The 142,242-nt window shown below is 41.5% G+C and overlaps 7 protein-coding genes and 1 pseudogene across 11 annotated transcripts; 4 read left to right on the top strand and 4 right to left on the bottom strand.

Moving 5' to 3' along the window:
* The first annotated feature begins 23,811 nt into the window (after window positions 1-23,811).
* LOC146619378 (rhomboid-related protein 4-like) lies at window positions 23,812-31,246 on the top strand (annotated as a pseudogene). The gene is made up of 7 exons (XR_014906775.1): window positions 23,812-23,961; window positions 25,486-25,798; window positions 27,977-28,109; window positions 28,253-28,341; window positions 28,564-28,620; window positions 30,861-31,004; window positions 31,133-31,246. The product of XR_014906775.1 is annotated as a rhomboid-related protein 4-like (transcript).
* A 1,781-nt stretch (window positions 31,247-33,027) lies between these two features.
* LOC146619377 (queuine/queuosine transporter SLC35F2-like) lies at window positions 33,028-40,487 on the bottom strand. Its single transcript, XM_085371037.1, has 8 exons — window positions 40,390-40,487; window positions 38,649-38,824; window positions 38,033-38,160; window positions 37,343-37,502; window positions 36,173-36,329; window positions 36,037-36,089; window positions 35,083-35,237; window positions 33,028-33,276 (listed from the first exon to the last, which is right to left on the bottom strand). Exons 1-8 carry the CDS (start codon window positions 40,452-40,454, stop codon window positions 33,028-33,030), a joined length of 1,143 nt encoding a protein of 380 aa, XP_085227163.1. The 5' UTR covers window positions 40,455-40,487.
* A 1,604-nt stretch (window positions 40,488-42,091) lies between these two features.
* Window positions 42,092-66,734, top strand: LOC146619376 (cullin-5-like). The gene is made up of 19 exons (XM_085371210.1): window positions 42,092-42,139; window positions 44,937-45,046; window positions 48,525-48,624; window positions 49,235-49,411; window positions 49,949-50,090; window positions 50,402-50,547; window positions 50,730-50,810; window positions 52,378-52,471; window positions 52,882-53,012; window positions 53,429-53,536; window positions 54,185-54,249; window positions 54,356-54,488; window positions 54,581-54,712; window positions 55,536-55,659; window positions 55,869-56,044; window positions 56,901-57,062; window positions 57,973-58,091; window positions 58,272-58,395; window positions 59,363-66,734. Exons 1-19 carry the CDS (start codon window positions 42,116-42,118, stop codon window positions 59,555-59,557), a joined length of 2,343 nt encoding a protein of 780 aa, XP_085227336.1. The 5' UTR covers window positions 42,092-42,115; the 3' UTR covers window positions 59,558-66,734.
* A 1,686-nt stretch (window positions 66,735-68,420) lies between these two features.
* dcun1d5 (DCN1, defective in cullin neddylation 1, domain containing 5 (S. cerevisiae)) lies at window positions 68,421-75,230 on the top strand. Of its 4 annotated transcripts, XM_085370583.1 has the most exons (10): window positions 68,444-68,452; window positions 71,148-71,197; window positions 71,367-71,409; window positions 72,001-72,097; window positions 72,863-73,028; window positions 73,259-73,350; window positions 73,428-73,536; window positions 74,088-74,192; window positions 74,309-74,411; window positions 74,988-75,230. In XM_085370583.1, the coding sequence occupies exons 4-10, from the start codon at window positions 72,033-72,035 to the stop codon at window positions 75,041-75,043; spliced, it is 696 nt and encodes a 231-aa protein (XP_085226709.1). In that variant the 5' UTR covers window positions 68,444-68,452; window positions 71,148-71,197; window positions 71,367-71,409; window positions 72,001-72,032; the 3' UTR covers window positions 75,044-75,230. The 4 variants fall into 4 exon arrangements, with proteins under 4 accessions (XP_085226708.1, XP_085226709.1, XP_085226707.1 ...); XM_085370582.1 differs by lacking the exon at window positions 71,148-71,197 and having other exon boundaries at window positions 68,421-68,452; XM_085370581.1 differs by lacking the exons at window positions 68,444-68,452; window positions 71,148-71,197; window positions 71,367-71,409 and having other exon boundaries at window positions 71,877-72,097; window positions 72,923-73,028.
* Window positions 75,231-77,808: 2,578 nt separating this feature from the next.
* Window positions 77,809-80,431, bottom strand: LOC146619374 (uncharacterized). The gene is made up of 3 exons (XM_085371722.1): window positions 80,269-80,431; window positions 78,843-79,248; window positions 77,809-78,643 (listed from the first exon to the last, which is right to left on the bottom strand). The coding sequence occupies exons 1-3, from the start codon at window positions 80,429-80,431 to the stop codon at window positions 77,809-77,811; spliced, it is 1,404 nt and encodes a 467-aa protein (XP_085227848.1).
* Window positions 80,432-83,676: 3,245 nt separating this feature from the next.
* On the top strand, window positions 83,677-115,623 carry LOC146619372 (calpain-5-like). Its single transcript, XM_085371208.1, has 13 exons — window positions 83,677-83,836; window positions 90,793-90,952; window positions 101,005-101,136; window positions 109,796-110,004; window positions 111,015-111,207; window positions 111,279-111,472; window positions 111,567-111,644; window positions 111,737-111,932; window positions 112,016-112,138; window positions 112,260-112,456; window positions 112,767-112,888; window positions 113,248-113,384; window positions 113,475-115,623. The coding sequence occupies exons 2-13, from the start codon at window positions 90,797-90,799 to the stop codon at window positions 113,649-113,651; spliced, it is 1,914 nt and encodes a 637-aa protein (XP_085227334.1). The 5' UTR covers window positions 83,677-83,836; window positions 90,793-90,796; the 3' UTR covers window positions 113,652-115,623.
* ompa (olfactory marker protein a) lies at window positions 106,925-108,369 on the bottom strand. The gene is made up of 2 exons (XM_085371209.1): window positions 108,215-108,369; window positions 106,925-107,356 (listed from the first exon to the last, which is right to left on the bottom strand). Exons 1-2 carry the CDS (start codon window positions 108,287-108,289, stop codon window positions 106,925-106,927), a joined length of 507 nt encoding a protein of 168 aa, XP_085227335.1. The 5' UTR covers window positions 108,290-108,369.
* Window positions 115,624-116,466: 843 nt separating the features above from the next.
* On the bottom strand, window positions 116,467-134,575 carry rsf1a (remodeling and spacing factor 1a). Its single transcript, XM_085371206.1, has 18 exons — window positions 134,391-134,575; window positions 130,486-130,577; window positions 130,276-130,368; window positions 129,985-130,190; window positions 129,773-129,897; window positions 128,898-129,005; window positions 127,249-128,569; window positions 126,914-127,115; window positions 126,608-126,820; window positions 125,765-125,869; window positions 124,677-124,756; window positions 124,478-124,526; window positions 124,008-124,126; window positions 123,535-123,599; window positions 122,972-123,146; window positions 122,662-122,894; window positions 121,799-121,996; window positions 116,467-121,550 (listed from the first exon to the last, which is right to left on the bottom strand). The coding sequence occupies exons 1-18, from the start codon at window positions 134,542-134,544 to the stop codon at window positions 120,799-120,801; spliced, it is 4,290 nt and encodes a 1,429-aa protein (XP_085227332.1). The 5' UTR covers window positions 134,545-134,575; the 3' UTR covers window positions 116,467-120,798.
* Window positions 134,576-142,242: the final 7,667 nt, after the last annotated feature.

Genomic DNA, 142,242 nt, shown 5'->3' with positions numbered 1-142,242 from the left:
TATTTGCACATTTTTTACTGTAAAAGTTAATCTGTAAATTTTTGTAGAAAACTGTAAATTGTAAATACTGTAAAACCACTGTCATTTAATGGTCGGGCATTGCACAGCTACAAGCATTTCACCTCATGTCATACTGTGTATGGTCGTGTGTGTGACAAATAAAATTTGAATTTGAATTTGAATTTGAGTACCAATGCTGGTTTCTGTTACTGTACGTCACAGACATGAACCTGGTGCGGCTGTGCTAAATATGAAAAATAATGCAAATTCAAAATTTGAAAAATTTAAACCAATATTCTTAATTAGGGATGGGTACCGTAACCAGACCGAAAAGCAGCGCACATTTCGGTGCTTTATTTCGGTGCTTTTTTTTCCTGAGCTGTGATACACTTCTAGCCAATCATTTTACGTTTCCGAGGATAGTAGGCGGGCCCAGGTACGTTCGTTGAGCAGAGCTACAGATTAAAAATGCCCAAGGCGAAGCGGTCAAAGTCTGGCTGTACTTCACAGCAAAATATGCAAACTCAGCAGTCTGCAACAAGTGCTTTAAGCTGATATTGTGATACTGTCAAAGGAGGTAACACCAAGAATCCGATGAAACAGCTGGCGACGCATAGCGTTTTTTTTAAAAGCCCAGAAATGCGCCGTATTTGATAGCTTGCTGTGAGACCTCATACCGAGCTCATCTACTGCGGGTGGGTTGCCTGTTATGCAACATCCCCCAAAAACACAAAGAGGAGAGTCCTGGCCCCTAGCCCTGCCAGTGTAGCAGAAATAATGACGGATGATGATGGCAGCAGCAGCCGTTCTTCTCTGCGTGAGTAGCTTAATGTTGTTCGTGTGTAATTTACGTTGAGTAGGCTAAACACGTTATTACATTAATGCATGTAAGGTGAACTAGCAAACATCATCATAGTTACATGCGGCTGTCTTCTTGTTTGATGGCAGATACTCCCTTCACCCTGGCCAAAAAGGCTAAAATGACCAAAGAAAAAGTGGAAAACAGTTAAACATGAGAGGTTTAGGACAAAGTTTGTGTTTTTTCCATTGTTTAAGCACTGCTTCCAGCCAAGAGTGATACCATATATGCCCCATAGCTGCAGAAAAGGCTAACATTGTTATCTTTTTACAAAAAACAGCTGAACATGAGAGGTTTTTGGACCAATTTTGTGTTCTCCAATCTTTAAGCACCGGTTTGAGCACCGTTTGAGCACCGGCACCGTTTCAAAAGTACCGATTTGGCACCGGTATCAGATAAAACCTAAACGATACCCATCCCTATTCTTAATATTAAGATTTTATGGCTTTTAAAAAAATATACTACAGTTATTGCACACAAAGAAATCAGCTGATTCTTGCTGGTTTGGGGTCCAAGGCAGTTCAGCTCTAGGATCAGTGTCTCTGAGATTTACAAACTTCTAATAATTTTTTTCTTATTTGAGCTGCAAAAGGTTTTGTAACATTAAGCAGACAGAGCACTTGATACTGAGCCAAATGCTTCAGTGTTCCTTGATGATGTGATAAAGAAGTGACGTTCCTCCTCCAACCACAAACAGGAAGCTCATGAAGCGAGCAGTGTCAGTGCTTGTACGACACTCACCAGGAGACCTCTGAGCAGGATGGCTGCAGTCGCACAGCTCTGCTTCTCCCTGCTGTTCACTGTCATCAGCAACATTCATGCAGAAGAATTTATCGCCATAAGAAAAGAAGGAGGCTCTTTACAGTTCAAGCTCCCAGATCACAACAGCTTCTGCATCACCTCCAGACGTGTTGGTGAAGATACTCTGGTCCTGTGGAACATCTCTGACCCCTGGAACAGAAACTTCACAGTACATGAAGACCTGACAGGACGACTCTCATTTCCTGAGACATTTCATGGTTCTCCTTCATTTACTCTCAACAACCTGACCCACTCAGACTCTGGACTGTACCGAGATGTGTGCTGGACTCAGGGCAGCGTGACATATGAGAGAAACATCAGCCTGACTGTGTGCAAGACAGTAAGGCAGGAAGAATCTATCATAGCTTCTGATTCTACTGTAGACGTACAATGTAAAGGAGCAGGTGAGAATCTGACGGTGCGTTGGATCAGACATTACGGGGAGTGGCAACAAGCCGGGCTGAGTAGTTTTGAAGTACTACTACAACTACTCAGGACGAGTTTCAAAGACAGAATTTTGAAGGTGAATAAAGTCCAAGAAAGTTTCCTGCAGGTGACAAACGCATCACTTCTTCATGTCAACACACAACCAACGTCTTACATCTGCCTGTTGATGAACCAACAGCAGTGTGTGAGCACTTACTCTGTAAGTTTGACCAAACAAACAAAGCTACGTTATGCTTCAGAGGGAGACACAGCTGTGCTGGAGTGTCCCTTCATGGACCCCATTCATGACCAGCCCCCAGTTTGGTGGAGGGAGGCAGTTGCCTACAATATTGATCAAGAAGTTGGTCAAAACTTCTCGCTGGTACTTCCATCACTAATGTTAAATGATTCAGGTATCTACAGCTGTTCAGGTGAAAAAGTAATGCACGCGTACTGGCTTTTGGTGTGCCCTAAATTTGGTCCACCTGCAGTAAAGGTTTTCTCAGAGGGAGATGAAGTCACTATGAGATGCTCTGATGATTGGGAAAATAGTACTTCGGACTTTATGTTCATGAAGTCGATCCAAACAGAAGGCAAAATTGTGTACGATATTGAGTTCTGCAGTGACAATAGAATCACTTGTTCCCGTGACAGCCTGATAATCTCTAATGTCTCACTGGAAGATGCAGGAGAGTATGTGTGTGCAGGTTCTGAGTCACAGAATGAGTGTGTGTCAGCAGAAGCATTTGTTCTGATCCACAGAGAGCCCTTTGGGGTTTACTCGACCTTCTACAGAGTCAGGTGGATACTGCTCAGCGGTCTGCAGGTGATGCTTTGTGTTGTTGTGGTCTGTGTGATACAGAAAACCAGGAGAGGAGAGCAGCTTTCAGCTCAGACACACACTTAATATGCTTATCAGCATTTATAATGATAATAATACCATCATTATTATTATTATACATACAACAAGATGAAAACAAAACAAACAAAAATATTATTGTAGATGTGAATCTGTACTCTGACCTGATTGGACGGCTCGGGCTCTATCTGATTATGATTTTATCTTGTCACTTATATGTATATTATCTTTGCTGATATTGTATTTCAACTATAATGATTTTGTGATTTTGTGTGTTTTATGTGATTTAATTTTATCCATATCTCATTCATGTATCTCTCAGAGTATCATTTTGAATATTCTTCTGTTTCTATCAGTGATCAGTTCGATCTATAAGAAATGTTAGAAACCAGTTGTAAATGTATTCGTTCTTCACTCTGATGTGAATCATTATGATCTCTCTTGGAAAATGTATTTTGTTATTGTGTTTAAGAGCAGATTCATTACAGCACCATGTTTATCTGCACTATATTGTTTTCATTGTTGTGAATCATTTATATTTGCATTTCAATTGTTGTGATGCAGCAGACAGGAAACATGATTGTCTGATACAGCAAACACTTCATAATATGGACTTGACTGCTTTGATTGTGTTTTTATATTCTCCATTTTTGTTAGGAATCATTTCTGAAATAAAAATATCTAAACAACAGGCTGAATGTTGTGAATTGAGGTTGTGCTGCATCATGTTACAGAGAGCCAGGAGAGCCATGTTTGACTTCATGGTCAGCCAACATCAGGGAACTGAAGTGCACACGGGTGCGTTTCAACAGTTTATTTTTCATAGTCACGTTCCTAACTGAGAGACGTGACTCGGAGAAATAGCTACCTGGCGGCCATAAACAGAGCCGTTTAATTCTCTGAATACTGAGGAAAGGAGCTTCAGTGCTTCCTTTGTTGCCTCCTTTAGGAAACACTGGAGCATCCTTTATGAAAGGAGACGAGAAAATGCTGTTCCATAATTCACTGCAGCGGACCTCCATTCATAAAAACGATCAATACAATAAATAAAGTGACACAGATCATGGAAATGTTCATTCTAACTGTATTTTCCTATTCATGCCAAAACCTGCTGTCATATTTGGAGTTTTAACAGTTTCTAAGCTCACTGTTGAACTCTGAACATCACACTGCTGGAATAAAAACTGCTTCTTGTTGAGTTGTTGCTTTACATGAAGAACACAGATCTATATAAAGTCAGGTGTGTTTAAGGCTCGATATAATCAGTTTGCATTAATAATGCCCTTTTCTGAGTTCCAACCTTTAGGATTCATTTTTACTTCAGTACAGTTCAGCAGCTGGATTTAAGGAATTTTACTGCAGTCACATAACCCATAAGAAGGGAGGAGGAAAGGAGTCTCACTGAATCACAGCAGGTAAATATAAGGAAATAAGATGTATTTAATGTTATATGATGTGTGAAAGACTTATTAAGGGTGACCTAACGATCTTTTGTTACAGCCAGTTGCAGCCAGTTCACTTCAGCACAAATGAGAAACTCCAAAATCCCGAGGATGGAGCGTGAGGGAAAGCCTAACAGACCAAACCAAAATAATCTGAAAACAGTAAATGAAACTCAGAAAAATGAGGAGGCTGAAGAAAAATCAACATGCTGTTCATATCACAAATAACTCTTTGGGTAGAATTTGCTGAGCACTGTGCAAAGGGTCTGAGGATTAGGACTCAGGTGCCGATTCATCAAGAGGAGCGTGGCGTTACTACAAACTGTTCCACCCTATAAACACTAAATGCATTTGAACAGCTGACCTGAACAATGAGCTGAAGAACACAAAACGTTATTTACCTTCAGATCACGAGCCGTCCCAGTCGAAATGTGCATAAAGGACATTTTTTTAAAAGCATATTGCAATACTCAGTTCATTTCATTTCTGCTCTGAGGAGCAACAAGTGGGACTGTAAACGGTCAGTGTGAGGGCTGAGTGAAAAGTTTTAGGACCAAGTTTTGACTCTGTACTCTGTGGGAATTAGATCATTTTATAAGGATATAAATTTCTAGGTTAGAGTTAAGACATAATTTGCTCGTAACTGCACTTTGTGGCTGCATAAGCAACAGTTTTTGCAGAATGTGCTCCTGATGTTCCAGAGATAAGCGAGAAGAAGATCAACAAGAAGCACCTGGCGTGGAGACGGTGAAAATGTCTCTTTGAGTGTGTTAAAGGTCGTCAACAAAAGAACTGTGGTGACTGTTATTTATGGTGCTTTTTAGCAGAGATTTATCCTGAGGATTGTGATGGTGTATTTCTTTCCACACTTGTGTTTAATAAAATCATTGTTTTGACGCCAGTGGTCGTTTGTCTCACATCTCAATCACGAATCGGGACAGTTTTTTGGTGCCGTTGACCCAGATTGAGGAAGGAGGTTGTTTGGTGGATCGGACGAAGGAGGCCGAGGTCCAGTGGTCATCAAATGGATGGACAAGAGCCAGCAGGTCGACTGAGTGGCGGGCCCTTAATAGAAAGGTAAGGCACCACCTATTGATTAAAGTAAATATCTAAAAGGTGCTGAATTAGAAATCAAGCTAAATTAAATGCCCACTCAGTGGATTTTCTGGTGAAATGCCCGTGGTGATTTTGGGTCATTGGTGATAAAAGCAAAAGTTTGGGGAATATTTGATTGACAAAATTTATTGTGATTAATGCTGGGGTGAATTTCAAAAGTTGATGTGACGTGTGTTTGAAGTTGGTGTGTTATGTGTGTCGAGTGTGACGTCAGTCAAGAAAAGAGATTATATTAGGGCATTTGGTTAAGGGATTTCATTCCCAAATTGATTAGCAGGGTTAGACTTGGGCACCAGATAATTAAACTGGCAGTTAGAGTCCATAGTGGTGCTTTTAAATGTATTTAAATTATCTAGGACAGGAGTTGGACTCCGAGGAGCGCGATTGCTCAGCGGCCTGGCGACGTCCAGTTAGCCCGGGCAGTTCCCTCCCGCGGGATTTCGGGCACCCGAACCACTGGTTCACCACTGGTGAACAACAGGCTGTATGGTCAGTTTCTTACAAACACATACTTCCTACAGTTTGTTTCACCACTGATTTGTGCCATGAAATTACATCTTCATTTTCTTTCAGCTGCAGAAATTGAAACCACACTGGTGCAGTTGGAGCATCCACAGCCTCTGTGGATGCTCAGCAACATCATGACATGAAGAACACTGGACACTTAACCACACTTAAACTTTTACTTTTTATCTCCAATAGACATGTGGGGTGGGGCTTCTGCCGGGTACCGGCTGGTTCTTGGGCACCCGGAGCACTGGGACTCTGATCTCAGGTGGGAACAATACAAAGAAAACACAGCCTATGTTTTACCTGATGGGGTACAATGTTGCTGTTGAGGGGTTGCTGCTGCTCCTGCTGCCGATAGTGCTGGAGGGCAGGGCTGTGTTGATCTGAGACTGCAGACATTAAAAAGTCCATAAGTCTGATTAAAGTCTGACTAAACAAGTGGTATGAGATAACAATAAAATGCAAAGAAATACAATGGTAGGCTAAGAATGTAACACAAAAATACACACACGCACATAAAGTGAGATACTTTCTCCAGAACACTGCAAATACAATGGCCACAAGTTTGGTTCATGGTGCTGATCCAGAATCCTTCCCTTACTATTTATTTCTAGTGCTATAATAATAAAGTAATAAGAATAAAAAAATAAAGTGATAAATATTTTTTTAAAAGTATTTATGATGATTTAAGTTGTTTGACTAATCACTCTGTGCAAAGAAAGATTATTAAATGTTTAAACTGTAGAGATATAATAATTTTGCTGCTTTAAAATCGCCACTTTGTTATATTTGAAATGTTGAATTTGAAATCTAATATAATCTGTTTCTTAATGCATTTTCTTTAAAACACAGTGAATGTTTTTAATATAATAATTCTAATAATCTACATTGAATGTGAATATGCATACAGTAGAGTTTTTAACTGTTTCTGGGGGGTTTTTTTCTTTTTGTGTGATTTTAGATATTGTGTTGATGGTATTTTACCCTGCTGTCGTCTGTAGGGTTTCCTGGGAGCAGCTGGTGTGTTCACTGGGTGTAGTCGGGTTTTTGGTGGTACCTGGTGAGATTTTTGGCATATGATGGAGTTAGTGAGCTCCAATGCTCCAGACTGTGCTGCAACCTCTGTCTGTCCCATTGTCCACCTGAATTTTGGTTGGACCAACGTTTGTTTTGTTTCTTTTTTGCTTGTTACGGTGCTTGAACAGGAGATTTCTGACTGCAGTGTTGTCTTCATTTTAAAAGAGTGGTCACGGGTTTGCAGGGACACTTAAATATGCTTTAACCTGTTTGTTGTGTCCCAGCTCACTACTGATTTATTTTCATATGAAATCAACATGAAACAAAGATAACCGTGAGGTAGGGAGGGGGGTGAAGCCCACTTTAAGGTCTGATGTGTTGCGTATTTCCTGTCAGCTCAAAGCAGTCTGACGATTCTGCTCTGACATCGACATTTTCACCCAAATAAGTAACACTGACTGGATGTTTTCTCTTTTACAGGTCATTGAAACAAACATTCCAGATGTTTTACCAGCTGAAATAAGGGAAAAGGCCTCACCTGGACATGAAACTGATGCTCAGTCAGGTGATACTCACCCACGAGCCTCAACTCTTGTGGCCTGGTACCAAACGACTCACGGACTAGTACCGGTCCGTGGCCCGGGACCGCTGTCCTAGAGTACATTCACTAATCTTCCATCTAGTTTGTGACATGAGAAACAGGACCAGAAACTACTTGGACTGGTTTCATGTGCCTAATCTTTTACCCACAAAGAAAGCATTAGTACACTATTAGTACATCTCAGAGACAACTTCTTTCTCTGGAAGTCACATGACGAGTAATAGATTACATCGCTCACAGTATCTGACCAACAAGCTGCTGTGGAAAGTGAATGGGTTAAATGCAGAGAGGAATTTCCCCACGGGGATCAATAAAGTATACGTTATTACATTATTATTATTAATACCAAGAATTTAGAAGGAAATGTTTTAATCTGATTAAAACTGTCACACTAATCTTTGTATTTTTTAAATTTGGTCTCACTTTAGCAAACACATCAGATATTCTCTTAAAAATGCAGATTTGTTTATTCCTTTTTTTTTTTTAAATGTGTATGTTTGTCTGTAAAAACAGGCACAGAGATGATGTTACAAATCCTTTTTGGGACATTTTCTTAGAATAATGAAATATGAGTAATTTGAAAATAATTGAGAAAGAATCTCAGTTTGATGAGCCTCGGTTTAAAATGTAACTTAAAAGGAGACCTTTCATATGCTATGACTTGTTTGGAGCAGCCATCTATCGCACATCGTCATATGACCCTTAAAAGTTTACTGAAAATACACTTTTTGACGTTTTTTTTCCAGTGAATTATCTTTTGGTGTCCCTGGAACTTGAACCTAGCTTTTTCTGTTTTTTTATGATTTCATGGTCTGTTTGGGTTTTCAGAAAGGATTTATGTTTTGCTCTTTAGTTTTCTAATTAATCAGTTGTTCCTTTTTGGTTTTCAGTTTTGTCTTTTCATGGCTTAAGCCCTTGCCTAGCTCTTGTTTGTAGTTTTGTTAGTCGCTGTGGCATAGGAATAACAGACCCGACCACATACTTTTCTCCCAGTGAAAATGTTTCTTCCTGAATTTAAGGGGCCCGGGTGGAAGTACAAAGAGTCAGCATTGCAGGTAAAGGCGACATGGGAGGAGGGAGTCCAAGGGGTCCGGGTGAGAAGTGATCCAGAGACTCCAGAATGTGCGTGGTCCAACAGCTCTGGCAGGGAGGCAGGCAAGTGAAGTGCCACGATACGTAACCTGACAGCAGAAAACTTGCATCCAGACAGAGGTGAGTATTGTTCCGTCTGTGAAGCATGATGACCAGGCAGGTAAACGAGTTAGCTGAAGATCTGGCGGAGGTCTGTTGTGAGTGCTGGTGTTAAATGCTGGAGACTGCTTGATTGCTGTCAGGTGTGAAGGCTGATTGAACTCATCACAGTGTACTGTTATTTCTCAACAAATCAGCTGATCCTGAGGTTTCAGATGTCATGAGTTTATATGGAACGACCCTCCCTGGTTTATTGCCTGTTTGGGGTCCAAAGGAGTTCAGCTTTAGGTTCAGTGTCTCTGAGATTTAGAAGCTTTTAATAAAATGTCAGCTTTTCTTGTTTGAGCTGTAAAAGGTTTTGTAACATCCACACATTAAGCAGACAGAGCGCTTGATACTGAGCCCAATGCTTCAGTGTTCCTTGAGGATGTGATAAAGAAGTGGCGTTCCTCCTCCAACCACAAACAGGAAGCTCATGAAGCGAGCAGTGTCAGTGTTTGTCCGACACTCACCAGGAGACCTCTGAGCAGGATGGCTGCAGTCGCACAGCTCTGCTTCTCCCTGCTGTTCACTCTCATCAGCAACATTCATGCAGAAGAAATTATCGCCATAATCAAGGAAGGAAGCTTTTTTCAATTCAAGCTCCCAGATCACAACAGCTCCTGCAAAACCTCCAAACATGTTGGTGAAGATACTCTGGTCCTGTGGAACATTTCTCACTTTGGGAAGAGAGTCCCCACATTACATGAAGACGTGACAGGACGAGTCTTATATTCAGCATTAAATGGTTCTTCTTCATTTACTCTCCATCAGCTGACCCACTCGGATTCTGGACTGTACCAAGATGTGTGCTGGACTCAGGGCAACGTGACATATGAGAGAAACATCAACCTGACTGTGTGCAGCACATTAAGTAAAAAAACAAGTGATATTACAAGTCTTGAAGCAATACTGAATGAACAATGTAAGGGAGCAGGCAACAAACTAACGGCCCAGTGGATCAATTATGAATTGACAAATTTGGATGACATATATACAGGAACTTCCAGGATCAGTTTGACTTTGGGGAAGAATGCTGCAAGGCTACGTTTCCAGGAGCTGACCAACATGTCAACTCTTCATGTGTCTAACTTCATAGTCCACACATTTTACATCTGCCTGGTTATGAAGCAACAGCAGTGTGTGAGCGGTAACTCTGTACGAGTGATCACACAAACAAACACAATCTATCACTCGATGGGAGAGACAGTGGTGCTGCAGTGTCCCTTCATTGATGATCAGCCCCCGATTTGGCGGAAGTTTGACGCTCACACCAAAACTTACAGAGAAATCAGTCGAAACTACTCGTTGGTGTTTCCATCACTGATGTTAAAGAATTCAGGTTGGTACACCTGTCAAAGTCAAACCTTAAAAAAGCAGTACCAGCTTATAGTGTGCCCCAAATTTGGTCCACCTGCGGTAGGGGTCTTCTCAGAGGGAGATAATGTCACCGTCAGATGTTCAGCGAAGAGTGGACAGTTTACGAATCTTTTGTGGTTTATGAAGTCGATCCAAACAGAAGGCAAAATTGTTCAAATTCCACAAAACAGAATGAAACTGTCAGATAAAGGCTTGATAATCTCTAATGTCTCACTGGAAGATGCAGGAGAGTATTGGTGTGCAGTTTTAGAGTCATATGGTCCGTGTGTGTCAGCAGAAAAAACAGTTCTGATCCACAGAGAGCCCTTTGGGGTTTACTCGACCTTCTACAGAGTCAGGTGGATACTGCTCAGCGGTCTGCAGGTGATGCTTTGTGTTGTTGTGGTCTGTGTGATACAGAAAACCAGGAGAGGAGAGCAGCTTTCAGCTCAGACACACACTTAATGTGGTGGTGGTGGTGGTTGTTGTTGTTGTTGTTGTTGTTGTTGTTGTTGTTGTTGTATGTTATGTCTCTCACATGATTATATTTTTTAAACATTTTGCCTTTTTTTAATCCTTTGACTTATATCTAAGATAAATATTTTATTTGTGCTCATATTTCATTTAAAAGGTAATTCTAAAGTGGGTTTTTTTTTGTTTGTTTTATATGATTTTAATTTATAATCTTATCCATTCTATCAGTCAGTGATCAGGTAGATCTAGGATAAATTTATTAGTTCTTCACTCTGATGTGAATCATTATCATATCTCCTGGAAAATGTATTTTGTTATTGTTTTGGTGCACGCGCAATCATCCAGTAAAGTACATCCCAAGTTGATTCTGCTTATCTGGACGCAGCATGTTCAGTGGGAGAAACGTTTCGTCACTCATCCAAGTGACTTCTTCAGTCTCAGCTAACTGCAGGTTTCCCCAACCTTATAAACAGTACAATTGCACATGACTGAAACTAGCACCACTGAATGAACAATGGGCTATGAGGTCAGTTCCTTGATCATTAATATGCAAATTGTCATGATTATTGATCAACAACCACTAATTTGATCAATGGCCATGAGTACCCTTCACAGAGAGTTGGGAAATTGCTGCAATTGTTGTGGATTTTATTATGATATATATACCTGTATACACTGGACATATAATCATAAATACTCACATATATACTTTGCATATAATATCTATATATACTCTGTAATATATCTATATTATTGCTAATATATATTTTGTAATATATCTATATTATGGCTAAAGCACTTCTGGATGGATGCAAGCGCATTTCGTTACCTTGTACTTGTGACATGTGCAATGACAATAAAGTTGAATTCTATTCTATTCTATTGTAATCATATATACTCATATACACTACATATACCTACATCGTTTTATAAGTGTTTTAACCTACATGTTTAAATCACAAGATGCATATATTTAGGTCCTATATTATCTACAATTATATTAATAAAGTCTGTGTCTTTTGTTGCATGAGCACCTGTTGATCCATAGTGTTTGAAATGTAATAATTAGGATCAATGAGTAACCTTTGGTCATGTTATTGCCAACAGTGATCAGTCCAAACACAGGGTTAAATAAACTTCGTCCTGCTAAAGATGAAACTGGGACTCTCTCATGTGTTGGTTTTGACATCATCCTCTTGTAAAAAAGTTGCACATTTTCCAGCAAGTTTTTCTTCTTTTTTTCATCATCTTTGTGCCTGTTTTTACTGACTAAATATAAAAAAATTAAAGGTTTAAAAAGAAAGCAGCAAGTCTTCATGTTTAAGAGAATATCTGATCTGTTTGTTTGAGAGTGTCCAAAAAACAGAAATATAAAGATTAGTGTGACAGTTTTAATCAGATTCTCAGATGAAAACATTTCCTTCTAAATTCTCAGTTTTCACTTATCAGCATTCAGTCAAACATCTTTCATCTCTGTGTCTAAAAAAGACTTTCCACAGCAGCTGGTTGGTCAGATACTGTGAGAGATGTAATCTATTACTCTTCCTGTGACTTCCTGAGAAAGAAATTGTCTCTGAGATGTACTAATAATGTACTGATGCTTTCTTTATGGGTAAAAGGTGAGGCGCATGAAACCAGTCCAAGTAGTTTCTGGTCCTGTTTCTCTTTTCACGTCACAAACTGGATGGAAGATTAGTGAATGTACTCTAGGACAGTTTGGTTCATGTGTTCAGTGTCAGACAGGTGATGTCAGCTTCATGTGGTTCTTTTGCTTCTTGCAGTTTAGTATCTACAGCAACAACAGAAAACACTAATCACACAAACAGACTCACACAGACACACAAGGACCGAGTCAGTCCAGTCATAGTGTCTTCAGATCGCTTCAGCCTTCATCTCCCTGATGTTCGCTGACCATGAACCCAAGCACGGCTCCCCTGCTGTGTAGCTCCTCCTGTCACGGTCCTGGATCTGTCACCCATCATTTTGTTTTTGAATTATTAATAATCTTTGATTTCATTGTTATTTAGTTTCCAGTCTCTTGATTTCTGTGTCTGTGCTTCCCCTACGTTCCTTACGTCACATTTAGTAAAGTTATGTTTTCGTGTCTGTACTTCTCATTGTTTCAGTGTCAGGTTTGTGCCATGTTTCCTGTTTTACTTTGACAATCTCGTGTGCTATGTTTGTGTTTTCAGTTTTGCTTCCCCTGATTTTGTGTGATTTCTCCCAGCCCTCCTCCTGTGTCTCATTCCCTCGTTACCCCTGTGTGTTTTAAGCCCTTTATCTGTGTGGAGCATCTGTGTATCACCTGCTGCATTTCTCCGTGTTCCAGGTTTCATGGTTTGTGTTTCATGTCTCTGACTGTCAGGTTTTTAGTTCCTTTGTATTGCTTCTGTAGTTGCTCCTAGTTTAGGTTTAGTTTAGTTCTTAGTCACTGTCTGCTTGCATTCTGTTCCTGCCACCATCAGAGATACACTTAGTGTCCATTCATCAGTGTCTGCAGTTGGGTCCATACTCTCTCTCGGCACTAAAAACAACGACGGGTATCTGCTGGACTGAATGAAGATTTGAGCTTAAAGTGTTTCCTTTGAACAAGTTTCTATAAAATATAAAAGTATGTTTTTAATTAAATCACACTGCTCTGTTTTAATATTTGCATCATTGTTACACTTAGGGCTGTGCGATATGACCAAAATCCCATAAGACATCTATCGCCCGATAACAATATAAATCACAAAAACTTTACATTTTCTGTAAATTCTGTGAATCTCAGGCAGCTCGACTTGCGTGAAGTGTTTCCAGCTGGGCGTCGTGCACCTGGAGTCGAGTGTTTTAACCGATGCATGAAACTATACATTTTTAGACATAAGTTGTAATGGCCGCTGTTTTCTTTGTGAGTGTTTATTACACGGTGTGCTGCGGGGAAAAGCCTGTTCTAACGTTTGAGACTAAGGTTTATTTTTTAGCAGTGTGGTTATATTAAATATAACAGAAAGAGAGAACTTTAACAAATTAATATAGCCACTACAGTGACCATCAAAACGGTGAAAAAATATTGCCGTAAACAGTTTATTTTGCGACACCACGAAACAAACGATAGCGTAAAATGAAACATAGACGTTTTTATATCGTCATCCGATATATATCGTTATATCGAACAACCCTAGTTACTCTATTGAGAAAACTGACCAGGAAGTGAATTCCCATTTGCTCCTTTTAAATCCACTCATCTGCCAAATTGCTCTACATGAATGATATGACCTGATGTGATGAAGTCCACAAGGCTTGGCATGTTTGTTGGTATGGCCAAATTGATGAAATTGAGACTTGTCATCTATTTCCCCGAGTCATGCCTGTGCCACATCGAGTCTGCAGCTCAGAGAGTAAAACGGCCTCTGTTTCTACTCTGGTCGAAAGAATCCACGCTTCGTACTGATGTCCACAATTCTTTTATTCCTCTCACAATCATGGAGCACCGTGAAAACTAGAAACAAGTAAAATAATATCAATAGCACATATGATATTCATCTCAGCCACTTATTTCCTTTCACAAAGTGCACAAGTGTTAAACAAATAACAGCATAATGATTTTTACCGTGTACGTCTTGTAAAACCAGCAGTAGAAAAGTTGTACATTGCGAAAAGTCCGCCGTGTTACCTTCTGTCTTGTCTCTCCCGCGCACAACTTCCGGTTCCCGCAACTCACAGGAAGTGACTACTTCACAATAATATTTTAACAGAAACATTTCTTATAAGAAGGATATATCACTGGATTCATAGATTATCTTTTCCTACTGCAAATTAGGGCTGCCACGATTAGTCGACTAGTCACGATTATGTCGACTATTAAAATCGTCGACGACTAATTTAATAGTCGACGCATCATTTGAAGCTTTGTAAGATCACAAAGGACGCAGGAATGAGTAGTAGGATTTAAGAGTGTAATAACGGACTGAAACAGAAGATGGCAGCACTGCATGTACAAGGATGCCAGCTGCCGTTAAACCCCGAAGAAGAAGAAGCTGTGTCCCAGAATTCATAGCGCAGCCCAGCATAGTTGTCAACAATGGCGGCAGCTAGTTAGTTTTAACTTTACTCTTATTATTCTTTCTGGGTCACAAAATAAACGTTTAACATATTTTCAGGCGAGAATGTAGCTGTGTAAACCTCAAATATCTGCTCAGTTTATCAAGACACCACGTATTTTCAAAAGCGCTCCGACGTTTTCGGAGACGTCTGTTACCCACTAGCTCGTTAGCTAGGCGGGGGCAAGGCTAACTAGAGCCGTGAGAACACCGGACTCCTGGCAAATCGTTTTCAAACCCACCGCCGTCTTTCGCTAGTCAGGTTAAACATGATATATAAGTCACTTAGATAACTTAAAAATGTTATTGTTTGGCTTTCTTTAGTATTTTATTTGTTCCTGAGTAAATCGGTTTGGCTGAGATTAAAGTTATAGTTTTTGCACAGCTAAAACTGTCAAGCAGACAGCTGATTATCAGAAGTGTGAGACGCTGGAGAATATACTCCGGTGTCCTGTTATATTTTAGAAAGCAAGGAGTTTATTAAACTTCACCGAAACAATCTGCAAATTGTCATGATATGAGTGAACAGTTGTTGTTTAAGGTGCAGTTCATGTGGAAGCCACCGGAGGGTGGTGTGGAGATAATAAAAAAGTGATGGCTAAAACCTAAGACGGTGTCATGTCTGCTCCCTGAAGTAATATCGTAACATGGTATCAGAAGTGAACTGATAAGGCTATAGAAGAGTGTCGCACACATGGAAGGGCTTAAGCCGCCAGCTGGACTTGATTTGCTGCAAGGGAACCTCTCGGAAAATTGGAGACGGTTTCGGCAACGGTTCGAGCTGTATCTCGCGGCTACAGGAGGTGCTAGCAAGCCACCCAAGGTACAGTCTTCACTATTTCTTCACGTTGCTGGAGAGGAAGCGGTTGAAGTGTATAATACCTTCACGTTTGCGGAAAATGGTGATGAGCATAAGCTGACGAAAATAATGGAGAAATTTGAGGAATACTGTAGCCCAAAGAAGAACATAACCTATGAAAGGTACAAGTTTTTCACGTGTGTGCAAGGGGATATGCCAATTAGCCAGTACATCACGGAGCTAAAGCTAAGGGCCAAGTCATGTGAATTTGGACAACTGCAAGAATCCCTCATCAGAGATCGGGTAGTGTGTGGAATTACATCGGATGCAATGAGAGAAAGGCTGTTAAGAGAAGATGATATTACTCTCGAAAAAGTAGTTCAGCTTTGCATTGCAGCTGAGACCACAAAAGCTCAAATCAAGCAAATGCATGAGGAGGATCAAAATGCTCAAGTCTCTGCACATGAAAGTAAAGACGTAGATGCAGTGAGACATAAGCAGACATGCAAAAAAGACAGACAAAGTAAGATGAAACTGAACGACAAAGACCAAGCAAGCACGTTTAATTGCAAACGATGTGGAACTAAGCATGCATTACGCCAATGCCCTGCTTATGGCAAACAGTGCAAGAACTGCGGGAAAATGAATCACTTTGCCAGAATGTGTAGATCGAGAAAAGTGCACACTGTCGCCGATGAAGCTACGGATCAGCAGGCAAGTCTGTTCATTGGAGCTGTAAATGCAAAAACACAGACACGAACAGATGAATGGACTGTAGAAATAAAAGTTGGCCACAAACCTGTGAAATTCAAACTTGATACTGGTGCACAAGCCAATGTGGTTCCCTACAGTCTACTACGAAGAATAGGAAATAAGCAAATGCTTAGACCCACAAATGTCAGGTTGTCAACATACACCGGAGACAAAATAGCAGTTAAAGGAAAGTGCACTTGGGCAGTGAAATACAAAAAGAAAAGTTTTGCTTTGGAGTTCATTGTCGTAAAATCAGAAACCAAGCCAATTCTGGGAATTCAAACATGTGAAGAAATGGGACTCATCAAGAGAGTGATGGCACTGAATAAAAGTGATGAAATGGACATCTTCAAAGAATTTGCTGATGTGTTTGAGGGGATAGGTTGCCTTGAGGGAGAACACACCATTCAAATTAATGATAGTGTGGCACCAAAAGTTCATCCACCGAGAAAAATCCCCGTCACTTTGAGAGAAAAACTCAAAGTAGAACTGGACAGAATGGAAAAAATGGAGGTGATTACAAAAATTGAAGAGCCTACCCAGTGGGTAAATCCAATCGTCGTTGTGGAAAAGGCTACTGGACGACTGAGAGTCTGCCTAGATCCACGTGATCTCAATACAGCAGTCATGAGAGAGCACTACCAGTTGCCAACAGTTGAAGAGATAACGAGCCGACTGGCAAAGGCCAAATACTTCACTGTGCTGGACGCAAGCTCAGGATTTTGGCAACTTAAATTGGATGAAGCCAGCTCTCGTCTCTGTACATTCAACACACCTTTTGGTCGTTACAGATTCCTTCGCCTGCCTTTTGGAATTAATTCAGCTCCAGAAGTATTCCACAGGACGGTGAGGCAGCTGTTTGAGGGGATTGATGGCATCGAGACATACATAGACGACCTTTTGATCTGGGGAGAGACTAAAGTACAGCATGACGACAGACTGAGGCAAGTGCTGGAGAGAGCAAGAGCAAAAAATTTTAAGCTGAACAAAGACAAATGCAAGGTAGGCCTGGAGGAAATTAAATACCTTGGCCACATCTTCTCGGCAGATGGTTTGAAACCAGATCAGAGCAAGATAGAGGCAGTAAAGAAAATGCCTACACCAGAGTGCAAAAAAGATGTGGAGCGATTTCTGGGTATGGTGACATACCTAGCAAAGTTCATTCCAAACATGTCACAACACACAGCGCCATTACGCGGCCTTACCAGAGATGATGCTGCATGGCAGTGGGAAGGTGAGCATCAGCACGCATTCAACAAATTGAAAACAATTCTTACTGAAGCTCCTGTGCTCAGATACTATGATGTACAGCTTCCAGTAACACTATCTGTCGATGCTTCTAAAAGTGGACTCGGTGCTGTCTTACTACAAGATGGCAAGCCAGTTGCTTATGCATCACGCTCATTAACAGAGACTGAACAGCGTTATGCACAAATAGAAAAGGAGATGTTGGCAATTGTGTTTGGTGCAGAGCGTTTCCATCAGTATGTGTATGGCAGAGAAGTGAACGTGGAGTCAGATCACAAACCACTAGAAGTGATAATGAAAAAGCCGTTGAGCAGTGCTCCAGCAAGAATACAGAGACTCCTAATGAGACTGCAAAAATATCAGGTACAAGTACAGTACAAGCCAGGAAGTGAAATGTACATCGCAGACACATTATCCAGAGCATATTTGCCAGTGACCAGCTCATCTGATAATGAGATAGAAGACCAGGTGCACATGGTAATTTCCAACTTACCTGTGACAAGTGCAAAACTAAAGGAATTCAGAAAGGAAACAAGGAATGATATGACACTGACTAAACTTACAGAGACAGTTCTGGATGGATGGCCAGAAACAAGAAACCAAGCTGCAACAGAAATCCAAGCGTATTGGAATTACAGGGAACAAATTTCAGTAGTGGATGGAGTTCTGTTCAAAGGAGAGCAGCTTATTGTTCCTGCAGCACTGAGAGCAGAAATGCTAAAGCGCATTCATGAGGGTCACTTGGGTATTGAAAGCTGCCGACGCAGAGCGAGAGAAGTACTCTTTTGGCCTGGAATGTCACAGAGTATCACAGAGATGGTGAACTGCTGTGATGTGTGCAGTACTCACCAGAAACGACAGAACAAAGAACCACTACATCCACATAGTGTTCCTGAAAGACCTTGGCAGAAGATAGGTGTGGACCTATTTACTTTTGACCAGCAGGAATATCTCCTCTTAGTGGATTACTATTCCAAGTTCATTGAGGTTGAGTGGCTGAAGTCAGACACAAGAAGTGCAACAGTTATCACTCATCTTAAGTCACAATTTGCCAGACACGGGATTCCTGAAACGGTGATTTCAGACAACGGACCACAGTTCAGCTCCCGTGAATTCCAAGACTTTGCAAAAGAGTGGGAGTTTTGTCACAACACTACGAGCCCCCACCATGCACAGTCAAACGGAATGGCAGAGAGAGGAGTACAAACAGTGAAACTCTTGTTAAAAAAGGCAAAAGCCGAGGGGAATGACCCGTATCTATCATTAATGAATCTGAGGAGTACACCGTTGGAGGACATTGGAGCGTCACCAGCCCAGCTGCTAATGGGTCGACGCATAAGAACAAGACTTCCAACAACATCGCAAAGATTGAAACCCCACATGGTCACTAAGACAGTGCAGCAGTTGTTAGAAACAAGACAACAGAAACAGAGAGAATACTTTAACCAAGGAACCAAAGCACTTAAACAACTGCAGGTTGGTGACACTGTCAGAATGTGGCAACAGGGTGTATGGAATCCAGCTCAGGTGACAGGTTTATCTGAACATCCAAGATCTTATGTTGTTCAGATGCCTGATGGACAGACATATAGAAGGAACAGAAAGTTTCTAAGGCAGTCAAGGGACAACCAAAACGTAACACAGCAAAATGAGTGTGATGAAACACAGGGACAAAGTGAGATGGACATGCAAAGTACAAATGTCACTCCCACAGAGTTTCCAAGTTCCCCACCCAAAACTGCGAGTGGACGTATTGTTTCCAAGCCCAGAAGGCTTATTGAGGAATAAAATGAACATTATGTTTTGAGCACATGCTGTGATTAAAAATAAAAAAAAATAAAAAAAAGTGTTCACTAGAGAGAAATGTGAGTATGCCAAGAGGCATTTTTTTTTCTCCCTTTCTTTTTTCCCTCTGGTCATGGGCCTTGAGTGGTGTTGTGAGTTACTTTGTTGTTTGCCCCTGTTGTTGAAAAAAAAAAAAAAGGGGGATGTCATGATATGAGTGAACAGTTGTTGTTTAAGGTGCAGTTCATGTGGAAGCCACCGGAGGGTGGTGTGGAGATAATAAAAAAGTGATGGCTAAAACCTAAGACGGTGTCATGTCTGCTCCCTGAAGTAATATCGTAACACAAATTTCATTAAAAATTAATAAACTACCATCTTGTCTTTATTTTTAGTTAGCACAAACACTTCAAGCTGTAAGCTAATGATAGTTATATAAGACCCGATGCTGGTGGTGCAATAAGCTGTACACTGTACGTCCAATGGATGATGATCTGATTAGTCGACTAATCGCAAAAATAATCGGTGACTAGTCGACTATCAAAATAATCGTTTGTGGCAGCCCTACTGCAAATGTACACAAGCATGAGAAGCAAATAAAGAAAACAAATAGAAAACAATAACGATCTCAGATTCACTTTGGTGTTGTCATGGCAACCCACACAAACATTTCAGCTACAGCCTCCATTTAAAATGAATCCAGTTTCAAATTCAAATTCAAATTTTATTTGTCACGTACACAGTCATACACAGTACGATATGCAGTGAAATGCTTGGACAACTGCTCGTGACCTAAAAAAAAAAGGAAAAGGCTATGAATAAGATAGGAAATAAATATGAAAAATTAAAAAGGGTAAATTTAACTAGGAAGGAATAGAATATAAATTAAGGTTAAAAATGAAATAACTGCACAACACAAATTAGAATGAAGGGTAAATTTAACTGGGAAAGAATAAGATAAAATATATAAATTAAAGTTGAAAATAAAATAACTGTACAACAAAATACACAATACACAGTATAGAACTATATAAGAATGTATGAAGAAATATAAATAAATAAATAAATATATACACAATAACAGCAGCTGTACAAGTATTAACTGGAAATGAAGAATATAGTGACCAGTGTTGTGCAATCCACATTATGTCTTGTGCAGTGCAAATATGCTTAAAGTGATTTAAGTGATGAAGTGAAAACAATGTCCAGAATGTCCAGTGTGTGTGTAAGAACTGTATGTGTGGGTCAGTACTGTGTGGTGGTGTGATTGAGAGACCGTATCGCCTGCGGGAAGAAGGTCCTCCTCAGTCTCTCTGTGTTGGTCTTCAGGGAGCGGAATCGCTTTCCTGACCTCAGCAGAGAGAACAGTCCACTCTCTCCACTGGGCACTCGTTGATGACGGGGGTCTGGTAGTTCCTCTCCTGCTTGGTGCTGAAGTCCACTATCAGCTCCTTTGTCTCCTTTGTCTTACTGACGTTTAGAAGGAGGTTGTTCTCTGGCACCAGTTCTCCAGATTCCTAATCTCCTTCAGGTAGGCCGTCTCGTTGTTATCAGAGATCAGGCCCACCACAACGGTGTCGTCAGCAAACTTGACGATGGTGGTGGAGCTGGTAGGGGCCACACAGTCATATGTGTACAAAGAGTACAGCAGGGGGCTCAGAACACACCCCTGGGGGGCTCCAGTGCTGAGAGTGGTGGAAGCTGAGACATGTCCGCCCATCCTTACTGCCTGTGGTCTGCCAGTTAGGAAGTTGGAGATCCACTGACACATAGATGAGCTGAGTCCCAGATGCTCCAGCTTGGTGGTGAGTGTGGAGGGAATTATGGTGTTAAATGCAGAGCTGTAGTCTATGAAGAGCATTTTAACATAATTCCCCCTTCTAGTGTCCAAGTGAGTGAGTGATGTGTGGAGGAGATGAGAGATGGCATCGTCTGTGGAACGATTTGGACGGTAAGCGAACTGTAGTGGGTCCAGTGTGTCTGGTAGTGAAGAAATGATGAAGTCTCTGACCAGGCGTTCAAAGCACTTCATCACTACTGAGGTGAGGGCTACAGGGCGATAGTCATTGAGAGAAGCAGGGTGGGGTTTCTTCGGGACAGGAACAATGATGGACTCTTTGAAGCATGTGGGGATCACCGAGTGAGATAAAGAGATGTTGAATATCTCAGTGAACACAGGAGCTAGCTGGTATGCGCAGTCTCTGAGGATACGACCTGGGATGCCGTCTGGTCCTGCTGCTTTCCTGGTGTTCACTCTCTTGAAGGCTCTCCTTACTTCATGCTCGGAGATGACGAGCACGTTTCCGGTGCTGGCAGTATCTTCCTATCTGCAGCCGTTAGCGCCGCTAGCACTAGCATTGTTGTAGTAGCATTTAAACTATGTAGCATAGTTTAAAGCTTCCGAGCTGCCGTCACCTTAGAAATAAACAGCAGGGTGAAGTAAAGTGAAACGCCCACTTTTAGATTGATGATGTGCCACAGTGCCACCCGTGAACGCGCAGGAGAAACCTGGGTTAACTTAGCAAGTTAACAACCAGCCTAGTGTGGTCGGTTATCCTGATCAGCGGTGTTAGGGTAAGTGAATCCACATCACAGAAACGTAACCCGGGTATGATTAACACACTTCGCCCTGGGCTCAGAGCGGTTAGTTATCACATGCTGCAGAGCTTTGTGTTTGTTAGCTGTTCTTTATAAACTCGTATATTTTAATAGAATTTCAATTATGGAAGGATGGAATAGGATATAAGCATCCACGGCGCAGGATTTACACGGATGCGTTTCAGATCGTCTCTAAAGCCCAGCTCCGTCCTCAGCCAATGAAATCTCGCTGTGCAAACATACCGAGGGTGACGTGTTGCCCGCTGATGGATTTATTGCCCACCGGCAATCAAACTGTTTGTGCTGCTATTTGTTTATTAATTTATTGCGCGGGGTCGTTCTCCTCTGAGGTATCACTTTCGATTTTCGTCCCCCGGCGGGAGCGCGCAGACAGACCCACAGAAGAAGTGTGCGCCCGACCCAAAGCATGCATAAACAAACACATCGCCAGACGGCACTGAGTTGACCTGTAAGTTTGTTCAGATCCTGCTGATTCTTATTAAAAGAGAAATAATGAGGACGAGGAGCAGACACTGCTGAGTCTAAAGACTGCAGATTCATGTTTACATTATGTGAAAAAGTGAAGGTTTGGCTGTAACTGTGTGGGCACCGCTAATCTCGTGATGCACAGGTCTATACAAGCCTAGATGCTAAACATTTTTCTGTTTGTTTGTTGGTTTGTTTGTTTTTTAGATATTATTAGATAGACCCCGTCTTTGTCATTTAGTTCATGAAATAATGAAATAAAGTGACTCATCTGTGAAAAAGAAACATTAACATTTCAACATTTAGGGAGCTAAAGGAGTGCAGATAAATGCTCAAGAGAATGTGTATTTGAGCGTCTTTCAGCACACAGTTATTATAATGTTATATCTGATTATCAAACTCTAAACATGTCCATTTGCTCACTTAGGTTTGACAGTCTCACTCTGTTTGTTCTTGCACATCCACCTAAGGGTGCAGGGAGATCTTTGAGGCTGTGCGGCGCATGACCAGTGGAGAGCTCTGCCTGCAGCACTGAGCTCTTTTAGAAGTTAGCTAAAGACTTAAATACTAATGTTATGGCGTGTATCATCCCCCAACTGAACCAACCCCACTCTGCACGTGCGTGGGCGCGTGCTTTTCCCCCAAATCATGACTATGCTCACTCATTGTTTAATGTTTAATTGCAATTAATTTTGTCAAACGCCAAAAGATGTTACTAGCATGTTTTTAATTTTTTTAAAAATTGTCGATCTAAAAATGTCTCAGTGACAATAACAGCAAAAGAGTGGACATCTGTTAGGAGCATCTGTAATGGGATAAATTGTGTTTTTTCATCATTCAGACTGTGATGTGATTACATGAAATGGTCCCTTCAGTATTGCTGCTGTGAGAAAGAAGTTTTGACACATACTAGTTTTTAATAAAAGGTTTGAAACAAAAACTGTAATAGTCTCTTTTGGCTGGATGGTTTTTGTTTGTTTGTGTTTATAAGTGTGAATTATATAGTCGGTGGTAATACAATCAATTTTACTTTTCATTGTCCATGTTTGTTTGATAGTCACATCTTCCGACAGAGTAGCGCTGTCGACAAAGTAAAACAATCCCGTGAAACTTTATTTTTCTGCTGTATAGTTTTGTTACTAACCACGCAGTGGTTAGTGCCACACAGTAAGGTTGAATCCACCGGCCTGCCGGTGCTGTCTGTGTAATCTCTGGCCTGTGTGGGTTCTCTCTGGGTACTCGGGCTTCCTCCCACAGTCCAAAGACATGCATGCATAGGTCTGGTTAATTGGTGAGTCTAAATTGGCCTGAACTGTGAATTGTTGTCTGTCTTTATCTGTCATGTCAACAGTTCCTTTAAACCTCAGCTTTCAGCATGCAGAGGGGTTTCCAGGCAGGCCTCCTGCTCCTGCTTGTCCAGCTGTTCCAGGAGGGTCCGGGAAACATCCCAGCCATCACCCTGGCTGTCCTGGGATTCAATGTGTACCTGTACGTGTTTCCTCCTGCTCCACCACTGAAGGTAACTCCCCACTGTAACATTATTTTATATTATATAGATTTATGTCTATTTATGTCTGTCTCCACGTTGGGTGAGTGCTGAGTATTTGCATATGTGTGCATTGGAGGGGTGGGGGGGTCGTATCTGTGTGTGCCTGATTGTTTGTGTCTATATGTCAGGTCAGGTATCAGACGCCACCTCTCTAGGGACATCTCAGGCCCTCCAATGTATGGAGGGCTACACCCCCCCCCCCCCCCCCCCCGCACCACCACCATCACTTCCCCTGCCAGTGGGTGGCAGACGCCCTCAGACATCATCGAATGGCCGTAGCAATGGGCCAGACACCCCATACTCCCGTATCACCTCCCACAGGACACCCTGAGGGACACGGTTGAATGCCTTCTCCAAGTCCACAAAACACATGTAGACTGGTTGGGCAAACTCCCATGCACCCTCAAGTATCCTTGAGAGCATAAAGAGCTGGTCCAGTGTTCCACGACCAGGACGAAAACCGCATTGTTCCTCCTGTATCTGAGGTTTGACTGGCGGACAAACTCTCCTTTCCAGCACCCTGGCATAGACTTACTGAGAATTTGAGGTGTTTATTTACACACATCTCTCTAAAGGTCTCAGCCACAGCCTTTTATTTAGGATGAGGTCTAGACTTTGACTGGTTTATTGCAGCACCTTGATTCTTTTCTTTTGTTGCTTTGTTGTGTTGGGATCATTGTCCCGTTGCATGACCCAAAGCTTTAGACGTCTGACAGATGGTCTCACATATGACCCTAGAATACTTTAGTGTAGAGAAAAGTTCATGGTCTCTAGTCAATGACTGTAAGGTGCCTGGGTCCTGTGGCTAAAACACAAGTCCAACTCTCACTTGCTGATGATCAGTTAACCAATGACATTTGATAGCAGCACCTCTCTGCTACTTAAAGTGTACCTGTTGGGACAGAAATTAACCTGTCGTTTTATAATTAGTTCATGAACAAAACGTTGAGTGCAGCGATTGCATCTTAGACTGACTTTCTTCAGAATCAGAAGTTGTTTTTATTAGTAATAAGCAGGAGAACCAGAAAATGGCAGGCATTCGGATGACAGGCAAAAATATATAATTAAGTCATAAAAATTGAAGATTATCTTCCCGGTTGAAGAGAATCATGTCTTTAATGATGAAACAACGAGTCTGAACAAAAAATGGAAAAACCCTGAGGTGAACCTTTAAACAGAGAGACAGGCGAGAATTTTGTTGAATAATTTAGCAACAGAAAGAGGAAACTGGATTTAAAAAAAACAAACAGCCCACATGGCGGTGCTTCTGTGACAGCCAACACCTGCATGGCTGCAAACAGAACTGACAAACTGGTTTTTGTTCATGGTTTTTCTGCTGACGAATATAATAAAAGGTGTGCAGGAGCATTCTTCATACTGAACCATCAGCTGAAGCATCCTGCCTTCAAAGTCGCCTGTCAATGATTTTGGATTCACATTATTGATGTATTAAAAAGAATCAAAAGCATACGACTGTTTTTACTTTGTGTCCAGGCTTGCATGAGCCTTGATCAGGTGTACCGAAATAAAGAGTGGCGACGCCTCTTCCTGTCCCCCCTGCATCACATCGATGATTGGCACCTTTACTTCAACATGGCGTCCTTCCTGTGGAAAGGCATCAGGCTGGAGCGACGTCTGGGTGGACCTTGGTTCCTGTACCTGCTGTCAGTCTTCTTTCTGCTCACTGGATTGGTGTACCTGCTGCTGCAGGCGCTGATGATTAAGCTCATGGAGGGCACGGATTCTTCTGATCCATTATTGGAATATGTGCAGGCTTTCAGCAGAGAGTGTGCTGTCGGCTTCTCAGGTACAAACTCCCAGCAGTAGTAGTGATTCAAAGGAAGAAAATCTAGATGTATGTATAACAAGATAAGATAAAAAAGTACTTTAAGTAACTGTTAAATAAAAAAGCGAAGGAGTGATCCATCAGCACCAAAATTATCAGCATAAATTTTTTTAGACGTGATTAAATATTAACTTTTGAAGTATAATGTAAAATTTTGGTAGTTGAATGTGTTGATCTGTGGAACCAGCATCCCAATACAGGAAGTCTGGATTGGCTCTCTGTTCAAATAGACCAGTCACTGATCCTATGGGTTGTACCCGGTAGGCAGTGCAGAGCTTGGATGCAGATGGGTGAGGGCACTAAATTCTGACTGCCCCTGTCCTCCAGATGTCCACCCTGCCCTGCAGACCCGGGTAACCTTGCAGGCCCACTTTCAGGCCACCAACCACACCTGTTGGGGCAGCTCCCCTCTAGATCAGTGCTCTTGGAATATGACTGGGTTTAGTTTAGTGACCTTGTCCACAATAACATTTAAGTGGATACTGGTGAAACGTGAATAAACTCAAACACTAACAGAAACCAACTAAGACCAAGGATCCTAATGACCTCATACAAGTTAAAAATACAAAAACACAGATGAATAAAAGACAGCTAAAATACTTAAGAACAAAATGAATCAACTAGAAAAAAAACTAGAAACAAAAACAAAACGTAAATCTAAAAACAATAAAATATACAAAGGAGAAAAAAGGCCAAAGCCAAAAGAAATTTTTTTTTTTTTTAAAAACTATAAGAAACTCATAGTACAGAAATAATAATATACTACAATCCACTCAATAAGAATTCTAAACCGTGTCGGGAGTATCGGAGCAGTTGAGACACATTTTTTCTAAACACCGGGTGTCTCTAGCTTTTAAACCCCAAAACATGCGCCAAAACTGGTCCACCCCAAGGATCGGCTCCCCCGACACGAACAGAGTAACACAGTGTACGCTGTTAAGTGCCAGGAGGATTGCCAGGATTTATACATCAGGGAAACCAAACAACCTCTGGCAAAGCGGATGGCACAACACAGAAGAGCTACCTCGTCAGGACTCTGCAGTATATTCACACCTACAGGCCAGTGGACACTCTTTCAATGATGAGGATGTACACATCCTGGACAGGGAGGAACGCTGGTTTGAGCGAGGAGTCAAGGAGGCCATTTACGTGAAAAGGGAAAGACCATCTCTGAATCGAGGAGGGGGCCTAAGGGTTCATCTGTCACCATCTTACAATGCTGTGATTGCAGCCATTCCCCAACTCTCTGTGAATGGTACTCATGGCCATTGATCAGTGGTTGTTGATCAATGACCATGAGAATTTGCATAATTAAGATTAAGGAACTGACCTCCCAGCCCATTGTTCCTTCAGTGGGCTGGTTTCAGTCATTATGCAAATGTGCTGTTTATAAGATTGAAACCTGCAGTCAGCTGAGTCTGAAGACGTCACCTGGATGAGTGACGAAACGTTTCTCCCACAAAACGCTACGTCCAGATGAACACAATCAACTTTTGGAGATTTTCTTTCCTGGATGATTGAGAATGCATCAAGACGTAAAGAACCAGAACTAAACATGTCTGTGAAGGTTCTCAGTCATCCAGGTCATTGTAGTCTGTTAGACCTCTGCCTTACTACAACATACTTCAAATACAACGAAGGCTTCTACAGACAAAAACATGGCTGTGCCATGGGCTCCCCCGTTGTAGCCAACCTTTACATGGAGGAAGTGGAAAGGAAGGCTCTTGGCTCTTTCAAAGGAAGAGTACCCAGCCACTGGTACAGATATGTAGACGACACCTTAATTAATTACTTAATTAACACCATTAATATTTTGTAGTTGAATGTTTAAAATCCTGCAGCCACAATAAATCCAAGTTATAAAATCAAACAAATATATAAAATAAGTAAGTAAAAAATAGTCTATATTAAGCTAAATACACTAATTTAAACATAATAACTATAATACGTTGCCAGAAGGTGAAACTTTCATCTTTTAAAATGAGAAGATTTGCTGTTTTTCTTCCTCTCAGAGAAACTGAATTATTTTCATTCTTGGACTAAATATATATATTTTCACCTAAATGATTAATCAACTAATCATAACGAGATATTTATAACATTTTCCTTCCTTAATTTTACAACCACATCTGTTTGCAGGGGTCTTGTTTGCTCTGAAGATCGTCAATAACCACTTCAACCCCGGTGGTGTGACGTACGTTATGAATATTCGGGTGTCCAATCAGTTTGCTAGCTGGGTGGAGCTGGTGCTCATCTATCTAATCGCTCCTGGGTGAGAGACTGCTCCAGTCCAAGATGATCACTGAGAAAACAAAATCGATTTTGAAGCGTAGATTTGAAGGCAGCATCTTTTTTTATCTAAAACTGAGCAGATATTTTATCATCATGGTCTTTTTCCCTGCTGCTCTCTTTCAGGACCTCTCTGGTTGGCCACCTGGCAGGTGTCCTGGTGGGTCAGCTCTACACTGTGGGTCCACTGAAGACCATCATGGAGGCATGTGCAGGTCTGAATGCTGCTTTTTCAGTTTGTGTAGCGAATGAATTCTTCATTCTGCAAACAAATAAAACAAAATGATAAAATTGTGTTTTTTACACAGTCATGATCAGCAAACATCACATTAGCAGTTACAGCATGTTGTATTTGTTAACTGTGTGAGCCTGTGTGAAAGAAATCTTTAATACTTATATATGAACCTGAAAATGCTCTTTTCTCTCTCTCCAATCAGATATGATATCTTCAGATGGAGTTACTTCACGCCAGCGTTCATACTACAGCTTTTCAGGTACAACAGCAATGTTATAGAAAACATAAAGGATCCACTGTTTTATAGAATATGAAATAATCCAGTGAGAAAGACTGTTTGTTCAGTTTTCTGGTACAGCTTTTAAAACCTGGGTGCCCACTTTCTGAAAGACGAACCACTTTAGGATCCATGATGAGGTTGCCTCAATTTATCTTCAACACTTTATTATTGGAGATAAATTGTCTGAATTTCAGGAGTGGGACCATGCCTCCAAACACACCCCTTCCAGGTCTTAAATATATATGACAAGCTGTTCGCTCTTGTTTTCGTACCCAACCTCCCCCTTTTTCAGTTCTTTCACTTCTTCACTTCTCATTAGTACACAAGGATCTGCCGGGCCCTGGAGCCACCGCATGTGCCCATGAAGGCCTTCCACAAACCGCAGCTCAATTCTTGATCAAGCCATTCACCTTTATCTACCTAAAAACGCTGCCAAACCTAAGATTAGTGAATGTGCACCTTGCAGTCTTGGACCCTTTTTGCCTTCACAGCAGTCTGAAGAATTAAGGTCACATATTTATTGACTTATTTATTGATTGATTTCTCCTGTTTTGGCTTCCCTTCATTGGCTTCCTGTTAAATCCAGAATTGAATTCAAAATCCTGCTCCTCACATACAAGGTCTTAAATAATCAGGCCCCATCTTATCTTAATGACCTTGTAGTACCATATCACCCTATTAGAGCACTTCGCTCTCGCTCTGCAGTCCTACTTGTTGTTCCTAGAGTATTTAAAAGTAGAATGGGAGGCAGAGCCTTCAGTTTTCAGGCCCCTCTTCTGTGGAACCAGCTTCCAGTTTGGATTCAGGAGACAGACACTATCTCTACTTTCAAGATTAGGCTTAAAACTTTCCTTTTTGCTAAAGCATATAAGATAAGATAAGATAAGATAAGCTAGAACTTTATTAATCCCTCGGGTGGGTTCCTCTGGGAAATTCGATTTCCAAAAAAGCACAGCACCGACAGAAGTTACAGAGTTACAGAATATTATATATATATATACACACACACACACACACACACACACACACATATATATAAATACAGAGACAATATAAATAAAATATACAAAGGGGATAAATAGAATAAATAGGAATAAAAAATAAAAATACAAGTGAATTGCACATTTCAAGTATTGAGTCTATTGCACTGTTGACTATTTACAAAAGTATTGCACAAAAGGTATTGCACAGTGAGGTGAAGAGGCACTACAGCTTAGTTGTTCCCCCCTCCTTTGTCCTCCTATTTCCCCTCCCTCTCCCCTCCAGAGAGGAGTTAAACAGTTTGATGGCGTGTGGGACAAAGGAGTTTTTAAGTCTGTTAGTTCTTGTCTTTGGGAGAAGCAACCTGTCACTGAACAGACTCTTCTGATTGTTTATGGCCGTGTGCAGAGGATGCCCAGCATTGTTCATAATGTCCATCAGTTTCTTTAATGTCCTTTTCTCTGCCACTGTCACCAGAGTGTCCAGCTTCATGCCGACCACAGAGCTAGCCTTCCTGATCAGTTTCTCCAGCCTGGAGAAATATAGTTATATGGATATAGTTAGGGCTGGACCAGGTGACCCTGGATCCTCCCTTAGTTATGCTGCAATAGACGTAGGCTGCCGGGGGATTCCCATGATGCATTGAGTTTTTCCTTTCCAGTCACCTTTCTCACCCACTATGTATTAACAGACCTCTCTGCATTGAATCATATCTGTTATTAACCTCTGTCTCTCTTCCACAGCATGTCTTTTATCCTGTCTTCCTTCTCTCACCCCAACCGGTCGCAGCAGATGGCCGCCCCTCCCTGAGCCTGGTTCTGCCGGAGGTTTCTTCCTGTTAAAAGGGAGTTTTTCCTTCCCACTGTTGCCAAAGTGCTGCTCATAGGGGGTCATATGATTGTTGGGTTTTTCTCTGTATCTATGAAGCGCCTTGAGGCGACTTATGTTGTGATTTGGCGCTATATAAATAAAATTGAATTTAATTGAATAAACATCAGTGATGTGACTCTCATGTTGTAGATCTGGTGACTGTGGAGGCCATTCGAGTAAAACTCGCAGTTATGTTCAGGAGACCAGTTTGAGATGATTTGAGTGGATAGAGTTTATAGACACTCAGTACTTTTATTTTTATTAATTTTCTGTGTTGTAACCTTTTCATTTTTACCCAACGTTGCAAGATTTAAAAATTAAACTCAAGTTAGAAACTTTAATATTTTAGTGCACATGTGTGCCCGCAGGCTACAGCGGGACCAGACGAGAATACTTTGAAGAGCCTCGACCTGCGGAGGATCACACGTCTGATTATTCTGAGAGCTACATCTCAGGACTGACGGAGGAGGAGCAGATAGAGCTGGCCATCAGAAACAGTCTGAAACATCGAGGCAAGAGGCAGAAGTGACAGTCTTCTTTCACTGCTAAAATTAATACTTAATTTTATAAAATAAATTAGATACATTTGAGCCAAATTATATTTAAAAATTAAACATTTAGCTACAACTTAATTTTTCAGGACAAACCAGGCGAAGAGAAACCGAACATCACCCAGGAGACTCTTGAGGATCTCAGGAGGAGGCGGCTGAGGAGGTTTGAGCAGGAAGTTACCAACCAGAGAAGAAGATTGTAATGACGGATTTTTATTTTCCATTTTTGTTTTTTTTCTCATTTTCACTGGTTTAACTGGGAAGATGCCTCCCATCACTCTCCCTTGTTGCTGCGGGTCACATAAGAGGATTGAATCCAGTCTGATGTCTCATGAAGGTGCGGCCTGCAGCGGTCTTCGAACAAAGACTCCCTCCTAGTTTGGACTTCTTGTATTACTTGGTGACTTTGTTTTCTATTGCATGTCACCTTTGCTTTTACTTCCTGTCTTTATTTTCCTGCTGTCTGGTTTTCTGCCAGCATATCGGTTTTATCTGTGGTTAATTGTTTCCACTTGTGTCTCGTTATTCAGTCTCTTCTGTGTATATTTAGTGTTTTTGCTCCTTGTGTGCCACTGGCTTTTCCCTTTTTGAATTTCACTGTGGGTTTTGCCATTGGTGGATTTTCATTACTCTGCCAGCTGCTGCAGCTTAGACCTGGATCCTCTCCACCATGTTTAGGCTACTCAGCGTCATTCATGTAGACCTGCACATCTGAACCCAGTGAGCACAGACCTGGTTCACCATCACTTTAATATGTGCCTCAAATTCTGTGTATGTGGAACGCTCCTTTGTTGCCTTCGGTAAGCCATTCCAACATTTAGCTCCTGTATTGACTAAATGTTGTGCACCTACAGACTGCCCCACACTCCCCTCTAGCGGTGGCCCTTGTGCAACTTCACAATCTGACTTTTGATTAATAAATTCCTTTAAAGGATGTGGAGCAAGTCTATGTAGATCCTTATAAATAAAACAGGCATACTTATTTTTTTTTAAATTATGAAAACTCAGAAACATGTTTTTCCAGAATTTTTCAGGGATAAAATAGCAATGAGTTTTTATCAAAAAGTTTAAGTTTTTTTTGTAATTTCAACTATTTATAACCACATAGTGAAACAATACTCAATATATGATAAAAGTCTTGAACTGTAGACACATCCTCTCTGCATTGATGGTCTGGAACAGTCTGATTTGCTTGAAACTCTGAAGGTTAAATTTTACAAGCCGGATAACTTTTTAGAATCATGTTTAGATGTTAAAGTCGGGTCCAAAGTGAGCACAGCATATTTATACTAATTTACAGCATCAAGCTCCTCCCCTTGAATCCTTGACTCCTCTCCTTGCCTCCTCTGATTTTGTATTAGTCCCTCCCACCAGAGATGAGGAGGAGAGGGGAAACATCCATCCAAAGGTGTCCTTTCTTAAACCGATCTCAGTAAAATTTGACATTTGATACACTTCATCATAGTTTTGTTAACGGGTTTACGATCTCAGGTGTGACACTGCAATGTGTCATATTTAGGAACCCTTTTAATTTAAGGATATCACACATTTTCTTGAATTACACACACAGAAATTGTGGAGGGTAGAAAATGTAATAATCTTAACTGAAACATCATCATAACAGATAAAAAGCACTCCCTGTGTGCAGGGCCTCTTTTATAAAAAAAAAAGAAGAAGACATTATCAGGAAAGACTCACCTGTGCACCTCTGATTATCACTCCTCCTGCAGCTTCACGATACATGTTAGGATTTGAGACAGCCTTCAGTATGGCTCAGTGAAACACAATGTGTTTAAAGAGGTAAATGCTGAAATTTAAATCACTCTTTTCTTTTGCATTTGCACTTTTATTTATCTTTTTTTTACATGAACTTCTGTATTGTGTGTTTTTACATGTACCATATGTGTTATATAAGAAGCAAAACTCAATAAATAACTGGTTAAAAATACATATACGACATGTTTGGAGACTGTAAACCAGCTGATCACATTCTAGTGCCGAGCTCTGTACTGCCGTAGCTCTGCTCTGGCCCTGAAGTGCTCCTCTTCCTCCTGTCTTCAGTCGGCTGCAGCTCTTGAGCATCCACAGGGTTTTCAGAGCAGCCTTCCTCGCAGGTAGCAGCAGGTGAAGACGAGGGGCTGGAGTCTGTGGCAGCGGTGGGAGTCGGAACAGCGTTGAAGGCGACAAAGCCAATGAGGATGACCACCAGCGAAACAATGTAGAGGCCGGAGAACTGAGCAGGAGCAGAAAGTGAATGTTCAAATTGCATTAAAAAAAGGAGTGCAGAAGGAAAACCAGTTCATTGGGTTCAAGTTATGAATGACATTTTACCTGAGCTGGGGTTTGGCCCAACTGCACACAGTATTCTTTTCCAATGACCAGCAGGGGGCGAGTCTGGATCCGAAACAACTTTTTATTTGACTTGGATTTCTGATCCTGAATGTGCAATATGATGTCCGTGTAAAGTCTGACACTGGACATCTGTGTTCACATTTATGAGTTTCTCTGTTTAACGTTTAATTGCAGGATTTAACTTCATGGTAAATAATAAGAACAGGTCTTTTTGGTAAATGAGACTTTAAGTCTCACCTGTATAAATAAAGGTTAAATTAAAGAAAAAACAATATGGGAGTTTAGATGTTGACACAAAGAATGTAATTATGCTTATTAATGAGAAAATGTGAGTGTTTTATTAGGAGAATACAGTGCCACCTCTCATCTGGAACTGACTCATTTAAATTCACTGGCAGGTCAAAAGAGACATTCATATTCAACACATGCACAAACTGCATACATGCATGGAGCTCTGCATGAGAACACACAGCACAGAGTTACATTTTAACTTTTATCATTATTATTCATTAACACTTCTGAGCGTGCATAACACTCAGCAGGTCATTATGACCCAAAGACGGGGTGGGAAGAGATAATCAGTGTTTATATGTGTGTGTGCTGGAAATAAGTCCTGTCATTAACTGACATTAAAGATTCTCATCTGACCCTGACTAGAAAACACATTAAAGTTCTGTTGAAAGGCAAATAAATCATTTTTGTATCTATTCAAAGTTTCACACTCTAAAGATTAAAAATCTAATGTGTGTTCAGTATTCCTGTTGTCTCTGTGTTATTAGCAATTTTGAGGACGTGCACATCCCCAGGTGTGTAACTTCACACCACTGTCAATGCAGCCTGCACAGGTATGAATGCTGGAAATGGCACTGACCACTTGCGTGTACAGTGCTCTAGACTCTTAATTGGATTCACTGCAGAAGCACAATTCAAGCATCATCTCAAAAGAGAACGTGGCAAACTAGCAACAAAGTAACAACTTGATGTTTCAGTGAGCCTTAATTGGCTGTGAGAGGAACTACAGTCGTTTCACTTTGTTTTGGCTTTATTTTTTTAGCCCCTGTTGGTTGCGTACCATTTCAGTGAAACATGTTGTTCAATCCAGAAACTACAGAAAATCTTGTGTTTTCTCATTTGAATGTTCTAAGCCTCTGTTCATACACCTACATACCTTACCCAGAGTTGACTGATTGCCGTTCATTGTGTTTTCTCAGTGTCTGTGCTGCTGACAAAGAAAGTATCCACGTCATGTGCAGTTAAGTCTTGTCAGAGCCTGTCTTCCATGGTAGGAAAAATGCATAACTTAGGGTAAAGGTAAAGATCATAATCAGTCCTCCTGTTGCATGATGCTGGTGCTGGATGTTCAGAGGGAAGACTTGAAGACTGATTAAACTGATAAAACTTCAGCTCCTGCTGATGGTGGGCTTTTTCCAATAACATAAATTGTGAAATTGTTCCCTCTAATGAGAAGGAATCACATACTGGAATACACTGGATAGATCCTGTAGTCATGACCTTGTAGGATCAACACATTGACAGACGATGTGATGCTTTTTACTAAGATTAAAATTGTTTTTTACAGTCCAACAGTGGGGAGGGTGTTAAAGTGCAGGTCAAGTTTCCTCTTGAGGCGGTTTGAAGGAAAGGACTGTCAGATATATAAAGTAAGAATAACTGAGTGTGCACTCACGTTGTAGTGGAAGAGGAAGATCCCACAGAAGAGGCCGAAGAGGTCAGCGGTGAGCAGGGAGAGGTTGACGGAGGTGGCGCTGCTTAGCTTTATCACTATAGGCATGAAGCTGTACAGAGCATACATACACAGTGCATAGGCAGCGAACAGCAGTCCTGAGAAGAGACATGACCACTGTTAGTTAATTTAAGTATTAAAGAAAACTCAAACATGAAAGAAAAAATCTCTTTATTTCTCAGGTCGACTTCTCCAACATGGTGATCAAAAGTGTCTAATAAAACCTCTAAATTAGTCATCTTTATACACTCAAAGATAAGTTACTGAAATAATGAATATGAGGGGTGATGCTGTGGCTTTGTGATTTTTAGAAAATGTTTTTTCAAACTTTCACTGAGAAAATGTGACAAACGAGACAAGAACTGTGTTTCTGTGAATGTGGGTTAGATTATTTCTGCCCCTTTGTCATGGTCCCTGCTGTGAACATCAGATTTTAGTTGCCTGTAATTTCATTTTCTTCTCATTTCTTTTCTTTTTTTGTTACTTTTTGCCCTCCTTGAAGAATTATTGACCTTGTGTCTCCTTTCTTGTGCTTTTATGTTTTGAATTATTTTTTTAAGTTAGTTTTGTCGCATTAGTTGGTTGTGACACATTGGTTTTCCTACCAGCTTTGTTCTTTTCTTCTGGCTTTTATTAATAAAGTTTGTTATTTTTTTCACTGTGAAAATCTCAGTGTGCATAACCTTATGTTCTCATAGTTTAAAGCATTAGTTATTCTGACACATATTGTGTTTATTCAGGTCCCAAAGAGTATACACTTAGGAGTATTTGTGTTGACTGTACCATAGCTCCTTTAAATATTTATAGTTTCATAATGTGTTAACATGCGTAACCATCTGGAGGCTTCGGCAGTCCTGTTTTGTCTTCAAAATGTTCCTGATTCAGATCAGTACTCACCGACTTCCCAGCTCCACTGGATGGCAGGAATTTCATTATGCTCCAGGATCACCCTGAGTAAAAATAAAAACAGAAACATCAGATAAACCACAAAGTCCACTGAGTCCTAAAACTGATGCCAGTCACACACACTTACATCTGTATGGTGCTGATGATTGTGCCAAAAAGGCCGACCATGCCCAGGAACTCCACCCTGCTCAGGTTCTTCACGGTGTACTCCTGACACACGTTAGACACCGCATACAGCGAAGCACTGAGGAGCACCAGACCATCACCCAACAAGATGTTTGAGGCTGAGGAGAGAACAACAAGATCATCGCTAAGGTTCAACATCATCAGACGAACGCTAATGTTGCCTCAGTGTTGGTTTCCCTGCATGTCATGCACAGGCTGGAAAACGCTTTTATCCCAGATTAGAGACCAAAAAGTCAGCAAAAGGTTGGAAAAGTGGTAGCAATGGGATGTATTGTTGGTTTTATAACCATAGAGAAAGTTTTTTTTATTTCTTATATGTTTTGCATTGATTTTTTCCATCGCTAAGTGTAAAACATGTATTTGGTTTATACTTTTTTGTCTATTACCTGGTTAGGTTTAGGCACTTACACTACTTGGTTTGTGTTACATGTTGGAAAACACTGTGGTTTGGATGAAAAACACACCTTCACGACCGTATCTAAACTTTTTTCTGTAATAGAAGGTCTCAGGAGTTGAAAATATAAAACTGACACAGGTCTTTATATCTAAAAATTACCTGATATGTGAAGGATTTTTTCTTTAGTCGTTCACTTAAATCCAAAACATCACATGTGTCATAATTTAGGATTCATATAAAGGTTAAGGTCACTTCCTGTTTTATTTTGCACTTCCTGGCCTCTTTACCATGTTTTCAGTTTTACTTCTTTTGTAATTATCACCTGTTTCCAATTAGCCACCTATGACCTGTGTAGCTCTTTCTATTTTCCAGATTGTCTTTGAACTCATCATAGTCAGTTTTCCAGCTTTCCAAGTGTTCCTTGTATTTTTCCATAAACAGAATAAAAGCTTATGATGAAGTCTCGAGTGTTTTCAGTGTAACCATCTTGGTGTTGTTCTGTGTCTTGTAGAGGTGGGTGGATTGATCCAAATAGTGATAGATACCAACACTGATAGTGATATCAGATCAATACTCACGTGTTAGGATTCGTCTCTGTTCTCTAAGTTAAGTTTTTTTTTCACTGGTGTCCTGCATGGACTTGATTTATTAAACAATTTATAGTCTTCCATCAGGGATTTGATTAGTGAGTAAACTCTTTGGAGAATTCCTTACTGGAGCCCTGGTCTCGTCCAGCCAGCAGGTCGGCTCCCACCATGGCCCCCACTCCGAGCAGACAGATGCAGACGGCGACAGAGTGGATCAGCCTGTAGCGAGCCTTCAGAATCCACCAGCTCAGACCCATCAGGACCGGGATCACGAAGCAGTCCAGCAGCTGGAGGCAGAAATGATAGCTGTGCAATAACGTGTGCGATGGATCAATTAATTTGTTTTGAACTAATTTTAATGACCACTAATTCACTCTGATTTTTTCTTTTACATAATAATTAGTTAAAATGACAAAACACCTTTCAGTTTCAACCTCAAGACAACTCATTAATTTAACACAGTTTAGTGGGCTACATACTGAAGTGAACTGAACACCAATGCCAGCTGGTATTGATACGATCGATTCTTTGGATCAAACCCCACACTTCTAGTTTTTGTGGTGCCTTTTGGAGCAAATTGATGGAATTATTTGATTTGTATTATTTACCGTGTGGAACATCCAAAACGCTTCTGATCCAGCTGTGACTTTTGAGTTACAATTTACTGACATGTGTTTCCATTTTAGGAAAGATTGATAGTGATCGATTGATACGATTGAGCATATTATGTTACATTATGTACTGAAGGAGTGGTTGCACCCTTAGTAATCTTGGCACTTTCATAACACACTGAAATAAATTTTGAAAGTCTACTCACCTGTATGCTGGTGATGGTGGTGTATTGGTACGCTTTAACCACAGTGTAGTTTGCTTCCACGTCCACCAGCCCGAGCAGCAAGTACTTCCACCATCGTCTCTTCAAAATCTGTAAAAAATTGCCATCCCCTGCATTTTAAAGGGGAGCACCCCTGAACTTCAGTACTGATGTGTTTGTTTCTGCAACAAGCCTGAGGACACTCTGCCTCACTGCAAAGCAAAATATATTTGCATATTTACAAAAAAAATCCAAGACAAAATCTCACAAATTTCTGAAAAGGACAGTCCTAAACTTAGAAGAACAAATCAACAAATTTACAAAGAAAATTTTAGATTTTTAGTCAGAGAACCACCTCGCTTTACTTTTCTAGTCCGTTTGCAAAGGGCAACACAAAACAATATTTCTATCATCACAATTACTTTACACATTCTGTTACTCACAATACAACACCCAGTTTGGAAAAACCTGCCTCTGAATATCCCAGTAAAGACTGATCAAGTGTTCTGTGTATTTATGTGTAATATGGCATATAAAGATTTAATTTTACTGCCATGAAGTGTTGCTATGCATGTCATAAATTTCAGCATTAATCTCAGGTGTTCAGCACGGGTGTCACCTGTTCTGCAGAGCAGCATGGTGGTGTAGGTGACAGTCAGCAGGAGGTAGTTCAGGAAACTCTGCAGCATGGGCGTGTTCACGTGAAAGTTTGAGGCCAGGAACTGGGAGGTGATAGCTGTGCCACAGATGAGGCCCACCAGCCCCTGACCCATAGCCAACGTCTTGGCCAGCTGCCTGAGAGAGAGATGAGCAGCGGATCTTTAACAACAGGCACAACAGGCAGCTTTGCTTTTTGAAGTCACTGTAAGCAGATTTAAGAGAAACCTCCTCCCTGCCTGGCAGATGATGCTGTTCAACATGTATATACAAAGTGTTTTTCACTTTTCTAAAGAGTTTGTGAGCAAAGCTTGCTTTACACAAGGTGTTTGGTTGATGAGGTTTCTACATGGACTTTTCCCAGTATAACTAACACAACTCACTTTATGTTCCACATAAGAGTTTGGTATCAATCATATCTCCTGTTGTAAACTGCCACATTATTCCTTTAAAGGCAAGTTTTTTTATGTTTTATAATTTGATGTTAAAAATGTATTTGACAAAAAAATGTAAGTACAAAAGAAAATTAGTTGTAGTCAACAATTTAACCTATGACTCTTTAAAATAAAATAGTAGAAATGTAAAGATGTGTGCTGAAACACTGGAAATAAAGTTTAAAATAGATGATATTTAAATATTCATAAATGCTGCGAATAACATTTTTAGAAAAGTCTTCATTATCCAGCCTGCAGCCCACTGCAACCGTGGTGTCACAGGTCCACAAATATGGAGGCAAATGAAACACAACTTTAGCAAAAACACAAATTAAAATCAATAAATAAATTGAAAATGGCTGCTCTCTTAAGTTTTCCTACTGCAGACCATCCATGCCACATTAGGGTTTGGGTTAACTCTGACATGGCACATACACGCACAGTAAAAGACTAAATAAGTTTAGAAATGTTATTTAAAAAATAATCTGCTGTACTGAATGCTGCAGGATCTTAAAATATTTGTTTGTTTTTAAAATGTTGAGTTAAGACTTGTCATTTAGGTTTAGCATTTAGGTTTATGCCCCTCTGCAGAGGGGTACCGGCTTACAACAGTGACCTGGCTGTACACAGCAGTGGCCCAACCACAGACAATGGTTTGAAAACTGCTTGTGCATAACTAATGAAGTCGAGCTAAAGAATAACTTCTTTTTATCTTTCAGCCTCAATCTGTCATTTGCATTTAGTTTGAAAAAAATGTTGGACTTTGGTTTATTTTGCCCTTTTGAAAATTGTTCAAGCATTGGCCCTTTGGTGAGGCTGTTGTTCACAGCTAATATTTACAGATGTCTCCTACATGAAGGCAAATCATAAAGTTGTCTGTTCAAAGCTTGACTGCAGCGATATCTGTGAAAACATTCACCTGATTTGGAATGTTTTAATTAATTTCATGTGAAATTTATATGTGAGACGCTGTAAATAAAATATCAGAATCTGTGAGATCTGCATATGTTTAGGGACTACAAGCATCCATCAGTCTATGTAAACCGAGCTGCACACCTGAAGGACTTAGTTTCTAGATAATATGATCTTAAATGGCCCCTCAAAAAACTGCTATAAAAATGTTTACTCGGCCTCCGTGCCATTCAGCAGCTTTTTCATTTAAAAAAACCCAACTTTTGATTCACTTGAAAGTCTAAATAAAACACAAGTAACTGAACCACTTTGAATCAGACTGCTGGTCTCCCCCTCTCGCCTCCTCTGTTCACTCACCAGGTGAAAACCTGTTTGGGGTTGAATTCTCGGATCCACAGCAGGATTCTGCTCCTTTCGTTCATTTCGCTGGCGTTTCTGGACGAATCCTCGGACCGTTTAGCAACCGTGTCGTCTCACCAGTGATGGAGGAGTGAGTCCTCTCTTTAAGCTTTTAGCTCCTCCACCTTCACGGTATCAGAGCTGAATGATTAACAGCCTCAGAGGGCAAAGATTACTACTTCACTTATCTGTTTGTGTGTGTGCGCCAAAGACTAAAAGATAAGAACCGATGATGAAGGATATATATTTTTAAAGTCATCACTGGGATTCTTTTCACCACTGATGAGATGAAAAAGTCCTTTATCCTTGTTTTTTGTATGCAAATGTCCATGGTGAAGAATATAGTTTAATCATGACATAGATTGTTACTTAAATCTAAGTTAATATTTCCCCACTTTAGACAATTGTGATTTACTGCTTTTAATATTAAGATAGAATTTTAAAAACGTATAAAACTGAAATTATTAAACACATTTAAAAATATATATATTAACCACGACATCTTAACCTCTATGGTTAAAAGTCTTGGGGCACTTTTCAGTCTAATAAGGTTTGGGAACATAACATGATTATTTTATTTGTAAAATTTGACAGAGATATCCTGAAGTGCATGTGCAGGTTTAACACCTGCAATCCAGAACAGGCAGATAGCCCATGGCAAAACAAGCCTTCAGGGATATTTGGATAGTCTGTAGCCTTTTTACCCAAATACTCTCTCCATTGAACAGATTTCTGTGTGGATGAACAGTTGGTAGCTTTCAAGGGCAGGTGCAGTTTCAGCAACACATCCCTGCTAAACCGGCCAAGTGTGGCATAAAGATCTGTTGTAAATGTGATGCCAAAACTCCCTTTTTACACAAAAATGATTGAAAACTGTGAGCATGTGAATGTTTGTAATGAAAGCTGATCTCATAGTAAAAAAAATGGTTTGCATATGAATCCAGATCATCCAGTAAAGCACTAGAAATTGTTTCTTTGTTCAGATACAGAAATCACTGCAATAAATAATATTTACTTTAAACCTCTCCACCCGTCAGCTGCAGGAAAAGCAAAAGAATCTCAACAGGGCTGAAAGACTATTTGTGAGTGAACATTCATCCCCACCATCCCAAATAACAGCAAATAAAAAAAGAAACTCTACATCATACAACACATGTACAACATACCATCATATAAACAATACATAACAATTAAATTTCAGATTAAGAATAAAACTCAATGTCAGTTTGGAACAAGATTTAAAATGAGATATAAAAAGCATTCTCCAATATTCAGCATAAGACAGTATAGCATATAAATATTTACCACCTCTAAACTATTTCAATAAAAGGTTATTAATACAATGTCACCCTAAAATAATAATCCTAATCCTTTTCAAAGTCTTTCCAAAAAGTTATACAGCAACCACAAAAGAGATGAGTCAACATTATTATTATTGTTGTTGTTGTTGTTGTTGTTATAAGTCCATGTTATTACACAATTTTATTGTTGCACTTGTTAGGACTAATTGTGACACGTGATCCACGAGAACAAGCCCTCCGCCCCTTCGTGTGTGTGTGAAATAAGGTTTCTGGGAAGATTTCACAGTAAAAACGCTCCTTTTGTGCGGGCTGACATTACCTAATGCTGAGCCGGCTCCAGCAGGAGTCTCGCGAGATTCTGCGAGGTGATAAGTTGAAGAAACATGGCGACGTCTAATTTGTTAAAGGTAAGAAGCTCTCGAATATATCGCATTTCCTATGCTTGTGCGCACATTCAGTCTCTCCGTTTCAGTGTGTGTTCACGCCTCTAACGGAGATATGTGCTGTCGGTGCCGTGTTTTGCATAAAAGCGCGCTAATTTTTAAATAAACGGATTAAATGTACAAATAGGTGCGCCTGAAGTCACAGTTGTCACCGCTGTCGTCTGTCCGGTGTTAATATCGGAGTCCGTTTGCCCCGGTATTCGTGTATGGCTCCAGCAGAGCAGAAGCAGAACCGAGCCCGTCTCCTGCGGTTCTTAACTCGAGCCAAACCGTAGCCGTTAGCCGGTCACCTCAAGCCGGCGACGACGAACCGACAGCCGGAGCCAGCTTGAAGCCAGGGAAACACGGTTCGGGGAGAAAATCAACCGACAGGACATCGCGTCAACCCCGCAGCTCAACCGTAAATACGTTTCTTTTGGCCAGGTCTTTATTCTTAATTGGTTTTAGCGATCTAACAGCCGGTAAACCGACACCCTCCCTCTGCAACCGAAACCTGCTAAATCTACAAAAGCCTCCATTAAACATAATGTCTTCCAGCAGCAAACGTTAATAACACACCGGGCTACCTATGACAGAGGCGGTCAGGTCGGTGCTGAACATAATTATCGACAGGCGGCTCCCCTCCCATCTGACCCTTGACCCTAACTGCTGTCACACTGTTGGGAGACTTGATGAGCAAACACACGTGCTGTTTTTCAAGCAGACTTGATCTCTCCAGTGTGTCCCAGTGTGAAGGAGCAGGAGCTCTGCTTTGAGTGCCTCCTAAATCACAGAGCCCCTCACCTTATCCCTGTCCATAAGGCTGAGCTCATACACTCTTCAGGGGAAGCTCATTTCCGGCGTTTGTATCCACAATCTCATTCTTTTGTCACTACCCAGAGCTCATGGCTTTAGGTGGGGGTAGGAGCGTAAATTGGTCAGGTCTGTGTCAGATTATGAGCTCCAGAGGATGAGCAGCATTCTCTCTGCACCACAATTCTCTGATTTTACGGTCCAGAGGTTGTTGAAAAGGCCAAGAGGAAAAATCTTGAGGTCGGGAGCTTTTCCCTCTTTCTAAAACAGCCTGGCTTAAATACAGCGAGCATAGCCCTGCACATTTGAACAGAAATGTGACAAAGTGCTGAAATGTATCAAAGTCCATGAATGTCCTTAAACATTGCAGAGTGCTTAAAATCGAGTCATTCTTCCAAAAACCTTGCTTTGATTGCTTAAATGAAGTGTTAGATGGGCAGATATGAAGAAAGAGTATGAGAAGTGCTCCAGTACTCTAAATCTGTGGTTCCCAAATGATGTAAAACAACCAATATTTTATTATTACTGTGTAAGATGGCATATAAAGTAATGTAACAGTACACAGTCATTTCCCCTGGGGGAGAAAAAAGAGAAAACCTTTGTCATAGGTAGCTCGGTCTGTTTGCATAGTTACTGGATGATGGGGATTATGAGAGTGAGAGACAAACCAGGAAGTCAAAGTGGGTGTAACAGGATCATTTTGTTTTGGGGTTTGTTTTGCGTGTGGCTCAAACCACAGCTAACTACCAGCACCGATCACCCGTCAGCTAAAGAAAGAAAAAAAAATGTTCACAGAGGGCTGGAAAACCATTTGGTGGATGGTTTGAAACTGAGCAAAATGAAATAAATTAGGTGATGACAACAGCCTGCATGCTAGTGGAGGTTCATGCCGACAAACCCAGGTTCATGCTGTTTTCAAATGGCTAAATGTTACCTAATCTTACTAAGATCAAACTGCTGAAGGGAATTCAATTAAATTGATCACAACATACATGAATTAAGACATAATTATAGATCAGAATTTGTCTTTAAAACACACATTGAAGGTTTGTGTCCAAAATGAATGTTAAGTTTTTGGGGGTTTTAACAAATAATTACTACTTTTGAAAAAGAAGCTTTTTTTTATGTTATTAGATTAGAGTGGATCATCTGCTCCTAAAGAATAAGATGATGAAATTTATTATACGTTATAATTATTTATTCCGCTCAAATAAATGGAATGGTGCATAGCTCTTTAAAAGAAAAGACAAAATGCAAGTACAGCTAAGTGGTTGTCTTTTCTCACTCGCTTGGGTTGGTTTCCTCTTATCTGTGTACGTGTAAAAACCGTAATCAGTGAAGCCTTTGTTTTCGTGATATTTAACACATATTTGTCCCCAAAGTCAGGACAGAGTTGGGGCTCAAAGCTTTTCAGTTTGTTAGAAATCCACACAAAGAGCTGAAAGAACTGGTGGCTGTGGTAGTCTTTAAATTAAGAAATGAAACCGAACCTTTCTGTTGCAGTCAGTGGTTCTGTGTGGCTGTTGTTTTTGTGCCATTTTAAATCCCTCTCACCTGAATAAATAAAGGTTAAAGCCTATATTGTTCTGATACATTAAGTCCTCCTTATAGTGTCTCTAAGTTTGCACAGATGTAAATACAGGTGTGTGTTCAAACACTGATTTGAACTTTGCTGTGAGTTTAACAGAAAAAGTTTGAAAACCTCTGCTCTAAAGTCGTCTTTTCCTTCTTCCAGATCTTATATAAATGTGTGCAGCTGAACAGCAAATGTTACCACAGGTGTCACACGAGTGTTTAAAAGTCTTGCTTATGTAAAAATATTAAAAACTTCACTGCAGTGACTGGCCTGTGGTCGTTTGTCTGTATTTGTGTACGTCTGCCTAGTCTTGCTTTCTGTCTTCACGTCTCTGTTCTCATGGCTGTTTTTCTTCTTCCTCCTACTCCCATCCATCCCATGTCTCTCCTGCAGAACAAGGGGTCCCTGCAGTTTGAGGACAAGTGGGATCTGATGCGGCCCATCGTCCTCAAGCTGCTCAGACAGGAAGCTGTCACCAAGCAACAGTGGTTCGACTTGTTCTCGTAAGTGATGCTGTTTTGCTTTGTCCGTTAGTTACACAGCAGCTGCTGACGTTTCTGGAAGCAGCTGCTTTATTAGTTCATTTTCATGCAGGTGTTCTTCAACGGGTGTTGTTATAGTTCTGCAATGCTTTCACAGGTCCTGCAGATCTTTCAAAACTCTTAAAGCTTCTGAATCTATAGAGCACAACAGTGAGATTCTGGAAGTAAAAATCCAGTTCACGTCCTCCACAGGAATTTTGATAATGAGCCATAATGTTGTAACCACGTGAAGTGGACTGAAATATTGTGAAATGCTGCTAGGCGCTCCTGTAGAAAGCACACGTCCATACGATATCAGCTGTTTTAACCCAAAAAAAGACATTTTATTTGTAATGTCATGAAGAACTGTTTGACCCACAATTCTAAATTTAAATAACGACTGATTGGTGCAGGTTGCTGTTACCATGGAAATGTTTAAACCAGTGCACGTCGGGTCACTTAGTGAACGCAAAACTTCAGAAACTGCAAGAGCGGTGATTAGTCGGGAATGAAGCTCTGCAGCATATCGGTCCGAGGCTATTTTTACTGCACACACCACGATAATGAAAAGGAATAAACTCCAGAAGGCTGGAAGTCGTTCTCTGTGGAATCTGGGATTTGTAGTCCTTTATGTAATGAGTTGTTCCTTCACAGTTAAAAGTAAGTATGCACATGGTTTTGTACAATTTTTTTTCCCAAATCACATCTTTAATGGTCATGATGCAAATCGGAGCAGGTTGGTTTGTTCAAACTTTAAAAATCTTCTATTTAGGATTTTCCAAAAGGTCAGTGGAGAAAGTAAATGGGGAAATTCACTTCTACATACGGAGCCCTTGAGAAAGTGAGCCGTCACTGTTGTTGCCCTCTGTTCACCTAAAACTAATGTATTAATATCAGTGTTTTAAGATTCATTTATTAGAAGTAGCTCAGTGAACAGTTGCTCCTCGGGACGTAAAGTGGGTGGTAATCAGAAGGCCAGATCAATGTGGTATAAATGCCAGCAGTCCCTTTAAATTCAGCCTTTCTGACATGCGTTAGCTCACCTTTTATGTTATCTCTGTACAGAAATCCTTGTGCTAGATTCCAGACTAACCAGTGTGTTGTGGAAACCTCAGAGAAAACTGTTATTCGTAGTTTAGTTACAGGTAACTCTGATATTTCCTCCCATAAAGCACGAGTGGACAGGCCCACCAACTCTGTCGGTTTCTTGAAGGAGGTACAAGTTCCTTTTGTGTAAACATGGGCATTATATGATTTTTTTTTCCCTTTTGTGAATTAAACAGCTAATTGAGATCTTTACTTACTAATGTGTGCCTGTTTCATGTGTGCATGTGTGGTCATGTTGGTGTTACCCCCAACGGGAGACAATAAAATACTTAACCCTATTTTTTGTTCTGCTAAGTCTGTTAGTCCAGAACATTTCTGACGAGACAGCAAGTTTGCAGCTGATGTAGCCCAAAACATCTCAGAGCAGTTTGTTGTTAGTAATAACAGGGACACCTAACAGCTCACAGAGCTGAACATCTGGAGACTTGTTGTTGGTTTTTCTGTTTTGGTAACTATAAAACTGGTCTTGAATTTAATGCACAGTAGCATTAAACATATCTTACAAAGGCTGAAGATGTGGGAATCCTCAAAGTAGTGTGGAGTTTGTGTTTCCATAACCGCTTCATAGAATAGAAAACAACAAGCAGCTGCAAGTAAAACCCACAAGGACATCAAGGCATCTTTTCACCGGTGCTTTGACCTGTTTGCTCATGAAAATATGATGATTTTGTCTTTAAAATTTGTGTTAAATCATAAAAGGCGTGAAAGTAGCAAGTGCTATTTCAGGAATTAAGAGCTGTATAGAGGATTACATTTATATTTAGTAAAGCACTTGTAACAGCTTTGTTGGAGAATTTCATTTATCTAGCCTTCAGTCTTGTCAAAGATTGCAGAAGATCGTGTGATTCATAGGTTAAAAGCCCTGCAAGCCTTTTTTTTGTGATTTTTGCACTATTTAAACTTGAACTGTGGCCAAAAGAGGTGAATAGGAAGTTGGTGACTTGTCATTTGGTATTGAGAAATATGATGAAAATAGCAGAACAGGAACATGGAGAGTTTTACTGCGACTTCTTATCTTATCCAAAGATGTTTAAAGAGAGAGTGGTCCAACAGTTGATGGAAATTTTAGCAAGTTTATAACGTTTCATGTGGAGACAGGAGCTCACAGAGCGTTCATATGTAAGGTGCTTAGTTATAGGTGAGAAGGATTAAATAAACGTGGCGAGCAGGAGAAAGTCCCCAAACTCAGTTATCCAAGAAAACAGCTCAACCCACCATTTGTTGGTGGATCAAACCAGCAAAATGTTGTTTGCTGGTTTGATCCACCAGCAAACATCATTTTCTCCACATCACGCTGGAGTTCCTGGATCCAGAATAATATCTGCATCTGGGCTTATTTGGACTATTCTCTTTTGAACATGAAGGAAACATCTCACAGTTGTTCTTATTTTAATGTGATATGTATTTGTAAAGATATGATGTCAAACCTCCAGATTTTCTTATCTAACCTCATTTCTTAGTGACACAGAGAGCAAAAAAAAATCCTGGATCCAGATCAGGTTCAGGTTTATCACAGTGCAGCAAACTGGGAAGTGAGAAAAAAGAGAAAACCGAAAAAATGGCCTGAACATTTCCAGAACAGCAGGTCCTGTGGTGTGGAGGTGGGGCTTCTTCTAATCAGTTATTATCATCAGTGTTGTGATTGTAACGATTAAAGCCCAGCCTTGGGTTGTCGGGGCAATCTAATGTACTCCTAGTGTCAGTCCAACGCTTGGACTGATGGGAGGGTTGCATCAGGAACAACATCCAGTATAAAATCAGTGCCAAATGAAATATGCAGATCCATCTGCTGTGGTGACCTCGTGGGAAATAAGGGAACTGCCAGAAGTATTTTACTGAGATGTAACTCAATTAAGCACGTAAACAGATTTATTGAACTTAAAAATAATTTTTAAAGTGAATGTCTTTGTATTTTAATTATGATTTAATTGGAAAATAATCATTTGAGCTGAATACAAATGCAGTAGCATTGCAGGGAGTGAATGTTGCACTAAGTTTGAGTAATTTCACAGCCCTGAGCTGCAACACGAGGAGCTTGGATGTTATTAAAGAAAGTTATAATAGAAAGGTGTCTAAACACATGTGGACACAGATGTGGTTGCGAGGGTGGTTTTCCACTGTCATTAAGACCTGTGGGTGTTTTGGGTTAAAGTTTTTAGACTCTCTTGGGGGGTTCGGTGTTTGTGTTAAGCACCTGTATTTGCTTTGTCTTTGCACTTTTTACTGTCAGGCAGCTGATGACCTCTGACCTAGAAAGGAGCTTTATGAAGAAGCTTAGATTACTCTAAATTTAAGTTTACATAAAAAAATTTCAGGTCTAAAGCCTCACAGATGTGCTCTTTCTGTCCTCCAGAGATGTTCACGCTGTGTGTCTATGGGATGACAAAGGACCAGCCAAAATCCACCAAGCCCTCAAAGACGACATCCTCGACTTCATCAAACAAGCACAAGCTGTAAGCAGATAAACTCAGATCATGTCAGGAGGATTAGGCGGAGTCATTGTCCAAAGTTGCCCTTTTCCACATGTTGCATACTCGCTCCTGGCATCTTCTCAGAGCTACGAGTACTGTGATTGGTTTAGAGAAGGGACCTGCTTCAGTAGAGTGACCAGGAGCCTCTTTACACTCACTTGCTAACTGTGATTTCCCCACAACATGTCATGAAATCGGTGATGGGGAGCTGGAAGGTTAAATCCTGTTTCAATGTAACCTCATCAGACATTTGGGCTCTCACATCCAGGTCCATTGTTTACAGTATAAAATGCCTCAAGATGACAGTTGTTGTGATTTAGTGCTATATAAATACATTTTGAGAGTTGGGTGGTTTGGTTAGCAAGCTGCATCCATATACTGTACAACTACAGACACAGACATCTGCTAATTAGTACAAAATAAGAGACTAATCAATTATTAGAAGCAAGCATGACCATAAAACGCATGAAAACCACCAGATGTGACCTTTAATTGTCATGCTTACTCTGGAAAGGGACAAACACAGACATGATGAGTGTGTTTGTTTGTTTGTTTGTTTTCTGGTTGATCCATATCACCTCCGTCTTCGCAGCGAGTGCTGAGCCACCAGGACGACACAGCTCTCCTCAAAGCCTACATTGTGGAGTGGAGGAAGTTCTTCACCCAGTGCGACATCCTGCCCAAACCCTTCTGTCAGCTGGAGATCACACTGATGGGAAAACAAGGCAGCAACAAGAAAACCAACATGGAGGACAGCATTGTACGCAAGGTGAGAGGTCAACATATGAGCTGGGGAACCAGAAGCACTAAAGGAAGCAGAAGGGAAACACGGTGGCTGGTGTGGACGGCTGATTGTGAAGAAAAGCTAAAGAAGCAGGAGGGGATTAGATGAAAGAAGACAAAGCCTTTTATGAACTTTATAAAGTCATAAGTGGAAATCGTTAGTAGGGAGGGCAGATATCAAAGTGGAAGAATAGTAAAAGGCAGAAAGGCTGCGAAAGAAGAGGCTCACGCAGAAGAAAACATTGAATTTTAACTGTTATATGTAGACGGTGGAGAGCAGCTAAGGGTCAGTTAGCCTCGAAATCTCGAATCAGTGAACAGCTTAAAACATGACTCATACGATATTTATTTGATCTCTCTGAGGAAGGTCTCGGAAGTGAGGGGGATGCTGTGGGTGAGGGAGCGTGACTCAGCAAGCAGGAGGTTTTGTTAGAAGCGCTTCATAAATAAATTCGGCTTCACTATTCTCAGGTTGCAGGAAACTGATGGTATTATTGTTTAACTCCCTCCTTATTTTTCACAGCTGATGCTGGACACGTGGAACGAGTCGATCTTTTCAAACATTAAGAGTCGCCTGCAGGACAGCGCCATGAAGCTGGTGCACGCCGAGCGGCTGGGCGAGGCCTTTGACTCTCAGCTCGTGATAGGCGTACGAGAGTCATACGGTAAGACAGGGGGGGGGCATGTGCTCCATCACTGCTTATCCAATTTGTAAAACCCATGAATGGTGGATGTTCAAATCTGCCTCGGAAGAGAAGATAAAATAATGATAATAAAAGCCAAAAACAATATTTTTGAAATCAAAGTGATAAATTTAGGAAAGATAAGGGAAAAAAATGTAAAAAATATACAGTGAAAATGTCAAGTTATGAGGAAACAAACTGTATTCAGCCTTCAGTAGCCCCAAAATGTCATCATAGTTTATAAAAAATCTTGAAAAATATAAATAAACACTTTCTTACTTCTCTCCCACCAGTCAACCTGTGCTCTAACCCGGAGGACAAGCTGCAGATCTACAGGGATAACTTTGAGAAAGCCTACCTGGACTCTACAGAGAGGTTCTACAGAACTCAGGCGCCGTCCTACCTGCAGCAGAACGGTGTCCAGAACTACATGAAATATGTACGCCACAATAGTACTGATGCATATAAAATGATCCCACTAATGAATACGGAAGTCCACCTTAAAACATTTTGAGGACAGAGCGTAGAATAAAGTTGTGCTCCTGGCTTTGTGCATTAATGAAAGCTTTAGCTGTTTGAACCTAATCTTCATTTTCTGTGTTTCTGTGTGTTTCCTTACAGGCAGATGCGAAGCTGAGGGAGGAGGAGAAGAGAGCGCTTAGATATCTAGAAACACGTCGTGAATGTAACTCTGTTCAAGCAGTAAGTGTCTTTAAGAGGAACAGAAGTTCTTTTACTGTCCTGAACGTGTGTTTCCAAACTGTCCCATCATCTGCTCACGTTATATTCAGTGTACTGATGCAGAACATCATAACCGAGCCTGATTGTGCTCTACACATGACACCGAGGTAGGACAGATAAGATTATTGGCCTGTGGAGAAAGCTCATGTTAATTTCTTTGCCTTCATAATTTATGTATTTCTTGATGTATATAACCAACAAATTAGCAGATTTATATTTTTGATTCTATGATCTAAATCTGCACAATAATTAGTATCGATCCATCCAGCCATCCATTTTTCTAACAGCTTATCCAGTTCACGGTCGAGGGAGGGCTTGAGCTCATCCCAGATGACTTTGGGCTAAAATTATTTCTACTAAGAGCTTCTCAAACTTTTGGGAGGCAGGGACTCCTCCTTACAGCGGGTAAAAAGTTTTCGAAGGGCTGCCTTACGATCCTCATGCTGATAAAACTCTTTACGCTTTAGCTTGGCTGACTTCATTTGCTACCACTCGAAGACACATAACCCGTTTTGGTCTTCCATTGTCATTCTCGATAAAGCCAAACTCAAACATAACCGTCGTCATACTTTCTAATTTTAGCTGGTTTGGCTTGGACTTAAAAATGTGTCCATTGGGCTAATTAGCTCAGGCCCGGGTGATGCACATGTATTTATGTGCCACGACGTTTCCAGTATATGGCTCGTGGAGCCCTTGGGGTCCAGGCACCCCAATTTGAGAGCCACTGTTATAATGAATAAATGAACATAGTGAATAAGCTAATTAAAGTTTATTCTGCTACCCGCCTGGATGCTGCAGGCATCGCTGCCAGAAAGAGAGACGGCTTTTTTATTTCTGGAGTTCACCTGAAATCAAACGGCTTTCATTTGACTTTAATTGAGTTGTGCTGTCGCTGTGTCGACACACCTGAAGGTAGAAGGAGATGCTTTTCTTCATGTTTAAGCTTGTTGAACAGGTGCTTTCATGAAGAAAGGGTTGCCATGGACCCTTTACCCCCTCAGGTTTAATTCTGACTGCAGTAAAAAGCACAGCTGGTGCTGACTCAGCTCCACCTGTTTTCACCATCTTGGTTGCCATGCTGGCTCTTTGCTTCAAACTTCTGTTGTTTGTCACATATTTTGTTGTGGAAAAATGGGGCCTGCTTGGGCTCCTAAATATGTTTTGCAGCCTGCGTATGCTTACTTTAACTCAAAACTTCTGACTGCAAGAAAAAAGAACTTGTTATATCTTGTACACCTACGATTTCACCTGTGAAAGTAACAAGTAGTTGTAACAACAACTTCACCTGTGAAGTCGTGAGGAAACAACCTCAGGTCAGCAGCTCATCACTGAACTTTCTCTCAGTCATCCGTTGGTTGTGTTGAACCCTCCCGTGTGTGCTTTCCTTCATCTGGCCTTTCTTTTAGGGTCACTTCCTGTGTTGGTTTCAGTTTAAACTGAATTTCGGGAGTCTTGTTAAATGTACGTGCTGCCTGTTAATTTATATCTTGTCCTAACGGCAGTCTGTATGTTCTGTGTATCCTCACAGCTGATGGAGTGTTGCGTGAACGCTCTGGTGACCTCGTTCAAAGAGACAATCCTCGCCGAATGTCCAGGAATGATCAAACGCAACGAGACAGTCAGTGAGTACCTCAGCAACGTCGCTGCTGAAGTTAACTCTGTTGATTCGCACTACAAAATATAACATCTGCTGAAAATAGTGGCTTTGAAATTCACTGCTGCATCAGTCAGGGTCGATTTAAAGATAGAAACTGCTTCTGCTCTGGTTTCCTGCATGTAGAGCTGTTTGTTCACCAACCACAGTCAGGGCTCGTGAGCATTTACGACACAAGTTGTTTTTATTAGTAGAAGGATTTATAATTAAATGAACAAGTTCAGCTTACTCTTTAAGTTGGCAAAAATCATTTTGAGGACTTGGATTATGGCAGTCCTCAGCCATCTGGGCTTTCCATGAGCCAGAAAGAGCAGGAAGTTTTAGTTTCATCCCACGTGCTTCTTGTCCAGTGTGTGACGCTGCTTTTCTCTGGAGCAGAGCTGCACCTCATGTTTTCACTGATGGACAAGGTTCCCAACGGGATCGAGCCCATGCTGAAAGACCTGGAGGAGCATATCATCAGTGCTGGACTAGCGGACATGGTGGCTGCTGCAGAGACTATCACTACTGTACGTGCACAAACACACACTTTAGCAACCACGGTCACTCGAGGAAGAATCAGTCAGTTCCTGCAGCTGTTCCCCTCAGAGTCGGCTCAATGTTTTTTATTTAATGAAGCCATGCAAATACATTTAACATAGTTACAGGTGTACGGGTGAAATCTGGCACTTTTAAAGTTGCTCTTTTTCTTTAAGTGCAAGGTTTGGACTCCTTTGTTGTACTCGGGAAACATTCATAGTATGAATAAACCTTGCATGGCTTCATTTAAGTGGGAACCTTTTTGAGATTTGAAATCATTTTTTGTATTTTTTATGGAATGAGCCGTTTGTTGGCATGTTTGAAAGATGAGAGATGAAAGTTAATATTCGAGGTCTGCTCTGACAGCATGCTCAGTCATTTTTAATGTGTGTGTGTGTTTGTCCAGGACTCTGAAAAGTATGTGGAGCAGCTGCTGACTTTGTTTAACCGCTTCAGTAAGCTGGTAAAGGAGGCTTTCCAGGATGACCCACGCTTCCTCACAGCAAGAGATAAGGTCTGTTTTATCTGACTTCCAAAGAAGTCACTCCTTTAAGTTTAAATATCCAGTGATATTTAAATGAGAATGTGCAGGCCTGTGTATTCCTCACAGGTCAGGGTCAGGTGCAGCGTTTGGGCTGGTATTTTGGTCAAAGTTCATATGAACAGGTTTCACTTTTACAGTGTCGGTGCTACAGCACAGCTTCAGAATAGCAGGAGGGTTCTACACGAATACTCCAGGTTCATAAGAACTTAACTGTAGCTTTATTTATCCAATGTAATCCACCGGGAAGAAAAGTGATCCAGTGTTCACACATGTGGATTCATCGTACTGTCACATCCTGATCTGTGCTGATTCGAGGAGGTTTCTGCTAAAATAAACAGAACATCTTAAATCAGAGCAGCATGGACTACTGGAGGTGGGGGCTGCTGGGATCTCTGTTAGGGTTACAGTAGAAATCAAACATCACATGTTATTTTGTTCAGCTGTTAGCTGGTTTATCAAGGACTTCGGGAATCTTTAGTCTGCTGTGCTTTTGCTAAAACCACTAGTGAAGAAATCAAATTGTTTCAATTTATTGTCTGAAATGGAAAGGCTTTAGGGCTCTTTGGTATTTTAAGAATTGTTTTTCTCATTGCGGTGGTATTTTCTGTTACCTCGCAGGCTTACAAAGCGGTCGTCAATGATGCCACAATCTTCAAACTGGAGCTGCCGATGAAACAGAAAGGGTATGTTTGGCCACTGTGGGTCTTAAATCGCTCGTCGCTGGTTAAAACTGGTCACAGTGTGTGTGTGTGTGCATAAATGTGTGAATGCATTTCCTTGTTGAATCAGAGTCGGAATGAAGACTCAGCCGGAGTCGAAGTGTCCGGAGCTGCTGGCAAACTACTGTGACATGCTGCTAAGGAAAACCCCGCTCAGCAAGAAACTGACCTCAGAGGAAATTGAGCTCAAACTCAAAGAAGTGGTGAGTCTAATCTCAAAGCATATCAGTCCATTTATGACTTCCCCTTCTCTCGTTCTCTCGCAGATTCATGCTTTTCTCTCCCCTCCTTGCAGCTCTTGGTGCTGAAATACGTCCAGAACAAAGACGTGTTCATGCGTTACCACAAAGCTCATCTGACCAGGCGCCTCATCCTGGACATTTCGGCCGACAGCGAGATTGAAGAGAACATGGTGGAGTGGCTGAGAGTGAGTTCAGCTTTTCTTGAACTTTCAGCAGCAGAGTCATAAAATCGCTACTGATTTCAGCGACATATTAACATATGTATTAATATCGCATTAATATATTAATGCAGCAAAATTCAATTCAGTTTTATTTATACAGCACCAAATCACAACATCAGGCACTTTATATTGTAAGATAGACCCTACAATAATACATACAGACAAAACCCAACAAGCACATGACCCCCTATGAGTGAGCACTTTGGCAACAGTGGGAAGGAAAAACTCCCTTTTAACAGGAAGAAACCCCCGACAGAACCAGGCTCGGGGAGGGGCGGGGCCATCTACTGCGACCAGTTGGGGTGAGAGAAAGAAGACAGGATAAAGACATGCTGTGGAAGAGAGACAGAGATTAATAACAAGTATGATTCAATGCAGAGAGGTCTGTTAACACATAGTGAGTGAAAAGGGTGACTGAAGAAGAAATACTCAGAGCATCATGGGAATCTCCAGCAGCCTACACCTATTGCAGCATAACTAAGGAAGGATTCAGGGTCACCTGATCCAGCCCTAACTATATGCTTTAGTATAAATTAAAGTATTAAGCCAGTTTTAAGTGCTTTTATCATTTCTAGGGTGTCCTGTAAGTGATTTATGTTTTTGTGCTTATGCAAAACATCTGCTCTTCCCGACGCAGAAAAACTGGTTACTTGATAGAGACGAAGGCTTTGGTTCTTTTAAATATTTTATCACATCATGCCATGTGATGTAAATCTGATGTTTAACAATCAAACTACCCGTTTGTCTGATTTTATTGCTTCCTTTGTGTGTCTGTGTGTGGCTGTAGGAAGTGGGAATGCCTGCTGATTATGTGAACAAGCTTGCCAGGATGTTTCAGGACATCAAGGTGTCAGAGGACCTCAATCAGGTCTTCAAAGAGATGCACAAACACAACAAGCTGGCACTGCCAGGTAACACACACACGCACTGTAGCATACAGCGCAACTATTTTTATGCTAACATGCGTTAGCTATGACATATGTCTGCGATATTATGTGTAGCATGGTGCCGCACATGTCTCAAACAGTTAAAGCACATTTTGATTATGACGTGTCACGTATTAAACCGAGCGTAAACGGTTTCTCTTGATTATTCACTTCATCTTTTCCTCTCCGTGCAGCGGACAGCGTGAACATTAAGATCCTGAACGCCGGCGCCTGGTCACGAAGCAGTGAGAAGGTTTTCGTCTCGCTGCCCACAGAGCTGGAGGACCTGATCCCCGAGGTGGAGGACTTCTACAAGAGGAATCACAGCGGTCGGAAGCTCCACTGGCATCACCTCATGTCCAACGGCATTGTGAGTGTGTGGAGTAAAGCAGAGTTCCTGCTGCCATGAAGAGCGGAAAACACGAATCTCCTGGAAACTAAAATCTGAATACATTTTTCTGTTTTTCTCATCTCTTCTTTGTTTATCTGTCATCCATACAAATTTGTTCAAATTTTTTCTGCATGTGCAAAAAACAGGGCATCTTCCTGTCTGTACATTTCAGAATTAAAGCCCTAGAAATATAGCAGTGTGGGAGATTCTGGGAATTTAAATTAAATTAAATTTTTGATTTTTACAAATTAGGAAATAGAAGATTTTTGTTTCTTAACGCCTTCTGTTATGAAGAACGCCTGATATTTGGAGTTAAGGGAACTCTAAATCTTCAATTTTATTATCAAACAGGACTTTTATAAGAAATTTGGATGCAAGAATGTCCATAAACGTAAATAATTGAGAAAAGAACTGGATTAAATAAAAAGAACACAAGTTATTGAAAATATCCTTTTTAAATGATACTCATGTGTGCACACCTGAGCATTTTCTCACGCTCGGGTGATACTCTCTCAGTTTTACTCATATTTTCATGAACTGTTCTCCTTCAGACGTTTGTTATCTCTGTGATCTTTTTTCTGGTCACCTCTGTTTACACTTTCCAGTTTTCAAACAGGGATTCTTTGGGTCATATGGAAAGTTAGAAAAAGAGTTTAACTTGACAGTCTTTTGGAAGTGCTGGTTGAGACTACTGGAGAGTTATTCTGGTGTATTTTTTAGCAACTTTTGTTTACAGCCTGCTGCTGCCCACCTTTCTCTTTAGAAGATATCGGGCTACCAAATCAGCACTGACACTCGCCTTTCCTTCCTTGTCCTTTGGTTCTGCTCTGATCAGATCACCTTTAAAAATGAAGTGGGGCAGTACGACCTGGAGGTGACGACGTTCCAGCTCGCCGTGCTGTTTGCCTGGAATCAGAGACCCAGAGAGCGAATCAGCTTCGAGAACCTCAAACTGGCCACAGAGCTGCCCGACGCAGAGCTACGCCGAACACTCTGGGTCAGACCGAATTTCTCCACTTACAAGTTAGACGAGAAATACAGAGGATTTAAAAGTTACTGAGGTTACATCAATTCTTCGTAACTTGTAGTAGAGATAACGCTGCCTGTATTGCAAAGCCATCCACCCAGTGGAGACGGCAGATGTTTAAACAACACTGTGATTTGGTTAAAACGTGAAAAGACTTCTAAAATAAAAGGGAAGATTGTGTCTAACTTTGTTTGAGAAGTGAAAGGACATCTATTCCTTCTCAACCTTTGGACAACAGGCAGGTTTGAACTCAGAGTCAGCTGTGCTCAGCGCTGTTAGCACTGCCTGTACTACATTTTTATTTTAAGACTCTTAAGATTAAAAATGTCTTTTGCAGCAGTGCCCCGGCAAAGGCAGGCATCGGGTCAACCAGCAGTGGTTACATAGATTAATAATGCATGCAACAACACGGAAGAAGTTTAAACATGTAAGATCATTAATGAAAATACTACATGACATAAAAACATAGTAACAGGTAACTGTCACAGTTATGCCACAAGGGGGCAGTAATGTTCCAGCAGCCATGAAGTAACTGTCTGCAGGTCAGTTAAAATGAGCTTAATGCTGTTTAACGTGAGCAGCTCTTTTAGGTTTGGTTCATTTTGCAACTAATTCCACAGAGAAGGAGCCTGTGAAAGCCTGTCTGTACGTCTGCAAGTAAGATGGGAACAGACCAAGAATGGACTTATTAAGCGTACACCAGTAACCGATTCTAGGGAAAGAAAAAAACATCCTAGAATGAAACTTAGCAACAGTTATGCCCACAGAAAATCAGTGGTGATTAAATAAGAGTCAAGCTGTCCTTTAACACGCAGTATTTGTGGCTGATGATGATGATAAAGTTTAACTTCAGGTCTCCTGCTCTCTCCTCACTGTGCAGTCTCTGGTCGCCTTCCCGAAGCTGAAGAGGCAGGTGTTGTCTTACGACCCCCCGGTGAGCTCACCCAAAGACTTCACAGACGGCACGCTCTTCTACGTCAACCAGGAGTTCTCTCTCATGTAGGTCTTGGCATTTATACAAATCTTAACCTCGGGAAATGATGTGGACATGTTTAAATGTTTCATTGTTATTATAATCCACTCATGTACGGAGTAACTAAAGCTCTCCTCTATATCACCGCTGTGTAAGTCCCAATATTCAGATACTGATCTGTGTCTAAATGTTGACATTTTTCTCAGTAAAAACTCCAAAGTTCAGAAGCGGGGAAAGATCAATTTGATTGGCCGTCTGCAGCTGACCACAGAGCGAATGAGAGAAGAGGAGAATGAAGGAATCGTTCAGCTCAGAATACTGAGAACTCAGGTACGGGAACACTCCACCCGCACAGACTGTGTGCAGCCTTGATGGCTGCAGGACAGAGATGCTTCAACTCTGCTGCTTCTGTTCAGCTCATCTGGGGCATGAGCAGGTTACGGCTCGACAACAGTGCTGGGTGTTGCCGTTATCACATCACATTTTTCATTAATGTAAAGCACAGTCAGGCTTTACTAAATTCACTAATTTCATTACAGTTATACTGATGTCATTACCTGCATTACAAAAGTTGTTCAGTTATCTGGAAGCTGGGCAAGAAAAAAATGAAACAATTTCTTTTCTTCTTCATGTTTTTCACTTGCGCTACAATCAGCTGATTTCAGTTTGTATGTGGGAGGAAGAAAATTGTGACGTGGTACAGCTTTGAGGAGCGGAGATATAAACATTACTTTTATTTTTATTGAATGAAAAAAAACACAACTTCAGCAAACATCTGCACAGCCAGCATGCTAACGCCAAGCTAGCCAGGAACCCGTTAAGATGTCGTTAAGGTTGAGTGCACTCTGACCTCAGCACAGCAGCCACAGCCTCCGTTTCTACCTGTTTCTACCTACCTTTGTATTCACACGTAAATACTACAAGAAAGTTCGTATGTGTGTCCTCAGTAGTTATCTATGTGGGATTTGTGTTTGTTTATGTGACCGTGCGTTTCAGGACATTTTACAGAGTAATGATAAGGCAATGTAACGGTAAATGTAAATGACTTCATCAGACAGTTAGCACGAGGGTCCATGTGGACGTCTTCATGCCTGTGTGCAGACGCGTCCGTAGAGAATTTACGCCACAATTCACCAAATGCCCATGTGCCTACGAGGCAGACTTCAAAGAGTTAACAACAGGTTAATAACAGGAGCAGAGTATAATCCAGGCTTAAATCAGTACGACCCTCTAAATGAAATGTCGTCCATCCCTGGTCTACACAAAGTTCTAACATTTCCTTTTCTTTCCTCTCCAGGAGGCCATCATCCAAATCATGAAGATGAGGAAGCGGATCAGCAACGCCCAGCTGCAGACGGAGCTGGTGGAGATCCTGAAGAACATGTTTCTGCCTCAGAAAAAGATGATAAAAGAGCAGATCGAGTGGCTCATCGAGCACAAATACATAAAGAGGGACGAGGCGGACATCAACACCTTCATCTACATGGCCTAGGCAGCGAGGACGGAGTGTGTGTTTTGCTGTTTTTTACGACTGGCCTGCATCTGGCGCTTTAAAACCTGCGAGATGAGACAAACAAGGACTTAAAGGATGTGTTTGAAGAAGGAGAAGAGGGCTGGGAGAGCGCTGAAGGACACGGAAAAGCCTTTTTAACAAAAGTGTGGCTATTGTTTGTGTTTGTGAGACGCCAGTGTGTTACCGGAGTGTCATTTCAAGCCGTAGCGTTGAGTCATCTGGCCGTGTGTTTGTCCCTGCTGCCCTCTAGTGTCTGCTCAGAGGAGAGGAACGGCGACGTGCGCCGTCCGCCAGCAGCTCAGAAGAAGAAAAAATAGTGATGTTATTGAATACTTCCTGCCTTACTTTCATCAGCAGTGGACTTCGGAGAAGGAGGTGGAGAAGGAGTGAGGGCAGAAAAGGAGAACAAAGCTGATATCAGTCCTTTGCTTTCACTTCATGCGACGGCTGCCATGTTAGCCGCAGCCATTCAGCATCCCTCCTGTCCTACACTGATCTAATACTCGAAGAGGGAATGCAGAGTGAAAGCTGCCATCGAGGAGGAGAGAGACAAGTTCAAACTACCGAGGAGTATTTTGCCAAATCGTGTGTGTGTGTGTGTTTGAGTGCATGGTGTGTATCTGATCTTTTAGTTGTGCGTGTTTGTATGTGTGTGTGCACTTTCAACAGCATGCTGCTCTATAATTTTTTTTCCCCCTTCAGTGGAGAATCTGTCACACTTTGGTTGTTTCAGAAAGGGTTGGGAATTTAAATGCTGGTATTCAGATTTTTTTTGTGATCCCCTGACCGGGCTGCAGGTGACGTCATCTTTGCAGAGCCTCAAGAACAAAACGAGAAAGTGTAACTGCCCCAGTGTGTGAGGTCTGGACTGTGCACGCACTCAGATGGAAGTTCAGTGTCTAAATTTTTACCTCATTCATTCTAAGAGTGTCTCTGTTTGTTTTTTTGTTTTGTTTTTTTTTGCACAGTTAGAGAAAACCACACAGCTGCTCTGTTGCTTTTACTTAAGGTTTGAATGAGCTGCTGGTGTTTGGACCTTTTTCCAAAGCAGAACACTGTCTAAGTTTGTGTGATGTGTGTGCACCCTTTTGTTCTTCCTTTCTGCCTGAACTCTCAGAAACCTACAAATCACCTTCAGCCCATAAACCTTCATAGTGTTTGAAGCAAAGCAACAATTTAGTCCCTTTAAAGCAGCTCTCACGATTCTGCAGCCATAACTTTAGTTCCGTTATCACCGGGACATAAAAACTATTTAGAATTGTCAGTTTGTCTCTGAATCACAAAAGCCTTTAAAAGATTGGTGACTGCCTCAAAACAAGCTGAACTTATTCTACACACTTGGTCCAGAGCAACAACACGATTGTTTCTCATCACACCAGAGCTCTGAATTTGCTCCATGCTAATGGAGTTGGAGTAAATGATGAAAAAGTGAAAACGTTTCCCTTTTTATTACCATAATGAGGACCTAGAAACACCTGCCACCACACAGTGAAGCTCCAAACGTTTAGGGGGAATTAAATAAAACAAAATCACAGGATGTGTCAGGGGGTCGAACCAAAACAATTTTTAGAGATGAAAGTTGTAAAATTGCAAAGGAAAATATGCAGATGTGCTGTACAGCAGATCCATTACACTTTATATACTTATCATAAATCTGGCACAGGACGACACCTTAAAGAAAAAAGACAACTATGAACTTCCTGTTCAGGCTAATGTGCTATTTCCCTATGTTAAAGAATTCAGCGACCTTTGGGAGGTGACCGCGCACTGCAGTAAACACCATGTTACATACAGTAAAGGCACAGAGGCTGTTTTATCATATTTAACCAAAATCTTAGCATTTTCCATACAATCTATAAACATTTGATAAGCTTATACTCACATAAGGCCAACTTAAATCGAAGAAATGTGTTGAGGATAAACAATAATCCAGTGTCTGATTGGTGCAGGGCACCAAAAATTCCACTAAACGGGAAACAACCCTCTAAAAGTAACGAGTTCTTCTTCTGCTCTTTCTCACCTGATTGTCATTTGGTGCTGTAGCCTCTGCAACATCTTCAAAATGAGTGTGAAAATGTATTTTGTCAGCTGACCGGTCAGTGAATGCGAGATCAGCTGCAGTGAATTATAGAGAATAAAAAGCTGCTGAGGTAAATATGGAGAACCAATCAGTGCCCCCCACCCCTCACAATCAGCAGATGTTGTTTCTGTAAAATTACTTTAGGGAATTTAATGAAGACGTGTCAAACTTTACATCACACTATGTCTGCAACTCACTTAGGGGTGAGTTGCAGACCCTTAAAGTACACAGGGTTGAGTGGAAGATTGAACTTTTTAATTTATTAATTTCCAGCATTTTTCAGCCCTCATAACTCCAGATTAACTTCACTCCACGTGTCATCACCTTAACAGAGTTTTAGTTTTTTCCATGATTTTTGGACACGGAATTATAATAATGTAAATAATGTGTTAGTCCCCGCAGTGAAATTACTCCTCTGCATTTTAATGTCTATAATTCTGAGTAACAGAACCAGGTTTTGGTATCCTGGAGAAAAAGTGCGTTTTGGGTAAACCTTCAGTAGTCATCTCACCATGAGGGATAGGTGGAGGATCAGACCATGCTATGGCATGAAAAGGTTTCATTTTTAGCTATGTTTTGATGCCAAGCTCACCTTCCAGAGGTGATCCCTTCATATTAAAAAAACGTGGCTGATTTTTATCAGTTGCACTGGGAATCTTTTTGCTCTTGTTGAACTGAGAATCAAATCCTGTGAGCAGTGAGGAAAAAGAAAGACGACTGTGAATGTGTGGGGTTGTTTTTTGTTTGTTTGTTTTTTAATATTTATTCTGTATTTATGAGGAATGTTACTTTTTGTCCATTTTTTTTTTTCTTGCCTTGTTTTTGCAAACACGTCTGTTGCCGTTGCAGTACTGACTTAAACAGTACTGACTTAAACAGTACTGACTTACTGACGCTCTCTCCTCTGTTTTAGCCTGCAAAAAAAAAACTGTTAGTCTAATTTATTTCACTTTCCACATAAAGATTTATCTGCAATTTTGTCAAAATGCTGAAGCCGCTTTTAAGTTTGTTACTGCGACACATTGATGTTGAGAATAATCCATTTTACACACTGACGTGCAAAAAAAAACCATTTTAAAAAACGCTGGAGTTTTCGGATTATTGTGAACTCTTCTGAATGCAGTGAGGCCGTCTGCCTCAGGTTTCACCTGAGATGAAACTAACTGCACATGTCAGTCGCATTATATGCAGTTTTATTCTCTATGCACAGGCCTGGCTCACTTAGTTGTTGTTTTTTGTTTGTTTTTTGCAGATGATACCCTGTTGTATTTTTAAACACATTTGAGGACACTGAGGGACTTTAATGAGTTCTTTCTTTGTGTGATCTGTGAGGAAAAACACTCATTTAATTATATTCAGTCTCATCTGTCTCTGTGTTAGTCAGTAGGGGGTTTCCTCCTCTGGTTTTCTGAAGAGAAAAATCTATCCCAAAACTCTTAAGTCTCAGTGCTGGGCTGCTTTATTCTTATTTTCTGTCAGAGTTGAGGAGTTAAACAGTTAAACCTGCAGTAATCTGTCACACAAAGCACAGAGACGTACAGCAGAACTGGCACAAAATCCCAAATATGGTGCACCATCTAACCTCTTATTCCGCTTGTTCCGGTGGTTTTAGAGGTTTGGTTTGCCTATAAAGATCTAAAAAAGAAGAATTGCTCCACGACTATCAGGTCAGCATGCATGATCCCCGTCTCTTAGGATAGTTAAAACCTCTGAGAATCTAATCTGTGTGTCTCGTACTGTGCATGTGTTAAGCTGCTTTACCCTGCTTACAGGTTATCTGCAACCTGCTTTGCAACCCACCAATACTCAATCTCCTTTTTTTGTTTTTAAACTGCTGTTTCAGATTTATTCAGTTTCAGATCCACAGTCATAGGTGACATCACTAGCTGGGTTTATTTATAGGCGTAAATCCTCAAATGCACATACAGCTAACTGGATGAAATGGATCAATAACTGGACCCAGCACACTAAATATTTTTGGGGTGGGTCCTTCCTTTGTTTATTGTTTCTGATAAGCATCTTTTTCTGGTTGAGTTTTAACTTCTGGCCTCAAGGTGTACTGTGTCGTTTTGATTGAAGAAGTTCCAACAATCACAGAAACTTGGTCTGAAAATCATTTTTTCGATGGTTGGTACTCAGAAATGATAACTTGTGAAAAACTAAGAAATTCAAGTTTGTTAATCTGTAGTTGGAGGGGGGAAATGTCACCAGTGAGATTACAGAAGGGCATCAAGGTACAAAGCTGGATTTGTACTTACAAATCTCCAAAAATATTTCAGGCACTGAAACAAAACTTTCAGCTTTGAATCTGCCATTTAATTATTTTTTTCTCTTTTGTTTTTCTCAGACTTCACCTCACTGTTGATAGAAATTATCCTACTGATGCTGAGCTCATAGCCGGGCTAGTGGTTGTCTTCAAAGTTTAAGACTGAAATAACAACCATCCATCCATTTTCTTCTGTTTATCCTTGTCAGGGTCACAGGGTAGCGCACATAAGTGCTCTATCCTGTGACCCCAGCTTGATTCATTCATATAAGCACTTTTATTCTGTGCTTTCTTAAGCATAGTTTTCATTCATCATCCCATGGATGTATTGGAGAGTAGCTTGGGGTTGGTATCCTGCCCAAGGATATTTGGTATCTAGACTGGAGCAGCCAGGGAACCAACAACTTTACAATTATAAGATGACCTGCTCTACTTCCTGACATACAAATCTAAATCTTCTAAATTTAGCTCAGGCATTCATGAATCCAGATGATGTTTGTAATCTTCTCACTTGTTCTGAAGTTTATAAGTTTTAACTCATAATGAGAGGTATGTGCAACAACCAATCCGTCAGATGTATTTGTGGCTTCCAGAGGGTGGGTTACTGTAACTCTGATGTCCTTTCTATTCAGCCCTCACAGAAAATTGTACAAATCCTTTTTGGTGTTTGTGGGTTTTTGTCCTGTTAATTTTTGACATCAGCTTTATTTGTTAATGTTTGCAAGGTTTGCTGCTATAGTAACAACAACAGACGAGCTCAGTCTCACTCACTCTTTGCTTACTTGACAACTTTGGGTTTGAATTCAAAGAAAGTTAAGGCATCCTTCCCTGTGTGGCCACACTTTGAGAAATTTAGAATTCGTTTTCTAATCACTTTAATGCTTTTTGTTTAATATGTCAGTTATGTAGAACTGAACACCTCCAGTTTAACTGAATTTCCATCAGCTTCAGCTCTGCTTTGTATTAAGTGCTAGTTTTCAACTATTACCATGTAAACAGACTGAACTCAGAGGGTAAGCATACCTGTTGCCTGTCAGACTACTGGCTGAACCCGAGCCTCACTTGAATTGTTTATACAGGCTGACAAACTTGAATTTCTTCAGAGGTTTTTCAGTTTCACTGCATCATTTCACAAGCTGTCAGTCTTCAATAAAGGGAACCTTTTATTCTTCTCACTGTATGTCATATACATGTACTGTTAGAAGCTATTTTACTGGCTAAAATGACAGAGTAGTGTCATTTATGACCCCATTATTTAGCTTAAGGTTTCTCTCCTGATCTTTTAGGAGACTATAAACTTTGCATCAGTACCAGATATTATAATAGAAACTCATGAAATGGACAGACTTGTTTTAAATGGCTCTGTCTGTGTTTATCGTACCTATACTGTTTCCCTATCTATGACGTATTCTAAGATATGTCTTAGAACTGAAGAAGCTTCTCTGATGAGGGGTGGAACATCTTCAAGAAAATTAAAACAAAATCCAAGCTCCTTAGAGTACCATGACCTGGATAACTGGGAACCTACACAGACATTTTATAATATTCTTAGTCATTTGTTTATTCATTAGTTTTTGATCATTTTTGTGCAAAAAGGAGTCGACTGGACTCATTCCTACATCAGCTGAGCTGTCAGTTTGGGCATTAAATGTCTGTCTCAGGGCTTCTGCAGCAGTAAATCTTTGCATTATAGCTGTGTTAGCCATGGTTCACTACAAAACATCACAATGATTCATTCCCACTTTTAAGCACAACACAGGGATTAGAAATGGGAATTTACCCATAATGTCTAAAAACATAAATATATTTCCTCACAACTTTCCATGATCTTTACCACACAGGTGGGCAGATTATCTTACAGAAAACTATGAAAGGTTTTCAAAGAAGGAAACTGACAAATTGTTGGGGAAACATTTTTAAGATTAAAAAAAACACAGCAGTAAATATAAGTATTTAGTTGAGGTCATAAAAATTGGATGGAAGCAGATTGTTTTGAGTATGAAGGGAAAGACTGAACGAAAAAAAATAAGAATGATTTCGATCTTCGAGTCATGCAAAGCTACTCTATCAGAACCCAATCATCAAAATATGGAAATAAGCATAAGTGGACGCCTTTAAACTTCCGTAACTTCCAAAGCTAATTCACTCTCTCCAAAAACAAGCTGTTCAGAATGTGAAATTTAAATAAAGAGAATCCCATCATTTCAGTTTGTATCTTTATTTAAACAAAAACAATACAAAGACAACATATCAAATCTTTTTTAATAAACCTTAGATTTTATTTCAGCAACATGTTCCACAAAAGTCAAACCCAACTGCAGAAACATCCCACAGCTCGTTAAATGTATTAATGACATGATTCCCAAAGAAAATGAGGGTTTAAAAAGTAAATATGAGGAAGCTTTCACCACTGTGAAAGGATGTGTGAGTAGAGTTTCAAAGTTTTTCTCAATGTAAAATTTCTTTTTCCAACTAAAAACAAGGGTGTCACCACCTGTGTGATCTCATTTTATGCCCCTCCCCTTTTTTAAAGATATATTGTCTGATTTTTGCATTTTACTCTCGTTTGAAACATTTGGATTAACCACAGCTGAAGTTAAAAGACTGAGTGATTCTTTTCTTTTTCTTTTGGTTGTCTCATGTGAAAACCCGGCCTGCACTGCACAGAAGTCAGATTTTACTGTAGCCTTGTGTGACGACAACACTTGAACTAAACACAATCAGCCACAGCCTGAAAACCAGCTGAATGTTTGCTATGACATCAAGGAAGGACTTTAAAAGTGTGTGTTGGCAATAAAAGAAAAAAATCAAAGTGGGATGAGAGTGCTTCTTTTGAGTACTGCTTTGTTTTTGCTTGTTTTAAATTTTTTTTTTTAAAGTTGAACAATTTATTTACTGGCAAAATAAAGACAAATGTTTTCTTCCTACTTCCAGTTGCTGTAAAATTTAATGCATTTAAAGAAATTACTTGAGCTTATTGCTTCAAAAAAACAACCCAAATGACCTCAATTTAACACGAGTGGGTTATACTCGGGTGTTTATTTATCAAGAAGATAAATTACAAGGACTTGATGTAGTTTGCAGACTTATTCTGCAGTTCAATTTCCTGAATTTCCTGGAGGAACCCACCCGAGGGATTAATAAAGTTTCATCTAATCTAATCTTACTTCATATTAAGTTAATTAAGAAAATGGTAAATAAACAAATGCAATGTCACAGTGAATGACCTCGATTTTTTTATTTAAGTTTTTTTTTTTAAATAAATCTATGAGAATTTATGCTGAATATTTACATTTTAAGAGATGGTGTATGGGCCACAATCATGTGCTCCATACACCACACAGTTACAGGAACACTGGGTTTATTAATGTTCCAACAACCCTCAGTATAAACACTAACTCTGAGTTAATAAACACTACACAAGTCTCAGGTCAAATGGTCTTTTGCTTACTAAACCTTTAAAAACAAAGACTAGAGACCAGCAGGGGGTCATATAATGACACCTGTTATATGCATATGTTTCTACTAAACTATATTTTGCACGTAGATTATACTTTTTATCCATAACATTTATTTTTAAACTTGTTATTTTGCAGATAAATTGTGTTATTAAAGGACAAGCTCTCACTGCAGGATTATCTGTGGATCAGCTGCCTCTATCCTGTCCATCCTGCTCACTCCCAACAAACATCAACTCCTCTGTCTTTGGCCTCACCTCCTGTCTCCAAACCATACATCACAGCAGGTTATGAGAGCTTCTCTTTTACTCTCGCTATCACTACCTTTCTGTCATAAATCACGTCACCCCTGACACCCGTCTACACCCAGTGCATCTAGCCTGCATCTCCTCTCCACATCTCCTGTGCACTGTCCATGACAGAGATTTTTTTTTTTCATTTTACTTTTTTATTTGTAATTTCACTAGAATTAACCTACCTCAATGTTTCGTTTTAGTTAACTAGGATAACCTTCCTTGTCGTTAACTCAGAGTGATGGACGAGTTTTTGAACTGTGAACAGCTAAAATTAAATAAAAAGTTCAGAGGAAACTCTATTTTAGAAAAATAGCTGACAGAGATTTTACAGTTTTGTATAAATGTTAAAAATATTTTAAACTTTATTACACCCTGCCTCTCGCCCTATGACAGCTGGGATGAATGGATGCATGGACATGAGTACATGTGAGCATGTGAGCCAAAAATAAGGGACTATTTCTTTAAGAACTAAAACGATATATTCGGCTCTTCGGGGTGTACATTACAACCATCAGATGTTGTCGTTTGGATAACTGTTGCCTAAGACCATATATCCTTCTTGTAAATGAGGTTAAATGTCGTGTTTTATAAACATCCATTCTTAAAAAAGAGCGTTCGCGCACATTTCTCTGAAGAGGGGAACGCTAATTTCGTTTTGCACCCCCATAAAGCGGTGGTATCGTCCACTCTCGCGGAAACGCCGGCTCCAGCCAAAACTCCGGCATAAGAGAAGCAGGTGGAACTGAGACAGTAGTCTGAGTGTGACTGAAAGTGGTAAGTGTTTAAAACAGTGCCCTATCAATTACCAGGTGTTGCCCCAGGCATCTGTCTTATATTTGCGTCTAATTATGATGCGAGTGATTTAAAGACTTTTGATACGTGTTTGGACACATTAGCAGACGTTAGCAGAGCAGCTCTGAAACCCGCGGTGCGCCACTAATGTTAGCTAGCAAACAAAAGAGGTTCCCTGTGAGTCAAGTCTGACTCTCTGAAGAAAATGAAGGAGATAAATGTGGAATTTGTAATACGAATCATGTTTTTGTAACATTTAAGTGGCGACAAAATGCGACATCCTGGCACGAAGTCTATTAGTCATTCTAGCCTGGTTAGCTAACGTTAGCATCAAAGGCGGAGACCCGCAGCAGTTTGGATTTTAGCCCAAAGTTTAAAGTTTAACAGAGTCCAGACCCTTAACAGACTTTTTATTCAATATGTACCTGTGTCTTGTGCTTTAGGTGTGTGTGGTGGAGGAATGGTGACGTGTGTTTCCCACAGAGCTTTTTAAACTGCTTCTGCAGCAGTGCTGTCGTTACCATGTTTATTTTTAACAGTTCAAACGCTGGAAAAAGTTCGCGTTTAACGTCGCAGACACTGCAGCTGCGCGACAGTTACGTTTGGTGGTTTTTGTTGAAATGCAAACGTGACAACGCCTGTTTTCTTCCGAGCAGTGTCCTCGTTTTTCTGGTGAGCTTTTATATCAAGTCTGAACACGAAAACGGAAATTTAGTGTGATGAGGCAGTCCCTGTTTGCTCCTTCCTTTTAACCAGCTATGCAGGCCGAACCGAACAAAAACAGTGTTTCCGAACTGGCCCATTTCAAACTCCAACAATGGCGTCACCATTCATTTTAACAGTACTCAAGTGAATTTTGTGCATTTATGAATCGTACTTGTGACAGCTGCTGCGATGGCACACTCTGCCTCTCCACACATCTCCAGGAATCACTTGAATGATCCTAATGGGGAGTAAAGTCACAGAATTCATTGTTGTGTATGTGTCTGGGATCATGTCTACATATGATCCTAAACTTCCAATGGGTCCTATACTTAAAGGCTGTGGTTCCTCAGTGCTGCCCTGAGACAAGTCAAGGTGTCCCCTGAGATTTTTGCATCAACGAAACATTGTAACTGCACAAAGTACTAAATGTCATTTCAGTTGACCTCATTGGCCTGATTGATAGTGAGGAGATATAATTGAGCAGCTGGACTTGTGATGTCAGCAGCCTTCAGCCCGAGTTAATCTGTTAATGCTAATATAGTGAGCTAATGAGGGCCTTGGAAACTAAACATCCTTTTATAGAGAGACTTCACCTGCTTTAAAAGGGTAGAAGAGAGCTGCGTCTGAACCAGAGGCAGCAGGAATCTACACTACATAAACAAAATTTCTAGGCTGCCCACATAATACACCCACAGGAGCTGCTCTGCCATAGAAACCCATGTCATGAAGCTCCCAGATCTTAATGTCAGAGGTTTTGAGGTCTGCAGTTACTGAGTCAGCAGAACATATGTGCTTTACACCTCAGCACGCAGCGATCGCACTCTAACTTTACATGATCTACCACTTTGTGGATTAATGATTCCTGAACACGTCCACTTTACAATAATACAGCTGACTGCAGAATATCTAAAAGGGAAGAAATTTCACCCACTGACCTGTTGCAACAGTGGCATCCTGTTTCAGTAGTACTCAATTTCTGTTAATTCTTTAGAACGACCCATTCTTTCACAAGTCATTCTAAAGGCTGACTGCATGGCTGGGTGCTTGATTTTATACACCTGTGGCTATGGAACTAAAAACACCTGAATTCAAAGACTAAGAGGTGTGTCCCCATATTTTTGACCATACAATGTATGTGTTCTTGTGTGATAAGAGGATTGATGCAAGTCATACTTTAGTGGTGCTCATTGTTCTTAAAATCAGCTAACATTGCAATCAAAAGAAGTGATGATATTTGAAATGAGAGAGTATGACATGGCATTCTGCACATATGAAGACAGCCAAGTCTTAATTTTTGGTTTGCTGTTTGTTTTGCTTTGGCACAAAGGCTTAAAATCACAGCTCTAAAGGCAGAAATCGGTTCTTTCCTTGAATTTCTGAACGTTCAGTTGACCGTAAGGCCAGGAGGGCAACTGCAATGAAACTTCAATTAACAACGACGCACAGATATGATCCGAATGCCTTGGCTTTGGAAATCTGCTGATACAAAGTACTCACGTCATGCCAGTGTTAAATAAATTTTCTTCAATCTTCATTTAAATCTTGAAAGTAGTTGTAAAAAAAAAAAAATAATTAATAATAATAATTCTAGTGTTGTTATTTTGATAATTTCATAAATATCTTGAAAATGACTCAAATTCATATTAGCAGAATGAGAGAACACCACACAAATCCAAATATTTTAGAGACTTCAAGCATCTATCATTCTGAATGAACCTGAGCTGCGCTCCTGAGACTCCATTCATAGTCACAGTATCAGATATTTACCCTAAACCGTTCTGGTTTACAGAAACTATAAAAAAAATTTGGATCTCATCTGAGGTCTTTGACCTATGATCAGATTTTTCCTCTTGGTTTCAAAGTGATGGTGGTGTTAGTAATGCCTCGCATGTGTTTTGGCTGATGCCTTCGGTCTTCCTTGGCTGACATTCCCTGAATGATGCTGAGTCAGTGCTTGTGTGCTTTCTCGTAGGAAAAGTCCTGGCAAACATCAGCACGCTGTCAGAAACGCTGGACAAGCTTGTGAGTTTTTGTGTTGATTTGTGTGTAGCAGACAACGCCGGTGTAGTCCGGCACGTTTACAGTGATAATACTGCTGGACTTTAGCGTACAGCATCCATCAGCTTATCGGGTGCTGTGCAGAGACTTTTTTTTTTTTTTTTTTTTAAACCAGTTTTCTGTTTTATTCCAGCATTGCTTAGATTTGAATGGACAAGGCAGGCAGAAGTATACAGGTACAACCTCTCACACATCTCATATATATCTGTGTGCTGTTATTTTTTTATTTATTTTTTTAATCATAAAAACGTTTCACACCATGAATTTCAGTTTACTTCTATTTTAACAGGGAAGGGTAATAGAAAGATGTGTAGAAATAGAAGTATGTTTTTAAAAAACACAGGCGTTGATTTTTATTAAATTTTTTCACACCTACCGCTGCAGAAGGCAGCTGCTTAAAGCCCAAAGATGTACTGATTTGCTACTGACGTTAAACTAATGAAAGAACACAGAACTTAAAAGTCCAGATTTTTGACCCAAGATTAGATTAACTGATTGTTACACTGCGTCAGTGCTCCTCCAATACTTGTTCCATAATTGGCCGTCTCATTTCAACAGTTACCCTTTCAGATAATTCAGTAATCAAAGTGTTTTGAATGTTTTGAATGTTAGAATACCCATCATAGATGGAGGAAATGTTTTGGGTATGAAGCATACAAAGTAAAGCATTTCTGTAAATGTACTTGAGTTGTTGTAGCTGCTAAGATGGCTCGGTCACTCCAGGGTCAAACGGATGTTTGACTGTTGTCTTTGCTCTGTAAATGTAGCCCAGCTAGTGAAGCCCAGTAAAGGTGCCGTGATGCCTGTGAAGAAGAGGAAGCTGCCTGATGCAGATGATCATGAGCAGAACTGTAAAATTACGAGGTAAACAGATCTATCTGCTCACACTGAGGGTGTCCTGTGTCTGCACCGCTAACCTTTGTCTTCTATCCATCCTATGTGCTTCTTGAACCTTTATTGATTACCTTGTGAGTTCGATGCTCTCTCAGCCGGGTGTAGGCTTTCTGAGCCCTTCACCTTCTCCTCTTCTTCTTCATTGTGTATTAAGAGTGTAGATGAATGCTCATGCTGCAGTCACAGTGAGGATGTAGCCAAAACGCATATCTTCACACATGTTGTGAGTTATGCTCCTTACTAATCGAGGCACTCAGCACATACTTGTCATCTTAATCAGCACTGCCTCAGTCTTCAGGACTGTAGGAGAGTATCTAAAGTGCCACTTTATTAGGTACCTTTGCTTTATTCTTGGATATAAATGAGGTGGATAATCCATCAGTGCCTCAGCTCTGTACATCATAAATGTCCGTGCAGACTTAATTTCAGGTTTTTAATGAAATATGGTGACAGTTTGAGTCTCATGTGAATAATCACCCGAGCCATTTGCATACAGCAGCATCTGATCTGACTTGGTAGCAGTTGATTCTAAACTGGCTGGCTGACTGGATACACCAATGTTCTTGGAGCTGTTCAGAGTCAGAGGTGCTGGAGCCTATCCCAGCTCTCACAGGGTGAAATCCTTTGTTGTATTTTTGCTTTGACTGTAGTCCAGCTGTTGTATAGCTGCCATGTAACAACCTCCTGAAGTTATGGCTGCACATTTATCTTTAAAATGTTTGGTCTGTGCTGAAGTTTTACCCGACCTCTGATCCGCGGTCCGAGGTCAATCAACACTGACAAGCCCTTTTCCAGTAAGAAGTGCCTGGCCTGGTTCCACAAGTACGCTGCCCCCGACAAGGTGTTCGGCCCAGAGGCCATGGAGAAGTTCTGTGAGGACATCGGCGTGGAACCAGAGAATGTAAGTCAGCAGCTTGACTCTTAGTCACTCTGCATGTCCCTTACCTGATGAACTCCTGACCCTCAGGAGTCATAGGGTAACACTCAGAAAAGAGACTGTGAGGCACTCATGATGTGAGAATGTTTTATGGAGCTTTATTTTAGCAACAAATGTTTTTTTCTGTGAAAAATAAAGATGGTAGGAAACAAGCTTTCTTACACTTGTTTGAATCTCCTCTTTCTTTCCTGCAGATTATCATGTTAGTTTTAGCGTGGCATCTAGAAGCAGCAAACATGGGGTACTTCACAAAAGACGAGTGGCTCAGGGGAATGACGATATTACAGTAAGAAATCTTATTCTTTCAGTTTATTTGTGGTTGAGGTTACAAATACGCTTAAATGTGTTTTCGTCTACATGCAGGTGTGACTGCACAGAGAGATTACAAAGTAAACTTGATTACCTGCGCAGTGAGCTCAACGATGCTGCGACCTTTAAAAATATCTACAGATACGCCTTTGACTTTGCCAGAGTGAGTCTATTTATTTTTTGTTATTATTTGGAAGTTAAGCCTGTAAAAATCCTTGAGCATCATTTTGTAATATGTCTGCAGTGTTTGTGCTCCTGACTTTGTGATTGTTATGAGGAAAAGTTGGAATAAAAATAATAATTTAAAAGCGCCAAATTACCACAAAATAGTTCCCTATGGGGTGACCATGTTTTAACCGGGAGGAGCAGATGCTACATTTAAACTCTGAGCTTCTGAAAAGATTTGGTGTGGTGACCATAAATGAAGCTTAACTTCACCAACACAGGCTTTCAGATCAAGTCTCTGAATTCTGACTCGGAGCTTGATGCAGTGAATCTCCCTGCTGATGCAGCTGGATTTTTTTTTTTTTTTAAATAACCATAAATGAGGGAGTGTCTTTTCAATTTCAGTGCAGCAACCGTGCAGTTAGGTTTAACTGTTATGACTAATGGGATTGTGGGGGAAACACTCATCAGCGCATTCATGGGATCATAAGAGATATGAACTGCTGCACTTATTACTGAGCTCACTCACTGAGTTGCTTCTGTCCTCAGGATAAGAACCAGAGGAGTTTGGACATGGACACGGCAAAATTAATGCTGGCTCTGCTGCTGGGAAGGTCATGGCCGCTCTTCCCAGTCTTCAGCCAGTTCCTGGAGGTAAATCTCATTGCTCTGATAAAGGAGATGTGAAATCAGCTCATCTTCAAACAGCTCTTCACTCCTCTCTCTGGGTTGTTTCCTCACGGTCTCCCTCCCATTAATGTCTCCCACAGCAGTCCAAGTACAAGGGATTGAATAAAGACCAGTGGTATAATGTTCTGGAGTTCAGCCGGACCATCAACCCAGACCTCAGTAACTACGATGAGGATGGAGCTTGTGAGTACCACTTGTACTAGGAAAATAGTGCAGGCCTCTCTTACAGAGCTGCTTCAAGGCGGGAATATAAACCTGTATGAAATGTCCAAACATGGAATAGGATGTGTTGGCCAGTTATCGCCCCACCTGGACCATCCAGGGCTTTGGTTTGGGAATGGCCGCTGTCGCACAGTTTGTCATAATACACAAGAACACATCTGGATCGGTTCACACTCTTAGGACAGAAGGATGAGCATGTTATAATTCTGGGGGGTCTTCCGTGATGGCTCACTCATTTCTGTGAAAGGAAATCTAATATCTGTCCATCACTTGTAGTCCAAAATGCCACAGCAGTCCTGATGTTAATAAATTTACACCAGCTTCCCTCCATTTTTGTATTGATTTTAAGATTCTTTTATTTTCTAAGTTTTAAATGGCCAGCTGTTTAAGCAAACTTTTCAACATGTATAACTGCAAAAGAATGTTAAACAAGCATTTCAGTTTTAAACCTTAAAATGGCTTCATGTCTTCACTGAACAGTAATAACGTGCAGGCGCACCTTTTGTCTATATTTACGGGTTTATTTGTTTTTTGCAGGGCCGGTGCTTCTAGACGAGTTCGTGGAATGGCGAAGAAGTTGGTCAGCTTCATAGCATTAACAGCCACAAAAACAAAAGGATGAAGAGGGAGAAAACTGAGAACCCGGGAAGGAGTCTGGAAAAAGGTTTCATCCACACATACACAGAAATATGGAGTACAACCTCGTCCCTGTGGACCTTCGAATCCCGTTAGAGGCGCCTGTGCACCATCGTCCAAATGCTAAGAGGCCTTCCTCCTGCTGAGAAGACTTTTTTTTTTTTTTTTTTTTTTTAAATAGTGTTAATTTCAAGAAAAGAAACTGTCAGAGGGAAAATGAACTGAGAAGAGCTGTGGAATTTATGTTAAATGTTATGTTTTTTTTGTTTTGTTTTTTCCCCCCCATTTTTGTGTCTTGTTTATAGACGTTTTGACAGTAATAAAAAGGAAATGGAAATTCATCAAGCTGCAGAGCCCAGGTTTCATTCGCCACTCCTGCACCGTGTTAACACACTAAGGCATGCAGAAACTGGTCAGCCTGAAGAAATTTACCATTTCTTTTTTAGGTGTCAGTCCAGCAACCCCTGAGCAGATACAGCAGTTATCCCTTTACCTCCTAACACTTCTTATTAGACCACATCCTGCCAGATAACCAGCACCTAACCTGCTAGAAGCAAGTCTCACCACTCTACAGCTATCCTGAAACCCCTCTGGGCAGTTAATTTAGTGAATGCTTTAAAAAAAAAAAACAAAAAAAAAACAACAACTTTAAAGGTACTTTCTAAAATTACCAGCTGCAAATGTCAACTAAAACTGTGACCAGCAGGGGGAGTTGTTTCCCCAGAGCTCATAATGTTTCACATTTCTTCTTGGACTTCTCCACATTTACTCATGAGACTCTTTCACCGCTGTAAATAAGAATATATTCTTGGCTGGTTAACGCTTACTGTTCATGTTGTATGCCTTGCATGGTATAATCTGGGCCCTACAACAAATTTTGAACTGCACATCAATTTAGAATGTGTAAACCAGCGGTACCCAACCCCCGGGTCCATGAGTCGTTTGGTACCGGGGTTGTTGGGCTCGGGTGTGAAATTAATGGTTTTCAGGGTTTTTATTGTTAACTCTGTTTCCCTGGGTTTTTTCCCATGTTGTAGTTGTGTCTTATTTTGAAAGAATTATTTACGCTTTACCGTAGCGACCAGAGAGCGTTAAGGGGCAAAGAGGAGGATGTTACTCTCAATGTTGTTGGTGCATTTTAGGAGGATGCTGCTAATAAAGTTGCAAAATTACACAGTTAATTTGCGTTTATTATTATATTTACAAAATAACAGTTTTTGTCTTGATCGTATCATTTTATTTGTTGTATTTATCCGCGACACCTTAAAGGCCGGTCTGTGAAAATATTGTCTGACATTTAACCGGTCTGTGGCGCTAAAAAGTTCAGGGACTGCTGGAGTAAACGGCCTGCCTTAATAAGTGGAAGATTAATCCTTAATTAAGAGAGCAGGGAGAGTCAACTTATTTCCCCCCCAAACACAAACTAAATTTACTATCTGACATCATGTCCTGTTTTATACATGAAAGCATAATATCATAATGATTTAATCATTACAAGTAGCGAGGACATTCTCAGAAGCGGCAAGTAATTTACTCACATTTCATCCATACACAAGTCACAGTTTAACTGCTCACACTTAAAGGACTTCATCTACCTCACATACATGACCAGTTAACCTAACATGGATGTCTTTAAACCAGGCCGTGCTCTGAGGTAACAGCGTTAACCTCCATTCACGCCCATGCTGCCCTATTTCAGGTGTTGTGCCTGCACCTTGTGACCTCTGGTCCATATGCTCTGTCTTATGCTGTTTTACTTTTTCATAGTTTAGAGATTTGCCCCTATTGTCCTTCAAAAACCATCAGGTGTCAGTCTCTGCAGAAACCTGGGTGATGGGAACAAGCATTAGTGCAGGAAGGGTTCTCATTAGTTTCAGATGTCACCACAGTCCCAATAAAAATGCACACAGACATGGCACGTACCACTTCAGTTTCAAGATTCCTTAAAATACCTATTTTCCTTGACTTGACCCAGGCTGGTGGATCTAAACTTCATCTGAACAGATACACCCGTATGACGGCGTACAAGTTAAAATCATTGACCCGAGCCATATGTAAGATTAACTTACTTGTTGTGTCACCTTGTGGTACAAAGTGGTATTACAAAAGTGAAGCTTAGTTCAGCTTCAGCTGTAATCTCATCAGCAGGATGCAGAGATGATCCAGGATGAAGTCATAGCATTACTTTGATGATGGCTTTAGCTTTTTTTTTTTTTTTTTTTTTTTTTAATTTATGCAAAAATTGATTCCCAGATATAAAAAGTGTGTGTGCAGATTCACCCGTCAGACCTCATAAAAATACAGTGTCCAGTCTTAGGGTATGTATACATCGATCCCACACCCAACATATCAGGTACAGGTGTTCATCATTTCAGTTCAGCCACTGGGAGATGGCTGTTCTGCTTCGTTCAGGTGTTTACAGCATAACTAATAACTTCAAAACATGAAAGTCCTTTTATATTGTACATTTTTGCAGATTTTCTGAGAAAATCAAATCAGTGCAACTCAGATCTGCAAGTAAGCATGAGTGGAAATTATAATATATATAGTTATAATGCAAATATAACTTATGACAAGTTATAAGTTTGTGGCGCTAAATGTGGCGACCCTTCCAAACAAAGTTTGTAGAGCTGGACTCGACTTGAGCCATGGTGTTGTCATTATTTTGTCCACTCTCTGTAGCATCTATCAAATGTCCATGTGGAAGTTTGACGTCTGCTCACTATCCTTCTTCCTGTTGACTCTGGTCCAGTGGCCCTGTTGAGGCTGCAGCCATGATGGCGGAGAGGCGCGTCAGAGAGACGGAGCGCTGTTTGAATCTGGGGGCGGGGAGAGGAGCGTCGGGGCCAGGGTCTGGAAGGTGGCCGTATCGCTGGCCGTCCTCGTCATACTGGTACAGGCGGATGACGCGGCTGCGGCGGGCTGGCCGTGGTGGGGAGGGCGGCAGCGCTCCTTGATCGGTCACCTCCTTGTTTTTGCCTCCTGTCGCCTCATCTTCACTTTCAAAAGTTGACTTTTCAGAATCTCTGGAAATCTCCGTCTCACCATCTTTCTCCTCACCGGCCGCCGCCGCCGCCTCCTCTTCCTCCTGCACCATACTCCTCTTCACCTCCCTGCTCTCGCTTCCATGTTTGTCCTCCTCATACTCATCTGTTTCACTTTGACTCTCTCCATCCTCTCCTATCAGATACAAGCGACCAAACCGGCTCTCTTTCTCCCCCTCTTCTAACTCCTTATCACTGCCTTTATTTCTGTTCTCTGTGCATCTTCCATCTTCTTCCTCCTCCTCCTTGTAGTCACATCCTTCCAGATATGCAGTGGTTTCTGGTGGCTCGTCTTCCTCTCGTTTGTGCCGGAAGCTTCTCTGAGGTTTGGCAGGAGGAGACAGGTTAGGCGCAGAGTTGTTGTGCACCACCTGGTCGTTTTCAGAGGCCGGGTTCTCGTTCGTGGGCGGCAGGGTTGTCATGCTGACCTCGGGGCCGTGGTCGGTTGTGTCGCTTTGGCGCTTTCGTCCTCGTTTTGGTGACCGCAGCTTTGCCCTGACTGCCCCTGAACACCTGAGAGGAAAAAACAGACCTTTAATGTAAAAAGGGTCAGTCCACATGTGGTGTTCTCATTGGCTCACACTGAGATTATCTAGTGTTTGCATCTTTCTCTATACTTGTTTAAAAATACATTGATTCCAATGCTGGTGATTTAGCTTGGGTTAAAACTTCTTCAAGAGGCACCAATAATGACGTAAGTCCCTGAACTCACCTCAGAACATGAGTCCTGCTCAAAGCTCCAATGCTGAATCCCAACACAAAGGTCAGCAGCACTGATGCAGCCACAGCTCCTGCAAACAGCTCGGCTGAAACACCTGCCTGCTTCGCCTCCTCAGACCCAGCATCCCTCCTGAACCTGAATGCAGCACAGCGGCTGCTTTGCTTGTATTCTCCCAGTTCCTGAAGGTTTTGACCATCGTGACCGACGTGGAGCTCATACGGCCACAGTGTAGTACCCTCTGTGTGCTGCAGGAGGCAGTAGTACAGGCCACTGTGGAGAGCACTGGTGTTGGGGACCAGCAGGCTCCCGTCATGGTGCATGACGACGGGGTCCAGTTTACCATGGGAACCAGGAGTGTGGAGGTCTCCAAAGGGGGTGTGCCAGTACTGGACCACACCTGCATATGAGAGAAGAAGCAGCTACAGGTGAGGAGTAATGATTTCATGAGTACCAAAAGAGAGAGAGTGTCACAAAAACCTTTCCTTTGTGTCTCACGTGGCAATGCTGCAGTTCCTCTTTCATCCACTCGAGACTGGTTCCAACATAAATAATAAATAGAATCCATCCATCTTTTATAAACAGTTATGGTTTATCGGTATTGAAATGGGCACAAAGCTATGGCTGTAAACACAGAAGCTCCGCCCACCTGCTTTTCAAACCCTCTGTTTGTGAGGGGTAGCTGGTCAGAAGAAAGGCGCCTTAAAGGGGAGGAGCTAAACAGCTGCTTTTTTTTTTTTAAAAGAAAAATTGAAATAAAGGCCTTTCTGTTTTAAAAATCATTGGTTACATTTCATAAACATGATAATCAACAGTAATAAGTGGGACACCACCAACGTTCAGTTCAGTGAAAGTTTTCTCTCATGTCAGAGCTGCTGGTGTCAGAGACCCAGAGAGACACAAATTTTCTGATTTATCAACCAAAAGAGACAAAAAACAGAGTAAACATCTTCAGGTGTGTTAGTTTGTGTTAGCAGCTGGATGCGTGTTCGAATGTTGGGTGTGTGGTGGAGACAACAGCTCTTATATGCTCCAGGGAGGCCGGCCAGGTGCACTAAATAACTCCACCTACTGAGAACCTGCAACACAACACAGAGGGACACACAGCAGGCGCAGTGGGCAACCCCATCCACCTACTACACCTGTGTTTTACAGTGAACATCTGTAAGCATTATCTGTGTTTTATTGTGTAGTTGCGTCTGATTCACAAACCAGCTATTTAGCAGCTATACTTGAATAATTAAAGTTTCATTGTTAGCCAAAATTATTATAAAGTGTTATCGCTTTAGATTCCTTTAGATTGGTTTCTATTAATGTACAGTCTGAAATATTTACAGCAGGAACGTGACCGCTTTCTACATTTAACAGAAGTCAGCGTTTGCCTTCAGAGAGCAGAGAGTGAGATGGAGTCTTCACTCACCTAAGTCCTTTCCATCTCCACAGTGTAAAGTCAACTCCACCTCTGGATGACCTTTGACCCGGCAGGTGGGGGCCACAGTCAGAGTGCCCTGGCCGGTAGCTCCTCTTCCTGGATTGGCTGGGACGGCGAGGAAGGCTGTGAAAGTTAACCACCTGGTTAACATTTTAAACCTGCAGAGGAAATAAAAGTCAGCTGGTTTTTACAGTTTGAGGGCAGTAAAATACACGAGTATGTGATCGCACATGAAATTAAATGTATGCTTCTTTAGTGTCCAAATTCAGTCTAAAAACAGCAGCCAGTAAAAGTACAACGATTCAAGTTAGGAAGAAAGTGGAGCTTGTAGATGCAGAACGGAGCTGAAAGAAAGTGACCTGCAAGTCAAAAGAAGAGCAGCTGAGAACATTCCCAGCTTGTGGTAAGAAGCTTTTAGTTTAGAAGGTAAATGCAAACAAGGGCGAAAAGCTAAAACAGCTTGTTACAGAAAACAGCCAGGATAAAATAAAGACTACTGTGAATCGTGTATCGTGCAAAGTTACTGTGGCAAGATCCAAAAAAAGAAGCAGTCCCATTACTTCCATCAAATTCCTGCTCTGACGAGTAAAATACTTGAGTGAGCTGTAAATTTAATTACAACAAGCATCTTGGCCGCACCATATAAGATGCATCAGGAGTATATCAAATTGTGAGTCATGCAAAACCACTCTGTTCTGTTAAAGGTGTAACAGGAGTGCTTGTAAAGGACTTTACTGTCATTTCTATTCAAAGTCAGCTGTTTAAAGTGATGATTCAGGTTTTTTACTCACAATAAAAGAGCACCTGAACACATCACAGGACCCCTACAGCTTTAGGAGAAACAAGTCAGTGCGAATAAATCAGATGACAAACCGTCCACAGTGAGACAGTATTTTAGAAAATACCTCAGTTCTGCTCTCAGCCTTTTTAAATTATTTTATGAGGTGAACTGTTGAGTGAGTTGGTTCACAGCAAACTAACTCAAACCAAAAAGAGTGAATCTATGAGTACAGTTTAAATAAAGCAGCTAAAGTAGAGCCCACGTGTTTCATATTTACCTGATGTGGTTCCTTCCTAATGTGGTCGTGTTATCCCTTTAAGTCTGATCTCGTGGCTCTGATGCTCGTGCTGCTGCTACAGTTTCCTCCAGCAAAGTGTAAAGTGCAGTTTCTCACATGACTCTGTGGATGTCTTCTGCTGTGATGGTGTTAAAGATTAATAACGTCACACTGACAGTGGCTTTGTTTTCACCTGCCTTCTGTACGACCTGCACTTCTCACACAACTTCAGAATAACAGTAAATGGACTGTGAGGTCAGGGAGTACCCTAACCCCTTTAACGCCATAGTGTTCTCTTTCTCTCGAATTTATGTTCCAAAGTAAGATAGTCCATTATGAGTTGGGCTTAAAGGTATATAGATATAGAATAAAGATGCAGTTTTAAATTGTAAACATTTTACATCTTTTAAGGTGTTGAACAGAGCTGCTTTAAACTGTTTTACTTGCTATAAACAAACACAGAAAACAGGTAATTATCTGCTTGTGTTATTTCTCCCTGTGCAGACAGGTATCTGCCTGTGGTTGATTACACTGATACAGTACATGTACGCACCACCTCCTCGGATATACAGAGTCTTGATTCTTTGTACCACTGACCTCTATTTTATAAACACAAATGGACGGCTCCCCAGAAAGTACTAAAAGTAAGCTGGGAGTACACCTAAACTCATAACAGTTCATTCTGGCCTTAGCAAAAGTGTCTTCAATCACAGATTAATTGCTGGTTATTCACATTTGAGTGTGGGATACTGGACCATGCTAAATAAGATGTGCTAATCTGAACGAGCTGGGCTGAGGGTACCTATGAAACATGAAATAGGCCAAGCAAAGCCTAAAACTGTATAGAAGTAAATCTGAAGAAGGTAATGGCAGCACAGAAGAGACTGTGATTTGAAACCTCTTTTAAAATAAAGGGTTTACTGAAGATGAATAGCACAAGCTGTGGAAACAAAGAAAAGCAACACCTGGATATGAGTTTGTAATGAATCCAGTGCCTCAGTGTGTGTGAAGCTGCAAGAACAATGCAACAACTTCAGGCAACACGCATCAACTTTCTCTTTTGTAAAATCACTGAGGTGACAGTACTCACAGGTGTTGTGGAAGAGTGTAGCGATACATCTGAAACACAAAAGAGAGGTTTAAAAATGAAGGTGGAGCAGCGAATCCACCAGTTGGAGGAGTTTGTGGCAAAAAGAACGGAGAACCAGCAGCCTTGGAGAGAACACCAGGTGATGCCTGACTACACAGCTCAGGTGATCTGTCACACACACCTACACCAAGTCTATGGAAACTTCTCTTGAATTAAAAGATAAAAAGAATGTGGTAAAGGACTCACTAATGGTTTTTATGAGGAAGAAAGTTATGCATGGTCTTTGTAGGTCATATTACTTGCTAGTTCTTGCTTTATTTTATTTTATCTGTTTCTGTTGTGCTACCTTTTTCTGAAATAATTTGCTTAACCTTGTAGGGGTTTGTCTTTGTGGTCTCTATTCTTTCCATGAAGGCATTTTAATGACACGGGATTTATTGATTAAATAAAACTTCAATTAATATTGCTAAAATGTTCATGTTTATTATCAGCAATAGTAGTAGTAGCAGTAGAAGTAGTAAGTATGATGCATGTGTTTATGGTTCTCTCATGTCAATTACTGGAACAGACACCAGAGGTCAGCGTTGTTTAACAAAAAGCTCAGAAGGAACGCGTCTATGAATAACTTACAACTTAAAACACAGTAAGACGTTTTTCTTGTTTAAAATTTTAATTGTAAATAATTCCGTGATGAAAATCATCTGATCTTAATTAATTTATCACCTGCTGTTACTGAATTTGTTTTAATTTGATTTAATTTCACAGTTTTTAATGGTTATTTCTGTGTTTTGTTTACAGCGTTAAGATTTTTTGTGTAAAGTTAACAGGTTTTTTTATTTGTTTGGTTAGTTTATTAGAATTAGGGGGGGTATTCCTTATAATTTTTGTGTAAATTTGACAGTTTTTTTTAATATATTTGTACTTTTTTCTTAAAAATAAACATTTTTTCCAAAGTAAAGTTGACAAATTCTTTTTTTTTCTCTGTATTTTTTGTAAAATTGCTAGCTTTTTAAAAACAGTCTTTTTTTTTTCTTGTAACTTTGCTTGTAAAGTTTAATTTGTAAGTTTTTATCTCATAAATGTGCCACCCCTCCTCAATCTCTACTTCGATTTAGCGCTTTAATCCAAAAATGATTAAAGGAGAGAGGAGTGGTTTGTCTGAGCGGTACGTGAACGCATCTCCTCCCTCGGTGAAGGCGGGCTGGTCGGTGTGACAGCAGCAGCGCAGAAGCTCCTCCTGCCTGTTTCTGTGTGGTTTTTATTTTTAGGGTCGCAAAGTAACCAAAAGAAACGTCCTCACATCACCGAGCTGACAGCAGGGAGAACACGCCAAAACCACCCGTGAAAAGAGCGAGAGACGCGGAGTGAAGCAGCCAGGGAGCCCGAACCAAAACACAACCATTTCCAGGTGAATATAATTAGTTACAGCTAACTCGGTGCTGAAATGCAGTTACGTCTGCAGTCGTAAATCACTCTGGAACTCTTATTAAATAGTTTTTGGGTTGTTGTTTTTTCATGCAAATATATTTTATTAAATTTGCCGCTTTTTTCCTTAGCAAACGGGACGCAGAACTGTTGGAGTCTGCGTTAAAATAAGAAAACGCTGGAAAAAGATGAATATTGTGCTACAGAGCTGCCCTACAGCAAAGGGCTCTCTGTATTTGTTCACGCTTTCGATTTCCTCGCCTTCACTAAGATCACAAGATTTAGGAATAATAAAAAAAACTTCGAGCAAAACTTCATCTTTTAAGCTAGCTAGCTTTCACATACACATCCGGCGCGCCCTTCAAAATAAAGGCAACGATTAAAAATTGTTGCAAGATTTTGAATGGGTTTAGTAGTGTAGCTCGTGGTATAAGACTCGACTATAAACAAAAGATAAAATAGAATAGAAGTGTTTGCGTTGTGTAATTTCAAGAATAACGAAAGAAACGTTTAGGGATATTGTAAGTCATTTTGATGGTTAACGTTTGAGTTTCCGGTTTGATTTTAATCTCTCTCCGGGTGTCTTTACAAAGCTGTAAACATCGAAAGTCTTCATTAATGTCATCTCATCTGAGGCAGAGTGAGGCAGGTGGACTGTGGTGCAGATTATTGTGAAAATTCTTCATCCCACACGCATTTTTGTGATGTCACATGATATCACACATCATGCGATGTTTCAACATCTGCTTTGGGCTGTTTGTGTCACACATCCGTTGTGTGTTCGTGCCCGCATAAAACCACACCCATGTCTGGCTGGTATTGGTCTTATTGCTCCATGGTTAAAGCTCTCTGTCTGTAGATACCAGGGGTTAATCCAGTCACGTCACAGCACAGTAGCTTTACAGCTGCTGGAAGGAGGAAGACGAGCAACCTGCAGCTGTTATTAGCAGACTGATGTAAACAGATGTGTTCGAGTCTTTAAGGTGTTTGTCCTGAAACGGCTGCAGACGCTACACCTAATGAAATATGTTGTCTTTCCTTCACCTCTTGCATAAACCTGTCAACAAATTGACTTCTTAAGTCTGAGTTTAATAAATTGCATTGGTTAGCAGATTCCATTGGGTGACAAATTAAAGGAAAAACCCCAAACCTCTAAACCAACTTTTTAATTTTTGGCTCTCCACTATAAAAGTCCTGAAAATGAGGGTTGATTTGTTAATAACTCACCTGTTTGAATTTCAATATATATATAGTTAGGGGCGTGGCTGTTTTGACTGACAGGTGTCCGATCAGTGTCTGTTAGACCTCACCTGAGTGACTCAAAGGCTCCTGTCGACTGTGTGAGTGTGTTTGAGAGGGTGTAATTGGTGACTTAGGGAGCATTTGTAAAGCTTTCCTTGCCTCCTGCAGTTATCTGATAAATATTGGGTTTTGTTATGAGGTACGGCCCACATTTTTATTCTTGGGCTCTTTTACAGTAGCTTTGCACTATTCGTAGTTCAAATGAATGCTTGTATGTGTTGCACTCAGTTTTTTTGCAGCCCTTCACTTCATCCTCTGTGTGAAACAAATAGTTTGACTCTTTCACCTGTTTATTACCACCTTTTTGTAAACAGGGTAGGTGATAAAGCCCAAGCCCTCTTTTAAATAGACGCCCTTATAGCAGTCTGAATAAAACAATAAAGGCACAAAGATGAAAGAGATGTAAAACAATAGAAAATAAATCCATTCAGATAAAAATAAATCCAAACAGGGCAAGTTGGTTTTTTTTTTTTTTTTTTTTTTTAAGATTTATTTTTAGCAATTTATCTTGAGGGGGAGTGACACTTGGGAAGTACTCTGGACCGAACTCCAGCTTTTGGTATATGGTGTCAGCTCAACCAGGTGAGCAATAGTGGCACCTCTGGGCTTGAATGTCTGTGTGGGATTGGGGGGCCTGCACAAAGATTAATCTGTGCACAGAGCCACAGTGATCTAATAAAACTCAGCCCGAAGTTGCACCGACTGGCCCAAAGTGGACGACCCCTCAAGCGTTATGAGCTCCATCTGCTGATTCATAAAGTCTTGCTATACTGGTTTTATTGGCGTGATCTAGGGCTGCCACAAACGATTATTTTGATAGTCACTAGTCGCCGATTATTTTTGCGATTAGTCGACTAATCAGATCATCATCCATTGGATGTAAAACGTACAGCTTATTGCACCAGCAGCATCTGCTCTTATATAACTATCATTAGCTTACAGCTTTAAGTGTTTAAGGTGCTAACTAAAAATAAAGACAAGATGATAGTTTATTAAATTTTAATGAAATTTGCAGATTGTTTCGGTGAAGTTTAACAAACTCCTTGCTATCTAAAATATAACAGGACACCGGAGTATATTCTTGAGCATCTCACACTTTTGATAATCAGCTGTCTGCTTGACGTTTATTCAGCTGTGTAAAAACTATAACTTTAATCTCAGCCAAACCGATTTACTCAGGAACAAATAAAATACTAAAAAAAAAGCCAAACAATAACATTTTGAAGTTATCTAAGTGACTTATATACGTTTAACCTGAGTAGTGAAAGATGGCGGTGGGTTTGAAAACGATTTGCCGGGAGTCCGGTGTTCTCACGGCTCTAGTGACCTTGCCCCCGGCTAGCTATCGAGCTGGTGGGTAACAGACGTCTCCGAAAACGTCGGAGCGCTTTTGAAAATATGTGGTGTCTTGATAAACTGAGCAGATATTTGAGGTTTACACAGCTACATTCTCGCCTGAAAATATGTTAAACGTTTAAGAATAATAAGAGTAATATTAACACTAACTAGCTGCCGCCATTGTTGGAAACTGATGTCCTCTTTTGACATCAACGTTATTTTAGAGGATTTATAAGCCAGCTTTCTTCTGATTGGATGCCACTTACAAAGGGTAAGTGTGAACAGCTGGTGGGTGGGGCTTCTGTAGGGGGGGAAAACGGTCTGAAACCGAGACTCTAAACTTTTGTTGCTCCTTTATGGCAGAAATCATAATAGGTTATTTCAATCAGCACTGAGATTAGTTATTTATCTTACACATGAAAAATTGTTCTTTTAATTAAGAGGATTTCCATTAATTCAAATTCTGCTGGGTTGAGATTTTTATGGAGGGACCAGGAAGAGGATGTGATGAAATGAGAGCATTACTACAATACCAACTGCAGCACGATAATTATTTATCTTTATTATCCTGTTTAATATAAATATTCAATGAAAGCCAAGGTTGTAAATCAAATTCACATTTAATTGCACAGCTGTACTGGTGTGTACTCTGCACTTCAGTGTGAATGTCTGCCACCGTAACAGGATATAAACGTACATCACCTCTGCTTTATATCATCACACCTTACATTTTAATGTCCTTAGAAACAACGTGCTGTCTCTTTAACACATTTACATTCATAAAATCTGAATAAACTTGATGAAGTCACGTAGGAAAACCACCTCAAAACAGGAACTTATATATAACTACATTCATTTTGAGGAACAATGACAGACCCCCAGAAACAAAAGTAGTATTGAAACATTTTTTACTTTCATCTTCAAGTCAAATAACTGCAAATCAACTGTTCATGCAAATCAGTGGAGACGCCATCTTATTGGTGATCAATCTGTTATTGGTGCCACTAATTTGCCACGACTTATTAAAAATGGCTGTAAATACGAGACACAGAAAATCGCAGCGTCCCCCTCCTCCCATCAGGCAGTGAGTCATTGCTCAGTAATGCTGCTGAAGAAGGTCACAGTGGTTTCTTCTAAACAGACGCTCGCTCAGATCCACTCAGGGTCTGCGTGCTTCCCTTCAGAAATGTTTACTGGCTGTTCTTTTTCACTCTGTCGTACATTTGATGTTTATTCTTACGTTCGCTCAACCTTCAGATGTCTTACGAGCCGTTTTCTGTAGAAGCGCTTCTGAAATTTAAAAGCTCTGCAGATAAAACCCAAGTAATAAAGGTTCATTTCAGCTGCATTTAAAAAGCAATAAATAAGTTCATGTTAGAGGATCTAAAAATGTAAAGTTATTATTTGCATGATGTAAGTTCAGTATTTTTATATTTCTCAAACTTTATTCTTTTTGTCTTACTGGTCGTTTTACTGTTTTTTGTTTTTTGTCACGCGTCATGCGAACTTGGCTTAACTGTATGTTCATGTTTGTCCACATGAATATAAAGGTCTTCAGTTTAAATCTTGAAATATTTAAAGTGTTTTGAGTTTTATCAAAGTCATTTTACATCCATAAGTGTGTCACGTTTAGTTTGTAGTTAGTAAATGTTGGCAGGAGGACTCTGTGTGCTGATGACGGGAGGAAACGGGGACGTTTAACAAAAGCTCCTGAGACACGGGAATGAACTCCGGTGAAATAATAGTTTGTAACAAACACAAACGAGGGGGAGTAAGATAAAACGCCGGCCCTGACAGAGGCGCTAAGGCACAACAGAGTTTAGACTACATTTAGAAAAAAAATTAGATTGCTTTTGTAGAATAAAGTCAAAAATAACGTTGAACATGTATTCTTAGGGGAAAAAATCTAAATGTGAAGATTTCTGTTGTTTTTTTCTCAAAGTAGAATTACGACTTTAATCCCGAGATTTCGACTTTAGTGTCAAAATGGTCGATAATATATTTTTTTCTTAATCTGGCCCTAATACTCCATCGAGTGGGAAAAGCACAAAGGAGGAGCCAAGTTTCAAATAAAACAGGAAGTAAACTAAAACGGAGGCCGTGCACTTGTTCAGTGTTTTCTGCATCATTCGGGAAATCCGTTCTGTGGCTGTGTTTATTGAACCAGACCACCAAGCAGGAATCTAATTTGTTGGGGGAAACACACGCGCTCATTATTCTGCTCTGTTCAGCATCATCTCCGTGTTTATTGGCCTTATTTGACAGTGATATCACTACAAATGGGCCTGATGATTCCAGTGAAGAGTCTGCATGGGAGCTCAGTCTGAGCAGAGGTAGATTCATGTCAGTCCAGTAATTTTCATACATGCATGACATGCGCATGTCAGTTTTCATAACTGTGGCATTGTTTTGAAGGCTGATTGTCCTGCCTGTACGTGTTGTTTAGCGTCTGAGTCTTTTAATGCGACTCAGTTCTAATGACTTCATTTGTTGTTTTCAGTTTTATTGATTTTCTTATTGTATTCTTTTAGCTGTACAGCACAGTTGTTTCTGAGTGTCCTTATAAATAAGGTGACTGTCACAGTTTGATGCTTATCCCATGCCCCGGCTCGATGAGCTCCTGGGTTTCGGCACCACTGTGACACAAAAAGGACCCGAAGCACACAGCTGTGACCCTATGGAAATGGGGAAGGCATGACCAGGTGTTGAAGAGCACCTGTTTTGATCAGCCTGTCCTGACACCACACCCTGAACCCACTGATCCACCCCTCCCCTGCAACTGAGCCACAAACCACGCCCTGCCACAGTGACTTATTTTACCTGGTAGTCACTTTTTAAAAACAAAAAAAATCTGCCTTTAATGTATCCTGAATATCTGAACATCGCAGTACTAAGTGGCATCTGCAGCTCTCCTGCAATGAATACAGTGTTTAATTGAGGAATGCTTTCAGCTGAAGTCCTGTGGTCAGTCCTTCTCTGTAGATCAGTGTGAGAAAACATGCTCTAACCTCAGTGAGTCACTCTGAATCTGGATGCAATCCCGTTCCTGGAAAACAAAATAAAAATATTCCTTTAGTGCTCAGCAGGCCTCTGGTTTCTCCACCTGGGAAACAAATCACAGCCCTTCCTCTTTTTGTCTCACTTTTTATTTATCTGACAGGAAGCTGAAGCTGCTGTTAGGACGTTTTTGGTCAGATCAGGCTTTAATGTCACTACACTTTCACACAGGCATGAAACTTTGATCGTGTATTTACTTTGCTGCCGATCCGTAGTCAAACATGACCGCCCGAGTTTCTGTTTGCTATCCTGTCACATGACTGGTGATGATCTGACTATCTTGTGTGTGTGTGTGTGTTGTGCATGTTTAAGGAGTTTTAAAGAAGTACTCCCTTGTTATTAATCCTCATCCACAGCTCTGTGTGCAGTGTGAGGCCTTGAACAGGATCAGGAGACACTGAGGCTTCTTAGAAATCTCTGACTGTTTTAATGGGAAATATAGAAGATTAATCAGTCGTTATGGCTTTTTATCATTAATAAGAGGTTTTTTGTTTTATTAAGAATACAGCCCTTCCTGCACACTCACACACCCTCCTAAAACATGACTCGTGATGCTAATCATGCTGCTGTTGGTTTAGGGTTGTATAGTGGCTAAATAGTTGGTTTTGCCTCAGATGGTAAATATATTGTCCATGTAATTAGATTATGGTGAAGTCTCTTCCTTTAGACTGACCTCTAAATTCAGACAGACTCATTTGATGTGTTGTGGTTGAAATGAAATTCAACATAGTCAGATATGTTTTTGATACTATCTGAATTCACTTACTGTAACATCAACAATCTGTCTGTGCAGTAAGTGAAGGCGGTTATTGATTGGATGTGTCAAGCTGCGATTCCCCATTCCACGGTCATATGGTGTGAACAGTCATTTCACATAAAACTGTAATATTAGAACAATATAAAGAGGTTCAGTACGCTACACAGACTGTGTGTGTGTGTGTGTGTGTGTGTGTGTGTGTGTGAGGAATAAGGTCAGTAAGACCAAAGCCTGCAAGGGAAGGGAGCAAACCTGTGAGTCAATACGACATGGCATAATTACAAGTGAATGCAATGGTGATACTGTTTTCCAGTCTTTTCATGTTTTGCATATGCTGATAAATTTCCCAACACTTCATAGGAGGCTAACTAATTAAACCCCTTATCCTTCCTCACAGCACAGCCCTCTGATAGTGAGGAGTCAGTAATTATATATCGTGTAAATGCTGTTTGTGCTTCATTGTAAAGCATTTTGTTTCTGTGCAGGAGGATGGCGGTGCCGTACGAGGGTCAGTCTTTCTCTGCTCTGAGGAGGCAGTGCCAGCATAAAGGAACTCTGTTTGAAGACCCTCTGTTCCCCACCTCCGACCAGTCTCTGTTCTACCAGCGAAATCAAATTGGGCGAGTCACCTGGAAAAGGCCAAATGTGAGTGAAAATAATGTTTTACCGAGAGGGGAAGTAGTAGTGCTGCACAATTATTCTGATACGTATTGTATACATGTGGAAAATAATAATAATGATGACAGATGATATTTTGCAAAGTGAAATCAGTCAGGTTAGCAGTATTTTAAAAAATATATTTTCTTTGATGGTTTGTATCACGTAACAGGCCAGAAAACAAACACGGTTGTGAGGTCTGTTTCAGTGTCTTTAAATATCAGCTACAGCTGCTCATATAACCCCGAGATGAGGTATAAAAGAGAATAAGCCCTCACAGAGTCGTTATAAAAGGGGAAACTATCCATAGAGGCCAGCCCTGCTTTTAGTCACACACTTTAAACATGTTTATTTCTGCTGAAAAGGTGGTCATTTTAACATGGGAGCTATGGGGACTGAGTTTCTTATAAAGGCAGCCTCAAGTGGCCACTAGAGGAACTGCAGTTCTCAGTGTTTGCTGCTTGTTTCCATCTTTTACAGCTCAGTGGGATCATCTGCATAATCATCCGCGCTGGCGATCTTTTGTAGAGCTCTTATTTTATGCCTGTGTGAAAGAAGAACACAGTAAACTCAAAGAAGGTGGAGAGTTAGTGATACATCAGAGACGAAGGGTCAGCTGTTTATTCACGGTGGAGACGGACAGAGGCAGTAGGCTGGGAATGGCGGCGGTGATCATGAGACAAGGCTCCATATAAAGAGAGGAGAGGTTAAAGCGGCTGAATGGGAGAGGAATTCATGGAATTTCAAGTCAACAGCAAGGAGGTGTGTGTGTGTGTGTGTGTGTGTGTGTGTGTGTGTGTGTGTGTGTGTGTGTGTGTGTGTGTGTGTGTGTGTGTGTGTGTGTGTGTGTGTGTGTGTGTGTGTGTGTTCATGTTGTAAGCAGTTTCTGGTAGTTACTGAACAAAAGGAACTTGAATTTACTTTTGTATTGTGACCGGTGTGAAGTGCTTTACAACTGGTCGTCTTCACACTCACCCTGAGCAAAAAGCACCTTCTGTGAAGCTTTTGACTGAACTGTTCCTGTTAAATATAACAGTTAAATACAACTGTGACTAGGGCTGGGCCATATTATACCGTTCACGGTAATACCGGTACAATGATGGATTGGATTTACATGTATATAGCGCTTTTCAAGGCATCCAAAGCGCTTTACAATACCACTATTCATTCACTCTCACATTCATACACTGGTGGAGGCAAGCTACGGTTGTAGCCACAGCTGCCCTGGGGCAGACTGACAGAAGCGAGGCTGCCATATCGCGCCATCGGCCCCTCTGGCCAACACCAGTAGGCAAGTAGGGTAAAGTGTCTTGCCCAGGGACACAACGACCAGGAGAGAGCCCAGGGATCGAACTGGCGACCTTCCAGTTACAGATGCGATTCCCAACCCCCTGAGCCACGGTCGCCCGACAATGTTAGGCAACGATAAGAAAATGAAATATTGAGATAGAATATGGGTAAAACGTGCATGCGCAGTGCCTTTGTTTTCAAAGGGGAAAAGCAGATTGTTGAGTGAAACGGATGAACCAGAATTGGTTTTTAAAAATGGTGCAACTTCACTGGTTTGGTGTTTGTCCGTCAGATACAAAACAAAACACATTTTTTTTGTAGAACATGCAAGCAGGCCGTCGTTATTACCGTATTTGTCGGACTAAGGTGCTCGTAAATCTGGGAGTAATCTGGGTCCTAAACTCCGTCCACTTCAGGTCCCAAAGTCAAACGAACACACAGCTTCACTGAGAGTTAAAAACTGTCTACATTCTTTCATCTTTAATAAAACGATCAGCGTTGCTGCTTTACCAGGTGTAACTATGAAGTTTAACATCCAGGCATTCGTGAAAACAGAATTTATTACATTTAACGGAGTTAGAAGTTAGCAGGAAGTTAGCTCGCTAGTTTTGCTAGTTACCTAAACATGATGTAGCATGTTCTGACTGAGAGATTTCTGAAAAAATTCATACGTGCAGCTCTGCTATCACTTCCAACATAAATGAAGACAGAAAACTAAACAGCAGTGACGTTTGTAGGGTTACTGAAGTTGGGCTAGCTGGTATATAATGATGTGCTACGTCAGACCTTCCCAAAGTGTGGGGCCTGCCCCCTAGGGGGGGCGCAGAGCCATTGCAGGGGGGGGCGCGGCATGAAAAGGGGAAAAAACAAAACGACGCTTGGACGCTGCTAGCACGGGGCGCCCACACAAACGCAAAGCAGGAGATGAAGCATCGCTGAATATGTTTCCAAACCAACTTCATTCTAAGCCAAAGACTAGAAAATATGGTGAAGCATGTCTTCCCTTTGGCTTCACCTGCACAGGTGCCGAGGTAGGTCTCCCTGCAGGATTGGTTTTCCCTGCATCGAGAGCACGCGCTGGGCTCTCCAAATCACGGACAAACAGCATCCCACATACTTGACTTTTAGTTCACAAACACTTGTTGTAATGACTAACTACTCCTGACATTTTGGAGATGTTAGCTCTTTATACAGTAAAGTTACAGCGGGATACGAATAATATCAGGCTGATCCTGCCACGATTTGTTCCCTCGGTTCAAATCACGGACAAACAGTATCCCAGCTGTTTATGTTTTTAAACCTATTTTGCAGAGGGATTGAAAAATGCATTGATAGCAATGTTGAATATTATTACACAGGAAAAAAACAACTACACGTAAAATAATCACACCGTGACGCCTCTGCCTTTCTAAATAGAGGGACAGTAACTGCGTGTGTGTATGTAAGCGTGTAAAACCTGAAGATAGTCAGATTGGCAGATAGAGACAAAATACTGTTATTCTGTAATTCATCTCCTGTAAACGATAACGTGGCGCACAGCGTGACGTGGAAAAAGGCACATACCTTTAACGTTACGTGACGAACTCTGTATTCCTCATCCACAGGCAGTTATTTGCAAACCTCCAACAACTTCTCTGCGTGACTGAAGTCAGTCCAGGTCACACTGCGACTGTTTGCAGGAAGGTTGAGTCCGATCAGGCAACCTGTGGAATCACCTTACGATCAGAAGTGACCGAGAGTGTTCAAAACACTCAAGCTCTCCAGAATGTGAAAAAAATCAGTACAGCTTTCCTGTTTTTACTCGTGTGACTGAGACATTAGCTTGCTCTGATTTAGGAGGTAGCTTTATCAAGCTAAGTGTGCCAAGTGTCTGATGATTTTCTCTAGAGCCAATTTAATACAAGTTTACTCGGCTACCGTTATCTCAGGGTGGTTGTCTGCACCTCATCATTGGACCACGGTGGTGATTTGTGCGCAGCCATTTTACTCGTTGCAGGTTTCTGCTAATGAAGAAAAGGCGTAACCGTTAGCTTCATACAGTTTTTGCTTGTGAGAATTTATATTTCCTTATTTATGGTCATCTCACACATATGTGACTGAGCACAGAAGCTCCACCCACCCATTGTTAAAACCTTCTGTTTTCAAGAAGCAGCAAATCAGAAGACAGTTGGCTTAAAGGGAAGGAGTTAAAACAGCTTGTTTCAGATTAAATGAACTGAGGGGCTTCACCAAGACAGAGTATGAGATAATGAGGATCATTTAAAAGTGAACAACGTTTTTTTTATAGACCTATTATTACTTTTGTAATGTGGTGGATAAATGTCAAATGTTGCCTTAATTCCATGTTGGATTTGTTTAGGATCCTTAAACTGCAAAAGTGCCTCTTGTCAGAGGCTTTGAGTCAGCCCCACTGCACCTTAGGAAAGCTTTATGCAGTGGAACAGCAGCTGTTTAAGTTCAGATGCTGGCTGAACATCGTGCTCGTAATGGAATTGTTGCTTAACAGATTTCCAGCCTCGCTCTGCTGCTGTGTACAGAATCCGTGCTCGGCTTTTCACGTTAATAATGCTGAGTCAAAAGATTCATTTCTTTCTTGTCTTGTGATTTTTTTTTTTTTTTTTTTTTTTTTTCCTTGACCTGCATAAAATCTAAATGCACTGCTCTTTAAGTGCTTCTCATTGAGTCTTATTTGATTAAATGTGTAATTTTCTGTCTTCCTCTAGGCTTGTAGTGTATATACACTATGAAAGAGTGATTTCTGTGTATTGCGTATGCTTTTACTGTTAATTATTCATGCTAAATTATTAAACAGAGCACTTAAAGCATTTGATCAATATTATTGATTTGTTCAGGGAGTGGAGAGATAAGGGAAATATTTCTTTGGTTACACCCTAAACTTAACCCTGACTTCTCTGTGGTGTCTCGTGAAACTTTAGCACTCAATATCAATGCTTCAGCTCCAGCACTCAAAAGACAGCTGTATATTTAAACCAGTGATCATATCAAGAGCTTATTATTTCAAGCTCTATAAGGCAGCAACCTCGAGGGTTAAAAAAAGTGAAGTGCCCCAGCCTGCAGTTCCTCTAACGTCCACTTGAGGCTGTGTTCAACAGAACGGGTCAGTCCCATATTAAAATGTCTCACTTCAGAGCAGAAATAAACAAGTTCACGACCTGGTACAAAAACTAGCTTTGGTTTCTGTGGATAGTTTTCAGCTTCAGCTCTGGGAGGGCTGAGCTGTCTGTCAAATCATCTGCTGTGGCTGCTTTGATAAAGGTGCTGATGCTAAGTAGGTATAACAAAGTGGATCTGTCGACTGAGTTTGTGCTGTTGGTGAAATTATTATTTTTGCTTCCTGTGTAAAAAGTTTGTGCATCAGTTTTAAATGATAATGAGTATTTATTTATTTTTTGTTTGTTATTTATCACTAATCAACAGCTTTCTGTGTCTGTGCTTATGGGCTACGGATGCCACTCGTTAACCAAGCTAGCTAGTGCTTACGGCTCAGGTGTGGTCACATGGTGGTGACTAAATGTCGAGTTTGTGCCAAGTCATATCCTGTTTACTGTTTTTGTCAGTCTGTTTGTTTCGGTCAGTTTGACTTGTTTCTTTTTGTAGTGTTATGTTCTCGCTGTTGTGTCCCCTCCCTGTTAGCTAACACCTGTTGACACCACCTCATCGTCATGTTTCCAGGCTTTGGTAAATGGATTGGTTCTTGTATAGTACTTTTCTACTTCTACCCAAGAATACTTTGGCATGCAGACTGGAACAGCCAGCGATCGAACCACCAAGCGTCCAAAGCTGTCTTTACATCCTTTAGATACAGTCTGTGGCTTTTACTGACCTTTCTACACTGGAGTTTACAGCACTATAATTTGCCAGCATTTTCTTTTTTCATAAACATTTCTGATGTGGATCTCTCATACTGCTTTTATTCATTGTGAGTATGTTAATGTCTTTAAAATGCCACTGAGAGGCTTATTGACTGATACTTGCTTCACTTTCCAAATTTCTGTTTAACAATTTAGCTTTGAACTAAAGAAATGTTAATAATGAGGTAATAAGTTAAATAAAAGAAATCATTAGTTTAAAATCAGAATAGTTCGCTTGTCCAGCATCCTGCATGTTACATGGTTGTAAGCTTTTTTTTTTTTTTTACCTCTAATTCTCCTGAATGCATGAAGTAAATGCACAAATACACAAGTTAAGATGGAGAAGCAGCGTTTGGTGGCTAGAGGTGAAACACGAATCAAAAATGGCTCCTGCACTGCTAACTTCTATAAACAGATGATACAGACGTAGGCAAGTGACCTGAAGGTTTCTGCTCACATTTCTAGTCCATGTTTGAACTCCACGTGGAGTCGAAAAGAAGCGCTGCAGCACTCAGGATTTAACAAGCAGTTTTAATTGAAAGCGTGTGGAAGTAAATTATTGTTCATGTAGGCGATGAGGTGTGTGGAATGATAAGGATGGCGAGGAGGTGGTTCATGGCGTGTTAATATTATGTTGACATGCAGATAATGATGGTCGCGGTCGTTGGGTAAGGCAGTTACATATCAAAGGTTATTTAGTGATTCAAAGTTCATCTTTGAATCGTAAATTAGAAATGTTTCCGTCTGCGTCAGTGATCGAATCGGGAGATACAGACGAGGAACACCGCCCAGATAATTTTGTACACGCCAGTATGTGTTGATGTTTCGGGCAAATCGGTATGATGTCATAGATTTACAGCTTAATGGAAAAATGCTAAAGCACGGCTCGTGCTGCAGTGGAAGAGCAGCAGAGTTCGTATAAAGATGAAGCTGTGGTGCATTAAAGCGTCAAAGTGAGGACTTTGATCCCTGAGACATTTTGTGTCCTGCAGTGATGCAAAAGTGAAGAAGGAACTATTTTTTCACTCTTTGAATTTCTCACAGTGCTCTTACTTTTAGAGTAAAGTTCATATTTGAAATTAACCATTTGACAGTGTTAACTGTGTATTAAAAGCACTTTTAGATTCATCATTAAAGAAAACTTCTCCCATTTTTCTTTTTCTTTTATCTCTTTTTTTTTTTTTTTTTTTTTTTTTTTTTTTTTTAAATTTCTGTGAGGGTTCTCAGTCATCCAGGTCATCGTAGTCTAAGGAGCTTGCAAAGAAAAGCGTCTGGACTTCTTTAAGTTGCTTGAAGATGTTTCACCTCTCATCTGAGAAGCTTCTTCAGTTCTAAGGTCAAATGGCGGAGAGTCCCAACCTCACATTACAAGAAAAGAAGGCCGTCGCTTCCCTGAGCAAAGACCACAACATCACTATTTTACCAGCTGATAAGGGAAGATGCACCGTGGTCCTAAACACTACAGATTACCACACAAAGATCACTACTCTCCTCAGTGACAACAATACCTATGAAACCTGAAAGTGAGACCCCACAAGCAGCTACAAAAAGAAAGTTATAGCTTGCCTTCAAGACCTTGAGAAGGACAAAATCACTGACCGGCTTACATATCACCGCCTTTACCCAGGGGATGCCATACCCTACATTTACGGACTTCCTAAAATCCACAAAGAAGCTGTCCCACTCAGACCCATGAGCAGCATAAACTCAGCCACTTACAACATTGCTAAACACCTTGCTACCATCCTTGCACCTCTCGTGGGGAACACCCCACACCACATCAAGAACTCCACCGACTTCACCGACAAGGTCCAGAAACTTACCCTGGATCCAGATGAAACCATGGTGTCCTTTGACGTAGTCTCTCTCTTCCCTTGCATACCCACCACGGAGGCCGTGGAGACTGTCAGAAAACGACTACAAGAAGACAGCTCCTTGGAAGACAGGACCAACTTCACACCCGATCAGACCTGCACACTGTTAGACCTCTGCCTCACCACTACATATTCCAAATACAACGAGGGTTTCTACAGACAAAAACATGGCTGCACCATGGGCTCCCCCGTGTCACCTATTGTAGCCAACCTTTACATGGAGGAAGTGGAAAGAAAGGCTCTTGGCTCTTTCAAAGGAAGAGTACCCAGCCACTGGTACAGATATGTAGACGACACCTGGGTCAAAATCAAGACACAAGAAGTGGAATCCTTCACTGCGCACATTAACGCTGTGGATAAGAACATCAAGTTCACCAGGGAAGACACAAAGGACGACTGTTTGCCTTTCCTGGACTGCGCCGTGCACATTGAAGAGAACGGCAACCTCTACATCGAAGTTTACCGGAAGCCCACACACACGGACCAGTACCTCCTCTTTGACTCCCATCACCCTCTGGAACACAAACTTGGGGTAATTAGGACCCTACACCACCGGGCAGAACATGTTCCCTCTAAGCCTGAAGGAAAAAAGAAGGAACACACACATGTAAAGGAAGCACTCAAAACGTGCGGCTATCCTAAATGGGCGTTCTTAAAGTCAGCAAAGAGGCACAGAAAAGAAGACCAGACACCAGCGAGGGAGGATAAGAAGGACAGACGCAACAACATTGTCATCCCCTATGTAGCCGGTGTATCATAGAAACTCAGGAGAGTTTTCTCCAAGCATGACATCCTGGTTCCCCATCCCATTTCAGACCCAGCAACACGCTCAGACAAAAACTGGTTCACCCGAAAGACAAAACTCCAAAACACAAACTTAACAATGTGGTGTATGCTGTACAGTGCAGCGAGGAATGCCCAAACCTCTACATCGGAGAGACCAAACAGCCACTTCACAAGGGCATGGCACAACACAGAAGAGTCACCTCCACAGGACAAGACTCAGCAGTCCATCTGCATCTTAAGGATAAAGGACACTCTTTCGAGGATGCCAATGTTCACATTTTGGACAGAGAGGACAGATGGTTTGAAAGAGGAGTGAAAGAAGCATCTATGTCCACTGTGAGCGACCATCTTTGAACAGAGGCGGGGGTTTACGACACCAACTCTCTGCCATCTATAATCCAGTTTTGAGTTCCCTCCCCAGACGCCTTAATGCCCACTCACATCCTGGGCCAGCTGAATTCGCATGACAAGGTGGGGCCAGGTTTCACAATGAACTCACCCGAAACTCTGGCTGATTGGGACCCACACCCAGTTTCACACCTTGGCTCAGGCGATTAGAGGATCATCAGGGGGTCCTTTTGTCCCTCTGTGGGGGGAAACTCCCACTAGGTTTATTAAGAGGTGAAACGTCTTCAAGCAACTTAAAGAAGTCCAGACACTTTTCTTTGCAAGCTCCTTTGACTCTTTTTTTTTTTTTTTTTTTTTAATTGATATTATCTCTTTTGAGTTTGTATGGATGACTCACCTGCTGCAGGTTAAATCCTCTTACGGGTACAAATAAAGGAACCTGATATCACACCGTGCCCTTTTATGAGAGTGTGGAGCGTTTTCAGCATCGCTATCTTGGTGTTTTGAAACCAGGCGCGACAGGGGAAGGCTAGCTCTGGCAGTGAATCCGAGGGACGTGCTCATTGGCTAACAAGCTATCAATCATAACTCTTGGTTTATAAACTCTGACTCTAATAATAATCATAATTAACTAAATGACCATCATGCTTTATTTAGTATGATCTCAAACTCCTCAGGATCGTGTTTACTGACGTCACAGAGAGAGAGGCAGCTGAGGCTCATTTCAACATCGACTTCAGCGCCACCAAAGTCTGTTGGGGACCAGAAGAGTCTCCCCCTGGTGGCCATTAAAAAGAATGCTGTTTTTTAAGGCACTTCTGCACTGGCTTCACTTTTCAGACCTGGAGGGCGACATTCATCTTTTATACTGTCTGTTTCCGGGAGAGGTTCTTACCTCTCTGTGACTGGATCTCTACCCAGCACCTGCAGAAGGTGGAGAGTTGCATTCAACTATGCTGAGGCTGCAAAGCAGACCAAGGACCACCATCTGTATGTAGTCAAACTGCAGTCAGCCCACAGGATGGAGAGCTGACTGGAAATGGAGCTGAATATTAGACCTGTTATCTCTTGTCCCAGAGAGCAAACACATATACATCCTCCATCTTTCTCCTCTTCCATCATCTCAAATACAGTCTTAGGGAAACACTGGATCTTTACTGTCTGTGCATGTATAGTAGCTATATGCACTAAAAGTGGCCTTTAATTTGGAGAATGCACACAGTAAAGCTTTCTTCCTGCCGTGGGCTGGCTCTGCTCAGATCTGCAGTACACAAACATACTGTTTTTAATCAATTCTACACCAGATATAAGACCCTGAGAGGCTAACTTTGTGGAGCCATGTGTACATTTGTCTCTACATACAGTTAGTGGTCTTCCTGGGCGTGTGCTCTGGTTTATCCCACCTCTATCATTTGGCTGCCGTCCCGTTAGTCTGCCTCTGTGGTTTGTTTGGCTTTGAACCCTCAGAAGAGACTTGTAGTTAATCGGGGAGTGATTTTACTCTGTATTTACATTATGATGTTTGACCGAGTGCTCCGGGTAACGCCCCGCTTTACGTTCATCCACACCTGGCAGCTGTCCTGACCACATCCGCCTGCTGTTTTCCAGAGACACACTGCAATAAAATAGACAGTATAAAAAGATTCAAACCTGGATTAAATTATAATACGGTTAGAAGTGGATTAATTGTGCCTGTAAATAAGAAGATGAGGATAAGTATTAACTTTACAGGGGCCGTGATGGTTCCTGTACAGCTGCCTGTGGGTCCGATTTTATGAGTAATCAGTTACAGAGTTTTGAGTGTATGTAATGCCTCTAAGGAAGAAAATTAGTTTATCAACAATGATTTGTCTCATCTTTGCTGTTCCAGGAGTTGACCAGCGACCCCCATCTGTTTGTGGACGGCATCAGCGCTCATGACCTGCACCAAGGTCAGCTGGGAAACTGCTGGTTCGTAGCCGCCTGCTCCAGTCTGGCCTCCAGAGAAGCTCTATGGCAGAAGGTGAGAGAAGGAAGAACAAAAGCTGCACTCATTCCAGAGATTTTTATAGACGTGGTGGGAAAGGCTTTATAGGAGAGAGAAGGCATTGGTCCCACACTCCTGTGGCATCCAACTCCCAGGATACAATGCAGCTGTGGCTGTTGTGAGGCACACGGGGGCTTTTCTAGAGGGCTCTTAAATAAAGGCCTAAACTGTTGCAACAACAAATAATAATAATCCAGAAGTCTGACATTTATTAATCCAAAGGGGAAATTTCATTTGTTAAAGGTGCTCAAGTGTGAGTGTGAAATATAGAAAAATATAAACTGCAGTATGTGCGAAACTAAACAGTGAGTGAGGATGATCCAGGTGTTACAGGTAGGAATGATTTGGTGCATCGTCGAGCACTGTGAAGACAGCATGCTCCTGTCTGACGCCATCCTCAGTCATAAAATGATGTTTCAGCTCTTATTTCCAGTCAGGTTGATTTTAATGAAGTTTTTACAGCAAAACTCACAAAAAAGCAGCTGCAGAATATTAATATTTATTTTAAACACGTTAGATACGAGGCCTGACATGGGATAAAAACATGCAGTTTTAAGTGTCCTGTATCATTAATGCACTTCTACAATTTGTAGCATATCAGAGTATTTTAAAATAGATTGAAAATTCAGAATTGTGAAGGAAAAAATGTGCTTGGTGATTAAGTAAATGCTATATATAAAAAAATAAATAAAGTAAAAGTAAATAATTAAACATTCATTATTGTAATGTCTAATAAAAATAGAGGGAAAAGGGAGAAAATGAAAATAACTGAATTAAATTTATCTCGATAGTTTATAACTTAGATTGTTTTTTTTCATGTTATCTGAGCTGAACTGAGAGAAGGAGGCTCTAGTGTGTGTGTGTGTGTGTGTGTGTGTGTGGACATGTGTGGAGAAGCTTGTAAGATTATTGTGAGTGGGTGTGTTGCCTTTAGTTGTGTTTAAGCAGCACTTTGTGTAATCTGAGTGATTTTTCTTATCGATTAGCTGCTAATGGAAGTTCTCTGAAACTGAAACCTCCACACCAGCCATGAACTGAGTCTTGAAGAGGAAAGAGCTTACAAGACTAGGGCTGTTCCTGCTGACTAACATGCTCATCATTTAAACTGGAGAAAATCATCTGGCTTAACGCAGGTCCATAAGTGAGACAACGTGAAACGGTCTAAGATGAGCGATTAAGTGCTGTCCGTATAAATGTTTATGAAATAAGGGACGAGGGAAGCGATGTTTCATGACTTAATCGATTAAAGATTACATCTCCAGATGAAACTGTGCTCGTGAGATATCTTCAGTTCATAGTTTTATATCCTCGACCACACAAATATCCTCTGCTGTTGTGTTATCACCGGTTTACTGAGCACACGAACAGGACTGCACACGTCTCCCTGCTCCGGGATATACCGATAGTTTCTGATATTTTTGAGAACATCAAACTGATTTCTCCCTTTGGGCATTAAACTAATCGGATACTTTTTCAAAGATTTGATCTAATACGCCCAATCTCGAACCATCTCGTGATAAAGATTCCTTCCAAAAATATTCCAGGATGCAGATCTGGATCAAACCCCATCTTTGGTAATGCTCGCATGCAGGTCCATCCATAACTGTTGGAGCTTCCTGCTAATAAATGCCAAACAAATCCAAAAGCATGCAGCCTTTGGTGTCGGAGGTCACCGATGGAAGTAACATCTGTTGTCCATAAGATGGCGGTATAAACTGATGAACAGATTTGCTGTGGGTTGCAGACAAAATGACTTAAAATCCAAAATGTTGTCTTAAATATTGAGATATAAAGTGTGTTTACTTTCTGCTGCTTTGAGGGAAAGATCACCGCTGTTCTAGAAGTATTTAATTAGGCTGCTTTTATTCTTTTTACCATTAAATCAACACTTTGTTACACATGAAAAACCTGTGTAACCACACACACACACACACACACACACACACACACACACACACACACACTTGCTGCCTCCTGCTTCCTCTCTGCTCTCAAAGGGCCTCCTCTCAGCCTCCTAGTTTTCCATCAACTGGAGGGAAAGTGAAGTCTGTTTTAGGTGTAGTTGCCTCTGTGGAGCACCCAGTTGTCTTGACACCCTTCAAAGGTCCGAAAACAAACAAAACCGCTTCTGTGGTGACGACAGCAAAGCACACGGACGCTTATACAACAGTTACTGTTGTGTGAAATGATGTGTTTGTGTCGCACACAGAGCGTGGAAGTGTTTCAGTAACACTTAACATAAATAACACATTTATAATTAATAAGGTTAAGGTCTTAGTTTGGGAACTGTTAAATATTGCCAAATCTAAGACTGCCGCTAGCTGTTTAAATCTGAAACAATGTTTCCTTCTTTGTGTTTGATTGAAATGATTTATTTTCACTTTCTGATGATTTGCCTGTTGAGACAGATTCTCTAATAACAGCTTTGCTTCCAGGAGCTAACAGCCACACTCCCTTTCAGTTCTTTCTCCTTAATGTTGAAATCCTGTAAGACACGTTAAGGATTTAAAAATAAATAAAGGAGGGGAGGGCCTGAAAATGAAGATTAACTTTAACAGCTTAGCTTAATACTCCCGGAGACTCAAGTGGACAAAAGGCAAATAGACTTTTCCAGAGTTTTGCTGTAGTTTCAGCCACACGACCTGGATGGACTCCTGGCACCATTTACACAACTCTGTTCTCTTGCTATAGAATTTACACAAAATAGTACATAAAGAAAAAGCATCATATTTATCAGCTGTGCTTCTGTTTTTTAAAAAGGAAATTTCTTCAATCTATTTACTGTGGTACAATTTTCCTGTGTTTTGATTATAAATTGCACTTTTTAAAAAGTAAAATAAGAGGAAGAAGCTCTAAAGTTACTTAAAAGTTGTTCAACTTGATTTCTCTTTAATCATAAACAGAAAGTAAGAGCGAAACATTTTGAACCTAAATGCAGAGGTTGAAATCTTGAGGTAAAACTGTCGTTTTTCTTAGCTGCAAATGTTCATCCTGGAAGATTGTGACCATTTTTTAAAAGTAGCTGCCGTTATTTTTCAAATGAGTGAATCCAGAGGGCAAAATGTTCGAGTTATCTGCTACAATGTCCAGTTAAAAGGGTGCTTTTTTTATTATCTTGTGATGCAAAGATTACAGTGGTTAGGAGGCATGAAAAGGAAATGTCAGAACTGTCAAAAGGAAAAACAACTCGACTCAACTTGCAAGCTTCTCCCAGCTCTTGTTGTTGGAATTGTTGGAGAGAAAGCCCCCATCATTTTATTGCTAAGCCTGTTTCAGTAATGTGGAAAGTTTGAGTGGAACCACAGTGGGAACTATTGTAAGCCAAGACCAGATACTGTAGAGCAAACCAAGACACGCTGGAGTTTTTCTAATCTGTTTCCATTCATTCGCAACAGAGAAACACAGAGAGGAGGAAGCAGGATCACACAAGTTACAACACAGACCTCTAACCTCTTCAAACAATTAAATATACTGTTATAATGGTGGATTTATAGACACACAGGTGTAGGAAAACTTGTAGGAAAATCAGCAGAACTGTAATAAAGATTATTTCTGATCATTTATAAGTAGGTTTAATTTACTTTTTTAGTAAACGTGGCAGAAGGTGACAGTCTAAAAGTCCAAAAATGTGTAGTGGGCACACATGGGAAGAAGATGGTGTGACAAACAATCTAAATGAGGTTCAGACGAACGAATGCAAGAACACAAATTCCTGTGTTCCTAGAAAGCTCGACTAGTCCTGACAAGCAGCACAGCTCAATCTGGCAGCGAGCAAAGAGAAGCTAAACGCAGAAAACACTAATGAGGGCGGAGCAATTATCAGGAAGGGAGGAAGTAGAGCTGACAGGAACAGACAAGTACCCACAATAACAAAATAAAACAGGAAATGACCTGATAGAAATTTAAAAATAAAATAGTTTGTTTATCAAGCGGCTAAACAGGTGTAGAGTGCAACATGTAAACAGTGGGTGTCTTAACTATGACCCATTGTGCTAACGTTAGTAGACTCCCTCAAGGGCCCATTTTGAGCAGGGAAAACACTGCTGACCATGGCCTGAGTTTCCAGTAATGCGGTCAGTGCACAATCCCTGTGAGTCCACACTGATCTAAAAGCTCTGTTTCATTTAGGTTTCTGATGCTGGATAAAGTTGTGGGCGGAGTTTTACTTATCTAAAGCCTTACTTGTAGATATGTCAATGCTAATTAGAAAACTCAAAAACCAGTTTTATTTTTCTCTCTCATCTACCTGACACTTTGAGTTTCTTTCTGATTTCTCAGACTTTTTATCTAATTTGGTGCTCAGCTAAAATAATTATTGTGAGCAATTTAATTTTAACATACACATAGATGCTGAAAATGACAGCCTCAACACAGCATTCAATCTATAATTAGACTCATTTGGCTTCTTTTAAAAAACTAAAGAGCCCACCCACACTTTGATCACACTCTGGAGCTTTATCTGAAGATCCAAAGAGTGTTTAAATTATAAACAACCACAACCCCTCCTTTGTCTGATCATTTGTTAAAAACATTTACATTTACAATAATGAATTGCAAAGCGTGGGGAATAAATTTCATTACAGTAGATGTCTTTCTGAAGTGCTGTAACTACGTTTAAGTTCCTCCACTGTTGCCTCCTTACATCCTCACTGTGTACGACTGTCCCCACCCTCGTTACTTCTTTCCTGCTCAGTAACACCAATAAAAACCAGCACCAATGAGAACACACACGGCTTTCAGTGGTTATTTAATTGGCGTCACACCATTGATCTCTGTTTCTATCAGCAGGCATGCAGTGGAAATATTTGGTTATCTATAGAAACAATGAAAGGAATAAGAAACAACGAAACAACAACTGCAGCAAGTCAACAGTCACAAAACAAAGTAATCGACATGTTGTTAAAACAGTCAGCTGATCATAAGTTGTTTTTGTTTTTTTTAGTGTTTTTATTCAAAGGTAAATAATTTCAGAAAATTTTAGAGGTTCTAAAAACTGTCAATATTTATTATATGAAACCTAATTAAATAATCTAGTAGATAGACCTGCGAGCATCAGTAACATTGTATTTAGCATAGTTTCAATAGCAAAACTTCTCAGATGTGATCCATTGTAACAGAAACCAGCATTGATACACTGAATGTTTCTGATTGTTTACTGGAGAATGTTTGGAAACTCATATCACCACGTGGGCTTCAAACCAGTTAAAACATATGAAAAGTTTTCTTTGTACCTATACTTTGATACCAGGCTCTTCATCTTGCTTGATATCTTCTATAATTTTCTAATGTAGTTGTTTTTTACACACTGACAAATGGATCTTATGTCTGTGAAATAGAGAAACCGGACTGCATCCATTGGGGTGAACTGTCCCTTTAATTAGCACCAACATATATAAAAGCATATTAAGTGTTAATTCAGAGCATTTGTTTTCTTTCTCTTGTCATTGTGTTCGTTTCAGGTTTTATTTTCACAAAAAATGTTGCTTTTGTGTTGAAATACTTGCTTTAAAGCATGTTTTTGGTGTTTATGTAACTTTTGTTGTTAAAAAAAAAATCAAACCGGCGTCTTACTTACACTCAAAGATAGAAAGAGAGTTACTGTTTAACTAGTTCGAGGGAGAATATTTAAGCTCATCTATCTCTGATTGGTTGAAACAGAGTTGTCAGGTTTTTCTAATCAACAGTAAAACAATGGCTGATAGAATAGAAATTTTTAAAGGCTTCTTCTGGACTCTATCAGGATTCTACTGGCACTAAATAAAAGTCATTTCTCTGTCGTGAACTCGATCGAGCAGTTGAGATTCGCCGCCTCGGCCCCGTCCTTGAAAGCAAGCAGGAAGTACATGACCTTCCTGACTTTGGCGAGCTCTGCAATCCTTTCGCCGAATTCCTGCATATCCGCCTCCAGGCACTTGAGCTGCGAGTCCTCGGGGTCGCCGGCATTACGCCAAAATGTTCCAATGGGCTCCAGCAGCTGCCGGGTCATCAGGTTGGTGAGGTCGGGGGTCCAGTGCTGGCAGATACCGGTGATGGTGACGCGGCCGTAGCCGGAGAGGGAGAAGTACCAGCGGGAGAAGTTCAGCTCCTGGATGGCGAAGTCCAGCCGATACACGGCCTCGTAGGGCAGAAGCAGACGCTCGCCGTCCTGACGCTTCTGCCCTGACCGCTGCAGGGAGGACACGCGAAGGCGCATCATCTGCACAGGAAAGAAGCACACAGGAAGTCAGTTCATGTTTGGTTTGGAGGAAACTTTCAGTCTGGGTGCCGGTATCAGTCTCTGATAAGACTCATAATGACGGGAAGGTGATGGGGCTCAAAGGTTTGTGCATTTGTGTCAGAATAAGCAGTGTTTTTAAAAGAAAAGCAGATGAATGGCACAAACGGATGATGTGCTCTCTGGGCTATTTTATACAAAGTGCCGTTCACACCTATAAAATTAAAATTATGAGTCTGCAGTTTTATCAACTATTATCATTTTTTTAAAAATATTTTGTGCAACTCCACAGAGGAGATGATAGTTGAAGTGTCACAGGCACTGCTGCTCTATTTTTAAAATGTTTTAAAAAATGTTTAAAAAATAAATAAATTGTTGACTGTAAAGTTAGTGCGGCTGCTTTGATTGGCAGGCTTGCCGACACAGACTGTTACAGCTGATTGTTACACATCTGCTAATGAACACACGCACTGAACTGGACCTCTCAGCTGTGCCTTTTGGAGCATATTTAATGGAATTAGCCAACAAAAGATATGTCCTGTTGTGCTGTTTGAGGAGTTCACTGTGACAGCCACACAGCTGAGTGATCACACGTCAGTCTGATGGGACTTTTGTGCATCTTTGTTACCATCACACACTTGACCTTTTACATTTTGCCCCGCCACATTATAATAATTAAAAAGAGCTAAAGTTACACAGAAAATGAAACTTTATATGAAATAAACATTAAAAACCGTACTTGCTCTGATCCAGCTGCACTTTATTCTGAAATTTTCATCCACACATTGTGCCAACAGACTTTTCTGTTTTGCATCTGAAGTTGAGAAGTAAAAGCCTCACCTCTGTCAGCGCGGTGTCTTCTTTGAATTCCAGCACAATCGTGTTGGAGGGAGATTTGGCCTCATCAGCGTCCATCTCTAAGGTTTTATTCCTGGGATAAGCAGAAAGGAAGAGCCTGCCTGTGTGGATGGATGCTGTGAGAGATGAAGCTCTGATGGAGTTTCTAGTCTCAGCCTCTTTTCTTCTCTCACTCTATTCTCATAGGCTCCTCTCCCCCTCCTCCCTTCCCAACAGTTTCCATCACAGTGTACCACTTTCTCATTTTGTCCCATCTCCCCCCTGGAGCCCACTGGGTAGTTTGGTTGGGACGTATTGATTAGCACGAGGGGGCAGGAGAGATGAGATCGATGCAAACATCTGATTATTGTGACAGTAACGGTCACATTTGTTAGTCGTCTGGTTGTGCAGCCAACCCTGCTCGGGTTATTTCGGTCGTCCAGCCTGAGTCAGACGTTCCTGCAGAAACTGAACATTTCTGCAGAATCACACAGGTCAGCTGTTTGTAAAGCAGTTTATATTTGACATGAACGCTGAAGCTAACACAGAACAGCTGAGAGCATTTTCTGTAGATTCGTTTTTCTCTACAGACTGTACAAAATGTTTGAAAATACTTTTTGAGGTCTTTTTTTTTTTTTTTTTTTTTTTTTTAAGGTGTTAAGCAGGCAGGTGATGTGTGAAGGTGCTAAGCAACAGGAAACGCTGCTGACGTATGACAGGGAACGGTGGGAGTTTCCTGAGGGCTTCTGGGAGCCCGGCTCGTCTTAGCTCAATGGATCGCTTATTTATTTATATCACTCACTTCACTGGGGAGTGTGTGTGTGTATGGATTATGTCAACGTGTTGTCAGCTGGGGTTTCAGCGCAGGATGTGGATGGATGACGTTCGCTCGTTAAAAACTTTAATCCTGAGTTGCTCCTGTTAATCAGAGACGCTTAATGTCATTAATGGGAAACGAGTGAAAATCGCTCGTTTCAATCTTTTTCTGTACGTGTTTGTAGTGTGGAGCTGTTGTGTTTATCTACATTGTTTTTTTTTTTTGTTTTTTTTTAATAGAAAGTAAAGATGAGAAAATATATTTTACATTAGAGAACCCACAATCGCTCCCTGTCTGCACCTGAACACGTTTTTAAACACTGTTATGTCCACATACTGTTTGTTTAATATGTGGCTTACATTTAAAACAGCCTTCAAGGACATCACCTGTAAAATAAATAACGCTGTAAGCAGCGATGGTCAGTCGCACCTTTGAGCTGCGGTCCTGGTGTTTCCTTTGGGCGTGATTGAGGTCTGGCCCTGGATTCTAATTGGCTGTTGAACAAACGAGTTATAAAACTCCCAATGTCACAAGGTGGCGCTGAACCTCATTTAACGTTGACGTGCAGATGTTTCCAGGCGTGTAAAAGGCCTGAAAATGACCAAAACGGCATCTGTGGGCGACTTCCTGTTGGATTCAGGGCGCAGATCCCCGGGAGGCTGCTCCCCAGATATGACACAGCTGAGCACACCGCGGTTACGTCTGAGCTCGAGTGGGGTGATGACCATGGTTTTTATGTTTTTTCTGGGGTTTTTTTTTTTTCAAAGGTGATTCCTGACTGGAAGGATCAGGAGTGGGACAAAGACAAACCGAACTCCTACGCCGGGATCTTCCACTTCCGCTTCTGGCGGTTTGGAGAGTGGGTGGACGTAGTGATCGATGACCGGCTCCCCACGGTGAATGGACAGCTGGTGTACTGCCACTCCAACGACAGCAATGAGTTTTGGAGCGCGCTGGTGGAGAAGGCCTACGCCAAGTAAGCACTTCCTCAGATCAGTAACTGAAAACAGCAGCTAATAAAAACAGAGGATATGAAGAGGCAGGAAGAAATAAAATCACTTAAATATTTTACAGCTGTGGAAAGAAAAGAAACACTCGAGGAAACTCATGTTGAAGAAATGACTCAGGAATACACAAATGCATTAGAAACTGACCCAAGGCTCTCCAGTGACATAAAAACAGGAACTGAAATTAAAGTAATTTAGCTCAGAACCAATAACGCGATACATGGAGGAATTTTAAGAACTCTGATTGGATGGGGTTTTTTTCCTGAAACATACAAACAGGTGAGGTTGTCCCAAAATAAGGACTGACACCTTAAACTCTGAAGGAAAGTGTTCCCACAAACTAACATAGGACAGGAAGTCTCTTTGCACAGCTGTCGCCATCTGGTGGACTTCAGATAGAACGCAGGTTTAAGCCACCTCCACAGTGGCTTCATTTTTCCCACTCGGAAGCTACGTTCATGTCTTACAAGTGCTGAAACCTTCTGATTACAAGGTGCAGCCAATCAGAAAAGGGTTAGTTTAAAGGGGGAGGAGCTAAAACAGCCCTTTTCAGATGAAAATGGGCTGAGGAGCCTCACAAAGGCAGCATAAGATAAAGGAGGATTAATGTGAACTGAGTCCGTGAATGAGTCCAGTATAAAGTTTCCTTCTGTGCTTTTAGAGATGAAATCTGAGGGGTCCGATTTTTAACTCTGACATTTTTCCCTTAAACTCAGGGACCACCACAGCAGATCTGTTTTCTCATCAACAGTGAAATTCAAACAGGTGCTGATGTGATCCTAGTTTAACATTTCACAATGTTAACGTCAAATTGATTAAATATAAATTTTACTCCCTGTAATTATGTTTAATTAGCAATAAAAATGAGGGCATGAATCCCTGACTCTGTTGTAAATCTGGACAGTTACTTGAAAAGCAGAATGAGACTCAAACGTTTGTTTATAGTAAAAATAAATGTAAATGTTTGTGTGTTTTCCAGGATGTACGGGTGCTACGAAGCTCTGGATGGGGGCAACACGGCCGATGCTCTCGTGGATTTCACGGGAGGCGTGTCCGAGCCGATGGATTTGATAGAGAACGGGTACAAACAAGACGAAGAGAAGCAGCACGAGCTGTTCGAGAGAGTCCTGAAGGTTCACAACAGAGGAGGCCTCATCAGCTGCTCGATCCGGGTAAGGACACGTCAAACGCAAACCCACGCCAGCCAAACAAATTCATTCATCTTCTCGACGTGTCGTTCCAGGCGACCACTCAAGCGGACATGGAGGCCAGGCTGGACTGTGGCCTGGTCAAGGGCCACGCCTACGCCGTGACGGACGTCCGCAAGGTGAGGCTGGGCCACGGCCTGCTGGCCTACTTCAGGTCAGACAAACTCAACATGATCCGCATGAGGAACCCCTGGGGGAAGAGAGAGTGGAACGGGCCGTGGAGCGACAGGTGAGGAAGAGAGAAATCCTTTGAACAGGTTCTCTTGTTGAGATCTGTGGTGTGATACAGATGATACAGATGAAGCGTTTGTGCCTGTTTGCAGCTCTGAAGAGTGGCAGAAGGTCAGTAAGAGTGAGCGGGAGAAGATGGGCGTCACTGTGGAGGACGACGGAGAGTTCTGGTGAGTTTTAGTGCTGCGCTGCCACCTGGTGGCTCTTTTTCAACTTTATCTCACAGTAAATCATACCAGTCCTTTCTCTCCTCCTCCTGCAGGATGACATTTGATGACTTCATCGCCAACTTCACCGACCTCATCCTGTGCCGTCTCATCAACACATCCTACCTGAGTTTACACAAGACCTGGGAGGAGGCGGTGATGCGGGGCTCCTGGCACCGCCACGATGACCCGCTGCTCAACCGAGCTGGGGGCTGCACCAACAACAAGCACTCCTTTCTCCAGAACCCGCAGGTGTCTCATTTGTTCAGAGTTTCAGGTTAAAATTCATCCTGTGCGTTTATGACTGTGCGCATGTTCATTTCTGTGTGTCGCAGTACGTGTTTGACGTGAAGAAGCCGGAGGATGAGGTGCTGATCTGTCTGCAGCAGAAGGACCGCAGGGCCACTCTGAGAGGGGGGCGAGGAGAAAACCTGGCGATCGGCTTCGACATACACAAGGTCAGATATTCATGGGCGTTGTTATAAAATGTCCAGGTCGTTTGTATTTAAAGGACGGCTGTGGCTGTATTGGATTCAGTCATTTAAACTGGAGTGAAAACTTCTGCTGCTTCCTGTTCAGGTGGAGTTAAACAGGACGTACCGAATGCACGTGACCCAGCAGAAGGTTGGCGGCAGCATCTACATCAACTCAAGGTCTGTCTTCCTGCGCATCGACCTCAAAGAGGGCCGCTACGTCATCATACCCACGACCTTCGACCCCGGCCTGGAGGGAGACTTCCTGCTCCGCGTCTTCACTGATGTCACCTCAGACTGCAAGTACGCGGCACACGTGGTTTAGCTCGCCATTTTTAGAAATTTTCTTCTGTTTCTATTAATGTAGGCGAACAGTAAAGACGGCGGACGGCCTCCCTGCTGCACTTTCAGGGGAAAATAAACTCTTGTTTTCCATGCTGGGAACTGAGAGTGAGGGGAGATCTTTGGGCTTCCTCTCAGTTCAGACACGCAGCCAATAAAGACTTTATGAAAACAACAACACATGAAAGCATTAATTATCATTCTGTGTGTACTCAGCGTTGCACATTTAAACACTGAACCACAGAAATGGATCTTCCTGTCTGTCCCGCAGGGAGCTGACTCTGGACGAGCCCCAGAAGACCTGCTGGTCGGGGATGTGTGGTTATCCCTCTCTGGTAACTCAGGTCCACATACTGCAGGCCGACGGACTCGCTGCACAGGACTCAGACGGAGGTAAATGCTTCTGTTCTTCACAGGAAACCTGCCTTACACCTTAAAGACTGTATATAAAAGACGGACGTAACCACCGCGATCCACTCAGGCATGTTTGTTTGGCTTTGTGAGAACGATTTGGGGTATTAGACTTTTACCCCAGATCACGGCCTGATGATTAATCAGCTTTTGAATTCAGTGGCTTCCGATCATAAAACCGGAAAACTCAGAATAAAGTGGTTTAAAGTCCTGTTATAAATAAATGTTTAAAGTGTGGTGAGACCTGCATGCGATGCGTTTAGGGGACATCTGTAAATTGTAGCTCAGAAACATCATGAAATGTCCACTGAAGTGTTGATAACTCAACTGTGTCTCTCCAGCGTCGGATCCTTACGTGATCATTCGCTGCGAAGGACAGAAGGTCTGCTCGCCGGTCTATAAAAACACGTGCAGTCCCGTCTTCGACACCAAGGGGCTCTTCTACAGGAAGAAAGCAAACCAGCCAATCGGCATCGAGGTTTGTAACACACAGAAGTGTGTGTGTGTGTGTGTGTGTGTGTGTGTGTACATTTAAAGCGCTGACCTTCTGTCTCTCTGTGTCTCTCAGATCTACAACAACAACGTGCTGAAGGACTCCTTCCTGGGTCAGGTGACGCTGCCCGCCGAACAGGGAGAAATAAAGAAAACATTCCACCTGAAGGACAAGGGCGATCGCCGTGACAACGACCTCTCTGGTACCATCACTGTTGCGATATTGACGAGCTCGATACTCACCGGTATCTAAGATTTGGAGCCGGGAAACATTTCTGAAGTTCCACAACGCCCGGAAATGTCTCACAGACATATCCATAGACTGTAAGTAAAAGATGGATGCAGCTAACGAAATGATATTTCTCAGCAGCATGATCTCATCTACACAGCCTGAATTTTTGTAGTCCATTTTAAGGATGTTGTAGTCCTTGAAACAGGCAGCAGAGAAAAATCTAATTCCTTTGAATCCTCATGAATTCTCCACATCTTTCCTCCTTTTCCCTCCTTCATGAAAAAAACCACAGGAGGGAATTTTTTGAATCTAACAGAGACCAAAAGTGTTTTTAAAAAGTCCAAATACCCACTTCAAAAAGTTTCAACTGGAGGCTTCAGAAACCAGACACGGCAAACCAATGGATAACATGGCTGTGGCTGCTGCCATCTTTCTTATACGGTCTATGGAATATCCTGAAAACGTCAGAGTTTGATTGTAAAAATTTGTTTACACTTTCACGTTTTCTTTTTCCCCAGATTTAACTTTCTGTCAGCAGCTTCTCTATGTCAGTTTTTATTAGACAGTTTAATGTGTTTTATCTTTAATTTCCACGCGTTCATTCCTGACGGCCGAGGTGAACTCTGGTCGCGTGCTCTCGCTCGTTATGAAGCTAATACTGTTTACGTGTCATCCTCGCACAGGACTCTGTGTTTGTTATTCATGGCAGAAACATGCCAAAGATTTTTAAAATCTGCCACTTCATTATTTGTACCAGCAGTCTGTAAAATATCCGGACAGCAGACATGTTCAGACGTGCATGAGATTATCTACCTGCAGCAGGTTTGTGCCGCCTGCTGTCGTCTCTTTGTAAAACTGTCCCAGAGTCACTTTAATCTTAGTTGAATATAATAATGATTTTTTTTTTTGTGATGTTTCATTATAGATTCAATTTAATCTCAGTGCTCGCTTCGCACTTCATTATAATGCCTCCCTAGTTATCGCGACCCTGAGTTGGAGAGCAAGGTCTCAGCTCAGTATTTTTAGGGTTTGTTATTAAAGTGCTCAGTGAGTGTAGATCACTCGGTAACACTAAAATGACCACTTTGTCCATCTTTGACTTGATGTGTGTAGACCTGTGGATGAGCTGTGTGCTCACAAACCCGCTGAGACCACTGAGTGAGGGGGCAGCTGCATTCTTTCTAATGGCCAGCAGAGGGCAGCCACTCTCCTGTGAGAATGCAGCCCTGCTTGAGTTCATGGTGCCAGTTATTTGTTTATTTTGTGATTTACGGCCAGTATTAGGGGGGAAAAAGCAGAATAAACACGGTGTTCAGGTGTGCAGTAGGCTTTCTGATTACTGCAGAAGTCAGAATCACAATTATTTTAGCCTTTAATCTCAATTTTTGAACATGACTGAAGATCTGGGCTCCTTTGGTAAACTTTGACCCTGGTCTTTCTACACCATTTACTCTGGGTGTAATCCATATAGTCAAACTTTCTATTACTTCTATTTATATTACTCCTTCTGGCCTACAGTCATCGGGTAGTGTCCGATACCAACATTGTCCTACAAGATGATTAGTTATCAACAAACGCGCACTTCTTCAGATCGAGATCGTCTTGTGTACTTTTACAGTTTTTTGCTTTCAACTTTAAATCAAATCCAGATGAACCCAAGTGAAATGAAAAGGAGGTGAAGGGGGCACAGGGTCAATTGGCAGGGAATGAGCTTTTAAGTTAGTGTAAGCTTTTATGGAGCATACCACTTTAAAGGAAAGGGGTGTGTTCAATTTATAACAGGATAAAAGGAGAGCTTTGAGTAGATGAACGGCTCGATTATTCTGGTTTCAAGACAGACAATGAAATTCAGTTGCATGTCTGATATCCTGTTTCTCACCTCCACAAACGGGGTTCTGTCCATCTTTGATTACAGTCGATCTGTTTCAGTGCTGTTCAGTCTGATGTAATCAGGCCTGTAAGAAGCTTTGTTTCTGTCTTATGTTCAACTCCTGCAGTGTCTGATGGTCGTTTAAATAAAGTTTACTTTTAAAAACTTTCCCTTTGTGTGGTTTGATGGAGGCACTGCACTAAAGTTGTGCTTCATAAAAATCCCACAGCCTCACTTCAAACTCACTGATCATCACAAAAGCCAGTTTGCCGAGTACTGCATGTGTCCTCAAACTACATTTAAACTCTATAAATGTATCTCTACGAAAAAAAAATAGAAATTATCGTGTAAAAGAAGTTTAAAATAACTGATCAGCAGTGTTTATGTAGGATTTACTGTGAAATCTTCACATGATGTTTTCAGTTTCAGCTGTTCAAAACCTGCAGCTCCAAATGAAGTTTAGAAATAAAACCCCGTTTTTGTGTCATGTGATATCACAGCCACACCTGCTTTCATTTAATGACCCATAATAACAGAAACAAGCATCAGTACTCGTGATGTGTGATCCCTTTCTAATATCTCACTGTAAAAATGTTAAAAGTACATTTTCAATACCATGTGGTTTGATCTGCTGATCAATAATGAACCTCTTTTTCCCTTTAAATCCATTTGCTACCAGGCTCACCATGACCGTCTTGCATTCAGTTGCCTTAAAGTGTTTTCCAGCCCCGGATCTCAAAATGCTGGAAAAATAAAGTGAAATAAAAAGCAAAAAATTTGGACTTTTACTCTGAATATTTCATGAGTTTCAAAGTTTTCCTGGCTTGATTAAAATACACCAAACCAGCTGACTGTGAGGAGTTCATCTGGGAAGTGTGGCTATTTTCACTGGAATGAACAAACACGGAAAGCAGAACAGATCCAGGTGAAGGAATGATAATGAGACACGGAGGCTGTTTTCGAGGAGATGCCGGGATGTCGGTTTTAATAACTTAGAAAACATTTATGTTACACCAGTACTACGGTAACAGTACAACAGAGAAATGGAAGGAGCCGCAGTCACATCCAGTTTGAACAGTTTAAACAGCTTCGGCGGCTGACACTCAGCACATCGCGTTCAGTGGAATGATTTCAGACTAGAGGCGTAAAAAGCACATTTTAACCTGCCCTTAATGCTAAACAGGTGAGTGGAGGGTCAGCAGAAGCTTTTACTGACACACGGGACTGAAAATTAATATCACTGCAGTTCAGCATGGAGGGGATTTTCCAAAACCCACTTTAAATCCAACACAACATGATAATGAGACAAACCGTCCCGCAACACCTGAACAAGCACGGAAAGTACCTGAAAGAATATTTACCAAGAGAGCTGGCGGTGAGCTTCGGCCATGAGTGAAGTATTAACCTCTGTTTTAGGGAACAGAGGTTCTCCAGCAGGAAGCTAAGCCTTTTCTGAAGCTCAGGAACAACAATAACAGTAATATCAGCTTTAAAAAGGATTTTAAAAAAAGACTAAATAAACCATCTGCTTGCATGTGAGAACCTCCCACTGTTTGCATCTTTATTATCTTCAGCTCAGATATTTTGGATTCTTTGACGGTTCATTTAAAAATAAAAATGTCTCAGGCATTTCCCGTCTGACGTATCGGCGTCTGTGCTGTTCAAGAGCATCACTGGACACCGATTATTCTGTGATGTGTTTAAAGCAGAAAAATCAAATCTTTCGTGAACGTCGAAAGCTTCAGACTTTGACCAAGTAAACTCTGTTCATAAAAAGAAGAACCAACAGGAAACTTTATTTTAAAAACATGAAATCTTTTTGTCTTTCCTTCCGTTTCTGCTGCCAGGTCTCTGTAAAGGAACTTTTTGTAAATTCCTGTATTTAAAAATAGTTTCAAACTTTTTTGATTTAACCAAAGCTGAAAGAAAAGAGATGCTGTGACTTTGTCCATTAAAGAGTTTCAGTTCAAGGTGAACTGGGGCTGCACTTTCCTGTAATGCCACTTTTATGCCACAAGTGAGTAAGCGTAACCTTTATTTAACCAGGCAAGTCATTAAGAACAACTTATTTACAACGAAGGCCTGCGGGAGTCAAGTGGACACGGTGGTTTAAAAAAAACCCCAAAAACAACAAACAGAAGCACACGTCTGAAAACATCTCAACACAACTGCCAGTAAAACACTGCCCCCTGCTGGTGAAGTTTAGTTACATGTAGCAGAGGGTCATTACAAAAAGCACCTTTAAAGGGTGCCGTTTGTAAAACTGTCAGTTTAGAAATACTAATAAAAGTTAACAGCACAACGTAAAGATGTAACAGCTGCGACGTTAGCCTTGTTCTGAGCATGACCGCTCCTGCCTCTGACTGTAACGTCCAACCTGACAAGAAGTAGCTTTGCTCAGACAGGCGCCTTGTTTTCTGTGAGTCAGTATTAACGCTCAGGTTTGCGTCTGTCATGATGGAAGCGGACTCAGTGGCCTGTGTAGTTTTTACACATCACACCTTAAAAAATATTCAAAGCTGAAATCATGAAATCATCCAATCAGAACCGAATCATCAGGGCTGAATTTATCAAACCACTTAAAGAGAAATGGATAATCTGTATAATGTTACAGAGAGAGGATATCCCTCATATGGTCATCTGTGGCAGAGATGCCCCACCCACATGCCATTCACGATGGGCAGCCAATCAGAAGAAACTTAAAGTGGGCGGGGCAAAGACAGCTCATTTCAGATACTGGAGCTGAACTGAGGCCCAGTGCCAGATGAATACAGATTATTATGAACTTTGAATCATGCAGAACAGGCCCGCTGTGAGCCATCAGCCATTTATAAGGTCTCAAAGCAGATTCATCGTGATGGCTGTGAGGAAACAATAATATACTAATGCATAAAAAAACAAACATGTTGACTGGGTTTGTACTTTTCCATGTATTTCCTCCTGTTGATATAATTATGCATTATAACTATATTACACTGAATTATATTTAGTATTTGAGTAAAATTAAATGATTTTAAAGTATCCAAAAACAGCTGCTCTAAACGTTTTTACACCTCTAAGAGCATTTTGAGGTGAACTCTGAGTAGTTTGATAAACGCAGGCCTGAAGTTTAATCATCATCTGAACTCTAAAGAAAAACTTTTCAGTGCCAAAAAAAAGTCTCGGTAAGGTCAGCGGAAATGTTTGAGTCCAACTTTTAAAGGTGAGCTTGGTGGAAATTTAAAGATAAATGGAGCCTCTTTTCATTAACAGCAGGTTAAAGCCCTGACAGTGATTCGACTGTGTGCGACGGTTAAACAGAAGCTGACGGAACAAAACTCTGATTAGTGATCGGTGTTCGTTTTCCTCCCCTGAGCCTCGGTCAGAAATGAAGATTTGTTCCTCCTTAAAACGAGGCGTTCAAACTGTTAAAACGCTCCGGAGACGCGGGGCGGGACTGAGCCGTGAGACGGGGTTTTACTGGTGAACGGGCTCCACGCTGCTCTGATGGAACTCCGCTGCGGAAACAAAAACCGCTGGTCGCCGGTCGATCTGCAGGTCGCTCGCAGCAGCATCTCTCCTCCTCTCCTTCGTATAGAAAATATAACACTATATTTTACAAGAGGACTAAGAGAACAGAACGTCTATTATCTTACAAGGAACAGGCAGAGTATGTACAGCGAACGCGCCGGCACGAGGACGAGAGGAAGCCAGACACTTTGGATCCGAAGCGGTGACGTGGAGACGGAGCTCGCTACAGATTCAGAGTCTATATTTACAACAACTTCTAAAAACTTTTCAGCGCCGGGACCTCCGGACGATTAAAAAAGTTCCAGGATCAGTTAAACCCGGTAACAGAAATCTGATTTATTTGGTTCCTCAAAGCCTGGATTAGCACAGTCAGTGTTCACAGACAGCACGAACAGTTTAAGGTAACACAAAATGAAACGGCAGACGTTCCCTCTTCAGTCATAAACTCTCACATTAGGGCAAAAGTCAACTTTTTCTGTTGAGCTTTTAATAAACAGATCACAGAGCAGATGATGCTTTGTGACCTTTAACCCCTGGAGCTCTCCGTCACCCTAACCTCAGGACTTTTTAAAAAAATCCTCCCAAATCCCAGCGGAGGACAAAATCATCACTGCAAAAACTCAGTTTGTACTGAGAGATGTCTTGTTTTGCTGGGTTAGAATGAGGCTCGTGACTGAGGCCTGGCAGGTAAAAGCAAAGAAGAGGAAGGAGGTGAAAATATGAGCTGATTATAGAGGGCGATGAAGGCCGGCGGCCGGCTCACGTCATTCATAGCTGTTTAAGGACCTTTTTCTTTCCTACAAATCTGTGCAAATTAATAACAATGTGAACTGACTGGAGTGAATGATTCAATCGGGAACGCTGAAGGATCGAGACAATCGACCAATCACAGCCGGACATCATGTATCGTCGGTTACACTGAACGTGTAGCCGTGTAGATCTGACCTTAGAGCTGCTTTGAAGAACCAAATTATCTTTGTGGAGCACAAACTGTTTAATCCGACTTTCAGTTTTATCTGAAAGTGTCGGTTTCATGGACCAGCTGCAGGCTCTGATTATTTTTATCTCAAATAATTACATTTTCTGGGGGCATAACAGGCAGCTTTTTTTCAGTAGTGGTGTTTCATTTTTAAATGTCAATATTTAATTTCTAACTTCATTAGAAATTTGAAAAGTTACATTTATTTAGTGTAATTAACTTCGTCGTCCACCTGCAGTTCCTTCGTAGCTCACTGCGGCTCTGCATCCCACACTGAGAATCACTGTTTTATAAAATATCATTAAATAATGATTAACCAGTTTTCTAAATCCTAATATTTATATATAAAAGTTTTGTCCAAGCGACACTTCAAACCCACAAATATTCAGCCTCGAGAGAGTTTTCTCCGACCGTCACCTGATCCAAAGTGCTCGCTTTGATGCCGACGCCCTCCTCGGTGCCGGCTCATTAAGTGCTATGAGAATGATGAAGTGCTTTAAGATGAAATACACGACAGACGAACCGCCGCCCCCAGCTGTGATGGTGTCACACGGACCTGTCGGGTGGACGGTGAGGTGGAGCCATCCTGCTGCCGGGAGGCGTCAGCTCCGCCCGCCTGCCCGCTATAAAAATGGGTAACCATGAGTTTCTGTTCCAGCGTGTAACTGTGGACAATTGCGCTCTAACACAACACGACGGCGAAGAAGAAGAGTGAGGAACGTGAGTCAGAGTGAGATCCGGGCAGTGGGCGGGAGGCTTGAAAAGAAAAAGCAGAACAAAGAAGCAAGCGTTGTGCACGCACACAGCCATCATGACTGCAGACTGTTCTGGACAGAGTCTCGGGAGTCCCTCTGTTCCTCCTCCTCTCCCTCCCCCTCCTCCGGATGTGAGGGACCGTTGTGCCTGCCCTGCCTGCCCGACCCTGCAGCGTCTCTGGGCTCTGGGCCTCTGGAGGTCCGATGTCCGTTTGGCGGAGACAGGCTGCGGCCCCTCGCCTTTTCCTGAGCGTCGCTGTCAGCTCTCCTCTCCCCCGTTGAAGATCTTTTGGTCACCGTCTTCTGTCTCCCATCCTCGTCGTCCTCGTCCTCCTCTTCATCGTCATCTGAGTCGATGCGGTTCAGTCTTTTGCGGACCGGACGATCCTCCTCCGATGATGACTCAGAATACGAGTCGTCGTCCTCCTCGCCCTCCTCCTCCTCCTCCTCGTCCGTCGAAGGCCGCCGTTTCTTCAGCATCTGGGCGAGCCGTTTGCGCCGCTGCTGCGACAGGATCTCTCTCCTCTTCCCCCTCCCCATCTTCTCCAGGTCCTCCTCTTCCTCTCTGTGTGTTCTCTTTAACCTCCTCCGCTTGTCTCTCTCCTCCTCTTCCTCCTGCAGTCTCCTCTTCAGCCGCCTCCTTCTCTCTCCCTCGTCCTCTTCGTACCTCCTCCTCCTCTTGTCTCTCGTCCTCCTTGTCCGGAAGTCTTCCTCATGTCTCCTCCTCCTGTTCACTCTCCTCCTCTGGTCATCCTCCTCCTCGTCTTCATAATCGTCCTCCTCTGAATCTCTGGAAGAAGCCGACACTGAAGGAAAAAAAGACAGAAAAAGTCATTATGAACAAAAATCAATGACTCCTAAAATCAACAAAAGGTAAACATTTGCTTATTGATAGTTATGATACTACCACCTGCTGACTTACTGATGGATAAAGTAAGATATATGACATTTTTTCCCCATTATGGAGATAAATCTGGAAAACATCGAGCAGATTTCTCCTTAAGGGCGACTGAGCTGATTAAAACTCGTCCTTTACGCTCTGATGGTGACTGACCGTCGCTGTAGTCGCTGGAGAGACGCTCCTTGCGAGGCCTGCCGTGGCGCTTCACCTTGTCCTTGTTGGCGGAGGCTCGCGAGTCGTCCGACGACTCCGACGTTTCACGGTAGTTGACTTGTTGGCGCTGGCCCCGCCTCAGGCCCCGCCTTTTTTTGTCACTGTTGCTGTCCGTCATGTCGCTGAACTGATCCGAGTCTGAGAGACCAACAACCAACAAGTGAACTAGTTATCAGTCAGCACTGAGACACCTTTCCATCTGTCTCCCTCTCACTCACACACATGTAATCTGTTCCTATCTGAACCTCCCCGGCTCTCCCCGCAGATCACAGTCCACAGAAACTCCGCTGACAGATGAGGTCAGGCAGAACTACTCAGAGCCGACCCCCAATGTAATCCCACCTCCACCTTTAAACCATCCGTCGCTCCCACTGCACACCTGACCACTGCCTCTCTGTACTTGTGCATGTTCTGCATCACCCTCACTTTGCTCTTGGCTTCCTCATGCAGCAGCACAGCTTCTCGCCATCATCTGTTTTCTCCAGATCAACAAAGACACAGCGCAGCTGCTTCTGAGCTTCTCTAAACTTCTCCATCAACACCCTGAAAGCAAACATTACATCTGCAGAGCTCTTTCTCAGCATGAAGCCAAACTGCTGCTCACTGCCTGCCTGTCTCACATCTCCCCTGTTCTGGAAAGTCCAGGACTCCAGGATTGTGTTAAATGTGTCGTTATAATTAACTATATTTATAGTTTTCTGATAATTGTCTTAATATTTATTTAATCTACTGTTAAACTTCTTTATTCCACTAAATACACACAACTCAGTCTGTAATAAAATCAATCAATCTTGCCATCTCACCCATCTCTTCCTCGCTTTCCTCCTCTTCCTCGTCGGAGGAGCGTCTCCGCCGCCGTCTCAGCCGCTTCCTGCCCCGCCCACGGCTCCTGCCGGGTCTGTGTTTAACCACTCCTCTCAGCGCCTGTCTGGGGCGAGTTTTGCTATCCCAGCTGCCGGCATCACTGCCCGCGTCTTCGTCTTCCTCCTCTTCATCGTCGTCTGCTCCGGATGCGCCGAAATCTTCGTCCTCTGAGCTGTTGAGAGGAAGAGGGGGATAAATAAGCCGGCAAACAAGATGAGTGAGAAATCTGGAGAGAACCCGCTGTGTCACCTGTTGCTGAGCATGAACTCGTCTTCGCTCTCCGCCGCCGTGCTGTCGCTCTCCAGGTCGTTCAGTCTCCGCTTCTTCCTGTTCCGTGCAGCGTGAGTCTGGCTTCTAATTGGCCGCTGACTCTCCTTCCCGTCCTCTGACAGGCTGGTGGGGAGGTCTTTGCCCTGCCCCGCTCCTGAAGCGAGAATAATGCACGTGAGTGCTGAAAAATCGACTTTGGGTGAAAGTAAATGAAAGCAGACCGGATGTTCTCATTTATTTCATCTGTTCATCCTCAGTGCACCCCCTCAGCTCTTCCTGTCTCAAACAAGCTCCTCCCTCTTTAAAACTGCTTTTTTATGATTGGCTGCCCCTCATAAACTGCCAGACATGCAGTCTGAAGTATTTGTACATACAGTGATTAAAATAATCCAAAATTTGAAAGTCAAAAGAATAAAACTGTGCTAAGAATGTAAAAGAGAATAACATTCATATGAAGACACTTTGATATATAAACCATGTGAATGAGTATTTAACTGGGATCTAAAAGAAGGCCTTACTGGGCCTGCAGTTCCTCCACTCACCTCCACAGAGGTCCCTGAAGTCCTCCTCTATGGCCTCATCAATGGCATCATCAAAGTCATCAAACCTGGAACAAAACAGCTGATTGAAGCCTCTTTCTGTCATTTCACTTTTTCCCCCCACGTGTGCGGGTCATTAAATCATCCTGCAGGCAGCGTTATAAGAGCCTGGTGGCTTGCAGAGGTCAGCAGCCAGAAGCATAACCCTTCCACCCATCACCAGAACTCACAGACACACACGAAGGTGTCGTCTTCGTGGCTTCTGCTCATTGGAACGATGCATAAATACAGCCACCATATTGCCTCCCAATTAATGTAAATCAATGACGGCAGAATTTTCAGCCGGTTTATGTTGATAAACTGAACTAAAAGTAGTTCTAAGATTTTCTATGTTTTTTTTAAATATTATACTTCAACAACAGAGTCAACTGTAAAAACCTCCTCCAGCACCTTGAACACCCCCAGGCGACACCCACCTGTAGCTGATGTGCTTCCTGGTCCTGGTTGATCGCCTTCCGAGGTTTTTGCTCTTTTTGGAATCCTTCTTCTTCGCAGACTTCTCCTCTTCCTCCTCATCTTCCTCCTCATCTCCCTCCTAGGACACCAAACAACGTTCTTTTAAATGCTCCACAGTAAAATCTAAACTCGTACAGATTTAAGATGCAGAAGATGAAACACAGTGTTTATGTGAAAGCAGGAGAAAACAGCGACACTGGAGCTAGAAGCCGTGTTTGTTGCATGTTGATTGTGCCTCACATACCTTAGTAACAGCTTTGATTGTTACATTTGTTTTTTGGCACTTTTGATTTTTTTTTTCAAACATTTCAGTGAAGAGAAAAATTCTAACAAATGCAGATATTTAATTTCCATAGTCTGAGGCAAAAGGAAGTGGGCGGAGCATCATTCCAATGAAGTGACGAAGAGGCCGTGCTCTTCATGTACTCACAGGGATGATGTTCTCCACACTGATTCCTACGTACACCAGCCGTTCCCTCCTGACAGATAAGAACAGAGAAGCTGTGTCAAACTTTTAATGCTGATCGCAGCATTTTCATCCAAACGTGTGTGTGTGTGTGTGTGTGTGTGTGTGTGTGTGTGTGTGTGTGTGTGTGTGTGTGTGTGTGTGTGTGTGTGTGTGTGTGTACCTTCTCTCTGCTCTCTCCTTTTTCTTCAGAGCGCTGTCCAGATTCTGCAGTTGTTCCTCCAGTTTCTCACACAGCAATTTCTGAACAGAGGAAAAACAAACCACCGCAGCTCTGTCACTCTGTGATCTATAAATTATACACTGATGTCGACTCATCTTCCTCACCTCCCTTTTAAACTGTTTACACAGTAAGCCAAGCAGATGGGCTGGTCTAAGTGAAACTACTATGCTTTTACATATTTTCTGGCAAGCATACACCATTATGACAGATACTCATAACAAACGTGGACCCAGTGTCAAATAAAAAGCTTCAGCCTGCTTTAAATGCTTTGTTCCAGACAGTTTTTTCTACACTTGGATCTGTATGATGTCAGCAAACACGGATCCTCCTTATATGGTCATCTCAAGTTCACAGCTCAGGATGTGACCATGGAGGCTCTGTTTACGAGGGCCAGCCAATAGAAACAAAGTCTCAAAGTGGGTGGAGTTAAAAGGGCTTGTTTCATGGGGCCGTTACGATCGCCACATCTGCTGGTGCAAACTGACTGATGCCATTTTAGCCTCTTTATTTCTGTGATCTGCTGCGTTGTGCCGACGCCGGGTTGAAGACACGAGTGTTAATGACACAGAAGCTCAGCGAGTCTCAGGTTACAATGAGGGAGGTTTCTTTTCTTCCAGTTTTAATTCTTCTCCTCTTTTACAAAAGCTGATCTGGAGCTTTTGTCTGAGTGGTGAACAACACAGTGAGTACTCGCACCCCAGCACTGGTAAACTGGTATGTAGCTGCCACAGTCAGCATACAGAGTGACCAGTGTGGCAGGCATACTGAGGCCCTCAGTGTGAGGATGAATTAAGGAGAATTATTTCAAACTGTGACTCATGCAAAGCTACACTGGAAGGATCCAGGCTTTTGTTAACTGGGAACTTGTTAATGTGGCGTTTATACTCACTCTTCGTGAGCAAGCATCAAGTATCAGTACAAAACTGCTTCCTCCTGTCAGTTATCTGAACCATAAACAGGACTTTGGGAGTTATATTCTCATCAGCAGACATGACGGAATCAGTCCATCCTCTCAGTGTCACACTTACATGTTGGCAGGGGGGACAGAACCACTCTCCATCAGGGATCAACATGAGAGGCGGCCGCAGACAGGCAGTGTGGTATCCACTGTCACAGGAGTCACACAGCAGGATCTAAGGACAGACACACACACACACATTAAACTCCACACAAACCAGCAGAGATGACAGCTTCTATCATTTATGGTTTTATTCAGAGAAAGTTATCAAACATCTGCTTTGCAGCCTCTGAGTTTCTGTTCGTGTCTCTGTGATTTAGACATTATTACAGAATTCTTTCAGAGTGCAGCTGGAACTGGTGACAGTTTACAAACAACACAATAAAAAATGAAAAGGTTTCAGCAGCATTTTAGGTTCTGCACAAAACTATATACTCAAAGTAAAGAGACACAGACCCTCGAATTATTTTTAGAAATGACTTTAAGGAAACACGATGCATGATGGTGAAAATGCTCAAGTTGGAGTTTGATAACGGGGCGTCACAAACTAATGAGTGACGTCATTCTGGCTACAACCATCTGGTCTGCTGACCACACCCCCATTGACCTGCTTCTAAAACTGCCTCCATCCTCCAAAAAAAACAAAAAAAAAAGACTTGCAGAAGATTTTGGGATGTTGGATTTCCTCCCACTCAGACTCCTGAGCATTAAGTCAGGATTATACTCCCACACACGTGTGCACACAGACCGCAGACACCTTAAACAAGTGTCTTCTAGTGTCAGCACAGCCTGGAGGATGAGCTCTCACGTTTATGTTCTCATGATGAGTTCAAGTCATGAGGACTAAAGCAGAACCGGGCGCAGCGTCCAGACATCTCTGTATCTGTAAGCACTCACGCGAGCGCACACTCACCAGTTCGGGGTGGTTGGGCAGGCAGCAGTGAGTGCAGGCGTCCTCGCTGGGAATCTCCTCGGATTTATACGATTCCTCCTCTGAGTCGCTCCCTCCTTCGCTCTCCTCCTCTCCCCGTTTCCTCCCCCTGTCCTCCACCTCCCCTCCCTCATTAAGTTTGCGCCTCTTTGTGCGTATGTTTGACCACCGGGGGCGCCGGTGCCTTCGTTTACCCTGGAAGTACAGAAAGCCAGAGGGAGAACGAGATGGTCACAGAGACGAAGAAAAAGAGCAACAAGGTAAAAATGACCTGACAGGAACTGTTACCCTTCGCTTCCTTATCTGCTCGACGGGTTCAGTTTTTTTGTCTTTCTTCGTAGCTGAGCTCTGCTCCTCTTCATCCTCTTCATCCTCATCCTCCTCCTCTTCTTCCCTCGTTCTGGTGGGTAGTGCATGTTTTTTCTGTGGGTTCTTCTTCTGGCTCTCAGCCACCTTCGAGCTTGGCCTGCAGGTTGGCAAAGCAGATGATCTTCAAGAAAAGAGGTTTAGATGGGATGAATTTATCGTCACAATCAAACCGACTGCAGCTGAGAATAATGGACAAAAATAAACAAACATTACTGTGTAATCCCCCAGCTTCGTGGATTTTACTGAACACATACCTGCAGATCCTCGCAGACCTCCTCAGCGGCCTCCCTTCCTCTTGCGTCTCCAGCTCCCTCCCTTTCTCCTCCTCCTTCATCGCCTTCCCCTTCAGCTTGTTTCTCCGGTGGGGAGGAATCTTGATCTTTAGCCTGATTCCTTCCTTCTGGAGCTCAGAGGAGGCTTCCTCCAGCAGTCCCTGCCGCTCCTCCGAGGCCTTTGCCTTTTTCTGCTCTGCTAACCCACCGTTGACGCCCTCCTCCTGGTCGTCCTTTTTATCCTGTTGGTCCAGTTTCGGAGGTGAAACAGAGCTTCCCGATTCTGCCTCCGCTTGTACTAAAGTTCTTTCATTCTTCACTCGGTCGTCTTTTTTTAATCCCTCTGCCACACTGAGCACAGACACCTCCCTGCTCCTCTCCTCCCTCTCATCATCCTGCCCAGTTTTCTTCTCCTTGTCCAGCTCGTCTGTGGTGTTTTTACCCTCATTTTCTGCTGTCTGCCTCTTGGGTTCCTCTGCATTCTCAGACAGCGAGGAAACGCCAACAGAGTCCATTTTTGTGGGTGCCGGAGCCTCCGTTAGTGCATGAGGAGGAAGAGGAGGAGGGGGAGGAGAAGAAGTGGCAGCTCCCGCTGGTGTCTCCCCTTCTGTAAGGCCCTTCCTCACCAACACTGACTGCCGGCTCCCTTCACGTTGTTCCTCCGCTGCTCTCAAGTCCCGGAGGTCTGAATTTGGCCCGTTTTGTTCCTGCTGCTTGGCACCGGGCGCTCTGTGACGCTCAGATGGGCTGCGGATGACTCCTACGTGACCCACCACCTGACCTACTACCCCATTTTGCCCATCTTTGTGCGGCAGGAGCAAAGCTCTCCCATTGGTGAGTTCCAGCCTTGATGCGCTGACGACCAGATGCGGCTGCGAGGCAGATGAACCACCAGGGGGCACTAAAGAGTTAGACAGCTTGGCCTCCCTTCCGTGACCGTCCTTGGCGTGGATCACTGACGGGTTACAGACAATAATACTGCTGCTGTTGGTCTTGTTCAGGTGATTGCTGTGGAAGCTTTCTGCCAGCTTGAGCTCCCTCTTCTTCAGTGGTATCTTGGCCTGCTGGCTGCTCCTGACGACCGCTCGCTCCGCTTCCTCTTCCTGTTTAGCCACGGGCGCCATGACAACAGACACTGTGTTCCTGGGGGCGTCGGCGTCCCTCGATTCTGATTTGATGACTGTGGTGATGGTGCTCACGCGGTTATCAAAGACAGACGGTTTGAGGAGCGTCTTCTCCTCCTTCACCTCAGCATCAGCGTTTTCCTGCTTGATGGGCGGCGGTGTGAGCTCCTCCTTCACCTCTGCAGAAAGAAAAAAGGTTTTAAAGATGCACGCAGTTAGGTTGGTTAGGTAAATTGGCGACTGGCGACCTGTCCAGAGTGCACCCTGTCTCTCGCCCTATGGTAGCTGGGATAAACTCCAGCCTCCCCGCAACCCTGACAAGGATAAGCGGAAGACGATGGATGGATGGATGCAACTCATTTTGATTCTTCAGTCTCTTTCGGGTTGCTCGTATTTTGTTTTGGTCATTTTGTATGTCCTTGTTGGGCATTTAGTGTGTCCTTTTAATGGTTTTGCTAGTTTTGGATAGTGGATGGAAACCTGAGGCAGTTTCTTTCACCTACATACCTGGCCTGGTTTGTTTTTCTCTGTTTTGAGGGTCAACCTTCTTGCTGTCAGCGTAGTCCTCTGAAGTCTTTGAGGCCTCAGGGTTGGTGCTTCTGATCGTCTCATCCCCTGCATCAATATGAAAAAAATACAATAGTTTGAATCAAACGTTTGTTTATTATAAAGGACAGAAAAAATCTCAACAATTTTTGCCGTTAAAATTGCTTCTGTAGGGTCAAATAATAATTTTTTTTTTTTTTTGTGGTGAGATGCGGGATTTTATACATTTTTAGACAAAGATCAGCTGCTGTGGACTCAGATTATTTGTTTTGACCTGTATTAGTTGGATTTGAGATTACTCAGTATAATTTTTGCCTCAATGGAAGTTATCGTTTCGCTGTTGTTAAATCAGGAATCTCTCAGGTTTTGGTTGCATGTTTTTTTAGACATGAAGTGTAACCTTCAAATGATTTTGAAGGTTTACTCCATTTAAACTATACGGTTATTACTACCATGCATTTACAAATCCTCTGTTATCCGATTGTGGCTCAAGAGTTGGGAGTTCGCCTTGTAATCGGAAGGTTGCCGGTTCGAGCCCCGGCTTGGACAGTCTCGGTCGTTGTGTCCTTGGGCAAGACACTTCACCCGTTGCCTACTGGTGGTGGTCAGAGGGCCCGGTGGTGCCAGTGTCCAGCAGCCTCGCCTCTGTCAGTGCGCCCCAGGGTGGCTGTGGCTACAATGTAGCTGCCATCACCAGTGTGTGAATGTGTGTGTGAATGGGTGGATGACTGGATATGTAAAGCGACTAGTAAAGCGCTATATAAATACAAGCCATTTACCATTTACTCTGTGCACTGATTAAAACTCAACTATATAAACTCAATAATCCAGCGTACCAGCTTCTTTCTGTCCAGGGCTGGCACTCCTGGATCCAGCCTGGTTCTGGTCTCGTTCCTGATTGTGGTTTGGATCAACCTGAGCCTTCAGCAGCTCCAGAGCCTCTGCCAGGTCGTTGCGAGTCCTGAGAGGATGGGCGCACATAAGAGTGTAAGCAGAAAGACAAACATGAGACAACCTACATAACTTTAGCTTGACACAAAAGTACAACCTAACGATGCACTTCCAGGTGGATCCGTCCAGATCGTCCTGCTCCTCCGTGTACAGCCGGATGTTCTGCTCCTGGTCCAGCTGAAGCCAGTACATCAGGCCCTGCCGGTCCCGACCTACAGGCTGCAGACGCATCTTCTCCGGGTCCTCGTCGTTGACCGCCGTTTTGAACTTCAGGTTTTCGTCAAACTGACACTCGCAGAGGTACTGAAGAGTGGAGAACATCAGTGTAGTTAGCGCCTTGTCTGGAGAAGTTTCAGCCTTTTATACAAACTAAAGTAGGGTGTCATACTTTCAGGATGCTGGACTTGCACTCCATGGACATCTCCTGGTAGCCCTTCTGTTCCAGCTCCCATGCCCAGGTGCTATTCAACTCCTGGCAGACCTACAAGAAACAGTGATTCTGTTAGGATCAAGCTTTCAGTTTTAACTGCGTCCCTTTACCCACTGACTGACACGTTACCCTTCCTTCCTGACTCCTGAGCTCATGTCAAACTCTCACCTTAGCCAGGTATTTTTCCCAGCGGTCAGCAGACACAGACCTCCCCAGTTTCCTGAGCAGCTTCACATGGAGCTCCACGAGTGGTTTAGGAACTGGAAAACACAGACAGGGCGATCAGAAACACGACACAGTTCATCGTAATGTTCCAGAACCAGTGTCAACAAACATTCACCCCACTGAAGTGGCCTCGCTGTGTTATTCTGGTATCTGAACCTGATCTCTCACTTCTCTGTGTGCCATTTCTGAGCTCAGTCACTCACAAACTGTCGGACAGTGCTTACATTCTTATGGCATGTTGACAAATTGTTAAATTATTTTATTTCTCAGCAGCCAAAGAAAGTGTTTAACACAAATGTTCCCATTTTTTTATTAAGAGGGTGAAATATGCACTAACCATATCTGCAGAAAAATCCTTTAGACAAATCAAAAGCAAGAAGATTTGTAGTTTATGCTAACAACCAACCACAGCTGAATATCAATCTAAACAGGACCACCTGTAAACTGTGAAAAGACAAAAACAGCTCCTTTGACTGGCATGTACCACTTCAGATGTAGGGGGGGCTTTTTAATTCATTTTTATCAAAAGCTGCGATAAAACCAGGCTCACCCGAACAAATACACTGCTCACTGGGCCAGTTATCATATATGGCAGCTTCATTTTTCTTATCACCTCTGCACAGAAACTCAGTCCAACTAATAAATATTTACTGTGTCACGGGTACAAAATAAATGAGCAAGGCAGCTACTTAGTCGACTAAATGCTTGATTTTCAGGGAATATTTCAGCCAACTGTCAGCCCATCACATCAGTGGGTTAAAAGCCATAAACTGAGATTCTAAATGAAACATTATTACAGTTTTATTTCATTAGTCTGAAGAGTGGCTTGGCTCGTTTCACTTCACGTCTTTGTCGTTTGAAACTGTTTAGTTTTTATTAATTTCATTCTTTTTTATTATTGCTGTCAGAGCCATGCTGTATGTTTGTGTCACAGATCCTGCCACCAGTAGGGGGCGCAAGAAAGTTGCAAATAAGGCAGAAGTATTTAATCAGCGAGTTTACCTGAGACAGGTGCTGCAGGAGAGAAAGCACACTTTTTAATGTTTAATTCTTTGAGGTATGCTGAATCACACATTTAAATAAAAAAATAAAAGAATGAAGATCTGAGATTGATTGAAGAAGGTAAGCATTAAACTATATTTAAATTATATCTGGATTTAAACTGTGGAAATGCTTCATTCATTTTGGCCATTTCATTTTCATTGCATGCTTGAAAAGATGTCCTGCTGTCACAGTAGGGACCATTTACTTGGTCATTAGAAATATGGTAGAGTACTCTTCAGGGACTACATTTAACTGGTTTAATCATCATTACATTACAAATAAAAACACACTCTAAAGGCAGACAACTCACAGACATCCCAGACTCAATAAAACTACCAAGACTCAATCTAAGGATGTTTATTTTTCTTTTTTTTTAGCAATTAAATTTTAGTCAACAGTGATGTTGTTGCTTTATGTCAGCGGTACTAAGTTTAATTAGCACGATTTCTGTAGGGAAAATAAAGAGTTTGCTATTACTATCCCGTTGACCTTTATCTTACTCAAATTCAACTTGGATCCTTTTTTAGTGTTAATGATTAATTTTTTTTAAAATGTGGAATGTGAGTACAGTTACCAGGTTTTCCTCTTTCTGTGGAATTCCACACCATTTTTAATCCCCGGGCCCACTTATTACACTTTATTTAACTATACTAATACTTGTACTTATTCACTGACTTGGTTTTAATTTTCTTAGCTGCTGAAACTGAAGAGTTTTCCAGATCTCAAATAAGTAAAATAATCTTTGTATTATTATATTGAGACAATGACAGGCTCTAGTTTACAAAAGTTAGGTGAGTCTCAGGAGAGATGTTTGGCGTAAAAAGAGAAGCGCAGATCTGTGTGCATCTCAGCTGAAAAACAGAGATGATCAGCAAAAATAACAGCACACTCACATCACACCATAACGACAAACTTTTGCTTCCATTCATGTCTACTGTGTTTGCTTAGCAAACACGATAAGCATGAATGCTCTTCACATTTCAACACTAAACCTGTAAAATCCATAGTTTGCTTATTTTCTATGTTATAAATACTTTATAGTTAAATATATATTTAAATATAGTTAACTGTGTGTGGCTCTAAACATGTTGCTATTAACAGTTTAATATGAATAAATGGTAGGGTAGGTGTAATAACTTCACCTTGTCTGTGAATAATTTGTATTTTTTTCCATTTAACTGAATATGTGAACTTTTAAGAGCACAGTGTCTTTTTGACGTTCTAAGACTGCATTACAAAAATACAAATAACCATATTTTAGCTGCAGTTAAATACAGAATAACATACTATATTAAATTCTAAAACTACCTCTCAGCACTATTACCGTGTCCCACTTTGCCCCACAAAAAATATGCTTTGTCTCACATTTAGTTTGTTGGGTTCTGCTTCTGTTAACCGTTTGTGTAGACTAAATCTATTTATAACTTTATTATGATTATATTATTATCATTATTGTTATTATTATTTGGGAACTCAGAAAAGAATGGGGATTAGGTCAAATCCAGCATTAAGACATATTAAACTGGGCTTTATGGAAGTCCTTAAACGCCTGTGACTCGTTGTGTGGTCTAGTGTGAGGCTTTTACGCAACTCCAAAATTTGGGGGAAATTCCAGTTTTCTCTGTTGGCACGGTAAACTGACAAAAAAAATCCCAGAATCACATTTAGAATTCAGATTAGTAATGGTTATTACTTATTTCAACAAAAATATCAGGGATACATTACTGATGACTACCATGGACATTTTAGTTCTTATGTTTATCTGAACGCTATGGGCTAATTATACGCTAGTAAGCACTAGATCTAACGGTCATTTAAAGTCACCAGCGAAGAAGAAGCGATTTACAAAGCTACTCATTCGACAGATATAATCCTGAAATGGATGTTTATTAAATCCTAACGTGGTGTGTTAAGTGTAGCGGTAAGTCTTCTACTTTTATTAAAAGTTGACGAAATAATTGAAGCTAACTAGTTAGCAATGGCTGGAATCTGCGCCTTCTGCGCATGCGCACATTTAACAGCCTTTCACTAACGGCCAAAAAAATAACATCCAGTGTTTTCAGCTAACGTCGCCGCTGTGCGGTGACAGCGGTCTGAAATAGCCACTAAAGCTGTAATACATACACACAAACAGCACCAATAACCTACTGGACACTGCTGTCAATTCAGCCCGCCTGCCAGTGAGGCAGCCGGTGAAAAATTACACCTGACAGCGCTCCGGAGCGAGCTGGTTGGCTGTGTGTGTGGTCACTGCTGCATCATGGCTCCCACATCAAGTTTAACGTGAGCGGATCAATAGCAACCTCGACACAATCATCGATAACCTGTCACCTGATATCAACTAAAACCCCGCGGGACCCCAGGCCAAATGTCGTGCCCCCGGTCTCTTTCACCTAACTTCAGCACAGAGTCCAAACTGTTAAATTCAGAGCGTCTGCTAGCTCTATGTTAGCACGCCAGTGTTTTCCAGCTGCCCGAACGTTTCCTCGGAAACTGGGGAGTCGGACTCGATTTCTGCGAGGAGAAAAGTGGCTCTAACCGGGACCCGAAAAAACGCCACAGCCGATCTGAGCTGCCTAAACTCTCGGTGTGATGCTGTCCTGCTGGGCCATAGACACACACACAGGCGCACACACTCCAGTTTTCGTCATCTTCATCGCGACCGTGACGAGGATGGTGATGGTGGTTGTTGTGGTGGTGTTGGCCCCCTTCTTTGGCTTCAAGTGTCGCAGCTTTCCAGCACTTCTTCGCCCCACCGCCACCACCACCACCACCACCAACACTACCATCAACCGGGCTCTCACCTGTAGTCGTGTCCCGTAGATATCTCTCCATTTGCGGGAAAGTCATCTCGGGCAGATCCAGCGCCGCTCCGTACCGCTCCAGGAACGAGCAGACCTCCGCGAAGCTCGGGCAGAGCGGCGGGCCGGAGCTCCTCAACACCGCCGGAGCAGCCATCTTTCCAGGCGGAGAGAAACAGGAGGGGAGGGCTCGGCTCGCTGCTGGGATGCGACTGTGTGCGAATGAAATGAATGGAGGGAGCGAAGCGTCGTCCGGCGTCAGGCTGCGCGGAGGGAGAGCGCGGAGCTTCCGGTCCAGACTTTCACAATAAAACATCCAGGTTATGAAACAGACAAAATACATACTTGTCTGAAAGGTTTGAACTTATTCTGTCCCAGGGCCAAAATATCAAACACAATTTACAATAAAACCACGTTGAGAATCTAAATAAAACGAAACATGGTACAGAGTTGCACTGTTACATTAAAAGACACAAAACGAGTTCTGTTAAAAAGAAAATAGCAAAGAGGTCAAATAAAGAGATGGATGAATAAAATGTTAATATGATACAACAGGGCGTTTAATAATTAGAAATCTTAACAAATAGAAGCAGGTGTGGTATGAGGTGATAGAGATTTCTGCCCCCTGGCAGCAGAGCCGAAGTTTCTCCAGGAAGAGGATTATTCATTTATCATTTATAGCGGTTCATGATCTCAGTGTCTACAGTTTACTAAAACTAAAAAGCAGGAATGAAAAACATTTTTTTAACTTGCTGAATTTAAAAAGAAAAAATGACTGCAGTGAAAGTGAAGTGAACCGTAACACCAACAAAAGAATATAAAAGAAAAGAAAACACACAGGAAATGTATTTTGTTTTAGTCTGTGTCAAATTTATCAAACAAAATTAAGCCCGAGAAGGGGGATACATGTGTGTTTGAGACAGATGTGGGTCTCTATTTACATCATCTGTTCCATTCACATCTGGCATCTGACTCATGTTATGACTGAAGAAATAATAAAACGGAAGAGTGATGACGTCGCTCCAGAAAGCGATACTAAGCTGAGAAACAGAACAAAACAAATCTCCAAAAAAGTTGATTGTGTTCATCTGGACGTAGCGTTTTGTGGGAGAAACGTTTCGTCACTCATCCAGGTAACTTCAGTCTCAGCTGACTGCAGGTTTCCCCAAACTTATAAACAGTACATTTGCATAATGACTGAAACCAGCCCACTGAAGGAACAATGGGCTGGGAGGTCAGTTCCTTAATCTTAATTATGCAAATTCTCATGACCTTTGATCAACAACCACTGACCAAAACCCACCGATCAAAGACCACTGATTTTCACTATCCTACCCTGGAACACCACCAAGCCATTGGTTCCGATATGTGGATGACACCTGGGTGAAAATCAAATCTCAGGACGTACCACAATTCACGGATCACATAAACTCGGTGGACCGACACACCAGGGAGGATATGAAAAGTGGCAGGTTAGCCTTCTTAGACTGTGAGATTTCCATCAGTAATGGGGGACATCTAAAAGCTGACGTGTACCGTAAACCTACACATACGGATCAGTATCTAAGGTTTGACTCATCATCCACTGGAGCACAAACTGGGTGTCATCAGGACGCTACAACACAGAGCGAACACCATCCCCACAGACACAGCGGCCAGGGAGGCAGAAGAACAGCACATCAAGAAGGCCCTGAGTAAATGTGGTTATCCCAGCTGGACTTTTGTCAAAGCTGGGAAGGCACCTAAAGAAAGCTCCAGCCGATCCACGAGAGAAGGACAACCGCTGCCCAAGTGAAAACCTGTAGTGATCCCATACGTGTCAGGAGTATTGGAGCAGTTGAGACACATTTTTTCTTTTTTTTTTCTTTTTTTTTTTTTTATTAATATTTTTGGATGGACAGAAACATTAATAAATAAATATACAACTGCAATAATCATACTGTCAGTTCTCTGTCCATTTCTAAACAAACAAACAAACTAAGACAAGCAAACAAACAACACACTAACAAACAAAAAAAAAAAAAAAAAAAAAAAAAAAAAAATTACATAAATAAATAAATAAATAAAATAAATAAAACCCAGGAGAAACAAAATAATACACCGCCTCCTGGAAAACATCAGCAAAAACAAAAACGAATAAGGGTAAAACCCCCTGGTGCAAAAAAAAAAAAAGACAACAACCAAAATACCAATGACACATGAAATATCCCTCTAAGAGACCATTTATCATAATGTCTAAGAGACATTGTCAATGTACCGCAAAAAGGGACCCCAGACCTGCTCAAAAATATCTTCTCTTCCCTTCATTCTATACATAACCCGTTCATATGATGCCATCCTAGACATTTGTTCGGTCCATTCCTTGAAAGAACAGGGGCTGGATGACTTCCAATGCCTAAGAATTACCCTGCAACCAGTTATAAAAGCCAGACGCATCCACAATCTCTGTTTTTTTGAGAGAATGTTATCGTCAGGTAGTAGGCCCAGGACGCATATAGCTGGAGATTTAGAAAGATTAAGTTTAAAAATATCATTCACCAAGTTGATGATCCCATCCCACAAATAATCATTTTTCCGACATGTATACAACATATGAACTAGAGTCCCGACTTCCTGCTGACATTTCCAACAAATGTCCTTATCTGCGAGCTTCAACCTGACTAATTTACTGGGTGTCCAATAGTTTCTGTGAAGCAACTTGTACTGGATAAGTTGAGACTGTGTTTCAGGTGAGCAAACATACCATGATGAGATCAGCATCTTCCAACTGTCCTCTGAGATCTGGATACCCAGATCTTTCTCCCAACACCGCCTCAGTCCCCCCAAACTGGGAGCATGTGCCTCTCTGAAGCTCCCATAAAATTTAGATGCCCTGATTCTGTTATTGTCAGGGGTTGCAAACATCTTCTGAACACTAGATGGAGGGTCTAGATTATTTTTCAAAATGGCTTTAATACAATGTCTTATTTGAAAAAACCTCCAAATTTCCCTTGGATCCAAATTGAATTCTCGTCTGATTTCTGCAAACGATTTCATGCCAGTCTGCCCAAATAGGTCCCCCATCTGATTAATACCTGTCCTAGCCCAGGCCTCCCACCAGACCGGTTTCTTCCCTATTAATACTTTCTTATTATACCAAATAGAGGCTCTAGCGGTGAGATAAGGGCTGCTGTTGGTATATTGGTGAGCTCTAAGCCAGGTCTCTTGCATGAAAGACAGTACTGGATCTTTAAACGGTACTGGCCTACCCTTCTGAGTAAGGAAGGCCTCTAAAGACGAAGGGGCCACAAGACTTTCCTCAATCCCAACCCATGATGGCTTATCAGTAGAGGAATTATATATCTTAACTAACTGAGAGAGGGAGAAAGCGTAATGATACCAGACCATCTTAGACAATGCCAACCCACCACTCTCTTTAGCAGCATATAATTTAGACCGATTGAACAATGGCTTTTTACCTGCCCACACAAAACCCTCTACACATGTATTATAAAGCTTTAGCAAATTATGTGGGACTGCTATCGGTAACATGTGAAGAAAGTACTGAAGTTTAGGGGCAATAATCATCTTCACCAAATTAATTCTGCCCAAAAGGGACAGATTTATTTTAACCCAATTCTGCAACAGCGAACGGATGTTTTGAATCACTGGGGAAATATTTACTTTCATTATGTTGTCTAAACCAGGGGTCAATTTAATCCCCAAATAAGTCAGACCCTCGGGCTTCCACTTGAAATGCCATGAACTCCTCATAACAGGCGGACACAATTTAGAAATAGGCATAGCTTCAGACTTAGACCAATTTATAGTGTATCCAGAGATTACAGAGAAAGAATCAATAATTGAGGAAATTGCAGGAACGGCCTGTTCTGGGTTAGTTGAAATCAGTAAAATATCATCTGCATACAAAAAAGTTTTATGTTCTTCTTGACCCAAATCCACCCCTCTAATTTTCTTACATTCACGTAAAGCTATGGCTAAAGGCTCCAAAAACAGAGCAAAAATGAGAGGTGATAAGGGTGAACCTTGTCTAGTACCCCGACTTAACGAAAATGAGGGTGACATTATCCCATTGGTAATAACTGTAGCCATTGGATCTGTGTATACCACCTGAATCCACTGCCTAAAAAAGGGACCGAAACCAAATCTCTTCAAGGTATGAAACAGAAAAGGATACTCAACTTTATCAAAAGCTTTCTCTGCGTCCAAAGAGAAGGCAACGACAGGGTCTAGCTTAGTCCTGCTCTTCCAGAGTATATGCAATAACCTACGTAGATTATCCGCAGAGCTTCTATTTTTCACAAAACCGACCTGATCCCTATGCACCAAATACGGAAGAACTTTTTCAAGCCTAAAAGCTAATATCTTAGAAATAATTTTTTCATCCACATTAATTAATGAAATTGGGCGATAATTCCCACAATGCTGTGGGTCTTTCCCTTTTTTATGTAATAACGTGATCACTGCCGATCGCATACTAAACGGTAGTCTCCCTCTTTGAAACGCATCTTGATATACCGACAGTAGTCTTGGAGCTAGTTCGTCCACAAACACCTTATAAAAATCTGATGGAAATCCATCATTACCTGGAGATTTACCCACTCTAAGGCTGCCGATTGCCTGCTTAACTTCAATTAATGTAATCTTACCTTCTAATATACTTCTTTGATCTTCCGACAGGCTGGGAATTTTAATAGAAGAGAAGAAATCTGACAGCCTCTGTTCCTCCACCAGTCCATTAGAAGTGTACAGCTCCTGATAATATTTAGTAAAAATATCATTTATTTCTTTTTTACTAGTAGTCAACTTATTATTATTACTAGGATCAAAAATAGATGGTATAAGGTTACTAGATTTTATCTGCTTAACCCTGTGTGCCAACATTTTACCTGTTCTCTCCCCTTGTTCAAAGTACTTCTGATTTAGACAAAACATTGCATATTCCACTTTTTTCTCCAATATGCTATTCATCTCAAATTTAAATTTAATTAATTTGTTCCATAAGTCCCTCTCTGGGAGCAACATATGTTGTTTTTCAAGCTCCTTGAGAGAGACACATTTTTTCTAAACACCGGGTCTCTGTGGCTTTTAAACCCCAAAACACGCTGCGCCAAAAATTGGTCCACCCCAAGGAACAGAATCAACTTTTTGGAGATTTACTTCCCTGGATGATTGAGAATGCATCAAGAAAAACAAAACAAAACAAAAAAATCTATTTAAAAAATACAAAAACAATAACTCATACCCATTTTGATGAACCAGCTTCTTATTTGCACACCTTGGGAACATATTGGCCACTTTATGATCTCAAAGCACCCACACAACCTCATGATTGCTGTGCTTATGTTTTAAAATCTTAATATGCTTTATTCTGTTTATTTTGCATTGTTGAATTTCAGATTCCAATAAATTATAATCGTATTATTACTAAATATGTGTATTTAAATTATTATTTTATTATTGTTTACCTTAGTAAGGTCAATGTCTTGATACGTTACATTGTATTGCACTAAGCTATTTTAAAAAATCGGTTTCCTGTGTGGTTTTAGGACTTTTCCACCTTTTGGGATTAATAAAGTGTTAGTTATCAAAAACGTTATATCGATAGTCACTGAAAGAGAGCGGACAGTTGAGGGTTTCTTTTTCCCTCCAGCTTCTCGGTTATGTTTTCTAGTGTAACATCCTCCCATTTCCGGCGCATTTGTGCCCATTTCACTGCAACTTGACGCAGCTGGAGAAGTTTGGGAGGACCGCGGAGGGCAGAACGAGAATCCCCAGAATTCATAGCGATAGACCAACATCAATATGACTTCAAAATGGTTTTCGTTCTGACGCCCCAAATATTTCCAGAGCAGAACAGCTCATCTCAGATGGCCACACTTCAGAAGAGGCGCAGGCGCGAACCGGGAGCCTGACGCAGGCACAGGATCCCGGCCGCTCCTCATCACTCTTCTCCACACTTCAGCTTGAAGAGCTGCTTGTTGTTGCGTTTCTATGAATCAGTGTTTTTCCTCTTTGCCACAGAGCTGCTGCATGCTGCGCAGATCCACAGTCACGCCGCCCTGGAGGATGCTCCCTTTACGGGCTCCAATCTGAGCCGGAAATCCCAGCTCAGAAACAACAAATCGTGCCGGGGAGGAGGGAAACTCCAGGGTTGATTAAGACTTTTATAATATCATCATTTCTCTAAATGAATATCGTGACCAAAATAATTAACTTTGCTGACGTTACTGGATACCTAATATAGAAAATTTGTCGAGGAAAAGAAAAAGAAAGGACGACAGGTGGCGGTATAGGTGATACTCAGTCACCTGTGTGTCTCTTTTGTTGGCAAATTAATCGCTCTGAAAGCTGAAGAGAGAGTTTGTGGCCACAGCGCTACAACAGATAGACAAAAAGAGCAATTACACGATTTTTAACACGATATTATAATTTTAACTAGTAAAATAGCAACAAGCCAGCATTTAAACTGTGCCACAGCCTTCATCCGAAGGCTCCCTGAGTGCAAACATTAGGGACCAGTCACCCTGTTTGAACACTAATTTTTAAAGTTATGTTCAAGCTACACATGAACCCATCACAAACACACTGAATACCTCCATTCAAAGCACAGACACAGATGAAGGCAATCATGCCAGACTTTTTAAATAGAAAATGGGAAACAAGAGGGAAGTCGAACTCTTTTATTAATATCTTTATATTCAAGACTCAAAGGGATTAAAATAAAACACCAAATTTACTAAATCAAAACACAAGCTGCAAAGATTCAAGCAGAGAAAGTGTGTTTTAATTAAATTCTATTCAATTTTATTTATACAGCTCCAAATCACAACAGCAGTCACCTTAAAGTGCTTTATATTGAAAGGTAGACCCTACAATAATACATACAGAGAAAAACCCAACAATCATATGACCCTCTATGAGCAAGCACTTTGGCGACAGTGGGAAGGAAAAACTCCCTTTTAACAGGAAGAAACCTCCAGCAGAACCAGGCTCAGGGAGGGGCGGGGCCATCTGCTGCGACCGGTTGGGTGAGAAAAGGAAGACGGGATAAAGACACGCTGTGTTTTAATGACCGGCTGCTCTGTGGTTAGCTCCTGTGTGGGACCCAAGCAGTGAGGCTCAAGGACAAAGTGTGGAAGCTAATTAGATTTTAATCAGATAGAAGAGTTATGAGAAAAATTCCCCAAACTATGAAGAAAAGTAGTTGTTAAGTGAACAGGTTTAAAAATGAGGTCAACCAAACACAAAGGAGGGGAAGCTTACACAGCAACTGTATATAAACCTGAACAAATGGACATATTAAATTAACAGATAATAAAACATGTGTTCCTTTATATCATATTTATTACAACCAGAACATTTTTATTACAACTCGTTAACTGCAGATCCTCTGCAGTTAACGAGTTCTTTGGAGCTCGGAGAAAACATACAAAGTAAATATGATTGTTTTAATTAAATGTGTGCACTCCTCCTAGAAAACTGAATATATTATATGAAAACCAACAAATGCCTTTAGTTATATCAGTGTTCAAATAAAAAGTCATAATGGATTCTAAACTGTGTGCAGCAGTAAGTATAGTTTCCTAACATCACGTGCATATAAAGATGTGTGTATATGATTGTGTGTAACAGCAGCAGGAATAAGTTTGGTGCTGAAGTGTCTTCACTGTGCCGAGACTCTGCGCTGCCGTCCTGATGTCAGAGGAGAGGTGTTAGTCGCTGTTCTGAGAGCAGCATCGTCTCCCAGGTTTCCAGCGGTTTGTGAATGTCTCCTGTAAAGCTTTGTTTCTGGTTTATGCGCAGAGATGGTTGTGAGCTGACATACTTACTGGGCCAAATCATCCAATGGGAG

This window comes from Diplotaxodon limnothrissa, linkage group LG14, assembly GCF_057381915.1.
Source record: "Diplotaxodon limnothrissa isolate DT_005_m linkage group LG14, D_limnothrissa_male_GT1.1, whole genome shotgun sequence".
NCBI lineage: Eukaryota > Metazoa > Chordata > Actinopteri > Cichliformes > Cichlidae > Diplotaxodon > Diplotaxodon limnothrissa.
This window is presented reverse-complemented; position numbering and strand designations above follow the sequence as displayed.

Excerpts from the sequence above, each read along its gene's own strand:
- rsf1a (XM_085371206.1), bottom strand. The coding sequence starts at position 134,544 with ATGGCTGCTCCGGCGGTGTTGAGGAGCTCCGGCCCGCCGCTCTGCCCG. Across the intron at positions 126,821-126,913 it reads AGCAGATAAGGAAGCGAAGG|GGTAAACGAAGGCACCGGCG; the intron begins GTAACAGTTCCT and ends CTGTACTTCCAG. Across the intron at positions 123,147-123,534 it reads CTTCAGGGACCTCTGTGGAG|GAGCGGGGCAGGGCAAAGAC; the intron begins GTGAGTGGAGGA and ends TTCTCGCTTCAG.
- dcun1d5 (XM_085370580.1), top strand. The coding sequence starts at position 71,967 with ATGTTTGACTGTTGTCTTTGCTCTGTAAATGTAGCCCAGCTAGTGAAG. Across the intron at positions 73,029-73,258 it reads TCGGCGTGGAACCAGAGAAT|ATTATCATGTTAGTTTTAGC; the intron begins GTAAGTCAGCAG and ends TCTTTCCTGCAG. Across the intron at positions 73,537-74,087 it reads ACGCCTTTGACTTTGCCAGA|GATAAGAACCAGAGGAGTTT; the intron begins GTGAGTCTATTT and ends TTCTGTCCTCAG.
- ompa (XM_085371209.1), bottom strand. The coding sequence starts at position 108,289 with ATGGACGCTGATGAGGCCAAATCTCCCTCCAACACGATTGTGCTGGAA. Across the intron at positions 107,357-108,214 it reads AAGACACCGCGCTGACAGAG|ATGATGCGCCTTCGCGTGTC; the intron begins GTGAGGCTTTTA and ends TTTCCTGTGCAG.
- LOC146619372 (XM_085371208.1), top strand. The coding sequence starts at position 90,797 with ATGGCGGTGCCGTACGAGGGTCAGTCTTTCTCTGCTCTGAGGAGGCAG. Across the intron at positions 111,645-111,736 it reads GAGGACGACGGAGAGTTCTG|GATGACATTTGATGACTTCA; the intron begins GTGAGTTTTAGT and ends CTCCTCCTGCAG. Across the intron at positions 112,889-113,247 it reads TGCACAGGACTCAGACGGAG|CGTCGGATCCTTACGTGATC; the intron begins GTAAATGCTTCT and ends GTGTCTCTCCAG.
- LOC146619376 (XM_085371210.1), top strand. The coding sequence starts at position 42,116 with ATGGCGACGTCTAATTTGTTAAAG. Across the intron at positions 42,140-44,936 it reads CGACGTCTAATTTGTTAAAG|AACAAGGGGTCCCTGCAGTT; the intron begins GTAAGAAGCTCT and ends TCTCTCCTGCAG. Across the intron at positions 49,412-49,948 it reads AGGACAGCATTGTACGCAAG|CTGATGCTGGACACGTGGAA; the intron begins GTGAGAGGTCAA and ends TATTTTTCACAG.
- LOC146619377 (XM_085371037.1), bottom strand. The coding sequence starts at position 40,454 with ATGAACGAAAGGAGCAGAATCCTGCTGTGGATCCGAGAATTCAACCCC. Across the intron at positions 38,825-40,389 it reads CCCAAACAGGTTTTCACCTG|GCAGCTGGCCAAGACGTTGG; the intron begins GTGAGTGAACAG and ends TCTCTCTCTCAG. Across the intron at positions 33,277-35,082 it reads TCTTCCTCTTCCACTACAAC|TTCTCCGGCCTCTACATTGT; the intron begins GTGAGTGCACAC and ends GCTCCTGCTCAG.
- LOC146619374 (XM_085371722.1), bottom strand. The coding sequence starts at position 80,431 with ATGTTAACCAGGTGGTTAACTTTCACAGCCTTCCTCGCCGTCCCAGCC. Across the intron at positions 79,249-80,268 it reads TGGAGATGGAAAGGACTTAG|GTGTGGTCCAGTACTGGCAC; the intron begins GTGAGTGAAGAC and ends TCTCATATGCAG. Across the intron at positions 78,644-78,842 it reads AGCAGGACTCATGTTCTGAG|GTGTTCAGGGGCAGTCAGGG; the intron begins GTGAGTTCAGGG and ends TTTTCCTCTCAG.